Source organism: Schistocerca nitens, chromosome 3, assembly GCF_023898315.1.
Source record: "Schistocerca nitens isolate TAMUIC-IGC-003100 chromosome 3, iqSchNite1.1, whole genome shotgun sequence".
NCBI classification, from domain to species: Eukaryota; Metazoa; Arthropoda; class Insecta; order Orthoptera; family Acrididae; genus Schistocerca; species Schistocerca nitens.
This window is the reverse complement of record NC_064616.1, coordinates 475,777,926-475,922,104: the sequence shown is the minus strand read 5'-3', so window position 1 is coordinate 475,922,104 and position 144,179 is coordinate 475,777,926.

The window sequence follows — 144,179 nt, the reverse complement described above, 5'->3', positions numbered from 1 at the left end:
GAAGAGATTCTCTCTGGTTTTGAGCGGCCAGCAGAAGTGGTAAGGGCTGCCAGTCTTCCTTGCAAGATGAAAACAGAGCTGACCATTTGCAGCATAGTCGACAGGACCGATTGCAGACCTCTGGTACAGAGCCGAGTGGTGGTGGTGGTGGTTAGTGTTTAACGTCCCGTCGACAACGAGGTCATTAGAGACGGAGCGCAAGCTCGGGTTAGGGAAGGATTGGGAAGGAAATCGGCCGTGCCCTTTCAAAGGAACCATCCCGGCATTTGCCTGAGACTATTTAGGGAAATCACGGAAAACCTAAATCAGGATGGCCGGAGACGGGATTGAACCGTCGTCCTCCCGAATGCGAGTCCAGTGTGCTAACCACTGCGCCACCTCGCTCGGTACAGAGCCGATCGGTGGATCTTAATCAGAGGCTCAGACGGTTCTGCAAGCGTAAAAAGCAGATTTGAGCTCGTTGAAAGCAGAGTCTCATTCCGAAGACCAACCAAAAGGAACGTTCTTACGCCGAAGGCGATGCAAAGGCGCTGCTATCACCGCTGCATTTGGTATAAACCGAATATAATATGAAATTTTGCCCAACACAGACTGAAGTTCTTTCAAGTTCCTGGGTGCAGGCAAGTCTCTAATTGCACTGAGATTTGACGGCGAGCGGTGGATACCCTGTTCGTTAATCATATGTCCTAAATTCTGAATCTCAGTTTGAAAAAATTTCCACTTGCCTCTGTTACACTTTAGTCCTGTTTGCAAAAGTACAATAAATAAGGCACGTAAATTGTGCAAATGTTAGTCAGGGGTGCGACCTTATACCGCTATATCGTCCACATAATATGAGCAACCAGGGACAGTGGCCCACAACTGTTGCAAATAAAACTCAAAAATAGCAGGAGCCGAAGCACAACCGAACGGAAGGCGGCGAAACTTGAACAATCCAAGGTGGGTGTTGATCACCAAATAGCGCTGCGACTGTTCTTCGAGCGGAATCTGAAAGTATGCGTCCCGCAAGTCAATCGTGGAAAAGAATTTTCCAGCGCCAAGCTTATCAAAAATGTCTTCAGGACGCAGTAAGGGAAATGTAGCTACCACTGTCTGGGGATTGACGGTAGACTTATGTCAGCACAAATACGGAGACGACCGTTTGGTTTCTTTACATACACTATAGGAGAAGCCCATGGCGAAGTAGAAACAAGTGCAGTGACACCAATGTCTTGCAAATGCTTAAGTTCAGAAGCTACGGCGTCGCGCAGTGCGTGCAGTACCGGGCGTGCACGCCGGAAAATAGGCATATCTTTAACTACAACATGCGCTGCAAAGTCTGTGGCACAACCAAGGCCATAAGAAAAGAGTTCAGCAAAATCATGGCATAGTGTGGTAACTTTGTCTGCATGGTCAATAGCGTTGATGCAAAGTACATTGTCCTGAATTGCGAGGCCATAAAGTTCAAATGCGTCCATGCCAAAAATATTCGTAGCATCACTTGAGCAGAGCACATGGAAAGGCACTGTACGGGTCGTGGCACCATACGTGGCTACCAAACTACACACGCCAAGCACTGAGATTTCCTGTCCAGTAACTGCAGTCAGCGTGGAATGTGAACGAAGAAGCGGGAGTGAATAAAGCAAGTCATACGTCAATTTGTTCAGTAAAGAAACTGACTCACCAGTGTCCAGCTGCATGCGAACAGGACATCCACAAATAAGCAAAGTCACAAAAAGCTTCCTCACATCGCGCTGAATGCGAGGGGAGGTGTCTGGCAAAACTTGATTCACACTACGAGCTGTCGAAGCACGTGAAGTAGAAGGCTTTGAATAAATGGCATATCATCCATAGGCTGATGTGAATCATGGTCATCGCGGTTGCCGTTGCGGTGACGCGAACGGGAGAGAATTGTGAATTGGAGTTTCTCTTACTACACACAGCTTTCTCATGTCATTTCTTATTACAAAACTAGCTCAGCGCTTGACGGGATGGGCTAATGGCCCGTGGGTAGGCACGAAAGCAGTTCGGAGATGATTTCAGTTTCTTAGTGGGTACCTGGTGCGTAATTTGTTTATTTGCGCGCGAGCGGCGCGGCGTGGCTGGCCGTGCTGGCGGGTGGGAGGGCACGTGTTGTGCCGCGCTAACAGTACAACTCACCCGGGGTAACGTCGAACGCGGAAGTAACCATGTCTAATTTATCTTGTCTGTTTAGCAAGTCCACTACTTCCTGCAAAGACGGTTTTTTAAATCTGAGGAATGCTTGATGAGAAAGTCTAGCCCTGGGATTGCACAGCAGCATTCGCCGGCATCACACATTACACTGCAAGTGTTGTCACTTTGTGAATCTCCGGATCCACTGGCACATGCCTTGTCGGCCCGATCATAAACCTTAGAAACACATTTCCTCTTTCTTCTACTCCCACCTTCTGAGGAGGCAGTGCCGTCACAGATGGTGCCGAAACTGCGGCCTTCGGAAATACTAAATGCGTCTGTAGCATTTCGGTACTCAAAACATCTTCAATACAACCAGCCTTATTGATAGCTATCTGCGTCACCTCCTAAGTATCTACAACAAAATTACTGTCGGCAGTTGCACTCTGCAAGACACAGAAATCATTGGCACATGCACTTCTCTCCACATCTGGTCCAGGCTGCAGAAATTCGCAACCTCTCCGCCAGGGTATACCTCACTAATAATGCAAATAACAAACGAGAAGAAAACAGTACGACGACAAGGTCACTTAATCTAATTCCATTCTAACACTTACTGTAACTTAACTTCTCCGTGCATCAGTCCTTGTTAATGTCTGTGCAGGGCAGGAATTCTAGTTAATCAGAGGTCTATGACAGGCTAAAGTACTAGGACTGTGCTTAATATGGACGAGTAAGAGGTGAATTTTATAATATTATATTAAAAATATTTTTGGTCTTCTAATATGTGAGTCTGGAGCAGGCTCTGATCAGAAAGACTGACGCGTTTCTGCGAAGGGGAAAAGCTCTCGAATTAGCTGAACTGTTCTGAGATCGACTTTGGTCAGCGAGGGTGCTCTGATGTATAATGGTGATTTTGTACGCTATAGGAAAATGAATTCTATCTTTATTAAAAGAACAATGTGCGAATCGGAATATTGTTATCATTGGTCTGTGTTTAAGTATATAATATTAAATGCCCTATCCCGAGTGAGAGGGGTGTGTATGTCGGTAAAAGTATTTGCTTATTTGACTACATGTATGCGTAATTGTTCACCGTATATGACTATCTGTGGAAAAAAGAATTCTTATGTTCTATTGAGCTGGTTTGTATGTGGGGGCGTAAATGCTTGTTCAAAATTATTATTATAACAGGGTGGGTGACATATAAGTAGAACAAGTTCTGTGAAAGCGTGTGTTGAAGGAGCGAGCGAGTGGATGACACAACTCATCTACTACTGTATCATTAGGACATGTAAGTAAATGTCGGATAATCTAAATTGAGGTCATTTTTTTCTTTTTAATCATATGTATGACTTCTGCTTGGAATTATGTTTGTCTGTTTGTTCTAAATACATACTCATCTAAGCTTAGAAAGGGAGAATGCTTTTTTTATTATTAAGTGAGTTTTCCACGAACCTACTATGCTGTCATAGTAGGAGGAGAGGTGATACTCCTACGTGGCGGATAGGGAAGTCCTCACCGGTTTACCGGCGGACTTGAGTGAAATAAAATAGCTCTCGCGGACCAAACACACCCTCTGCGGTTAACAAACGTAGTTGTAAATCAGAGCTTGCTCCAACTAAGGTTGACAACCTTCGAAAGTCAAAAATGGAAAGGTTTTTTATGAAAAAAAATTCCACCGTCCTGCTCAAAAAGGCGGGAAAAGGCTACATCGGATTCGGTGGGTAGTCAACTAGAAGACAGCAACGAATCGGAGCGTTTGCAACCATCAAAAAGCACACTAAAAGACAAAAAGAAGATTAAACATGAGCAAATAAATTATATAGCAACACACAACATAAACTCACTACTTCAGACCGGAAAACTCAAGGAGCTTACAGATGACCTAAATAAACAAAAAAAATTAATAACAGGGATCCAAGAAATCAGAAACACCACAGAGGAACCATTCGAATCACAAGGATACATAATTTATAATGGGAAACCAGGACCGAGGGCAATGAAACAATGTCCCCAGTTTGGAACAGGGTTTTTAGTAAACATAAAAATAATAGATTCAGTAACGGATTTCCAAGCAGTATCACCAAGACTTGGGCCTCTAAGCTTTAAAACAATGAATAAAATCTATACAATAATAAATGCTCATGCCCCAACAAATGATAAACATTGTCTAACAAAAACAAAGGAAGAGGTAGATAAATTTTGGGACCTTCTTGAACAAACTGTGAACAGAGTAAATAAAAAGAATGTAAAAATCTTATTGGGAGATTTCAATGCTCAGTTGGGAAAAGAAAGGAAATATAAAGATATAATTGGAAAATGGAGTCCACATAAATTTACAAACAAAAACGGTCAAAGACTTGTAGAACTCTGCAGAGAACACAACCTTATACCTAAATCAACATACTTTAAGAGGAAGCCAAGTAAACCTAAAACATGGAAACATCCAGACTGGAGGAAGGGGGAGTGGCAGCTAGACCACGTCTGTATGGACAAAAATTTTCATAAGGAGATCCACAATGTTAAAGTACTGAGAGGAGTAGACACTGGCTCAGACCATTATATAGTTAAAATTAAAATCAAATTCACTCCGTTAAAGAAGAGGACCGGAAAAACTAATAAAATAAAAAGGAAGTTTGACTCACATCAGCTAATTAAAAATAATAAATACCAACAAGTAACACAAACCATCAAATTAACAGATGATCTAGAACAACTAGTTCCTAATCTTAAAAAAGAAGCAGAGAATCTAGCTCCCTTGAACCCCAGAAGGAAACATGCATGGTGGACATCAGAATGTGACAAATTCCATGAAGATAGACACCAAGCATGGTTAAGGTTTCAAACACATAAAACTGAAGATAATGCCATTAACCTAAAAAATGAAAGAAAAAAATTCACACAAAATATTAGAAGAATAAAGAGAGAATTCCATAAAGATATTATAAACTCTATACAAGATAATTATCATAAAACCAACTCCAGGAACTACTATAAAATCTTTGGGAAACAACTACAACAATATGAAGCCCCTACACTAATACTGAAAGATGAAGATGGAAATCCTTACACATGGCTCTAACAAAAATTTGGGTAACAGAACGATTCCCCGAGCATTGGACCACAGCTATCATCCACCCACTACATAAAAAGGGAGATAAGAGCAACCCAGACAACTACAGAGGAATCTCTCTCCAAGATTGCACATACAAAATTCTATCCAAGATCCTATATGAAAGAATCAAGGAGCAATTAGAACAGGAGTTAGGGGAATATCAGGGAGGTTTCAGACCATGGAGAAGCTGTGCAGATAATTAGTTTAAAAATAGATTATGGCATACTACAAGAAACGGAAAAAACCTCTGGCAATAGCATTTGTAGATTTTAAGAAGGCATATGACTGTCTCCACAGAACTTCAGTATTAAAAATTTTAAGAAATCTAGGACTCCATCCAAAACTAATTAAAATAATACAACTCACTCTAACCAACACTAAATCAAAAGTGAAGTTTAGAGGAGAAATTTTGGAACCATTCCTCATAAAAACAGGCTTAAGACAAGGTGACTGCCTATCACCATTACTGTTCAACTGTGCACTGGAATACATAATGAGCGAATGGTACAAGGACAATCCAAATATGATAAGAATTGGAAGTGCAAAAGATGATATTAGCTTAAACTACTTGGGATTCGCTGATGATTTTGCTCTCCTAGCCAATACCGTTCAAGAAGCCAGGCAACAAGTGAAATCACTACAAGAAATAGCAGAGAAAGTAGGCCTTTGAATAACATTTGGAAAAACGGAGATTATGCTAACTGATCCACCACTTGCAAACAAAGTTACAATAGGAGAACAGGAAATCAAAATTGTTGATAAATTTAATTATTTAGCCCAAATAATAACATACAATCTAAATGAGAAGGCATCATGGCAGAATAGAATAAGAAAACTGAACTACGCAAATTACATTACCAAAACTACATAAAACAAAAAAAGCCTATCTATAGATGCAAAATTAAAACAGTATAAAACAGTTACACAACCAGAAATTGCGTATGCAGCTGAAACTATCTTCAAAACAACTAATACAGCAGAAATTGACAGAATACTAAAAATAGAAAGAAGAATAATTAGGACATGTATAAATAAACAGTATAAAATAAATGGACATTGGAGAATAGCATCAAATGAAACAGTATACAAGAAAATAGAACCAGTCATGAGCACGAACAGGAAGCAATGCATATCATTCTTTGGACATCTGTTGAGAACTCTAGAAAACAGGATTAGCAAAAAAATTATTCAAAAATTGTGGAATAGCAAGAGCGACATCAAATGGATCACAGAAATTAAGGAAGATATAAAAGAACTCTAAATTACAGTAGATGACCTAAAAAACAAGACAGAGAAAACCAGAATACTGCAAGACCCGCAAACTAGACTACAAATGAAAATCAATAAAAGGAGTACAGAAAGAGTGGTCTCAGATGAAGAAAGAAAGAAAATATCTGAAAGAATGAAGAAATATTGGGCAGACAGAAGAGCAAAACACCTTTCGTATAAGAATATACTCTAATAATAATATTACCTAAATATCATGTTAAGTTATTGTTGAGCCAAATTGTATCCCTGTGTAACAACTTGTTTACAACTTTGTATTTTTGACTACATTGGTCCAATGAAGGCCATAAAATAAATAATAATAATAATAATAATAATTAAGTGAGTTTTGATAGGAGTGAATAGGCTTTTATATATGAGAGTATTTAAGATTTGTGAGTGGAAATTGTCAGCACAACGTGAATGACGTCGGGTTCGCTGGCTGGGGGAGACAATGTTTACATGTTGAGTTGGAGATGCAGGGGAGGATAGAGATCTGCGCTATTCAGGAATCCATTTGTGTAGTGTATGTCGCTAGAAATAGCTAGAGAGCAGGTATAGAGAGAGCCCACCTCGGCATGCTGGTCCTGGGGCTGAGGAGATGGCTGTTTAGATGGACAGATTTGTGGCTTTGACATGCCGTCAGCGGCGCTCGCATTTCCGGCGAATGGTCAAGACAAGGTCCTGTTGCACTAACTGAGGTCGTTCTGTTTCTAGACAGGCTGCAGAAGGTAATGGATATGTCTTTCTCCGACTTAAATTGCAGATATCAGATGCGAAATGATCTGGAAATGGGATCAGCTGAAAAATGTGTAGGGTGTGACTAAAGCCAAGTTGGAATTTTACTGTAGCATGCAGGTTCGGGAAAGGTGACACGTTTCACAGTGGGTGCAGCCATCTTGAATAATGGTAATTGCATAATCAACTGACGTGATGACAGAGTGCTCTGGTGGTTGTGATAGGAGCTAAACACAGTTGAACTTGGAGCCATTTTTGTTAGGTAAACGAATTGTATGTGTAGTGGACTGTTAAGGCAGCCAGTCCACAGTGAAGTAGCCGAAAGGGCACGTGTCAACTCACGCCGTCTGGCGTTAAGTCTGGAACAGGATTCGTAATGAATGTGATAAAGAAAAGAACGTAGCTACTAGAACACTTAACTTTTATATTGTCCTTTGGTATACAGCATTCTGGATGATACAAGTGAGACTCTATCTTGAGGTACATGCAACGTTACAAATGGTTAATGGCGCCTTGCTAGGTCGTAGCCATTAACTTAGCTGAAGGCTATTCTAACTGTCTCTCGGCAAATGAGAGAAAGGCTTCGTCAGTGTAGTCGCTAGCAACGTCGTCGTACAACTGGGGCGAGTGCTAGTCAGTCTCTCGAGACCTGCCTTGTGGTGGCGCTCGGTCTGCGATCCTGACAGTGGCGACACGCGGGTCCGACATGTACTAATGGACCGCGGCCGATTTAAGCTACCACCTAGCAAGTGTGGTGTCTGGCGGTGACACCACATTCCTCCCCCGCAAATCGGCGAACGGTCGTGTGATAAAGCTTCCGCCCGCCGTGGGGAGGACCCCATGTTGACGTATGTGATGGGGTGGGGAGCCTAACAACAGGCGAGGCTGTGCCACCCGCACCCTGCCATTCGGTCCGAGGGGAGCTAGGAAACGCCTGAAAACCTAGTCCAGGGTGCACGTCAACATGCGGTGTATGCGCCCGTAATGAGACAGGAGGGGCCGAAGGGTCGACCTCCATTGCGTCGGGGTATCCGACGCGCGATGACGCCATGTGGTCCGGAGCGGGCAAGAGTTCCATGGCGGAGGACAGCTGGTCACGGGAAGCGAGCGGCGGCGCGTGACCCAGGGAGGCGCTGGGCGGCCGCAGCGAGGCGTCCACTGCGGGCGGCGCCGGCGGCGGCTGCGGCGGCTGCGGCGGCGGCGCGACGCCATGAGGCAAAATGGAAGGCATCGTCGGTAACACCTGGGGATGAGGCGAGCCAGTAGATGGGTCCCCAGGGCGCTGACCGGACGGCACCGTCGCTGAAAGCAGACGAGGAGCGGCAGAACCCAGGCGACGACAGAGGCGCAGCTGATTGAGATGCCGACGCACCTCACCAGAGGCCCCCAAAACCAAATACATCGCGCGGCCGAGGCAGCGAAGAAGGCGCCCTGGGAGCCAACGCCGTGAACCTCGATAGGTGCGATAGAAGACAACGTCGCCAGGAGCAAAAGCAGGAGTCTGCCGCTGCACAGGAACCTGATGCGGCGGATGCAGCAAAGACATCAAGGTTCGATGAGGATGACCATGGAGCAACTCAGCCGGCGAGCGACCATCGCGGGGCTGAGAGCGGTACGAAGACAAAAAGAGCAACAATGCGTCCTCCCGAGAATGCGACTCTTTCAACTTCAACATCTGTGACTTGAAAGTCCGGACCAATCGTTCAGTGGCACCGTTCGACTGAGGCGAAAACGGCGCGGATTTCGGATGTTGAATACCATTGGCCTTGCAGAATGACTGAAATTCTGCGGACATGAATTGTGGGCCATTGTCGGAAACAATAGTCTGCGGAAGACCTTCAATGCAAAAAATAGCGGATAACGCTTGGATTGTGGCAGAAGACGTCGTGGAAGACATCCGGACAACAAAAGGAAAATTACTGAAAGAATCGACCACAACCAACCATCGAGCATTCCAGAATGGACCGGCAAAATCTATGTGCAAACGTTGCCAAGGGGAAGTGGCTTTCGGCCATGCAAAGAATTTCCGCGGCGGTGCGGATTGTTGTTCGGCACACGCCATGCAAGAAGAGCACATATTCGTAATCGCAGCATCGATTCCGAACCAAGTACAGTGCTGACGAGCAAGTTGTTTCGTGCGCACTATACCCCAATGTCCTTGGTGAAGAAGCCGTAAGACAGATGACTGTAACGAACGTGGGACCACTACTCTGGACTGATCATTATCAGAACGCAACAACAAAACACCACGTCGTACAAAAAGTCTCTCCTTGTGAGCAAAAAATCGGCGAACCAACGGATCCTCGATCCGCGACTTTGACAAGGGCCATTGCGTAGCAACAAAACGCAAAACAGTAGCAAGGACAGGGTCAGCAGCTGTGGCTGTAGCGACACGACGAAAATCAATCGGAAACGAGTCGACCACATCATCGGTTTCCGAATCAATGAACATGCAAGCAAGTTCGGAAGAATCGAATGCTTTATCCTCAGCAACAGGCAAACGGGACAACGCATCGGCGTTTCCGTGCTTAGCAGTGGACCGATACAAGATATCGTAGCGGTACTGCGAGAGGAAAATAGACCAGCGAATGAATTTCTGCGCTGTACGTGGAGGTACAGGCTTGTGCGGATGAAAAAGCGATGTCAAAGGCTTGTGGTCCGTGATGATGGTAAAGTGACGACCATACAAGAAATCATGAAACTTCGTAACACCAAACACGAGAGCCAAAGCTTCATAGTTCGTAGCGCAACCAAGACCCGGTGCAAAAATGTCCGCAAATTCTTCACATAGACTAGAAACACTGGCTGAAGGTACAGTCTGGTTCACTGATAGGACCTGATTGACGATAGACAAGTTAAACTACTGAAATAAATCTAAACCAAACAAGTTCACTGCAGTAGAAGAACGAAGAACGTAAAATGACACAAGTTTTGTTTGTTCCTTGTATGTAGCAAGAAGAGTGCACTGTCCTAACACAGGGATAGCTTGTCCGGAATAACTATTGAGCTGAACATTTGCGGCACGCAACGGAGGTGCGCCCAGTTGTTTGTACGTGGCGTGATTGAGCAATGAAACTGCAGCTCCGGTATCGAGCTGGAACGGTATCACTTTGCCTTCAAAGTCCAAGTCTACAAAAAGTTTATTGTCCTGCTGACGACAAGAGCGACTGTTTTGTGCAACGTGAACAGACACTGGAACAGAATCACGTGCGACGCGACGGGATTTGCGTCGACGTCGACGCACACTTTTTGTGGGACGAACACAGTCACTGTTAGCGAGAGGAACACTGGACGGAGTGGCATGAACGACATGAATGTCCATGGGCGAAGGTTCCCGAGCCTGTGTGTCTTTGGTTCGATTCCGGCGCGAAGCAAAGGGCCTGGAATGGTTGTGATTGTCTGATCGGAGCTTTTTCTGGCAAACGCTTTGAACATGTCCTTTCTTATTACAGAAAAAGCAAATAGCTTGGCGTGACGGGCAATTGTCACGCGAAGGTCTAGTTGCACACCGCGGGCATGATTTCACTGCCTTTGCTTGCTTTCGCGGGACACATGGCGGTGCGGACGTGCGCGAAGGCTGTTTACAGTTCCGCGCAGCGCGCGCGGCGGGCCGGTTAATGCGACACACAGCTGGCGAAGTTTCAAATGATTCCTGAGCAAAGTCAAGTGTGTCTTGCCGATCCAATATGTCTATCACTTGTTGAAGGGAGGGATTGACTAGTTTCAAAATCTGTTCCCTTATGCGAACATCAGAAACGTTCTGTGCTATTGCATCACGCACCATAGTATCTGAATAAGGGTGGCCACAGTCACATTCAAACGCACACTCCCGAGTAAGTCCTTGCAATTTTGCAACCCACTCCCTATTAGTCTGACCGGCCGTACGTTTTGTACGAAAGAACGTATACCGTTTCGCAACGACATTTACTGTTTCTTTGAAATAGGCATCTAAAGCAGACAAAATTTCTTCGTATGACAGAGTTGCTACGTCGCGCCGGGGAAACAATTTCACTATCACACGGTAGGTGGACACACCTACACACGAAAGCAAAAACGGCTGCCGCTCATTACCTTGAATTATGTAGGCGGCGAGATGAAATCCAAATTGTCGGGACCATTCTGTCCACGTCTCTTGGGTTGAATCAAAATTACGGAAGGACGGTGCAACTGCGTTTTGTGGCTGCGGTAGCGATGAAGCGGCGGCGGCCGCATCGGTTTGCAGCGCACGTTGACCCTGGACGAGCTGTCCCAGGGCATCCAATAACGCCTGCGTCTGCTGATTCTGCAAGCGATACAATTCGGACAGTACATCTGGAGAATGTGGCGAAGCCATGACACAAGCAAATTAATACAATACGAACGCTAAAATCCCATCCTCGTCGCCAATGTAGTGGACTGTTAAGGCAGCCAGTCCACAGTGAAGTAGCCGAAAGGGCACGCGTCAACTCACGCCGTCTGGCGTTAAGTCTGGAACAGGATTCGTAATGAATGTGATAAAGAAAAGAACGTAGCTACTAGAAAACTTAACTTTTATATTGTCCTTTGGTATACAGCATTCTGGATGATACAAGTGAGACTCTATCTTGAGGTACATGCAACGTTACAAATGGTTAATGGCGCCTTGCTAGGTCGTAGCCATTAACTTAGCTGAAGGCTATTCTAACTGTCTCTCGGCAAATGAGAGAAAGGCTTCGTCAGTGTAGTCGCTAGCAACGTCGTCGTACAACTGGGGCGAGTGCTAGTCAGTCTCACGAGACCTGCCTTGTGGTGGCGCTCGGTCTGCGATCCTGACAGTGGCGACACGCGGGTCCGACATGTACTAATGGACCGCGGCCGATTTAAGCTACCACCTAGCAAGTGTGGTGTCTGGCGGTGACACCACAGTATGATCTGCCAAAATTCAAACCCCCTATAAAATCAGACATCTTGAATGAGGCCGCCTGCTGGTGACGATGTGTAATAACCCAATTGGACTCAGGACCTTGTGGCGAACACACACGCATGACATAAATAATAAATTATAATAAATAATATTAAATGATCATAAATGATAATAAATAATAATAAATAACTGGAGCAGCTGTCCGAATGCAGAGACCTGTTGGAGTGTATCGATCTGTAAGAGTTAACTTTGATGTCCTCTAGACGACCGAATAGCGAAGTAATAGTATGTGTTGGACGGCTTTGGTGATCAAGTCAGAATTTGAGAAGATGATTGATTTGGGTTGGAGTGTTATTCGATGGGATGTAGATTGTTCGGTTGACTACTTCTGCACATTTGCTTCCTTTATTTAGTTGAGTCAAGATCGATTGTGGTGTGTTGGATGCACGCTTGTCTGTTCTCTGGACCTGGGACAGACGTTAGTTGACGTGTAAATTATAGCCAAGATCTCGAATATGTTACATGACTGAGAGCGGTATTCGAGAGCGGAAATATCATTTTGCATATGTCCGCTTCTAGTTAGTCAGTGGTTTACAGCATGCTGCACATAGATAAACTTCGGCGTTTGTAGAGAATTAATTTGAAGTCTATATCTTGGGAATTATGATGAACTATTGATCGGTAGGGTGTAGCCTAGTGCATGATATTGAGAAGTACAGCTAAAATGGTGTAATATTATGGAGAAAGTACATGTGTTCTTGCAGTCTATGAGTCTGAGGTGAACAGATAAGGAAGGAGAGACAGTAAGGCGCTTGTGGTGAGGGGGGACCATACCGAATTTGTAAAAAGGGTTCTGAGGGTGACTTAGGTCCACTGATGAAAGAAGGAAGATTAGCTCTGAGTGTCGGGTCTGTAGAGAGTAAGAGCAGGTTGACGGTGCTTTCCTAGGTTTGGGGAGCATTGCGGTATATAGACACTGTAGGAATAGGGTACTTTTTTCGCATGCTGTAGAGACATACTGGATAAGTGCACTGTTTTGTGTCAAATGTGTATATACTGTATTGTAAAGTTACTGTGGTTTACATTGTGTAGCGTTTGTATATATTGCATTGTAAAGTTAATATTGTTTATGTTATGTGATGAGTAGAGAGGAAGTAGTAAAGACGGTAGAGATATTTCCAGAGTAACAGCGGTCAAGAGAATGTATTTCCAATAGTTAGCTCATTGTGGAATGCCAATCAAATGAGACCGCGATCGTAAGATTTAATTGTAAGTATAATGACATCAACGACTTCGGTATTCGAGAGTGCGAATCTCTCTTTTTGTCTCTTTGTTTCTAGTTACTCAGTGGTTTACAGGAAGCTGTACTTAGAAGAATTTTGGTGTGTTCTTGTAGTCTATGAGTCTGGAGATATTTGTAGCAAAAAATCGAGCAGGCACGGAAGAAGAAGAGAAAGTAACGCATTTATGTTGAGGGGAAGCGATCGCCGAATTTTGGAACAGTTCTGAGATGTACTTCTATCCGTTGATGTAGAAGGGCTGATTACCGCTGAGTGTCGCGTGTGTAGAAAGAAAGATCAGGTTCACAGTTCTTCCTTAGGATTGGAGACATTTGGGGCATGTAGTCGGTATTGTAAAGTTACTGTGGCTTACATTGTGTAGGGTTTGTACATAATGGATTGTAAAGTTACTATTGCTTATGTTATGGGATGAGTAGAGAGGATGACCGTGTGTGTGTGTGTGTGTGTGTGTGTGTGTGTGTGTGTGTGTGTGTGTGTGTGTAGATTGAGGGGGCTGTGGAAGTAATTTAGCGATCTCTGTAAAAGAAAGCACAGAAAACCTCAGAAAGAAAGGCAGGATGGTACTTCGATAACGGGTCCTCAGGAAATTAGGCCAGTATATTCGATAAGAAGGAATCAGAATGATTAATCGGTTGTGCTGAGATATAGGAGGAGTGAGAACATTTGCGAATGTTGAGAGCTGGAAAGGTAGGAGGTTAGGAGCGCATTCAGTATTATTTTCGTGAGCAAGTTCTGTTAGGGGAAGAATTTGAACTTACAAATAATCTGAGAAAACACGAAAACGAGCGTTAACTATTTCTGGGGGCACTTTACAATTTCGGAGAGGTTGACTGGGCTCTTATTTTTTTCTGGCTTGGATAGTCATGTTCGGCGTGTAGGTGATATGAATTTCTCAGGTGTTAGGTGTGAATGCGGCTGTCATCAAGTCATGTTTGAGGGGTCGAACAGAGACCTTTGAGCGAATTGAGAGCTGTCAGACGTGTGACTTAGTGTGGGACAGGTTGATTGAGCGCGTCTGCTGAGTTATTTTGCTGTGCGTTATTTGGAGAGATTACGAGTACTGATGGTGTTTACTGTTACGTGTACTGCATTATTTAGGAGCAGTCTGATATTGTGCACTGAAATTAGGAGCTGTTTGCGTGTCTGCCAACTGTGCAACATGACACCAGGTACATCAGGGCGAGTGTTTTTTATATGAGAGTGATAGATATACTCGATGTCTAAATAAAATGTACGTTAAGTATTTGTGGGACGATATAGAATATGAGAGAGTTCGAGGTGGTTCTTCTTTTTTCTACTTGGTGGTTTTGTTAGATGGAATTGCTGAGGCAAGTAGCTACGAGAGCGCGAGGGATGTGATTGCAGCATATCTCCGTCTCTCAGCGGTTAACTACAGGTGGGGCGAGCGATGTTCTCGGCTTAGGTACTGGGGGTGTGCTCTGGCCATGTCCTAGACTGTGTGGATTGAACAACAGTATTCGGGTTATAGTTTAGCTAGAATATTTACAGAGGAGTATGTCCGACTCGAGTATAAAGGTCCAGGCTGCGACGTGGGCGGTCTCGCGCTCGTGCTGTGTGAGAGGAGCAAAGCAGACGATTTTGAATCATCACAGGTGACTTAAGTTAGTGGTTTCGTTTGCCACAATTTTCTTGTGTTTTCATTTCAAGTCCAGGTTAGCGTGGCAGTGGCGAAAATTGATTCCAAGTCTAGGTGGACGTGGCACTTTTCCGCATCAGAGAGGTTAATTAATTGATCAGTTTAATTAAGTCATCATGCGAACTTCGTTACATTCACTAGCAGAGGTACTAAGCTAGGCGCGAGCGATGGCTCATGTGTACGGACGTGTGTTTTCGCGACGATCTTGGATTAGGTAAGTGCAGAATGTGGATTGAATAATGAGAGTTGGGTGATCAATTATCTTAGCGAGGGACGTCGTGGCGAGCACATGTGCTGGACAACCTTTTGTGGTGTCATGGCGGATTCCATTCTCGAGCGAACTTTGGTGCCAAACGTGTGGCAGGGCGTTCTTTGTCAACCAGGTGCTGGATCAACCGATCTACCGTTATGAAGTCGGCAGCTTCCAACCTGTCCAGCGAACAGCTTTGGCGCCGACTGGTCGGTGGGGGCAGATTCGACAGTCCACGAAAACATGTTTACATCGCTGGACCAGCGCGGGCCTGCGACGCGAGTCGGCGCCAATAGGCTGTGACGCGAACGGCCGCTGGACCGGCTGCGGACGCGGACGTATCCGACGGCCGTCACGTGAGGCGATCGCTCGCTTGCCGGTGGCGCGCGGTCTGGCGCGGGTCGGCGGCGACCATATGAACTAATTCAGTTGGACTGGAGGCCTTGTGGCGACTGGACTGCGATCTCTAAGATGTGTACTAACTCTGTTGGAAAACAAGTGATCTTGGTACTGTTTGAAATAAAGACTTCAGTCCTTTTCCCGCGAATTCACATGAGGTGACTTACGTTAGTAGAAGTGCACTTTGTTACTATTTGACGCGATTTTCATAGCTTAGGAGTGAAACAATCAGTGAGGGCGAAAAATGCAAACTTCGTAGGATGAGGTGGACTTAGGTTAGTGCACATGGCCCAATTGGTCTCTTTTTTTTTTTGGTAGGTGTAACAGATTATCGTGTTTGAATTTGAATTTGTGAGCGATTTTTTGTTATGGATGTAAGAAAATTCGCTTTCTTGCCGCAAAAAGCAACCATCATGAATAAATTATAATAAGTCATTATAAATGCTAATAAATAATTGTAAATGATAATAATAATAAATTGAAGTACGGTTTTCCAGAGATTAAGGAGTGTGAATTTGAACATCGCGTAATTTTCTATGTTAGTGGAGGGAGGCCAATAATAATAATAAATAATATATGATAATAAGTAATAATAAATAATAACTGATAATAAATTATAATAAATGATGAATGATAATGAATAATAATAAAGACAAGTATAGTTTTGCATCCATTATCGTTTTGGAATTTGCATTTGATGTAAATTTTCTGGTGGAGGTAGGCCAGCAATAATAAATAATAGTAAATGATAATAAATGGTAATGATTGATAATAAATGATAATGTTAATAAATGATGATGAATAATAATAAAGAAAAGTAAGGTTTTGCACGCTTTATCATGTTGGAATTTGGATTTGGCACCAAATTCTTCTCGACGGTTAGGTTAGTCGATGTAGCTCAATTGGTCAATTTTCCTGTCAAAATTCAAAAGTCCCGCCATTTTTTTTGGTCGTGAGGTTAGTGGAAATAGCACAATTGGCCTATTTTCCCGCCAAAAGCGGCCATCTTGAATGACGTCATGCGCTGTTGCCAAGTCTACATGCCACCATTTTGGATGAAGTCATCGCCGCCATCTTGAATAAATTTGGCAACAATAGAAAGTGGGGTGGCACGAACTTAGCTCTATTTACACACCATCAGAACACAGTTGTAAGTAGGCTGTTTAGGTTTTTATATTGGTAACGCCACGTAGCGCTCTGTATCAAAATCATTGGCTGTGCTGTGTGCAGTCTGTGGCTGGTTTGCATTGTTGTAATATTCGCCATTGTAGTGTTGGGCAGTAGGCTGTGAACAGCGCGTAGAGTTGCGCAGTTGGAGGTGAGCCGCCAGCAGTGGTGGATGTGGGGAGAGAAATGGCGGAGTTTTGAAATTTGTAAGACTGGATGTCATGAACTGCTATGTATATTATGATTTTTCAACACTATTAAGGTAAATACATTGTTTGTTCTCTATTAAAATCTTTCATTTGCTAACTATGCCTATCAGTAGTTAGTGCCTTCCATAGTTTGAATCTCTTATTTAGCTGGCAGTAGTGGCGCTCGCTGTATTGCAGTAGTTCGAGTAACGAAGATTTTTGTGAGGTAAGTGATTTGTGAAAGGTATAGGTTAATGTTAGTCAGGGCCATTCTTTTGTAGGGATTATTGAAACTGAGATTGCGTTGCGCTAAAAATATTGTGTATCAGTTTAAGGACAGTTTAAGGACATGTATAATTGTTCAAAGGGGACGTTTCACAGTCTGAGTTTACTTGACACATGTCACACATGAATACAGAACTGAAAAGCTGCTAAAGGGTGCACTGACTCGGGGATACTCGCAGGGGAAAAAAAAAGGAGCATCCAGTGCACTCACCCACTGCACACTGATGCTGTGTGTCGACGAAACTGCAACCGTGAGGTAGTCGAGACTCATCGTCTCCAGGGAGAGTGGCTGGTAAGGTTCCCCTGTCACTGAAATTTAGAGGTGGCACACACTTCTGACAACAAAATGTGGAGGTCCAGCGTGGATGACACGTGGAGGTCTGAGTTGAGGTGGTGGATTGTTGTCAGGATGACGATCCATGGCTCCTCGTAAAATCTTCATACATTTTACTAAAGAACAAACTAGAACATTCTGTGGTGCAACGACCTCCACAGTGTGTGCTGAAGACAGCGAGTCTTAAGGAACTGATGCAGCAGGTGGGCATGTTCTCAAATGACTGCCTTCTATGGCTGACGGCTGGTTGCACCTGATAGTTGGCCCACAGGCTGGAACATGCTAAGCTCACATCACTGATCTTAAAACCAGCAACAGGGGCCCACAGTTAGTGGAGGCCAAATCGCATGGTGGCTGCTCGTAGCCTCATGTCGCCTCGTCGAGCAGTGTTTAGTGGATTTCTTCATTTTTTTCGTAACACACAAAATGAGAGCGGGAAACTAAACGTGGTTTGCAGAAGGAGGAGCACATGTCAAGAAAAAGGGAAGTAAAAGAAAAACTAATCAGTGGTGAGGAGAGAACCACTCAGCCTGGAGCGAATTTTAAAAGATCAGTTTGGACCTTGTTAAAGTCTATTGTGGATGGCGTTAGGAAAGGTGTTCATTTTGTTTGCTGTTCGCTGTGCTGTGAAATTTACTATATTGCTGAAGGGTAAAGAGGCACTTCGTACATTTCTCGTTAACCATGCGTGTCTAATAAACAAAGGTCTTATGTGGACGAGAAACGACATCCTAAACCAGCTCAGGAGATAACTGTCGATAATTGAGTTGCCACCGCAGCGGCCATTATGTCTCACCCCACAACTGTGTCGCGGTACATGACAGAAAGAGTTAAAAGCCTACGACATATAATAATGCATGAGGTAATTGCTCATGTAACAGAAGGTGAATACTCAGCAACTACGGACATGTGCACGTCCAGCGCAAGAAGAAACCATTAGCTGTCATGTACTGTCTCCTGTTTTATTGACTGGACTCTCAGATCTCGCATTTTATTTACAACCCAGTTTCCAGATGAACCACAAACGGTTGGTAATATTCTAAGAGAATTGTTTAGACGATTAATGTCTCTTGGTATCCACGATTCTACTTTGAAAGACATACAGCACGTGCCGGCCAGAGTGGCCGAGCGGTTCTGCACGCTTCAGTCTGGAACCGCGCTACCGCTACGGTCGCAGGTTCGGATCCTGCCTCAGACATGGATGTGTGTGATGTCCTTAGGTTACTTAGGTTTAAGTAGTTCTAAGTTCTAGGGGACTGATTACCTCAGAAGTTAAGTCCCATAGTGCTCAGAACCATTTGAACCATACAGCACACGACTGATCAAGGTACCAACATTGTCGTTGCACTACGCGATTATTCACGACTGAATTGTTCCTGCCATATGCTAAATACAGGGCTATGAAATAATTTTAATGCCGAGTATGTATGCGTTAATTGTTCATATGTTCATGGTCTTTTTACTGCGGCGAAAGAACACATCACTTACGTTAAGAAAAGTGGTCTTCTTGTGCAAAAAGCTCTCTGAGAAGGAAGAAATATCCCGAACTAAAGGAACTGATATCATGCTGACGAAAGAACGTTTTACGGTATGAATGCTATTCTATTACTGTAATTCTTATACGCAATCGTTTATTTCATAGCTTTTAAAACATAATGGTTATTGTAGCACTTCAAAGCGGCGTCCAAGCAATTAGAACTGGAAAAATTACGTACACTGCACCTTCTCCTGACATGGACGATGACAATATTAAAGCATTTGAATCAGGCGCCCCAGGACAGAGAAACTTCTGAAATCGACTTTTACATAAACGTTTCAAATATTAGTTATATGAAAAGCTATTTATACAGAGATACTGTGAGGTAGCAACTTTCCTCTGGCCACTATTCGTCATTTGAAAATGATATCTGAAGATGAGAGGCGTAAAGTCATGAAAAGGATACAATAGTTTCTCTTCCTCATACTTCTGCAATCCCACAATACACTCTAACGACATTTCCATTTACTGCATCTCCAACCGTCTTTTCTGTTTGTTCTCGCTAGTGGGTTCGAACGGAAGTGGCTTTCCTTTTGATCTAGAAATAGTTGTCTCAATGTACTCTGCTCTTCTGGGAGTTACAAAAATAACATATAATATTCTGAAATACGAGAGACGCTTATTCCTAAATGTTCCTCCACAACTGGTAACATGTGAATCCTTGGGAATCTATGTGGTCCTAAATCAGAGTTTTAAATTTGGCCCTATATGCACTGAAATATGAATTTTGCTGTCCTCCGGTAAAAATAAGAGAGGAGTAATGAGACTGGTCATGGATTTCATAGCCCCACCCCATCAAAGAATAAATCTTGTTGAAGCACATAAATTCGGCTACTCCATTTCCTGGATTTTAGTTGTGCAATGGGATGATGGGAGTGAGACATTCGGGTAGCCTACAGTCGATGTTATTCAACATCAACACTGAACAAGCAGTGAAGCATGCAAGGAAAAATTTGTAAACAGAATTAGATATCAGGGACAAGCAATAAACATTTTGAAGTTTACCGGTGACGCTGCAGTTCTGTACGAGACAGCAAAGAACTTGGAATAACGGTTGAATGAATAGATAGATCCCTGAAAAGGGATTATAAGATAACCCTCTATGGAACTAAATGAAAGGTAATGGAACGTATCTCGTGTTCTACAAAAGGGGGTGTAATATATGACCAACAGAAGAAAATACGAATTTCGTTATTTTACGTTTTCTTTTACTCAGAAAATACTTTTTAAAGATATATTTATGCGTAAGAAGTGTCCCAAACCTGAAAATATGGATATGACACAAGTACTGAAAATTCACATCCACTGACAAGACCTAAATTTTTGCGTTAAGTTTTACTGAAAAATTTAAAACAATTACGGAATCTTGTAGAAGAAACCATTAAAAATCAGAAACTTATTTTTCTGAGAATTTTAAAATATAATGTACATGACTTGATTACAGTATTCTGAAAAGGTAGGCATAAAGTACCCCTTCCATCTCCATTGGTATTGCGAGGGTTAAACCAGGTAGTGTTAAGGGCATCTGATTACGGAATGAGACACAAAAACGACTATTGTGCAGCAAAATAACTGATGATGGCCGAAGTAGAGAAGATACAAAATGAAGACTGACTGTAGCAAGAAAAGTATTAATGAAAAAGGGGGATTTGCTAACATCGAATATAAATTTAAGTGTTAGGAAGCATTTCTTGAAGGTATTTGTATGGTTTCCAAGATGCTGCTCCAGGCAGGTGAAAAATTAATGCGCGCAGTGGAAAATACTGAACGCGAAAATGAAGATTTGGCCTTGTCTGACTGCCCCCTGAAGCAGATCATAGGATCTCTTAACGGTGATATTATTTCCTCCTTCTTGCTCTTTAACATATAAATTACAACATAAAAATAAATGAATGATCAAGGGAACTAGTAACTACTAAATAATAAATGTTGTTTCTGCCTATACATTTATTGTAGATTAAACCCCCTATATATATTACAAATGTTTATATGTCGCTGTGCAAGGGACATAAAGAGATACAAATGAATTTCCTGACTAATATTATTGATCAACTGCCCAAAACTGCCCTTTTTTGTGGATACGCGATCTAATATAAATAACGCGAGATGTCTGACATCATCTAAGTCCCAAACTCTAGAAGACACTATTTTCAAAGATGATCTACAGTGGTGTGTAACCTCAGTGGAAGTGAAACTTACGTGATCACAGCTGTTCAGCTTTATAGCCCTAGCCGGCCGCGGTGACTGCTACGGTCGCAGTTTCGAATCCTGCCTAGGGCATGGATGTGTGTGATGTCTTTAGGTTAGTTAGGTTTAAGTAGTTCTAAGTTCTAGGGAACTTATGACCTAAGATGTTGAGTCCCATAGTGCTCAGAGCTATTTGAACCATTTTATAGCCCTAATATGCCGATGCAATCAATATCAACGAATGTACTGCGTGCGTCGGAGTGATGGTTCACGTACCTTCCTTTTTCTTGACAGGCACTCCTTCCGCAAACCATGTTTACTTTCGGCGAAAAAAAAGAAGAAATCCCACCACTCCATCAAACACTGCTCTACTCACCGCTCGTCGCCCGTAACTCGCTACCAACATCCCGTAGGCCGCACCGCAGCAGTGTTTGCGCATGGCACTGGTGCAGTGATGTCACGGGTTCGCTCAGTGTGAAGCAGCGAGGCTGCGGACCGTGGGCTGCGTCTCTATGCGGAACTCTGCTGAGACCCTGGCATACTAGAGATGGGGGATCCGCTCTTGAACTAATTCATAGAGTTCAATCTTTCAAAGGAGTGAACAATCAGTGATTCAGAAAAAAAGAACGGTAGCTCCAAACGTTTCCCACGGCAGAGAGAGAGAGAGAGAGAGAGAGAGAGAGACGGAGCATATCAGCAGCGCCTCTGCTGGTCAGAGCACAGTGCACGCCACACAACACAGCCAGCGCCGGCCTCTGCCCTGCTTCTACCTTGGCTGCCTGCATTGTGCAGTGCCCCATTGGATTTTGTGTTTCACATATGCCGGGCCGTCTCTGTGCGTCGTCTGCCGTGTGCACTGTGCAGTGTCTGGCGCAGCTTAACTTCGCATCGCACTCTGTCGGCGATCGTTTCAGTCGCACGTCCTGCCCTCTGGGCAGTTGATGCGAGCAACAGGACAGAGAGCCACCTAGCGGATAACATAGGAACTACTTGCAAAAACCTGCTCGCAAGGGAATGGACGATTTGGCTCCGAGCGGGTGAGTTCACCGCTTCCCCCACCCTCGGAACTCGCCCGCTCAACGCTCACCCCACCGTCTCGACTCTAGCCAGAGCGTCGAGCAAAGCGACTCCGGTGTGACACCTGGTCTCTGCGGTCTCAGCTCACGCAGTAATAAAGGTCGCGGCTCGACCTGCTCGACTCAGCGCCTCTGCATCGGAGTTTGTCCCCACTGGATATTGTTCTTCGTAGTAATACCGCTATGTATATTACATTATTATGTTATGTATACATCAATTGTTTTTATTTTATTTTTATTTGTTTAAACTGATTAGATTAGGTTCCTGATGACTCCTCTTACTATAGGATTTTTATTATGGACACTCGAATTTACCCTTTAATTACGAGCGAACCGATAAACGTATCGCAAAATGTGATACACCAATATTTTCCTTGTTTTATTCTGCGTAAGGCTATATGCAGCACTTTCGTTTTACAGTCAAATTTATATTTTTTTTTTCTTATTCTGGTACGGATTTTGCGATTTTAGGCGTCTTCGAAAGGAAAAATATATGGCTTGCGATGTATTTGTATGAGGTTAATGAAATTTTAATACATTATAGCCAAATATATTGTTAATGTAAATCTCAAGTTACAACATTTTCCGATCACCCAAAAAACCACGCTAGTGCAAAATAAATCAATAATCAAAAACTTTGTCATATCGTGGAAATTTCAATAAACAATACAAAATTCTTACTCATTATCTGTGTTACTTCAAAATAGGATCAAATAAGATCAAAATACAGGTATAGTACTGGAATAAACCAAGTTTAAAGGGCAATGTGCCTTTCATTTATTTTCTTTTGTAAATGAGTGGTGAGTCATGAAAAAGTGCTAATTCATTTCAGGGAGTGAACAGTTCTGATCCAATCTCTGAAAAGAACAGTTTTGCCCATCTCTATGGCATACAGGTGCTTTCGCAACAGCACTGCTCGTCCCTTGGTGTGACGTCAGGGTCTTGCTCGGCCCGAGACTGCTCTAGTCCAGTGCGGGAGCACGACTCTGCACCATATGGCGCGTCGGACCTCGATGCGGCTGCCCCGGCTGAACCGGTAGCGCGAGGCAAGTCTCGCACGGCTGACATGGCTACGGTCCTGGACGGGCATCGGCTCGATACCCACCTCTGCTGCGAAGTGCACAACCGGAGCTCGCACACAGCCAGTCGTCACCGACCGACTGACATCATACAAGCCAACTGCGAAGTCACTCCAGCAGTGGCTGCATCAATTCCCACGGGCAGAAATGTCACTGAAATGACTTAACCTCTTATCCTCTGAACATTGATACCTCTCAAATCAGTGTATCTTTTACAAATTTCTCCCATGCCAATGTAAATGATTTGTCAAACTGTTTAATTAAAACATGTCAAATTGTGTATTGTTTTTTCTTGTATACACCAATCTTGTAATTTTGTTGTACTGACTATTTGAATGACTCCTCATGTAACAGCTAGTATCGTAGTCAAATGTGTCGTAGGAAAAAGTAAGACACAAAGAAAATTTTTCTTTCTTTATGTTTATGAAATATGTGCGTACGAGAAAGTCCAGAAATGTTAATAAGTACATGTAGTACTTCCTACGATATTGAAGAACAGAGAAGCCTTCACATTTTTTCTGCGATCAGCTAGGAGATGTCTTCCTGTTTTGTATCGGCCTTTGTTCTTCAGCTTTGGCTATGTATGCACCTATCTTGTTAGCTCTTGTTGTCTTTGTTGTGCTCTTCAGTGCAGAGACTGGTTTGCTGCAGCTCTCCATGCTCCTTTATCCTGTGCAATCTTCCTCATCTCCCAGTACCTACTACATCCTACATCCTTCTAAATCTGTTTAGTGTATTCATCTCTTGGTCTCCCTCTACGATTTTTACCCTCCACGCTGCCCTCCAATACTAAATTGGCGATCCCTTGATGCCTCAGAATATGCCCTACCAACCGATCCCTTCTTCTAGTCAAGTTGTGCCACAAATTTCTCTTCTCTTTAATTCTATTCTGTCCTCGTCATTAGTAATGTGATTTACCCATATAATCTTCGGAATTCTTCTGTAGCACCACATTTCGAAAGATTCTATTCTCTCCTTGTCTAAACTATTTATCGTCAACGTTTCACTTCCATACATGACTACACTCCATACAAACACTTCCAGAAACGACTTCCTGACACTTAAATCTATACTCGATGTTAACAAATTTCTCATCTTCAGAAACGCTTTCCTTGCCATTGCCAGTCTACATTTTATATCCTCTCTACTTCGACCATCATCGGTTATTTTGCTCCCCAAGTAGCAACACTCATTTACGACTTAAAGCGTCTCACTTCCTAATCTAATTCCCGCAGCATCGCCCGATTTAATTCGACTGCATTCCATTATCCTTGTTTTAATTCTGTTGATTTTCATCTTATATCTTCCTTTCAAGGCACTGTACATTCCGTTGAGCTGCACTTGCAGGTCCTTTGGTGTCTCTGACAGAATTACAATGTCATCGGCGAACCTCAAAGTATTTATTTCTTCTCTATGGATTTTAATTCCTGCTCCGAATTTTTTTTTTTTTTGTTTCCTTTACTGCTTGCTCGATATACAGATTGAATAACATCGGGGATAGGCTTACAACCCTGTCTCACTCCCTTCCCAACCACTGCTTCCCTTCCATGCCCCTCGATTGTTATAACTGCTATCTGGTTTCTGTACAAATTGTAAATAGCAATTCGCTCCCTATGATTTTCCCCTGTCACCTTTAGAATTTGAAAGAGAGTATTCCAGTCAGCATTGTCAAAAGCTTTCTCTACGTCTACAAATACTAGAAACGTAAGTTTGCCTTTCCTTAATCTTTATTCTAAGATAAGTCATAGCGCCAGTATTGCCTCACGTGTTCCAATATTTCTATGGAATCCAAACTGAACTTCCCCGAGGTCGGCTTCTAACAGTTCACCCATTCGTCTGTGAAGAATTCGTGTTGTATTTTGCAGCCGTGGTTTATTAAACTGATAGTTCGGTAATTTTCACATCTGTCAACACCTGCTTTCTTTGGGATTGGAATCATCATATTCTTCTTGAAGTCTGAGGGTATTTCGCCTGTCTCATACATCTTGCTCTCTAGGTGGTAGAGTTTTGTTAGGCCTGTTTCTCGAAGGCTGTCATTAGTTCTAATGGGAAGTTTTCTACTCCTGGGACCTTGTTTCGACTTAGGTCTTTCAGTGCTGTGTCAAACTCTTCATGCAGTATCATATCTCCTACTTCATCTTCATGTACATTATCTTCTATTTCTATAATATTGTCTTCAAGAACATCGCCCTTGTAAAGACCCTCTATATATTCCTTCCACCTTTCTGCTTTCCCTTCTTTGCTTATTACTGGAATTCCATCTGAGCTTTTGATATTCATGCAAGTCGTTCTCCTTTCTCCAAATATCTCTTTAATTTTCCAGTAGGCAGTATCTAACTTACCTCTAGTGATATGCGCCTCTACATCCTTACATTTGTTCTCTAGCCATCCCTGCTTAGCCATTTTGCATTTCCCGTCGATCTCATTCTTTAGACGTATGTATTCTTTTTTGCCTGCTTCGTGTAATGCGTTTTTGTATTTTCTCCTGTCATCAATTAAATGATATACCAAACTGAGGAGTCCTTGATGAATCAGGATATGCCCTATTAAACGAAGTTGTGCCACAAATTTCTTGTCTTCTCCAGTTCGACTCAGTATCTTCTTATCAGTTATTCGATCTGCAGTGCCACCACTACTTTTCGGCGCTACTGAGTAAAATTGTGATGTTGCCATCGTTGTTGCAAAAAAATCTTGGGAGTGGACCAGCTCAGAGCCGACCAAACACCATTACGTCAGACACAGCAATCCCACTGGCAGATTCCCACATTGTGCTAAAGGAAAGGCCATAACAACGACGTAGCACTAAGGCGTTGGTAAGCCAGTAACTACACATCAAATAAACAGACTTCTTACGGTCTACATGGTTACAAGCTATTATTTGCACAGCAAGAACGCTCTGTCCCAACATAAATTACCATTATTTTCAGTCAAAGGTATCTCAGTGTCATAGTTACTATTTAAAACGAGAGGTGTATGGCGTTCCACGAGGCGACGTAAGGCTACAAGCAGCCATCACGAGATTTGGCCTCCACTAACTGTGGGCCCCTGATGCTGGTTTTAAGGTCTGTGCTGTGAGTTTAGCATCTTCCAGCCTGTGGGACAACTACCAGCTGCAACCAGCCTTCCGCCATAGAAGGCAGTCGTTTGAGGCCATGGCCACCTGTTGCGTCAGTTCCTTAACACTTGCTGTCTTCAGCACACTTTATGGAGGATGTTGCACCACAGAATGTTCTACTTTGTTCTTCAGTAAAATGTATGACTAACAGTGAAGTTTTTATGAGCAGCCATCGATCATCATCCCGACAACAATCCACCAGCTCAACTCAGACCTCCACGGGTCACCCATCCTAGACCTCCACATTTTGATGTCAGCCTTACCAGCCACACTGCCTGGAGACGATAACTCTCCACTACCTCAGGATTACAGTTTCGTCGACACACAAAGCATCAGCGTGCTGTAGGTGAGTGCACTGTCTGGTCTATTTCTTTCACCTGCGAGTATCACGCCGCGTCAGTGCACCTCTAGCATCTTTTCATTTCTGTTTCCATGTGTGACATGTGTCAAGTGAACTCAGACTGTGTTCTGAGGATGTGTAAATATGAGCGTTATTTTTGCCTATCATCAATGAGTGTGGCTCATTGTCTGGAAGTGTATAAGATGTTAATCATGCATAGATTCTTAGGAGGGGAACGGGGTTTTTATTCGGATTTCGGAATTTTGTGGTAGATTTCGCCGTTTTTAATGTCCAATGTATTTCACTTTGAGCAATAAATGTGGCTCACTACATTTAAGCACGTGAAGTAGTAGTCAGGAGTAGCCGCTCAAGTGGAGAAATTGACAGTAAGTGTTAGGATAGAATTAGATTAAGTATACTTGTCGTCATACTGTTTTGTTCTCCTCGTTTGTTGTTTGCATGATTGGTGTCGGGATTCCCTGGCGGAGAAGTTGCGACTTGCTGTAGCCTGAACCAGATGTGGAGGGAAGTGCATCTGCCGATGATTTTAGTGCCTTGCAGAGTGCAACTGCCGACTGTAATTTTGTTGTAGATACTTAGGAGGTGACAAAGAAAGCTATCAATAAGGCTGATTGTATTGAAGATGTTTTGGGTACTGAAATGCGGGTGTAGAAATGAATGTGCGCAATGGAAAATACTGGAAGCGGAAATAAAGAGTTTGCCCTGTCTGACTACCCCGTGAAGCAGATCTTAGGATCTCTTGACGCGGCGGGGTCAGGGATTTTCTCTGCCTCGTGATGGCTGGGTGTTGTGTGATGTCCTTAGGTTAGTTAGGTTTAAGTAGTTCTAAGTTCTAGGGGACTGATGACCATTGATGTTAAGTCCCATAGTGCTCAGAGCCATCTCTTGACGGTGATATTGTTTCCTCCTTCTTGCTCTTTAACATATTAATAACAACATAAAAATAAATGAATGAATAAGGGAGCTAGTAACTACTAAATATTAATCTCGTTTCTGCTTATACATTTATTGTAGATTAAAACCCCTTTATATATTACAAATCTTTATATGTCTATGTGCAATGGACATAAAGAGTTACAAACTCCAGCCAAAAGTAAAAAAACTCATTAAACACTAGGACGGCAGAAGGCGGTCCTCTGACTAGTAATATCTAATACTATCTTCTTCTCTCTGTATTCTACAGACAAGAAATGCGAACTTCCACACACAAGGACGGAATTCAGATAACGACTCAACATGAGTATAGACAGGAGAAGTGCTCTCAATCACTGAACGCTACGTACTCAACGACGATTCCCTACTCGGAGACGAAGTCCAGAATCCTATAAGTTAGCAACACCTTCGGTCACCTAAAGCACCTTCCCAGTGCCTTATGCCCTATAACATGCCAATTAAGCATTAGTGATTTTACCCGCATTTGTCCTATCATGATAAACGAACGCTGCGACAGTATTTCATTGGTGACAGCTTCCGCCAGCTTGAACATTATCCCCCTGAGTTCCACCGCTCGTCATCGAAAGTCAGTTTCGGCATGATGCTTGATGAAAAAGTCTACCCTGGGATTGCACGGCAGAGTTCGCCTGCATCACGCAGTACACTGCAAGTGTTGTCACTTTTGTAAAACTCCTGATCCACTGGCACAAGCGTTGTCGACCCGATCATAACCCTTACAAACACATTTCCTGTTGTTCTCCTCCTACATTCTGAGGAGGCAGTGCCGTCAATTATGGTGTCGAATTTGCAGCCTTCGGAAATACTAAATGCGTCTGTACCATTTCAGTATCAATCTGCAATGCAATCAGCCTTATTGATAGCTTTCTGCGTCACCTCTTAAATATCTACAACAAAATTACTGTCGGCAGTTGCACTCTGCAAGACACCAAAATCATTGGCACATGCACTTCCCTCCACATCGGGTCCAGACTGCAGAAATTCGCAACCTCTCCGCCAGGGTATACCTCACTAATTATGCAAACAACAAACGAGGAGAACAAAACAGTACGACGACAAGGACACATCATCTAATTCTACCCTAACGCTTACTGTAATTTAACTTTTTTCCCTGAGAAGCTACTCATGCTTAAACGTAGTGAGCTCAAAATGAAATACATTGCCCATTAAAAACTACCACAAAACTCCGACTTCTCGACATAACTCATCTTCCCCTCCTAAGAAGTTACACATGCTTAACACCTTATACACTTCCAGACAATGAGCCACATTCATTGATAATAGGATAAAATAACGCTCATACTTACACATCCTCAGGACACAGTGTGAGTTTACTTGACACATGTCACACATGGAAACATAAATGAAAAGATGCTGGAGGTGCACTGACACGGCGTGATACTCTCAAGTGAAAGAAATAGACTAGACAGTGCACTCACCTACAGCACACTGATGCTTTGTGTGTCGACGGACTGTAACCCTGAGGTAGTGGAGAGTTATCGTTTCCAGAGAGGGTGGCTGGTAAGGCTGACATCAAAATGTGGAGGTCCAGGATGGATGACCTGTACACGTGGAGGTCTGAGTTGAGGTGGTGGATTGTTGTCAGGATGATGATCGATGGCTGCTCATAAAAACTTCACCGTTAGTCATACATTTTACTGAAGAACAAACTAGAACATTCTGTGGTGCAACATCCTCCATAAAGTGTGCTGAAGACAGCAGTCAGTGCACTCACCCACTGCGCACTGATGCTGTTTCGAAGAAACTGCAACCATGAGGAAATCGGGAGACATCGTCTCCACATAGGTCGACAGGTAAGGTTCCTCTTTCACTGAAATATACAGGTGACACACACTTCTGACATCAAAATGTAGAGGTTTAGGATGGATGACCACTACACGTGGAGGTCTGAGTTGAGGTGATGGATTGTTGTCGCGATGATGATCCATGGGTGTTCATAAAAACTTCACTGTTAGTCATACATTTTACTGAAGAACAAACTAGAACATTCTGTGGTGCAATGTCCTTCATAGTGTGTGCTGAAGACAGCGGGTTTTAAGGAACTGACACAACAGGTGGCCATGGTCGCAAAACGACTGCCCTCTATAGCGGAAGGCTGGTTGCACCTGGTAGTTGGCCTACTTGCTGGAAGATGCTAAGCCCACACAACTGATCTTAAAACCAGCAGGAGGGGCCCACAGGTAGTGGAGGCCAGATCTCGTGGTGGTTGCTTGAAGCATCATGTCGCCTCGAGGAGTGGCATACACTTCTTCTCGTAAATAGTAGCTACCAGACTGTTACACCTTTGACTGAAAGAAATGGTAATTTATGTTGGGGCAGAGCGTTCTTGCTTCGCAAATCACAGCATCCAACGATGTAGACCAGAAGAAGTCTGTTGATAGGATGTGTAGTAACTGGCCTAACAACGCCTTTCTGCTGTGTCTTCGTTACGGCGGTGCCCCCCTCTTTCCTGGAGCACAATGTGGGAATCTGCATCGGACGAAATGGTGTTTGGTCTGATGACCTTAGCAGTTAAGTCCCATAAGATTTCAAACACATTTGAAGCTTGAACTAAACTCTACTCTACTCACCGCCCGCAGCCCGTAGCTCACAGCTGCGTCAGTGCTACCAACAGCACATAGGCCCCAGCACGGCACCACTTGCGCAAGGCACTGATGCAGTGACGTCACAGCCTCGCTCAGTGCAGAGCAGTGAGGGCGCGGCCCGTGGGCTGCATCTCCAAACCCGACTCTGCTTAGCCCGTGGCATACAAGTTGTTTAGCAACAGCACTGCTCGGCCCTTGGGGTGACGTCAGGGCCTCGCTCGCTCGCGCGGCCCGAGACTGCTGTAGCCCAGTGTCGCCGCATGACTGCACCGTGCGGCCCTTCGGACCTCGATGCGGCTGCCCCGACAGAACCGGCAGCGCGAGGCAAGGCTCGCACGGGTGAGATTAGATTAGATTAGATTAGAGTAATACTTGTTCCATAGATCATGAATACGACACTTCGTAATGATGTGGAACGTGTCAGGTTAATAAAAGGCTAGCACGTGTGTCATGACTAAGGTCCTGGACGGTCCGAACCTCGATGCCCACCTCTGCTACAAAGTGCACAACCAGAGCTCGAGCTCAGCCGGTCGTCACCGACGGATTGACATCATACAAGCCAACTGCGATGTCACTCCAGCAGTGGCTGCATCAATTCCCATGGGCAGAAACGTCCCTGAACTGACTTAACCTCTTATCCTCAGAACAATGATTCCTCTGAAATTTTAAGTTACTCTGTCTTGTAAAAATATCTCCTGTGCCAATGAAAATGATTTGTTTATTTACAACATGTCAAGTTGTGGTTCGTTTTTTCTTGTATACACCAATTTTGTAATTTTGTTGTACTGATGACTTAAATGACTACTCATGTAACAGCCAGTATCGAAGTCAAATATATCGCAGGAAAATGTAAGACACCAAGAAAATGTTTTTTCTTTATGTTTATGAAATATTTGTGTACCAGAAAGTCAACAAATGTTAATAAGTACATGTAATACTTTCTACGACAATGAAGAACAGAGAAGCCTTCACATCTTTTCTGCGATCGGCTAGGAGATGCCTTCCTGTTTCGTATCGTCCTTTGTTCTTCAGCTTTTGCTAGGTATGCATCCATCTTGTTAGCTCTTATGTACCATGAATATACGAGGGGCGTTTGAAAAGTCTGTTCAAAAATAAAAACAGCTTACGTGTTTGTGGTAAACCTTTTTAATTTTCCAACATAGTCTCCTTTTAGACTTATTCACTTCTTCCAACGCTGTTCTAATTTGTAGATCCTTTCCGAATAGCCGGCCGGTGTGGCCGTGCGGTTCTAAGCACTTCAGTTTGGAACCGCGTGACCGCTACGGTCGCAGGTTCGAATCCTGCCTCGGGCATGGATGTGTGTGATGTACTTAGGTTAGTTAGGTTTAAGTAGTTCTAAGTTCTAGGGGACTGATGACCTCAGAAGTTAAGTCCCATAGTGCTCAGAGCCATTTGAACCATTTTGAACCTTCCGAATAATAGGAATTTTCTAAGTCTTCAATATAGCTAATAGTTGCTGCAATCACCTGCTTGTTTGAAAAAAAAATCTTTGTCTCGCCAGACACTTCTTCAAATTGGGGAACAAATAGTAGTCCGAGGGAGCCAAGTCTGGAGAATAGGGGGGGGGGGGTATGGGAAACGAGTTGGAATCCTATTTCCATTAATTTTGCCACCAGAACTGCTTAGGTTTGTGCTGGTGCATTGTCATGATGGAAAAGGACGGTCCTATAATAATGAATAATATTCACATGAAATAGTTTTACCCTTTTCCAGATAGTCGATGAGGATTATCCCTTGCGAATCCTAAAAGACAGTCGTCATAACCTTTCTGGCCGAAGGAATGGTCTTCGCCTTTTTTGGTGCAGATATTCCCTTGGTAACCTATTGTTTAGATTATTGTTTGGTCTCAGGACTATAGTAATGTATCCATGTTTCATCCACAGTGACGAAACGACGCTCAAAGTCCTGCGGATTCTTCTGGACAGCTGCAAACCATCCTTGCAACACTTCACACGATTCCATTTTTAGTCAAGCATGAGAAATCGCGGAACGCATCTTGTGGATAGCTTTCTCATGTCCAAATGTTCACTCAAAATGTTATGTACCCATTCATTCGAGATACCCACAGAACTAGCAGTCTCACGCACCTCAACCCTTCTGTCATCCATTACCATATTATGGATTTTATCAATGATTTCTAGAATGGTAACCTCCACAGGGCGTCCAGAACGTTCAGCATTACTTGTGCCCATATGGCGACACCTAAAATTTTGAAATCACTTATAAACTGCTCTAATCGAACGCGGAGAGTCACCGTAAACTTTATTAAGCTTCTCTTTAGTCTCCTGAGGCGTTTTGCCTTTCATAAAATAATGTTTAATCAACACACGAAATTATTTTTCGTCCATTTTTTGACAATCACTCGACTTCCTTGAGCCCAACACAAAGAAATAGACCAATATGACTGAAACTTGGTGTGCGTTCTTTCCAAAGATGCTACTAACTAATCATGTCCTCTAAAGGCGACGGTGGTGGAATCTCTCGGACTTTGTACAGACTTTTCAAACGCCCTCATATTCAAGTATATTTAAATTAATACCTTTCAGATGTATTAATTTAACAAACTAAACATATCTCTTTGTATTAATGTCTTAATCAGCTTCCTATAAAGCTATTCGTGAAAGAAATGCAAAACTGCTGAGGCCGTCCGTCGTGGCCGAGCGGTTCTAGGCGCTTCAGTCCGGGACTGCGCGACTGCTACGGTCGCAAGTTGGAATCCTGCCTCTGGCATGGATGTGTGTGATGTCCTTAGGTTAGTTAGGTTTAAGTAGTTCTCAGTTCTATGGGACTGATGACCTCAGATGTTAAGTCCCATAGTAATTAGAGCCATTTGAACAAATTTAAAACTACTGACGTAGTGCGCGTCCGCCATTGGTGTGATCCAAATACTGATTAGCAATTTATCAGATCTTTTATGGTGCACCAAACAACCTACAGTCTTTATGAAACGAAGTCCGATTCTCATTTAACTATACAGCATAATTCGATAGACCGACCGCGTTATGCACTTGCCTTCTGAAAATAACATTGGAGCCACATCTGTAAGTTTGCGTTTCTCTCGAATACAAACCTGGAGTAACAGTAAATCACAACAGCTATCAACAAGCACTGCTCAGTTAATTTCAGTTGACAATACTGAGCTGACTACCTGCTGGTAAGTGGTAGGTATCACGACTATTTTCTTTACATTCTCTATCTTCCTTCAACCTTCCTGCTCTTGATAGTTCACTGAGCTTCCTGGAATAAGCAGCTGACAATGTTAGAATATCTTTGTGCAAGAAGCTCTCTGAGAAGGGAAAAATAGCACAAAATGAAGAAACTGATAATACGCTGATGAAAGAACTTTTTACGTTATATATGCTATTCGATTACTGTAATTCTTATACCATATCGTTTCTTTTATAGCTTTTAAAACATAAGCGTTTTTGTACCTCTTCAAAGCGGTGTCCAAGGAATTAGAATTGGGGAAATCGCCTACACTGCTCCTTCTGTTGGCATGGACAATGACAATGTTAAAGTATTTGAGTCAGGCCCCCAGGACAGAGAGGTTTGTGAAATTGGAGTTCTACATAAACTCCTCAAATTGTACTTAGATGTAAAGCTATTTCTCCACAGATGCTGTGTGTTAGCCACATTCCTCTGGCTACCATCGTCATTTAAAAATGATATCTGAAGATAAGAGACGTAAAGTCATGAAAAGGATACAATACTTTTCCTTCCTCATACTTCTCCAATCAGAGAATACACTCTAACGACATTCCCCTTTACTGCATCTACAACGGTCTTTTCTCTTTGTTCTCGCTAGTTGGTTCGAACGGATATGGCTTACCTTTCGATCTAGAAATAGTTATCTCAGTGACCTCTGATCTTCTGGAAGTTACAATAATAACATTTAATGTTCTGAAATAGGAGAGACGCTCATTCCTACATGTTCCTCCAAAACTGGTAACATGTGAATCCTTAGGAATCCATGTTGTCCTAAATTAAAGTTTGAAATTTTGCCGTATATGTGCTGAAATACGAATTTTGCTGTCCTGCGATGAAAAAAAGAGAGGAGTAATGAGACAGGACATTTATTTCAGAGCCCCACCCCATCAAAGAACATCTTGTTGAAGCACATAAATTCTGCTACTCCATCCGGTGGATGCAATGGGAAGATGGGAGTGAGACATTCAGGTAGCCTACATTCCATGTTATTCAACATGTACAACGAACAAGCAGTAAAGCATACAGGGATAAATTTGTAAACAGAATTAAATATTAGGGAGAAGAAAGAAACATTTTGAAGTTTACCGATGACACTGCAATTCTGTCAGAGACAGCAAAGAACTTGGAATAACAGTTGAATGGAATAGATAGTGCCCTGGAAAGGAATTATAATGGAACTAAATGAAAGGTAATGGAACGTATTCGAATTAAACCTAGCAGTACCAACGGATTTTAGATAACGTGTACTACAAAGAGAGGCGTAATATATGACCAACACAAAGATATACTTATTTCGTTCATTTTCGTTGTCTTTTACGCACAACACGATATAAAATGGAGACTGACTATAGCAAGAAAAGTATGATGAGAAAGAGGGATTCGTAACATCGAATATAAATTTAAGTGTTACGAAGTATTACTTTAAGGTATTTGTATGGTTTCCGAGATGCTGTTTCAGGCGGGTGCAAAAATGAGTGTGCACAATGGAAAATACTGATCGCGAAAGTAAAGATTTGGCCCTGTCTGACTACCACCTGAAGCAGATCTTAGGATCTCGTAACGGTGATATTATTTTCTGCTTCTTGCTCTTTAACATAAAATTACAACATAAAAATAAATGAGTGATAAAGGGAACTGGTAACTACTATTTATTAATGTTTTTTCTGCTAATACATTAATTGTAGATTAAAACACCTTTATATATTACAAATGTTTATATGTCGATGTGCAATGGCCATAAATATATACAAATGAATTTCCTGACTAATATTATTGATCAACTGACCAAATGTGCCCCTTTTTATGTCTACGCGATCTAATATAAATAATGCGAGATGACAGACGTCATCTACGTCCCAGACACTAGAAGCCACTACTTTCAAAAAGATCTACAGTATTTTGCAACCTCAGTAGAAATGAAACTCACATGATCACAGCTGTTCAACTTTATAGTATTAATAAGCCGAAGCAATTACCAATATCACCGTATCTACTGCGTCCGGTACGTCGGAGTGATGGTTGTAGTACACGTCTGCGACGATGGAAGATCTCCAGCCACAAAATAAAGAAAATCATGAAACACTAGGACGGCAGAAGGCAGTCCTCTGTCTAGTACAATCTAACACTATCTTTTTCTCTCTGTATTATACAGACAAGAAACGCGAACTCCCACCCACAAGGACGGAATTCAGATAACGTCTCAATGTGAGTATTGACAGGAAAAGTGCTCTCAATCACTGAGCGCTGCGTAATCAACGACTATTCCCTACCCAGAGGCGAAGTCCAGAATCGTATAAGTTAACAACACCTTCGGTCACCTAAAGCAACTTCCCAGTGCCTTGCGGCACTGTATCATGCAAATTAAACATTAGTGATTTTGTCCGCATTTGTCCTAGCATGACAAACGACATGGTGACAACTTTCCCCAGCCTTAACATTATCCCCCTGAGTTCCATCGCACGTCTTCGAAAGTCAGTTTCGGCATGATGCTTGATGAGAAAATCTAGCCTTAGGATTGCACAGCAGCCTTCGCCTGCATCACGCATTACACTGCAAGTGTTGTCACTTTTGTCAATCTCCTGATCCACTGGCACATGCCTTGTCGGCCCGATCATAAGCCTTACAAACACATTTCCTCTTTCTTCCGCTCCCACCTTCTGAGGGGGCAGTGCCGCCAAAGATGGTGCCGAAACTGCGGCCTTCGGAAATACTGAATGCGTTTGTACCATTACAGTACCCAAAACATCTGCAATACAATCAGGCATATTGAAAGCTTTCTGTGTCTACTCCTAAGTATCTACAACAAACTTACTGTCGGCAGTTGCACTCTGCAAAACACAAAAGTCGTCGGCATATGCACATCGCTCCACATCTGGCCCAGGCTGCAGAAATTTGCAACTTCTCCGCCAGGAGGTTCCCCACTAATTATGCAGACAACAAATGAGGAGAACAAAACAGTACAACGACAAGGACACTTAATCTAATTCTATCCTAACACTTACTGTAACTTAACTTCTCCGCTTGAGAGGCTACTCATGACTACTACTTTACGTGGTTAAACGCAGTGAACCACATTTATTGCTCAAAATGAATACATTGCCCATTCAAAATGGCGAAAATTACCACAAAACTCCGACTTCTCGACGAAACTCATATTCCCTTCCTAAGAAGCTACGCATGGTTAACACCTTATATATTTCCAGACAATGAGCCCCAATCATTGATGATATTTGTAAGTAGGCTGTTTAGGTTTTTTTATTGGTAACGCCACCTCTGTATGAAAATCACTGGCTGTGCTGTGTGCAGTCTGTGGCTGCTTTGCATTGTTGTAATACTCGCCATTGTAGTGTTAGGCAGCTGGCTGTGAACAGCGCGTAGCCTTGCGCAGTTGGAGGTGAGCCGCCAGCAGTGGTGGATGTGGGGAGAGAGATGGCGGAGTTTTGTAATTTGTCATGAACTGCTATATATATTATGACTATTAAGGTAAATACATTGTTTGTTCTCTATTAATATCTTTCATTTGCTAACTATCCCTATGAGTAGTTAGTGCCTTCCGTAGTTTGAATCTTTTATTTAGCTGGCAGTAGTGGCGCTCGCTGTATTGCAGTAGTTCGAGTAATGAAGATTTTTGTGAGGTAAGTGATTTGTGAAAGGTATAGGTTAATGTTACTCAGGGCCATTCTTTTGCAGGGATCTTTGATAGTCAGATTGCGTTGCGCTAAAAATATTGTGTGTCAGTTTAAGCACAGTCCTGTAAAATTGTTCAAAGGGGACGTTTCCACTATGTGTTTGTGTTCCCTTGTGTATTTGTGTTTTTCCTGTCTTTATGTGTCTAGCTAATAAGATTTATGTTGTAGAATTTTTCAAATACTATGTTACTTTCTTCATAAAGGTGTTTAGACATTATTTATTCTGTTTTGTTTTAATGCTCATGTGTGAAGTTGATGTTTCGAAAGTTATTCTGATCTTTTATGTATGTACTCATGTCATAATTCCTGTAACACTGATGTATATGTTATTTCGATTTTTTGTAAAGCCTGTACTACAAATGTTATCTGTATTGTTATGTTCTTTAATGATGTATTTTGTACCTTTGTAATTGTATTCTTATTTTATAAAATTGTAATTGACACCAGTTCATCAAATTAAGTAACTTGTAAGTTACATTTCACTGCACACATTTCTGTTGGTCATAGTATATGGACAATATGTGAGAAGTAGAGACTGTTAGTGTTTGCACGTGTGTTAATAATTCAGCAAGGGACTGGATAACAGCATTGCTGGTTCTAAGGACAATTCCAAAAACTTTGTGAGTGCACAAGTGGTGGCTATGGACTTGCTATATTGTCCGCAAGACTCTTCGATGGTGATTGTGCACCTGCACATCTGCAACAGATGGCTGCTGGCCGTCTCTACAAGGACTACAGTGGGTCTGCATCTTTGATGACCCACCAGTACCATTATTTCTACAAGGACTACATTGGGGCTGCATCTTTGATGACCCACCAGTACCATTATTTCTACAAGGACTGCAGTGGGTCTGCACCTCTGGTGGCCCACCAATACCGCAATCTCTACTGGGACTACAATGGGTATGCTCTGTGATGACCTACCTACCAATTCTCTTCAAAACTTTGACTGACTCTACTGTGGGTTTGCTCTGCTGTCTTTCCGTTGGAAGGACAACACTACTTCTTCAAGACTGCATGGAAATCCACTACTTCTGTGTGCAATTTCTTTTACTAATGAGACTTTGTGAAAAAAACTGTAATTACTATTATGATGAACGATCAGGACTGTCTTTATGGACTGTGAGAAAATTTTAGCTTTTGACCAACATTGTATCACTAAGTGTGTGCCTTTGATTTCTTTGTTATTGTAATTATGAAAAACTTTATCAAATCTGTATTGGCCAGTGCCCAAAACAATTTGTAAAATTTTTTGTGGGGAGCGTGGGGGCTATGTAAGTAGGCTGTTTAGGTTTTTTTATTGGTAACGCCACCTCTGTATGAAAATCACTGGCTGTGCTGTGTGCAGTCTGTGGCTGCTTTGCATTGTTGTAATACTCGCCATTGTAGTGTTAGGCAGCTGGCTGTGAACAGCGCGTAGCCTTGCGCAGTTGGAGGTGAGCCGCCAGCAGTGGTGGATGTGGGGAGAGAGATGGCGGAGTTTTGTAATTTGTCATGAACTGCTATATATATTATGACTATTAAGGTAAATACATTGTTTGTTCTCTATTAATATCTTTCATTTGCTAACTATCCCTATGAGTAGTTAGTGCCTTCCGTAGTTTGAATCTTTTATTTAGCTGGCAGTAGTGGCGCTCGCTGTATTGCAGTAGTTCGAGTAATGAAGATTTTTGTGAGGTAAGTGATTTGTGAAAGGTATAGTTTAATGTTACTCAGGGCCATTCTTTTGCAGGGATCTTTGATAGTCAGATTGCGTTGCGCTAAAAATATTGTGTGTCAGTTTAAGCACAGTCCTGTAAAATTGTTCAAAGGGGACGTTTCATACTTAAAAATGACGTTCACATTTACACATCCTCAGAACATAGTCTGAGTTTACTTGACACATGTCACACATGAAAACAGCACTGAAAAGCTGCTAAAAGGTGCACTGACTCGACGTGATACACGCAGGGGGCAAAATATAACAGTTAGTGCACTCACCCATTCCATACGTGCCTTAAAACGGCTCTGAGCACTATTGGACTTAACTTCTGGGGTCATCATTCCCCTAGAACTTAGAACTACTTAAATCTAACTAACCTACGAACATCACACACATACATGCCCGAGGCAGGATTCGAAACTGCGAACGTAGCGGTCGCGCGGCTCCAGACTGAAGCGGCTAGAACCGCTCGGCCACTAGGGCCGGCCCACTGCATACTGATGCAGTGTGTCGACGAAACTGCAACCCTGAGGTAGCCGAGAGTCATCGTCTCCAGGGAGGGTGGCTGGTAAGGTTCCCCTGTCACTGAAATTCAGACGTGAGACACACTTCTGACATCAAAATGTGGAGGTCCAGGATGGATGACACGTGGAGGTCTGAGTTGAGGTGGTGATTGTTGTCGGGATGATGATCGATGGCTGCACATAAAAACTTCACTGTTGGTCATACATTTTACTGAAGAACAAACGAGAACATTCTGTGGTGCTATGTCCTCCATAGTGTGTGCTGAAGACAGCGGGTTTTAAGGAACTGACACAACAGGAGGCCATGGTCGCAAACGACTGCCCTCTATAGCGGAAGGCTGGTAGCACCTGGCAGTTGGCCCATAGGGTATAAGATGCTAAGCTCACAGCACTGATCTTAAAACCAGCAGCAGGGGCCCATAGTTAGTGGAAGACAAATCCCATGGTGGCTGGTTTTAGCCTCATGTCGCCTCGTGGAGCGCCATACACCTCCCTCTTAAATAGTAGCTACCAGACTGTTACACCTTTGACTGAAAGTAATGGTAATTTATGTTGGGACAGAGCGTTCTTGCTTTGCAAATCACAGCTTGTAACAATGTTACCATAAGACGTCTGTTGGTTGGATATGTAGTTACTTGTCTACCAACGCCTTTCTGCTGCGTCGTTGTTATGGCGGTGCCAGCCCCTTTCCTGGAGAACAATGTGGAAATCTGCCATTGGCATTGCTGCACCTGACGTAATGGTGTTTGGTCGGCTCTGAGCTGGCCCTCTCCCAAGATCTTTTGCGACACCCATGGCAACATCACAATTTTACTCAGTAGCGCCGAAAAATAGTAGTGGCACTGCAGATCGATTAACTGATAAGAAGATATTGAGTCGAACTGGGGAAAACAAGAATTTTATGGCACATCTTCGTTTCATAGGGCATTTCCTGAGGCATCAAAGAATTGTCAGTTTGGTAATGGAGAGTAGTGTGTCTATGTGGGTGTTGGGGAGAGGGGGGGTGTGTTAAAATTGTAGAGGGAGGCAAAGTCGTGAATACAGTTGGCAGGTCGAAAATGATGTACATTGCATTAGCTGTGCAGTGCTGAAGAGGCTAGCACAGAATAGACTACCTTGGGCAGCTTCATCAACCCAGTCATCAGACTGAAGACCACAACAACAACATTGGGGAAGGGAGGGGAGAGAGTTGTACGTTTTTGGATCACAATTTTGCAAGTTCTTTACTGGGAGAACTCATGAGTAAGGTCGATCTTGTGTGATTCCGAACCCTCGGCAGTAGACGTGGGAAAAGACTTTTATATATTGCTCTAAATTAACGGCGCGGCCCATTCTCGTATGAGGAAAGCTATTTATCTCTCTCTATTGGCCGATGCAACGAACTGACGTAGCGTTTCTTGTATATTTTGTTGTTGTAAACAGAAATGTATCTGGTATGACGATAAACTGCAACCACACGTGGAGTGACCAGAGTATAAGTGGTCCCCATCCAACAATAGTAGCAACGTATCGGGAAGGTGGCTGAGCGAACTGAAGTTGTGACCTGTAACTGTTACCTTGCCTGCTTGGGAAGGTGGAAGGAAGATAGAGAATGCAAAGGAAATAGTCGTGATCACCAACCACTTTCCAGCAGGTAGTCAGCTCAGTAACGTCAATTGAATTAACCAAGTGTTGCTTGTTGATTCCTGTTGTTGATTCCTATTAACCCATGTTGGTGTTCGAGAGAAACGCAAAGTTACAAATGTGGCTCCAATGTAATTTTCATAAGGGAAGTGCATAACATGATAGGTCAGTCGCACTATGCTGTATAGTTAATTGAGTATCGGACTTCGTTTCTGAAAGACTGCAGGTTCGTTGGTGCACCATAAAAGATCTGATAAATTGCTAATCAGTAGTTGGATAACACCAATGGCGGACGGACTCCACGTCAGCAGATTTTTATTTCTTTCACGAATAGCTGTACACAAATCTGATAAAGACATTAATACAAAGAGATATGTTTAGTTTGTTAAATTAATACATCTGAAAGGTATTAATTTAAATATACTTAAATATATTCACGATTCTTACGAGCAAACAAGGTAGATGCTTACATAGCGAAAGCTGAAGAACAAAGGACGATACGAAACAGGACGGCATCTCCTAGCTTGTCGCAGAAAAAATGTGATGGCTTCTCCCTTCTTTATTATCATAGAAAGTATTACATGTACTTATTAACATTTGTGGACTCTCTGGTAAACATATATTTCATAAAAATAAAGAAAGAATAATTTTCTTAGTGTCTTACGTTTGTATACAATACATTTGACTACAACAATGGCCGTTACAAAAGTAGTCATTCAAATCGAGAGCACAAGATTGGTGCATACAAGAAAAAACAATACACAATTTCACATGTTTTAAATGAACAGTTTGACAGATCATTTTCATTGGCATGGGAGATATTTGTACAAGCTCCACTAACTTAAAATTTGAGAGATATCATTGTTCTGAGTAAAGGAGGGTAAGTCAGTTCAGAGACGTGTCTGTCCGTAGGAATAGATACAGCCACTGCTGGAGTTGCATCGCAGTTGGCTTATATGATGTCAATCGGTTGGTGACAACAGGCGGAGAGACAGCTCCTGGTGACAACAGGCGGAGAGACAGCTCTGGTTGTGCAGTTTGTAGCAGAGGTGAGCATCGAGGCGCGGCCCATCCAAGAGCGTAGCCATGTCAGCCGTGCGAGCCTTGCCTCGCGCTGCCGGTTCAACCGGGGCTGCCGTATCGAGGTCCGAAGGGACGCACGGTGTAGAGGTGTTCACAGAGGCCCGACCAGCGAGCTGCGGTGGCACTGGACTGCAGCAGTCTCGGGCCGAGGGAGTCCCTGACGTCACCCCAAGGGCAGAGCTGTGCTGTTGTGAAAGCACCCGTATGCCACGGGCTCAGCAGAGTTGGGCATGGAGACACAGCCCACGACCCGTGGCCTCACTGCTCCACACTGAGCGAGCCCGTGACGTCACTGCACCAGTGCTTCGGCCTACGGCCTGTTGGTTGTATTGAACGCAGTTGCAAAATACGGGCTACGAGCGGTGACTAGAGCAGTGTTTAGTGCGGTGGTGGGATGATGATCGATGGCTGCTCATAAAAACTTCGCAATTTCTCTCATACTCTTTTCTGTACTACAAACTAGAACATTCTGTGGTCTCAAACGCCTGCCTTCTATGGCCAAACGCTGGTTGTACCTGGTAGTTGGCCCACAGGCTGGAAGATGCTAAGCTCACAGCACTGATCATAAAACCAGCAGCAGGGGCCCACAGTTAGTGGAGGACAAATCCCATGGTGGCTGCTTTTAGCCTCATGTCACCTCGTGGAGCGCTATACACCTCCCCCCTTAAATAGTAGCTACCAAACTGTTACACCTTTGACTGAAAGTAATGCTAATTTATTTTGGGACAGAGCGTTCTTGCTTTGTAAATCTCAGCTTGTAACCATGTAGACCATAAGAAGTCTGTTGATTGGATGTGTAGTTATTGGCCTTCCAACGCCTTTCTGCTGTGCCGTGGTTATGGCGCTGCCAGCCACTTTCTGGAGCACAATGTGGGAATCTGCCAGTGGCATTGCTGCATCGGACGAAATGGTGTTTGGTCGGCTCTGAGCTGGACTCCACGTCAGCAGTTTTGTATTTATTTCACGAATAGCTGAACACAAATCTGCTAAAGACATTATACTAAGAGTTATGTTTAGTTTGTTAATTTAATACATCTGAATGTTATTAATTTAAATACACTTAAATATATTCATGGTTCCTAAAAGCTAACAAGATACACTACTGGCCATTAAAATTGCTGCCCCAAGAAGAAATGCAGATGATAAACGTGTTTCGTTGGACAAGTATATTCTACTAGAAATGACATGTGATTACATTTTCAGGTAATTTGGGTATATAGGTCGTGAGAAATCAGGACCCAGAACAACCACCTCTGGCTGTAATTACGGCCTAGATGCGTCTGGACATTGAGTCAAACAGAGCTTGTACGGCGTGTACAAGTACAGCTGGCCGTGCAGCTTCAACACGATACCACAGTTAATCAAGAGTAGTGACTAGCGTATTGTGACGAGCCAGTTGCTTGGCGACCATTGACCAGACGTTCCAATTGGTGAGTGATCTGCATGATGTGCTGGCCAGGTCAGCAGTCCAACATTTTCTGTATCCAGAACGGCTCGTACAGGTCCTGCGCCATGGGGTCATGCATTATCCTGCTGAAATGCATGGGATCGAATGAAGTGTAGAGCCACAGGTCGTAACACATCTGACATGTAACATCCACTGTTCAAAGTGCGAACAACAGGTGACTGAGACGTGTAACCAATGGCACCCCATACCATCACGCCGGATGATACGGCAGTATGGCGATGACGAATACACGCTTCCAATGTGCGTTCACCGCGATGTCGCCAAACACAGATGCGACCATCACGATGCTGTAAACAGAACCTGGATTCATCGGAAAAAATTCGTGCGCCCAGGTTCGTCGTTGAGTTTACCACTGAAGGCGCTCCTGTCTGTAATGAAGCGTCAAGTGTAACTGTAGCCATGGTCTCCGAGCTGATGGTCTATGCTGCTGCGAACGTCGTCGAACTGTTCGTGCAAATGGTTGTTGTCTTGCAAACGTCCCCATGTGTTGACTCAGGGATCGAGACGTGGCTGCACGATCAGTTACAGCCAAGCGGATAAGATGCCTCTCACCTCGACTGCTAGTGATCCGAGGCTGTTGGGATGCAGCACGGCGTTCCGTATTACCATCCTGAACCCACCGATTCCATATTCTGATAACAGTCATTAGATCTCGACCAACGCGAGCAGCAATGTCGCGATATGATAAACCGCAATCGCGATAGGCTACAATCCAACCTTTATCAAAGTCGGAAACGTGATGATACGCATTTCTCCTCCTTACACGACGCATCACAACAACGTTTCACCAGGCAACGCCAGTCAGCTGCTGTTCATGTATGAGAAATCGGTTGGAAACTATCCTCATGTCAGAACGTTGTAGGTGTCGCCACCGGCGGCATCCTTGTGTGAATGCTCTGAAAAGCTAATCATTTGCATATCACAGCATCTTCTTCCTGTCGTTAAAATTTCACGACTGTAGCACGTCATCTTCATGGTGTAGCAATTTTAATGGACTGTAGTGTAGATACTTACACTGCGAAAGCGGGAGAACAAAGGACGGTGCGAAACAGGAAGGCATTCCCTAGCTGATCGCAGAAATAATGTGAAGGCTTCTCTGTTCTTTATCATCATAGAAAGTATTACATGTACTTTTTAACACTTGTGGAGTCTCTGGTAAACACATATTTCATAAACATATAGAAAGAAAAATATCTTGGTGTCTTACGTTTGTCTACGATACATTTGACTATGATACTGGCTGATACATGAGTACTCATTCAAGTCGTGTTCAACAAAATTACAAGATTGGTGTATACAACAAAAACAATACACTATTTGACATGTTTTAAATAAACAGTTTGACAAATCATTTACATTGGCACGTGAGATATTTGTACAAGATACACTAACTTAAAATTTGAGGGGTATGAATGTTCTGAGGATAAGAGGTTAAGTCAGTTCAGTGACCTGTCTGCCCGTGGTAATTGATGCAGCCACAGCTGGATTGACTTCGCAGTTGGCTTGTATGGCGTCAATCTGTCGGTGACAACCGGCTGACTGCGAGCTTTGGTTGTGCAAAGGTGGGCATCGAGGTGTGGCCCGTCCAGGACCGTGGTCATGACAGCCGTGCGTTCCTTGCCTCGCGCTGCTGGTTCAGGCGGGGCAACCGCATCGAGGTCCGCTGGGAGAGTCGTGGGAAGAGGCTCGGCCCGCGAGCTGCGGCTGCACTGGACTACAGCAGTATCGGGCTGAGCGAGACCCTGACGTCATCCCAAGGGCCGAGCAGTGCTGTTGCGAAAGCACCTGTATGGAACGGGCTCAGAAGAGCTGCGCATGGAGACTCAGCCCACGGGCCGCGGCCTAACTGCTCTACACTGAGCGAGCACTTGACGTCACTGCAACAGTGCCTTGCGCAAGCACTGGTGTGCTGCACCTACGAACTGTTGGTAGCACTGACCCCAGTTGCGAGCTACGGGCTACGAGCAGTGAGTAGAGCAGTGTTTAGTGGAGTGATGGGATTTCTTCATTTTTTTCGTAGCACACAAAATGAGAGCGGGAAACTAAACGTGGTTTGGAGAAAAGAAGCACATGTCAAGAAAAATGGAAGTAAAAGAAAAACTAATCAGTGGTGAGTAGAGAACCACACAGCCTGGAGCAGTTTAAAAGTACACTTTGGACCTTGTTAAAGTCTATTGTGGATGGATTTAGGAAAAGCGTTCATTTTCTTTGCTGTTCGCTGTACTGTGAAATTTACTCTCATACTGAAGGGTCAAGTGACACTTCGTACATTACTCGCCATCCATGCGTGTCAAATAAACAAAGGTCTTATGTGGACGAGAAACGACTTCCTAAACCAGCTCAGGAGCTAACTGTCGATAATTGCGTTGCTATGTGTGCGCGAGACGTAAGGTCGTACGGAATTATAAGAGGTGATGGTCTTATGGATCTAGTTCAGAAGTTAATCGACACTGCAAAGGCCATTATATCTCACCCCACAACTGTGTCGCGGTACGTGGCAGAAAGTGTTAAAAGCCAACGACATATAATTATGCCGGAGGTAATTGCTCATATAACAAAAAGCGAATACTCAGCAACTACGGTCATGTGCACGTCCAGCGCGAGCGCGAGAAAAGACCATTATCTGACATGCACTGTCTCCTGTTTTATTGACTGAACTATCAGATCTGGCGTTTTCTTTACCACCCAGTTTACAGATGAACCAAAAACGGGCGGTAATATTCTAATAGAATTGTTTACACGATTTAAGCCCCTTGGTATCCAATAATTTTAAGGTGGAGTATATATGCGTCAGTTGTCCGTAAGTTCATGGTCTTTTGATTGCGGCGAAAGAACGCTTCCCCTACGTAAAGAAACCTGGTCTTCCTATTGCTCTTGATAGATACCTGAGCCATTCTAAGGATAGTCGTTGGAATAAGCAGCTGACAATGTTACAATGTCCTTGTGCGAAAAGCTCTCTGAGAAGAGAGAAATAGCCCGAAATGAAGGAACTGATATCACGCTCATGAAAGAAATTTTCGCGGTATTTATTCTATTCTATTACTGTAATTCTTATACGCAATCGTTTATTTTATAGTTTTAAAACATATGGGTTTTTGTAGCGCTTCAAAGCGGCGTCCAAACAATTACAACTGGACAAATCACCTACACTGCACCTTCTCTTGACATGGACGACGACAATGTTAAAGCTTTTGTGTCAGGCGCCCCAGGACAGAGAAACTTCTGAAATCGGACTTTTACATAAACGCCTCATATTGTACTTACATGAAAAGCTATTTATCCAGACATACTGTGAGGTAGCAACTTTACTCTGGCCACCATTCGTCATTTAAAAATGATATCTGAAGATAAGAGGCGTAAAGACATGAATACCATACCCTCACATTTCTCCAATCCCACAATACACTCTAACGACATTTCCTTTTACCGCATCTCCAACCGTTTTTTTCTTTTTTCTCGCTAGTGGGTTCGAACGGAACTGGCTTACCTTTCGATCTAGAAATAGTTATCTCAATGTACTCTGCTCTTCTGGAAGTTACAAAAATAACATTTAATGTTCTGAAATAGGAGAGATGCTCTTTCCTACATGCTCCTCCACAACTGGTAGCACGTGAGTCCTTGGAAATCCATGTTGTCCTAAATGAAAGTTTGAATTTTTGCCATATATGCACTGAAATATGAATTTTGCTGTCCTCAGGTAAAAAGAAGAGAGGTGTATTGAAGCTGGACATGCATTTCACAGCCCCACCCCATCAAAGAACAAATCATGTTGTAGCACATAAATTCTGCTACTCCATCTGTTAGATTTCTAGTTGTGCAATTTGAAGATGGGAGTGAGACATTCGGGTACCCTACACTCGATGTCATTCAACATATACACCGAACAAGCAGTAAAGCGTACAAGGATAAATATGTAAACAGAATATTAGGGAGAAGCTCAAAGGGTACATTACCGCTTGACATGAACCATGGACCTTGCCGTTGGTGGGGAGGCTTGCGTGCCTCAGCGATACAGATAGCCGTACCGTAGGTACAACCACAACGGAGGGGTATCTGTTGAGAGGCCAGACAAACGTGTGGTTCCTGAAGAGGGGCAGCAGCCTTTTCAATAGTTGCAAGGGCAACAGTCTGGATGATTGACTGATCTGGCCTTGTAACAATAACCAAAACGGCCTTGCTGTGCTGGTACTGCGAACGGCTGAAAGCAAGGGGAAACTACGGCCGTAATTTTTCCCGAGGGCATGCAGCTTTACTGTATGATTAAATGATGATGGCGTCCTCTTGGGTAAAATATTCCAGAGGGAAAATAGTCCCCCATTCGGATCTCCGGGCGGGGACTACTCAAGAGGATGTCGTTATCAGGAGAAAGAAAACTGGCGTTCTACGGATCGGAGCGTGGAATGTCAGATCCCTTAATCGGGCAGGTAGGTTAGAAAATTTAAAAAGGGAAATGGATACGTTAAAGTGAGATATAGTGGGAATTAGTGAAGTTAGGTGCCAGGAGGAACAAGACTTCTGGTCAGGTGACTACAGGGTTATCAACACAAAGTCAAATAGGGGTAATGCAGGAGTAGGTTTAATAATGAATAGGAAAATAGGAATGCGGGTAAGCTACTACAAACAGCATAGTGAACGCTTTATTGTGGCCAAGATAGATACGAAGCCCACACCTACTACAGTAGTACAAGTTTATATGCCAACTAGCTCTGCAGATGACGAAGAAATTGAAGAAATGTATGATGAAATAAAAGAAATTATTCAGATAGTGAAGGGAGATGAAAATTTAATAGTCATGGGTGACTGGAATTCGAGTGTAGGAAAAGGGAGAGAAGGAAACGTAGTAGGTGAATATGGATTGGGGCTAAGAAATGAAAGAGGAAGCCGCCTGGTAGAATTTTGCACAGAGCACAACTTAATCATAGCTAACACTTGGTTTAAGAATCATGATAGAAGGTTGTATACATGTAAGAACCCTGGAGATACTAAAAGGTATCAGATAGATTATATAATGGTAAGACAGAGATTTAGGAACCAGGTTTTAAATTGTAAGACATTTCCAGGGGCAGATGTGGATTCTGACCACAATCTATTGGTTATGACCTGTAGATTAAAACTGAAGAAACTGCAAAAAGGTGGGAATTTAAGGAGATGGGACCTGGATAAACTGAAAGAACCAGAGGTTGTACAGAGTTTCAGGGAGAGCATAAGGGAACAATTGACAGGAATGGGGGAAAGAAATACAGTAGAAGAGGAATGGGTAGCTTTGAGGGATGAAGTAGTGAAGGCAGCAGAGGATCAAATAGGTAAAAAGACGAGGGCTAGTAGAAATCCTTGGGTGACAGAAGAAATATTGAATTTAATTGATGAAAGGAGAAAATATAAAAATGCAGTAAATGAAGCAAGCAAAAAGGAATACAAACGTCTCAAAAATGAGATCGACAGGAAGTGCAAAATGGCTAAGCAGGGATGGCTAGAGGACAAATGTAAGGATGTAGAGGCTTTTCTCACTAGGGGTAAGATAGATACTGCCTACAGGAAAATTAAAGATACCTTTGGAGACAAGAGAACCACTTGTCTGAACATCAAGAGCTCAGATGGAAACCCAGTTCTAAGCAAAGAAGGGAAAGCAGAAAGGTGGAAGGAGTATATAGAGGGTCTATACAAGGGCGATGTACTTGAGGACAATATTATGGAAATGGTGGAGGATGTAGATGAAGATGAAATGGGAGATACGATACTGCGTGAAGAGTTTGACAGAGCACTGAAAGACCTGAGTCGAAACAAGGCCCACGGAGTAGACAACATTCCATTGGAACTACTGACGGCCTTGGGAGAGCCAGTCATGACAAAACTCTACCATCTGGTGAGCAAGATGTATGAAACAGGTGAAATACCCTCAGACTTCAAGAAGAATATAATAATTCCAGTCCCAAAGAAAGCAGGTGTTGACAGATGTGAAAATTACCGGACAATCAGTCTAATAAGCCACAGCTGCAAAATACTAACACGAATTCTTTACAGATGAATGGAAAAACTAGCAGAAGCCGGCCTCAGGGAAGATCAGTTTGGATTCCGTAGAAATACTGGAACACGTGAGGCAATACTGACCTTACGACTTACCTTAGAAGAAAGATTAAGGAAAGGCAAACCTACGTTTCTAGCATTTGTAGACTTAGGGAAAGCTTTTGACAATGTTGACTGGAATACTCTCTTTCAAATTCTAAAGGTTGCAGGGGTAAAATACAGGGAGCGAAAGGCTATTTACAATTTGTACAGAAACCAGATGGCAGTTATAAGAGTCGAGGGACATGAAAGGGAAGCAGCGGTTGGGAAGGGAGTAAGACAGGGTTGTAGCCTCTCCCCGATGTTATTCAATCTGTATATTGAGCAAGCAGTAAAGGAAACAAAAGAAAAATTCGGAGTAGGTATTAAAATCCATGGAGAAGAAATAAAAACTTTGAGTTTCGCCGATGATATTGTAATTCTGTCAGAGACAGCAAAGGACTTGGAAGAGCAGTTGAACGGAATGGATGGTGTCTTGAAGGGAGGATATAAGATGAACATCAACAAAAGCAAAACGAGGATAATGGAATGTAGTCGAATTAAGTCGGGTGATGTTGAGGGTATTAGATTAGGAAATGAGACACTTAAAGTAGTAAAGGAGTTTTGCTATTTGGGGAGCAAAATAACCGATGATGGTCGAAGTAGAGAGGATATAAAATGTAGACTGGCAATGGCAAGGAAAGCGTTTATGAAGAAGAGAAATTTGTTAACATCGAGTATAGATTTAAGTGTCAGGAAGTCATTTCTGAAAGTATTTGTATGGAGTGTAGCCATGTATGGAAGTGAAACATGGACGGTAAATAGTTTGGACAAGAAGAGAATAGAAGCTTTCAAAATGTGGTGCTACAGAAGAATGCTGAAGATTAGATGGGTAGACCACATAACTAATGAGGAGGTACTGAATAGGATTGGGGAGAAGAGGAGTTTGTGGCACAACTTGACCAGAAGAGGGGATCGGTTGGTAGGACATGTTCTGAGGCATCAAGGGATCACCAATTTAGTATTGGAGGGCATCGTGGAGGGTAAAAATCGTAGGGGGAGACCAAGAGATGAATACACTAAGCAGATTCAGAAGGATGTAGGATGCAGTAGGTACTGGGAGATGAAGAAGCTTGCACAGGATAGAGTAGCATGGAGAGCTGCATCAAACCAGTCTCAGGACTGAAGACCACAACAACAACAACATTAAAAATAGGTACAACATTCTTCGTTATTCTTTTCAGAACAACATATTTTTTGTGGGTAATAACTCAATTTCACTTAATACACCGAAGCCGGATATCACTGTAGGATAGAATGACAAATTATTTATTTAATTGATCACATGTACACTCCCACAAAATAAATCCTTACATTCAATTTTCTGAGATCTGTGAAATGAAGGAATGTTTGATCGTCTGCTAACCGCAGATAGTGAATGTGCAATATATGATCATCTTTGAGACGGTCCTGTGGTCACCTTTGGTTGAACCAAAGAGGAAATTTACTTGAGGTTTTAGCGCCTGAAATGTGGCTGACCAATACGGTAACATGGTGCTCCCCCACATCGACGGAGGTGCGAGCTTACCTGAAGAACGGCCATGTTTCAGCACTCTGGCGCTGGATCTTGTGTTGGTAAGACCTGTCTTAGGTGTGCTCCGTAAAAGACAAAAGAGTGGAGAGATGGTATGTGATGTGTTGGCAGAAGAGCCAACACCGTGTTGCTAAAGGAGGCCGAAATGCACGCGTTTAAACTCACGCAGACTGGCGTGAGGTCTGGAACAGTTAAAGTAGTTGAGTCTAATAAATAAAGTACGAAGCTCTTGGAATACTTAACTTTAATCCACAATTGGAGAACATCGCTCTTGTTGATACATGAATTATAATCTCAATATAAACTGGTAATGGCGCCTTGCTAGGTCGTAGCAAATGACGTAGCTGAAGGCTATGCTAACTATTGTCTCGGCAAATGAGAGCGTATTTGTCATTGATCCATCTCTGGCAAAGTCTGCTGTACAACTGGGGCGAGTGCTAGCACGTCTCTCTAGACCTGCCGTGTGCCGGCGCTCGGTCTGCAGTCACTGACAGTGGCGACACGCGGGTCCGACGTATACTAACGGACCGCGGCCGATTTAAAGGCTACCACCTAGCAAGTGTGGTGTCTGGCGGTGACACCACAGTATGCATGTGAAATACTTAAGATTAGTTTGGAGTAATTATTTCTCTGTTTCAGGAACTTTTGTGGGGAGAATTAAATGTCAGGCAGATAATATTAAGGGGATCGTAGTACTCTTCGGTAGTGACCAACGGTCACAATGAAACCACGTGTAACAATAAGTTGAAATACTTGCGAGTGCTAGTATTAAGTTGAAATACTTCCGAGTGCTAAAGTTAAGCTGAATTACTGGCGTGTGTACTATAAGTTGGAAATATTTAAGAAATGGCGTGTGTGGGACTTGAAATTAGAGACGAGCACTTCCACGTGTTGAGTACTGTGTGAGCCTCAATCTGTGGATGACACTAAGGATAAAGAGAAGTGCCCGTCCAAGGTATCAGTTGAGGACTCGCGTGTGTCACGAATATGATCTTAATATTACCTTTGCGTGTTATGTTTCCGTGTGACGCTGAGAGAGAAGTAAGGTGAGTCAGCCGTCTATCCAGCAACGCCACTTGGACTGCATTGCACAGAAAGACGTGCATATATCCTCCAGAGTTCATAGTAGGAAAGAAAAGTTACGAAGTGGGGCAGTGCCGTGTGAAACTGGGATGAATACTAATTGAAGTGTGAAAGCTGAAAGTGAAGTGATTCTAACGTTGTGACTATTCTGTGTGGTTTATTCTGTGTTGTCAGTGTGATGTATTTCATGTAATGTAAGTATGTGTGGTTTGCATGGGAGAGTAGCAAGATGGGTTCAGAGGGAGTGGGTAATGCATGTTCCTTTTTGTACCTCTCGGTCTCGAGGAAACTTTCGTGATGATGGGTGTGAGAGTCGAAGTGTGACATATAGCAAAAGATCCACCATCCTATCCAGAAAGTGCACTTTAGCGTTAGATAATTATGAGACCATTAGATAGAGAATCACTAATGCAAAGCCATGCCCACTGGGCGGAGTTTCTCATATGTAATTGTAGTATAAAATGTAATGGTGTGTTTAGGTTATTTGTGAATCATAATAGAATTTATCTAAATAAAAAAGATAGTTAAAAGAAAAAGATTGGTGGCCTTGTTCTTCAAATAGTGTGTAGTCATGATATCCAGAATTTATAACGTGTGCGCCAATCATATTCAGTGCGATGGCTACGTGTTGATCAAAGCCGTTGGGTGAGAAAGAAAATGTGGTATTGCCAATTCATAGTGAACAATCATCCTTTTTGTGTAAATTTTTAATAGTCAGATGTGCGTTATCCGTTTCCGTTGCGTAATATTCAAACAGGAGATTAATTTGTTGCTTAATTGTGGGTACTTGAGCTCACAATCAGTCATTGATGTTTTGCGATAAATATGAATAAATCCACTCGCTTGGCAGACCAGTCATCTTGCAGGCCTGACTGCTTGATGCCACAGTATGAGCAAGGCATGTGGGTGCCTCTCATAATTTCGACCCTGCCAGGATTGTGCTGTTAGGGTTTGTTGTTAAGATTTTTTTTTTTGATGGGATTTATCAAGATTTTTACGTACATTGTGATAGCGCTAAGCAGTAAAATTTTTTGTTTGCAATTTCTTTCTGGATTGCTGAGGATCTTTTATTTTTTTTTTTGTAATTGATTGCTATGTCGTCCGAGGCTGGAAGATCGTTGTATAAATTTTGTTTGCGAAATGTCCGTAGTAACTAGGTCGCAGTCGAAAAGTGTAGTCACCATGGAGAAGACTGATTCTGGGGTGAATGTAGCTGAGGAGCAGGCAGTAGGTGCCGACCTTGGGTTAATGAGCGAGAACAGCAAACATTCGGAAGGGGCTGAATTGGTCAGTGGACCGCAGCTAGGTGATCCTTTAGGCAGCGGGCTTTGTCCACAATCGGGAGCTTTTCTCGACGACGCTGGCGAGCCGGGCCTAGGTCAGGTATGCAGTGAAAGTGTAGCTACCCTTAGCGAAGCTACGGTGTCTCAGGCGAACGAGGTGAGCGCACCGAAAGTAGCAAATGACAATGTGCTACTGCAGTTTTTACAGAGGATGGATAGAGATAATAAGGAAAGATTGGAAGCGATGGATAAAGATAATAAGGAAAGATGGGAAGCGTATAAGGAAAGATTGGAAGCGATGGATAAAGATAACAAGGAAAGATTGGAAGCGATGGATAAAGATAATAAGGAAAGATTGGAAGCGATGGATGAAGATAGTAAGGAAAGATTGGAGGCAGTGGATAAGGGAAATAAAGAGGCAATGAGGAAGCTGCGTCTGTCCGCAGTTAATAATCGGTTAGATGAGGGGGAGAAGAATCTGGGTGCATTGAAGCAAGAATGTGACGCCGTGAAAGAAAAAGCATATAATTTGGAGGTACGAATAATTGCAATAGAGAGCGATACTATAAAACCTAGGGGCATGTTGCGGGATGAGCGAATCAAAGAGGAAGACGAACTCAGAGAATTAGAAGAACGGTTGTGTCGGATAAAACAGGTGGCAAACCCAACTGGGTATAGTCCAAGGGGGCCGGCCGAAGTGGCCTTGCGGTTAAAGGCGCTGCAGTCTGGAACCGCAAGACCGCTACGGTCGCAGGTTCGAATCCTGCCTCGGGCATGGATGTTTGTGATGTCCTTAGGTTAGTTAGGTTTAACTAGTTCTAAGTTCTAGGGGACTAATGACCTCAGCAGTTGAGTCCCATAGTGCTCAGAGCCATTTGACCCATTATAGTCCATGGTCGGAAAACATAAATGCGGAAGAAAGCACTTCGTGTCGGTACAAACGTACACTTGTTTTCCGGATCCTGATAACTACCAACATCCATGCCTGTGGCTGTCTCAATTTCAAGATTCATTACCTTCACGTGGAGACCGCTCCTCAAAATGAAGTATGTGTGTAACCGTTTGAGGGACGAGGCTAGAGCGAAAATGCAGGAAGTTATTAAAGACTGTAGTAGCTACAAGACATTTTGTGACAAGTTTTTAAATGAATTCTGGTCGAAAAGTAAGCAGGACCAGGTTAAGCAAAGCATATTGATGATGCCAAATTGTAACGAAGGTGGTACATCAGATCCAGTGGTGTGCTATCAGGAAATGCTGAGACGAAATAGGTATTTGGATGTGCCACACTAACCTGGAGAGCTCATTAGGATCTGTATAACGAAGTTGCCAGTGAAATTGCGCAGAGATATAGCGATAGCAGGCATAGGATTAGACGATTCTGCGACATTTCAGCACTTGTTACAGGAACTTGGTTATGAGAGCAACATTGTGAACGGAGGCACGACTCATAGGTCAGACAGAGTCGAGGATAGGAACGGCAGAAACTGTCATAATGACAGGAGGGCATGGAATCCTGGCATTTCATTCTCGTCATTATGGATTGATGGATAGGAGAAACTAATCCAACATATCAGTCCTTAGCATATTGCCTTAAAACACATTCCGCTGGCACAGAAAATTGTCCATGTAGTAGACATGCTCTACTGATATGTAGGAATGCAAATACCATACTTCTGGTCATAGAATAAAACAACAGTAATGACATCTGTTAGGCTGGTGTCTCAGAGCAAATAGACAGTAAGGCTAACAAAAATTTGCAAATTTTGATTTGGAACACTAAAGAAAAAGGACTGTTTCCTCAAAAAAAAAAACCAGTTGCTAAAAATGTTATGTAGTAATCCCAATGAGTACAGTTTAATTAGTGCGATTTGACTACTGCAGGTACTTAACACGTAATTTAACAAGTCAACATTGTGATCTGTATGGCATGGGGTAGATTTAAACTGCTGTTACAGGTAACATCAGCTATGTGATCGAAGTTTTTAGATTAGCTGCCATCTGATATATAGTATGTCATTGTCGTGGTGACAGTTATAATGAAGTGCTGCGTATGGTTGTTCGGAATCTGGTGTTAGGGAAAGAGGCCACTGGCACCAAAGTTTCTAACACTTGTGCTGTCCCTTTCTCCCAGCTTGTATGTTCTCTGCACACATTTAATTTTCATGTAAGCACAGATTCCTAACTAGCAAATTCTTTACTGTGTTTAGAGAACCATTCAGAGTGAGGCGGATTGTCCATGAAAATGCTGTACTGATTGAGACGATCAAGGGAAAACAATCGTGTGGGCTTCTTCACATTTCTAACATCAAATTATGGAAAAGCTAAGGATAGATCGAAAGTAGGCGAGTTATGGTAGATAGTCAGTGTATTTATTTGTGGTGTGTAACGTTGTGCAGGGTCAAATCGAACATAAGAATTTTCAGGTGGGATGTCAGGAAGTACGACGGAATAGACTGGTCGAATAAGTCATGAACAGGAGTCGACAGAGTGGTGTATGTACGTATTTTTTGTCATATGAATAAGGATCAAGGAGAAACGACGTGATGATTAATGAGTGGGTAAAGATGGTAGATAGAGAGAGAAGCGACGTGATAAATAGTAGTGGATAAAGGTGATATTTAAGGAGAGAAGCGACGTGAAGCAGTGTGATTAATAAAGAGAGATTCAACGTGATGAAACAGTGGTAAATAAAGGTGAGTAGAATTGAATAATGTGGAGATGTCTTAGGTGTATGTTACAGAGAGGCATGTGTATGCTGCAATCGAGATTGATGCGAATGGAGAAGGAAGATCAGGAAATGATGGAGTAATGGACGGACAGAGAGCCGAAATAAGAATGAAGAGATGAGGACAACTGCACAACCTGAAAGAACACAAAGGGGGTATGAGGTCCAGATGGTGAACGTTGTGGAATACTGACGTAAGATGTAATATAAGTGTGAATCTAATTCTTACCATAACATTTGCAATATGGCAAAAATAATATTTTGTTGTTGTTGTTGAAGCCTGGTACCAGTATAACTAATGAAAACGGTCCCAAGAATGTGTACAGTTATTTTGCAGGATGAATAATTTGTGTATTTTTTGTTCTTATATGAAATGTCGCAATTCTAAGTTGATATTTAGCAGGATGAATAATCGGTAAAGCGAATGCAGAGGTAAGCCGATGGAGAGAGGTGCCGCAGTGAAAGGACGAAATCGGAGACTGTAATGCTATCTCCGAAACAACTCCATGTGTTATGTGGTTGAGTATAAGGGAGTAAAGGTATGGTATGTTGACGTGAGTGTGGTGGTGTTAAGGTTAGTTGACTGCTAGACGTATTCATTTGGTGTATTAATGGATCGAATGAGAAGGAAAATGTGGTGTCAGTTGAGTGATAGTCGTAGAGTAGTTTGATCAATGCGCACACTCCTGTAAAGGGGATGCTACTGATCCATAAGTACAACATTATTGTGCTTTATTGTTTGATTTGGATGAACCTCGATGGTAGGTCAGGATATGACGTCATGTGGATGGTACATACATGTCCTACAAATGTTGTTATATATAATAAAAGGTAAAAATATGTAAAGAGACACTAATTTCTGTCTGTCACAAACACAAAGGTGCAGTGTATGTTGTAGATTTAGAGTCATCAGTTTCTAAAATGTTTATTTTGTTATGATGTAAAAATAGTTTACTATTTGATATTACGTAATAGGTAACTGTGAGCTGTGTAGATTGTTTCTTATTTTTTTGTTGGAACACTTTCAAGGGGTATTAATTTCAGTCTGTCACAAGCACAAAGGTGCGTTGTTTATTGTAGTTTTAGAATCAACAGTTTATAAACAGAAAGGAAATGTGGTATTGCCAATGCATAGTGAACAATCATCCTTTTTGTGTAAATTTTTAATAGTCAGATGTGCGTTATCCGTTTCCGTTGCGCAATATTCAAACAGGAGATCAATTTGTAGCTTAATTGTGGTTACTAGAGCTCACAATCAGTCATTGATGTTTTGCGATAAATAAGAATAAATCCACTCGCTTGGCAGACGTCTCATCTTGCAGGCCTGACTGCTTGATGCCACAGTATGAGCAAGGCATGTGGGTGCCTCTCAAAGCAATAAACATTTTGCAGTGTACCGGTGACACTGCAATTCTATCAGAGACAGCAAAGAACTTGGAATAACACTTGAATGGAACAGGCAGTGCCCTGGAAAGGGATTATGAGATAACCCTCAATGGAACTAAATGAAAGGTAATGGAACGTATTCGAATTAAACCTAGCAGTACCATCGGATTTTCCATGACGTATTCACCAAAAGGGGGGCGTAATATATGATCAAGACGAAGATATACGTGTTTCGTTAATTTTCGTTGTCTTCTACGCACAACATACATTTTAAAGATGTATTTATGCGTAAGAAGTGCTCAGCCGGTCGTCACTGACCGATTGACATCATACATGCCAACTGCGATGTCTCTTCAGCAGTGGCTGCATCAATTCCCATGGGCAGTAACGTCCCTGAATTGACTTAACCTCTTATCCTCAGAACAATGATTCCTCTGAAATTTTAAGTTACTCTATCTTGTAAAAATATCTCCTGTGCCAATGAAAATGATTTGTTTATTTACAACATGTCAAATTGTGTATTGGTTTTTCTTGTATACACCAGTCTTGTAAGTTTGTTGTACTGACGACTTAAATGACTACTCATGTAACAGCCATTATCGTAGTAAAATATATCGTAGGAAAACGTAAGACACCAAAAAAATTTTCTTTCTTTATGTTTATGAAATATCTGTGTACCAGAGAGACCCCAAATGTTAATAAGTACATGTAATACTTTCTACGGTAATGAAGAACAGAGAAGCTTTCACATTTTTTTCTGCCATCAGCTAGGAGATGCCTTCCAGTTTCGTATCGTCCTTTGTTCTTCAGCTTTCGCTATGTACGCATCTAACTTGTTAGCTCTTAAGAACAATGAATATACGAGGGGCGTTTGAAAAGTCCCTACAAAAGTAGAAACTGATTACGTTGAAAGGGTACAGTACCGCCCGACATTGAAAATAGGTACGAAATACTTCGATATTTTTGTCAGAACAACACATTTTTTGTGTAAAAATAACTCAATTTCAATTAATGCAGCGAAGCCGGATACCAGTGTGGGAAAGAATGACAATTTATTTATTTAATTGATCACATGTGCACTCCCACAAAGTAAATCCCTACATCCAGTTTGGTGAGATCTGTGAAATGAATGAATGTATGGTCGTCTGCTAACCACAGATAGTGAATGGGAATATATGATCATCTTTGAGTCGATCCTTTGACCACCTTTGGTGGGACCAAAGACATGAAAATTTTACCAGAGCTTTGAGCGCCTGAAATGTGGCTGACCAATAAGGTAGCAAGGGGCTTCTCCCACTTCGACAGAGGTGCGAGAGAACCGGAATACGGCCATGTTTCAGCACTCTGCCGCTGGACCTTCTGCTGTAAAGACCTGTTTTTCGTTGTGCTCCGTAATGAAAGAGTGGAGGCATGGTATGCATGTGGAATATTTAAGAGTAGTTAGAATTAATAATTTCTCTTTCTCAGGAACTTTTGTGGGGAGAATTAAATGTCAGGCAGGTAATTTTAAGGGGATTGTAGTAAACCAACGGTCACAATGACACCACGTGTAGTTATAAGTTGAGATACTTCCGTGTGCTTAAGTTAAGCTGAATTACTAGCGTGTGTACAATAAGCTGAAATATTTAAGAAATAGCGTGTGTATCGTAAGTTGAAATATTTAAGAAATATCATTCCGTGTGACGCTAGATTTAAACTCTGAGAGAGAATCAAGGTGAGTCGGCCGTCTATCCAGCAACGCCACTTGGCTTGCATTGCACAGGAAGACGTGCGTTTATCTCCAGAGTTCACAGTAGGAAAGTAGAATTACAAAGTGGGGCAGTGTCGTGTGAAACTGGGATCAATATTAACTGAAGTGGGAAAGCTGAAAGTGATAATGTTGTAACCATTCTTTGTGTAGTATTTCATATTGTTGTGTGGTGTATGTCATGTAATTTGGGTATGTGTGTTTAGCATGGGACAGTAGCTAGGTAGTTTCAAAAGATTTGTGGGTTATGCTTGTTCCTTCTGTATCGCTCGATCTGGAGGAAAGTTTCGTGAGGATGATTGTGAGAGTCGAAGTGTGAGGTATAATAAAAGATCCACCATCCTATCCAGAAAGTGCACTGTAGCCTTAAAATAAATTACGAGACCATAATATAGAGATTCACTAATGTAAATCCATGCCCACTGGGCGGAATTTCTCATGTGATATTGTTGTAGGTTGTAGAATTTGTGTGTTTAGGATTAAATCAGCTAGTGAAAAGAAAGAGATTGGTGGCCTTTTTCATTAAATTGTATGTTGTCATAATGTTCCGAATTTATATAAAAGCCGTTAAATAAAAGACAAAAAGTAAATGTGGTATTGCCAGTGCGTAGTGTACAGTCAGAGTTCTATAAATCACTGATAGTCAGATGCGTGTTTCCGTTGCGTATTATTCATACAGGAGGATAATTTGTAACTAAATAGTAAGATACGAGAATTCATGTTGCTCGATAAATTAAGGAAGAATCCACTCGCTTGGCAAACCACTCATCTTGCAGGCCTGACTGCTTGATGCCACAGTATGAGAAAGGCAAGTGGGTGCCTCTCAACGTATTTCGAGTAAAACTTTTTTATTTTTCAACATAGTCTCCTTTTAGAATTATACATTTCGTCCAACGATATTCTAATTTGTTGAGCCCTTCCAAATAAAAGGAATTGTCCATGGCTGCAAAATAGCTAATAGTTGCTGCAATCACCTGCTCGTTTGAATAAAATATTTGTTCCGCCAGCCATTTCTTCAAATTGGGGAACAAATAGTAGTCTTAGGGAGCGAAGGCTGGAGAATATGGGGGGGGGGAGGGGATGTGAAGTGAGTTGGAATCCTATTTCCATTAATTTTGCGACCACAACTGCTAAGGTGTGTGCTGGTGCATTGTCGTGATGGAAAAGGATCGTCCAATAACGATGAATGATATTCACCTGTAATAGTTTTACCCTTTTCCAAATAGTCGATGAGGATTATCCCTTGCGAATCCTAAAAGACAGTCGCCATAAACTTTCTGGCCGAAGGAATGGTCTTCGTCTTCTTTGGTGCAGATTCTCCCTTGGTAAACCATTGTTTAGATTGTTGTTTGGTCTCAGGAGTATAGTAATGTATCCATGTTTCATCCGCAGTGACGAAACGACGCTCAAAGTCCTGCGGATTCTTCTGAACAGCTGCAACCATCCTTGCAACACTTCGCAAAATTCTGTTTTTAGTCAAGTGTGAACAATCGCGGAACGCATCTTGCGGATAGCTTTCTCATATCCAAATTTTCATGCATAATATTATGTAACCGTTCCTTCGAGATGCCCGCAACACTAGCAATCTAACGCACCTTAACTCTTCTGTCATCCATCACCTTATCATGGACTTTAACCTATGATTTCTGGAGTCGTAACCTCCACAGGGTATCCAGAACTTCCAGCATGAAATGGCTCTGAGCACTATGGGACTTAACATCTGAGGTCATCAGTACCCTAGAACTTAGAACTACTTAAACACAACTAACCTAAGGACATAACACACATCCATGCCCGAAGAAGGATTCGAACCTGCGACTGTAATGGTCGCGCAGTTCCAGACTGTAGCTCCTAGAACCACACGGCCACTCCGGCCGTCTCCTTCAGCATCACTTGTGTCCATATGGCCACACCTAAAATTTTGAAATCACTTATAAACTGTACTAATCGAAGGCGCAGAGTCACCGTAATGTTTATCAAGCTTCTGTTTAGTCTCCTGAGGCGTTTTGCCTTTCATAAAGTAAAGTTAGATCACCACACGAGATTCTTTTTCGTCCATTTTTTGACAATCACTCTATTTCCTTGACTCACATGAATGCATAACACAATGAAATAGACCAATATGACTGAAGCTTGGTGTGCGTTCTTTACAAAGATGCTACTAACTAAACATGGACTCGTTAAGCGCCGGTGGTGGCATCTCTCGGACTTAGCACAGACTTTTCAAATGACCCTCGTATTCACGTATATTTAAATTAATACCTTTCAGATGTATTAATTAAACAAACTAAACATATCTCTTTGTATTAATGTCTTTATCAGCTTTGTATACAGCTATTAATGAAAAAATTTTGGTCTTGTCAGTGGATGTGAATTTTCAGAACAGGTGTCATATTCATATTTTAAGGTTTAGGGCTTTGAAGCACAGGTCGGCATCGAGGTTCGGTCCGTCCAGGACCTACCTTAACCATGAAACACGTGCGAGCCTTGCCTCGCGCTGCCGGTTCTGTCGGGTCAGTCGCATCGAGGTCCGACGGGCCGCACGGTGCAGAGTCAAGCGGCGACACTGGGAAACAGCAGTCTCAGGCCGAGCGAGTCCCTGATGTCACCCCAAGGGCCGAGCAGTGCTGTTTCGAAACAACTTGTATGCCACGGGTTAAGCAGAGTCACGTATGGAGACGCAGCCCACGGGCCGCGGCCGCACTGCTCCGCACTGATCGAGGCTGTGACGTCACTGCATCAGTACCTTGCGCAAGCGCTGGCGTGCTGCGGCCTACGTGCTGTTGGTAGTACTGACCGCAGTTGTGAGGTACGGGCTGCGAGCCTTGAGTAGAGCAGTGTTTAGTGGGATTGTGGGATTTCTTCATTTTTGTCGTAACGCACAAAATGAGGTTGGAAACTAACCGTGGTCTGGAGAGGAAGGAGCGCATGTCAAGAAAAAGGGTAGTAAAAGAAAAAATAATCAATGATGTGTGGAGAACCACACAGCTTGAAGCGTATCTTAAAAGTTCAGTTTGGACCGTGTTAAAGCCTATTTTGGATGGCGTTAGGGAAAGCGTTCATTTTGTTTGCAGTTCGCTGTGCTGCGAAATTTACTCTCATGCTAAAGGGTCAAGTGGCACTTCGCACATTTCTCGTCATCCATGCGTGTCTATTAAACTAGGGTCTTATGTGGACGAGAAAAGTCTTCCTAAACCTGCTCAGGAGGTAACTGTCGATAAATGCGTGTATATGTGTGCACGAGATGTTAGGTCGTTTGGAACTATAAGAGGTGAAGGTCTTATAGATCCTGTTCAGACTTCACGTCCAGCGCGAGAAGAAACCATTAGCTGATATGTAGTGTCTCCTGTTTCATTGACTGGACTCTCAGATCTCGCATTTTGTTTGCAACTCAGTTTCCAGATGAATCATAAACGGGCGGTAACATTCTAAGAGAATTGTTTAGACGATTTATGTCTCTTGGTATCCTCGACTCTACTGAAAAACATGCAGCACACAACTGATCAAGGTACCAACATCGTCGTTGCACTGCGCGATTATTCATGATTGAAATGTTCCTGCCTTATGATCAATACAAGGCTACGAAATAATTATGATGCGGAGTATATATGCGTCAATTGTCCATAAGTTGATGGTCTTTTGACTGTGGCGAAAGAACGCGTCAATAACGTAAACAAAAGTGGTCTTCTTAATGCTCTTGATAGATCACTGAGCCATTCTAACGATACTCTCTGGAATAAGCAGCTGACAATGTTAGAATGTCTTTGTGCTAAAAACTCTCTGAGAACGGAAGGAACTGATATCACGCTGACGAAAGAACTTTTCACGGTATTTATGCTATTCTATTGCTGTTATTCTTATACGCAATAGTTTATTTTAAAGCTTTTAAAATATGAGGGTTTTTGTAGCTCTTCAAAGCGGCGTCCAAGGAATTATAACTGGAGGAATCACCTACACTGCACCTTCTGTTGTCATGGACAATGACAATGTTAAAGCATTTGAGTCAGGCGCCCCAGGACAGAGAAGCTTCTGAAATCGAACTTTTACATAAACGCCTCAAATTATACTTAGATGTAAAGTTATTTGTCCAGAGACACTGTGAGGCAGCAACTTTCCTCTGGCCACCATTCGTCATTGAAATATAATATCTGAAAATAAGAGGCGTAAAGTCATGAAAAGGATACAATCTTTTTCCTTCCTCATACTTCTTAGGTAAAAAGAAGAGATGTATAATGAGGCTGGAAATGTATTTCAGATTCCCCCCCCCCCCCCTCGCCCCGCCCAAAAAAAAAAATGACAAATCATGTTGAAGCACATAAATTCTGCTACTCCATCCGCTGAATTTCTAGTTGTGCAATTTGGCGATGGGAGTTAGACATTCGGGTAGCCTACACTCGATGTTACTCAACATCTACACTGTACAAGCAGTAAATAATACAATTATAAATTTGTGAACAAAATTAAATATGAGGGAGAAACAATAAACGTTTTGAAGTTTACTGGTGACACTCAAGTTCTGTCAGAGACAGCAAAGAAATTGGAATAACAGTTGAATGGAATAGATAGTGCCCCGAAAAGGGATTATAAGATAACCCTCAATGGAACTAAATGAAAGGTAATGAAACGTATTTGAATTAAACCTAGCATTACCAACTGTAACGTTCCCTGGCAAACTCACACTATTTATAAACTAAAATTTATTTGTACCATATACGCCGCTATAAAGCAATTTGTAAATACTGTAATTATTTAACAAAAAATATTATTGAATTTCGTGTAAAGGACATTCATTATTATTGTAATATATTTAGTAGTAATATTCTCTCTGTATTTATGATGGTAATATTTCTATATTCATAATATAATTGTGAAATGTGTCAATATCTGCGATAACAAAAATGTAAAATTCAGCCACAGACGAAAATAATGTTGTGGAATTGCAAAGAAATGTTAATAGTCAGCAGTGGTATAAAAGCCCCACGTACTGTGGATTCTTTGGTCATCTCCGTGTAGAGCTGAAAGCGAGAGGAAGCTGTGACGAAGTATTTTATGAATGGGTAGACTTCATTTGTCTGTATCGAGATTTAGCCGCCATTAGAGCAGAAATTACAAACTAATGTAAGTTGAATTATTGTTGTGGTATAAATACATCATAATTTATCAAAAGTGTGTATTATTAATGTAAATTAGCTTGCCCATGTCATCTATAATATTTATTTAAAGAATTTTCAGCATTTTTAGCGGTGTTCCTGGGCTGTGCCGCGACCGATCGATTTGCAGCGGCGGCACATTTAAAAAATTGTTCCGCTAAGAAAAATTAACCAAACCCGTAAATCGGGAACAGATAAAAAAATTAGCAGAGAATTAAGAAAATTTTCTTCTTTTACAGCGATCCTGAGACTGACGGATTTTAAACTAGTTTCACATTTGTGCATTCGTAGGCGGATAGGTAATGTTGAAATTTAACAACTTTGGTTCTTTCAAATAACTTAAATGTATAGTCAAGTGTGTTATATCAGTGATAATTAAACGTCGGCTTGGCAATATTTAACCATTTTCTGCTAATAGAGACAGTCTTCTACAACAAAGTTCGCACGTACAGAAAGAAAGGTAAAGAAAATTAACTCAAAACCAATTTAAAAAAAAAGGTAACTGATGATTATTCTTTAATGAAATTTCGGAATTTAAATTTTTGGAAATTTCATTAAATTGGCGCCCAACGTGGGGCTCGAATATGCAGTGGCCACTAAATACCCATGAGATAACTAGGGAATTATTGTAGTCGAACTTTGTTGGAGAACAACTAATAATTTTTTTTATGAATTGAATGTATTGTCTAGCCAGTATTGTGTGGTAATACCTGTATATGATTTTTTGCATGAGAACACTATATACCCAGAGGCAAGCTGAAGAACAGAGCTCATTATATCGAAAAATTAATTACCTACCACAATACCAGGGGGCAGCTGCACCCAAGATAGATCACCAAAAGGTAAAGCTACAGTGTAGTTGTCCTGTGGGTAGTAAAGTAGCCTCAGTGCAGTGTTCTCGGATCATTAGTGGTGTGCTTGTTGTTAGTGCTCCCTTTTTTAAAAATAACAGGACATTTGAGTAGTTAGTCATTGTAGTATATAATAAGTGTGTTTCAACAAATGACCATTTCTTGTGTGATTATGTCAGTGAAACCTGAGTGTTAGGATATTTAGTTCAGATTTTGTTTCTTTTGTTGACTATGGTTAGATTGCGTAGTCAGAAAGATATAAACATGGATAATGAACAACAGTTAGCAAGCAGTGATACCGAGTTAGGAAGTGAGGCACAAAGTAATGTTAGTGGCGTAATTCAGGAAGTACAATGTGAGAATCTGGGGTCAGAAGGGCAAGAAATGTTGCCACTGCCAGCCAGTGATTCAGTTGATAGTAGAAATACTGTGCCACGCGCAAGCACTAGACACGGACCAGAGAGTGGTGAGGTGTCAGAAGTGCAATCATTAAGAGTTATGTTCGAGCGCATGCTCAATTTCCAAGCTGAATTTGCACGTATGCAAGCAGAACGCGATAGAGAACGTGATGCTAAAGAAGCAGAGCGTGATCGACGCCTGCACGAGAGAGACTTGCAGTTAATGCAATCTTTGGAAACTATGCAAAGTGAGATTGTTAGTTTGAGACAAAACTATGAAACCATACACAAAGCGGTGCAAGAACTGAGCGAAAGAGTAGACAATATCCAAGTGGCTAGCGCCAGTATCGTGGGTGAAATCAGTGTACTGGCTAACAGGATGGAAAAATTAGAAATTGACACAAGTCATGTAATTGAGCACAAAATGTCCGAACAAGTGCACAAAATTCAAAACGAGTTTATAAAAAAGATAGATGAGAAAGTGCACGCCGCGATTGAAGCCAAAGACGTGGGCTCCAATGCGGAAATGCAGGACCTAAAAAAGGCGGTACACACTGACATTCCGCTGTGGCAGCGGAATGTCAACCGTCGTCTTGCCGAGCTAGAAATCAGCTTGCTGCACGGCGACGCACAGGCGTGTGTCACGCCAGCCAGGTCCAACAATGATAGGCATATAAATACAGCAGTAAAAAATTGTGACTGCGAGACAGAACAGGCAACCAATGTTAGCGAAACAAATAAATGTCACTCCAAAATAATGATTGAAGAGAGCCTGATTAGAAACCGACAGTTTCAGATCTTTACAATGGAGAAGAAATCTGTTCACCCTGTAGTGTTTATCAAGGGATTTAGAAACATTTTGCCTAGTGTTTTGAGTCATACACAGAAAATACAGTTCGTTATGTCTTACATACAAGGAGATGCTGCATTATGGGCAACCGAAGCAGCTGACAGTTGCGACACATATGAGCAATTTGAGAAGGCATTCTTGGCCAAATATTGGTCAACATGTATTCAGGAGAGATTACGGAAAGAGGTATATAATCCAGAGCCGTATTCTCCACGATTAGGCAATTTGCGAAAATATTTTGAGAAGTACATTAATAAGACCCGTTACTGGGACGAGCAGATTTCATCCCGGGATTTGATCAGACTTTTGAAATCACGCTTGCCGATACACGTAAAGGAAAAACTTATACACGTGCCGGAGAACGACATAGAACATTTCTTGTCTGTTCTGGACTCAATTGACCTGATTCAGGAGGATGTTAAGGCAGCCTCTGAACAGACTAGAAGTAACGGAAACGGTTACAGAAATGGTCGAAATAACACGCCTCCACCAAATAATGGAAACGGCGGAGGTAACAATAGGAGACAAGATTATGTACAAAACGGGAATAGAGGTAGAGACCGGAACGGCAATAGTCCGCCGGTGAATAATAACCGGAAAAGGAGGTCTGATGACCGATATGAAACAGGCCCACCAAGCAATAGTAGATGGAAAAATGCCAGGGGGCCGTGGAACACTAATACCTATAACGGTGCAAACCGAACTTGGCCACAGAACCAGATGCCCAGTCCGGACCGGCAAAACAGTGAAAGATATGACAATAACCGACCGCCACCACAAAATGCGCCAATTGCGCAACCGTGGCGACCGACGCAACACAACTTACACATAGTGGGGGTCAGTGACACAGAGCAGCCACACCCATCCACCAGCAATAATCCAACAAACTAGATTCAGCCGAGATACGCTCTCCATCGTCGGCTGAGGTTTGGAGTGAGAGCAGCCCGACACAGAACAAATCATCGGGAATCTGTATCCTCAGGTATAATGACAGGGTACAGATGGGACATGAATTAATAACTGAACCACCCACGTGCATAAAGGAGCACAAAGACAAAGTTCAAGCGATAATAGAAATCAAAATTAACAATATTGATGTGCAAGCAATCGTAGATACAGGTGCTACTGTCAGTGTCATGACTATGGACTTATTCAGAGTACTGGGGAAAGAAAAGCGTATGCTGACTTTTCCTGTGAACAATTGCAATATGCTGACTTTTCCTGTGAACAATTGCAAAGTCACTGGAGCCATCAGTGCACAGCGACAAATAATTAAACTCCAAGTGCGGGTAGAGATATAAATATAGGGGAAGAAGCCATAGCGTGCTCATTCCTGGTAGTAAAGGGTTTAAAGGTAGCCTGCATTTTGGGGGTAGATTTTTTGAGAGAAAGGGACGCAGTAATCGACCTTTCTCGGGGAAAATTAAGTTTGATGAACGCGCGTAGGAGTATAGAATTGTCCATGCTCAGATCTGAAGAGGTACCTGTGCCTAATTGTAATGTTATTAATATAAAATGTAGGAATCAGTGGATACTACATTTAGACAATCATTGTCTAGGACAAAATCTCTATTATCCAGACGTACAAAGTGATCAATTAAAAGCAAATGTGGACGCACTTGTGAACAAAGTATCACAGTCCGAAAATTTGAACTCAATGCAACAGCAGGATTTGGTACAGTTATTATCTAATTATGCAGATGTATTTTTAGAACGACTAGGAATTGTTAAGGGATATCAATACAATATCGAGGTGAAGCCTCACAAAACCTACTGTCGAGCCTCATACTCCATTCCTTAGTCCAAGAAGAAAATAGTAGCTATCTCTTAGCAGATCCCCACTTAGGGAGAGTACGGGGACTGTATCTGCGTAAGGATGTAAAAATATTCCTACAGTAAATGACTAATAGTCCTATGTGTTATGTGTAAAAAAAGGTACACCATTCTTTTGAAAATGAATGAACATTAATGATGTGTGATCTGTAGAGATAATGTACTAGTGTAGAAGTCTTTAGTTATAAGAATATGATTGACTTTCTCTTTTGTTTATGAATATTTGTGTTATGTCTTCTTTTAATATGATTGACTTTCTCTTTTGTTTATGAATATTTCTGTTATGTCTTCTTTTAATTAGCTTAAACATGCTTTAAATGTCTGCACAAATAACTTGATTAGTGCAATTATTTATAGTGTTAAATTGTGACAGAGATCAGTGAGGAGGAACATTTTAGTAGTGATTAATTTGTGTACTGCATAATATTCTATATGTGTGTCAAACTTGAAATATTTCTTTGTACAATGTTTTCTATTATGTGTATATGTGTATATATATGTAGCTGTCAGATTGACAGATTCGAACCCAGAATAATACCAATAATACGAGACCCTGAGAACTTTATTTTCAAACCAGTGTTATCAAAGAGAATAATGCACCCAGTAGTGACCCGAGGGCACCATGGGAGGCAAACTTATTGCAAATTTAAGTAACGCAAAGTTACGCACAAAGAAGCTTCAATTGAAGCATGTGCAGATCCAATCAGTAAAAAAGAGCTAGCCTGATACAGTACAAGTCAATTTTAGCCTACAGAGACTACACTGTAGTTACGTAGGACCTTGCAAGTAAAGTGAGACATAATTTCAAAGGAGTTATTGAACAATATGCCTGAATCCGGCTGGAATGCACAAATAAAATCTACTCGAACATAAATATAGATGATTTTTGGGCAAACTAATACGAAATTTTAATATTTGTTACCATGTACGCAATTATCACACACCTTGGTAAAGAGCGAACAAAGAAGTTACGAAAGTGCTGTTACAAAAATTTGCACAACGGACATTGTAAATGAAAAAACTTGAACAAAAGTGCAGTATTGTGTGGCAGAGACAGACAGTGACTGTTAAACCTGCAGCAATACGTCACGAAGTTGTGTTGAACAAGCAATAAGAAACTGTATCATCGCCGTGTGTGCAAGTGGACAAGGAACTAGCACGACACGAACAGTGAGCCGATAACGGACGGTGGACCAAGTTAGTGTCAAACTATAACTCTTTGTGTGTCAAGGGACGCCAGAAAAGCGCATTGACTACAGAGTTGCATTTTGTCCTAAGGTGAAAACTTGCGTGTGACTAATGACAAGTCATGACATGGTGAAAAAATATTGTTACTGTGACAACGAAACATTGTGCAAACCAGACTAGTGAAGGCCTACTGAATAATAACTGCCAATAACTGTGTGCGTTTTTTTTTTTCCCACGGCAGGAAAAATGCCCATAAGGATAGTACACTGTTTGTGAACTTGTTGCATGTTTGCTGGAGCACTGCAAGAAGATGTCACACGGGCGAGCTGATATACAACGCGCGTCCGGCTACCTCAGCCATGCAGCGGCCGCAGCAGCCCGTAGCAGACCAGACAGCCACACGCCTCTCCGCGCCGTAGCTGTCAACACCGGGGGCGGTGACCTACACGGAGCCAACGCGCCGCGCCGAGCGCCGCTCAACAATTACTCCGCACCGCTCACCAACTACAGCATTATTGACATATTCCAAAATATTTACACAAACTGCATAACATGTCAATGACTCCATTTTTGATAAACATTGAACATTTATTATGTTTACCCGTAAACTGATAAGAGAAAATGAACACTAACAAGTGTAGGAGATGGATTTGTAACACGTAGGTAGTGGAAACATTGTAAAAAGTGATGCTGTGCTAAATTATTTCAAAAAACTAAGTGATATATCCTAGGACAAGTGACCTTGCACTATATCGCAAAATTAATAATAACGAGTTGTTAATCACACACAAAAAACGTTCGTTGAACTGTATGTGACTGTGATATTATGTAACCGTTGATGACAAACTGCTAAATCAATTCAAAAGAATGACTGTTAAAGAGACAAGATTAATCATGAACCAACTGGGATGGCTGGGCTCCGGCACAGTTTTGCCCAGGTTTCCTGTCTGCCTTCGCCCAAATGGGGGAGCCATGAACATATATAACCCTGGGACTAATTAAAGGAGCCATTCCATTAAAAAAATACAGAATTGTAAAGAACGTTACTGGCACCATTGTGTCAAAGTATAGAAACTCTTTGCCAAATGCTGCCAGGGGGCAATGTAACGTTCCCTGGCAAACTCACACTATTTATAAACTAAAATTTATTTGTACCATATACGCCGCTATAAAGCAATTTGTAAATACTGTAATTATTTAACGAAAAATATTATTGAATTTTGTGTAAAGGACATAAATTATTATTGTAATATTTTTTGTAGTAATATTCCCTCTGTATTTATGATGGTAATATTTCTATATTCATAATATAATTGTGAAATGTGTCAATATCTGCGATAACAAAAATGTAAAATTCAGCCACAGACGAAAATAATGTTGTGGAATTGCAAAGAAATGTTAATAGTCAGCAGTGGTATAAAAGCCCCACGTACTGTGGATTCTTTGGTCATCTCCGTGTAGAGCTGAAAGCGAGAGGAAGCTGTGACGAAGTATTTTATGAATGGGTAGACTTCTTTTGTCTGTATCGAGATTTAGCCGCCATTAGAGCAGAAATTACAAACTAATGTAAGTTGAATTATTGTTGTGGTATAAATACATCATAATTTATCAAAAGTGTGTATTATTAATGTAAATTAGCTTGCCCATGTCATCTATAATATTTATTTAAAGAATTTTCAGCATTTTTAGCGGTGTTCCTGGGCTATGCCGCGACCGATCGATTTGCAGCGGCGGCACATTTAAAAAATTGTTCCGCTAAGAAAAATTAACCAAACCCGTAAATCGGGAACAGATGAAAAAAATTAGCAGTGAATTAAGAAAATGTTCTTCTTTTACAGCGATCCTGAGACTAGTTTCACATTTGTGCATTCGTAGGCGGATAGTTAATGTTGAAATTTAACAATTTTGGTTCATTCAAATAACTTAAATGTATAGTCAAGTGTGTTATATCAGTGATAATTAAACGTCGGCTTGGCAATATTTAACCATTTTCTGCTAATAGAGACAGTCTTGTGTTCAAAAGCTAACGCCGGGAAAGAATTCAGTAAATACAGTATTTAAAGAAAAAACCCACTGCATTTAGAATATGTGTGCCAAGGCCGAATTATGTAAAGGATTTAATTCTCAACTAAATATTCTTAATCAGTTAATATGAGTTCACGTAATTTTAAATGTATATAATTCTTTTGAAAATGAATTTTTTATTACCACACGTAAATAAGAATTAGGTTCTACAACAAAGTTCGTACGTACAGACAGAAAGAAAGGCAAAATTAACTAAAAACAAATTTTTCTTTAATGAAATTTCATTATTTCACTAAACAACGTGTTTCCCATAACGTGTACTCCAAAATGGGGGCGTAGTGAATGACCAACACATAGATATACGGATCTCGTTCATTTTCGTTGTCTTTTACGCACAACATACTTTTTAAAGATATATTTATGTGTAAGAAGGGTCCTAAACCTGAAAATATGAATATGACACCTGTTCTGAAAATTCACATCAACTGTCAAGACCTAAATTTTTCCATTAAGTTTTACTGAAAAATTTAAAACATTTACGGAATCTGGTAGGAGTGAAATGGTTGGTTCAAATGGCTCCGCGCACTATGGGACTTAACATCTGTGTTCATCAGTCCCCTAGAAATTAGAACTACTGAAACCTTACTAACCTACGGACATCACACACATCCATGCCCGAGGCAGGATTTGAACCTGCGACCGTAGCGGTCACGCGGTACAAACTGAAGCGCCTAGAACCGCATGCCCACACCGGCCGGCTAGAAGAAATAATTAAAAATCATAAATATATATTTTTTCAAAATTTTAAAATATAATGCACACGACTAGATTACAGTGTTCTAGAAACGTAGGAATAAAGTACCCCTTCGCTCCCCCTTGGTAATGCGATGGTTAAACCAGGTAGTGTTAAGAGAACCAGATTACGAAATGAGACACTAGAGGGACTATTGGGGAGCAAAATAACTGATGATGGCGGAAGTAGAGAGGATATAAAATGAAGACTGTCTATACCAAAAAAACTATTAATGAAAAAGAGGGATTTGCTAACATCGAATATAAATTTAAGTGTTAGGAAGTATTTCCTGAAGGTATTTGTGTGGTTTCCTAGATGCTACTCCAGGCGGGCGTAAAAATGAATGTGCGCAATGGAAAGTAAATAACGCAAACATAAAGATTTGGCCCTGTCTGACTACCCCCTGAAGCAGATCTTAGGATCTCTTAACGGTGATATTATTTCCTCCTTCTTGCTCTTTAACGTATAAATCACAACACAAAAGTAAAAGAATGATTAAGGGAACTAGTAACTAATAAATGTTAATGTTTCCGCTTATACATTTATTGTAGATTAAAACCCCTTGTTAACTTCAAATGTTTATATGTCAATGGACAATGGACATAAAAAGATACAAATGAATTTCCGGACTAATATTATTGATCAACTGCCCCAAATCTGCACCTATGTATGGCTACGCGATCTAATATAAATAACGTGAGATGACTGACATCATCTACGTCCCAAACACTAGTAGACACTGCTTGCGAAGATGATATACAGTGATGTGCAACCTCAGTGGAAATGAAAGTCACGTGTCACAGCTGTTCAGCTTTATAGCCCTAATAAGCCGAAGCAGTTAGCAATATCACCGAATGTACTGCGTCCGGTGCGTCGGAGAAATGGTTGTCGTACACGTCTGCGGCGATGTAAGATATGCAGCCACAAAATAAAGTGGTTCAAATGGATCTGAGCACTATGGGACGTAACATCTCTGGTCATTAGTCCCCTAGAACTTAGAACTGCTTAAACCTAACTAACCTAGGACATCACACAACACCCACTCATCACGAGGCAGAGAAAATCCCTAACCCCGCCGGGAATCGAACCCGGGAACCCGGGCGCTGGGCCGGCCGGTGTGGCCGTGCGGTTAAAGGCGCTTCAGTCTGGAACCGCGTGACCGCTACGGTCGCAGGTTCGAATCCTGCCTCGGGCATGGATGTGTGTGATGTCCTTAGGTTAGTTAGGTTTAATTAGTTCTAAGTTCTAGGCGACTGATGACCTCAGAAGTTGAGTCGCATAGTGCTCAGAGCCATTTGAACCATTTGAACCCGGGCGCTGGAAGCGAGAACGCTACCGCACGACCACGAGCTGCGGACACAAAATAAAAAAAAACTGATTAAACACTAGGACGGCAGAAGGCGGTCCTCTGTCTAGTATAATCTAAAGCTATCTTTTTCTCTCTGTATTCTACAGACAAGAAACGCGAACTCCCACCCACAAGGATGGAATTCAGATAACGTCTCAATGTATTGACAGGAGAAGTGCTCTCAATCACTGAGCTCTGCGTACTCAACGACGATTCCCTACCCAAAGGTGAAGTGCAGAATCGTATAAGTTAGCAACACCTTCGGTCACCTAAAGCAACTTCCCAGTGCCTTTCGGCACTATATCATGCAAATTAAGCATTAGTGATTTTGCCCGCATTTGCCCTATCATGACAAACAAACATTGCTACGGTATTTCACTGGTGACAGCTTTCCCCAGCTTTAACATTATCCCCCTGAGTTCCATCGCAAGTCTTCGATAGTCAGTTTCGGCATGATGCTTGATGAGAAAATGTAGCCCTAGAATTGCACAGCAGCCTTCGTCTGCATCACGCATTGCACTGCAAGTGTTGTCAGTTTTGTCAATCTCCTGATCCACTGACACAATCCTTGTCGGCCCGATCATTAACATTAGAACCCATTTCGTCTTTCTTGCCCTCCGACGTTTTGAGGAGGCAGTGCCGTCACAGATGGTGCAGAATCTGCGTCCTTCGGAAATACTAAATGCGTTTGTAGCATTTCAGTACCCAGACATTTGCAATACAATCAGCCTCATTGATAGCTTTCTGTACAACCACCTAAGTATCTACAACGAAATTACTGTCGGCAGTTGCACTCATCGGCACATACACTTCCCTCCACATCTGGTCCAGGCTGCAGAAATTCGCAACCTCTCCGCCAGGGTATACCTCACTAATTACGCAAACAACAAACTAGGAGAACAAAACAGTACGACGAAAAGGACACTGTATGCTACCGCTTCTGCCGGCCGGAGTGGCCGAGCGGTTCTAGGCGCTTCAGTCTGGAACCGCGCGACCGCAGGTTCGAATCCTGCCTGGGGCATGGATGTGTGTGCTGTCCTTAGGTTAGTTAGGTTTAAGTAGTTCTAAGTTCTAGGGGACTGATGACCTGCGATGTTAAGTCCCATAGTGCTCAGAGCCATTTGAACCATTTTGCTACCGCTTCTGTTTTGCTCTTTTCTGCTGATGGGTAAGCCTGCGAGCCGAACGTATTAGTGAAAAATTTTGCACAACGTATTTTATAACGCTAATTAGTTGCCCTGTCACTTATACGCTCTCCAGCAGGGTAAGCTTATCCTTTGCTCTACATGTGACATCAACTAGTCGTATGCAAATCTGGTTGGTTTCTAACCATATCCTCAGTATATGCTAGAATGTTGAGATGTGCTGACCTACAAACACTGCCTCCACAAGGTGGTTGCAAACATGAAATACACAAATAAGGAGATAATAAAATCACAAAGGAAAGTACTATGAAATGATACTCTCAGTAGTGTTAAATTCTTCACTCTTCTGAAATTGACCCTATTCAAGATTACACAGTACGAGCAACATTTTAGTTCTGCCTATTCACGTTTGGTGATCGTCTGTCCTGTGATATATTCGCAGTTGTTAATCCAAGCACGGAATACTGACATCATCTATGACAATTGCAATTACATTAGAACGACACTCACGACTAGCAACGTGAAGCCTCAGCATAGAACGAAAAAGACACGTGATCAGCAATTTACTTTACTTCCCTAACCGCCGTTGCGAATGCACGACCACTACAGTGATCTAACGCTTATCGCTCGCCTCAGCGAGATAACATAAATTCTACCTCACCAAAAGCTTCCGTAGGCACCCCCACGGCAGCCGTGGAACACCAAACGATCCTCAGGCTCTCGCTACAAGTACTCTGTCCCAGTAACGAGGTCGCACATTTCGCCAAGACCAACCTCTCTCCTCGACACACCAGGAACCAGTGTTTCACAGTCGCAACGCTTTTTCGTAGCTCCTGTTCTTTTTCCTTCCCCCCTTTAATGTGTGTGGCTAATCATGTTGCTGGAAGGCGTTCGTTTCTGAGCGCCGACCAGTCTCAGTTTTGCAATCGACCAAAGCTTCTAGAAGTTTCCAGACTGTTCCAGAAGCTTCTGCTCCGGCCGTTCGGAAAACCCCCTACACGAAGCCACGCGTTTTGTGAGCGAGCCCCTGTGTCTTCTCCTTGTCCTTGGACACGTGGCTCCCACTAAGCCGCGGTCCACCCGCCTGGGGTTTCCAGGAGCTTACGTTCGATGTTGTCTATAGCTCTCAGGCCTGCCTGCCTCGCTTGCGTCTTTCCCGTTCTCCTGCCAGCCTCCCGTCTCCGTCCGCTTCATTATCGCCCAACGTGCAGATATTCTGCTACAAATTAAGATCCCTAGCCGATGTCAGTATCGTTAATGATTTCCTGTCTCGCTGTTTATACTATTAAAGTGTCTTCTTTCCGGAGTGGTATTTGTAATGTGGCTCAAAATAATGCCACCTTATAACACTTAATCTAATTCTATCCTAACACTAACTGTAACTTAACTTCTCCGCTTGAGCGGCTACTCATGACTACTACTTTATGTGCTTAAACGTGCGTAAACTACCAAAAAACTCCGACTTCTAAACAAAACTCATCTTCCCCTCCTAACAAGGGAACCTCCCCATCGCACCCCCCTCAGAATTAGTTATAAGTTGGCACAGCGGATAGGCCTTGAAAAACTGAACACACATCAATCGAGAAAACAGGAAGGAGTTGTATGGAACTATGAAAAAATAAGCAAAATATACAAACTGAGTAGTCCATGTGTAAGATAGGCAACATCCAGGTGGGTGTAAACACATGAGCGCCGTGGTCCCGTGGTTAACGTGTGCAGCTGTAGAGCGATAGGTCGTTGGTTTAAGTCTTCCCTCGGGAGAAAATTTTTATTTTTATTTTCAGACAATTATCAAAGTTCAGGCACTCACATATAATCATCTTCGCTCTCCAAAATTCCAGGACATGTTCAGATTTGCTTGGACATATGCAGGATTTGACGGTTTACACACGGAAAAATTTGAAAACGTTAAAAACATATGTTTTGACAGAGCACAGACAAAACAGTGCGACTGTGAAACTGTTGCATTCATTTGTTGCAGTTTATGTGACAAACCCTTATGTTTTCACACTTTTTCGCAAGTGATTATCACATCCACAAGAAAACCTAAATTGGGCAAGGTAGAAGAATCTTTTTACCCATTCACCAAGTGTACAAGTAAGGTGGGTCGACAACATATTCCTGTCATGTGAAGAACATGCCGTCACCAGTGTCGTATAGAATATATGAGACGTGTTTTCCTGTGGAGGAATCGGTTGACCTATGACCTTGCGCCGGCCGCGGTGGTCTCGCGGTTCTAGGCGCGCAGTCAGGAATCGTACGACTGCTACGGTCGCAGGTTCGAATCCTGCCTCGGGCATGGATGTGTGTGATGTCCTTAGGTTAGTTAGGTTTAAGTAGTTCTAAGTTCTAGGGGACTGATGACCACAGCAGTTGAGTCCCATAGTTCTCAGAGTCATTTGAACCATTTATGACCTTGCAATCAAATGTTTTCGGTTTCCGTTGGACAGGCACGTCCTTTCGGCTACTAATCGCACGGGTTTGCGGTGCGGTCGCAAAACACAGACACTAAACTTATTACAGTGAACAGAGACGTCAATGAACGAACGGACAGATCATAACTTTGCGAAAATAAAGAAAGAAAAATTTTCACTATTGGGAAGATTTGAACCACGAACCTCTCGTTCCGCAGTTGCTCACGCTAACCACGCGACCACGGCGCTCCTGAACGCAGATTGTCCTAGACGTTGCCTATCTTGCACATGGACTATATATATTTTGCTTATTTTTTCATAGTTCCACACAACTTCTTCCTGTTTTCTCGATTGATCTGTGTTCAGTTTTTCAAGGCCTATCCACTGTGCCAACTTATAACTAAATCTGAGGGGGGTGCGATGGGGAGGTTCCCTTGTAAGATGCTTCAAATGATTAGCACCTTATACCATTCCAGATAATGAGCCACACCCATTGATGACAGAGAAAAAAAAAACGTTCATAATTACACATTCTCAGAACCCAGTGAGAGTTTCCTTGCCACATGTCACACATGAAAACAGAACTGAAAAGCTGTTAAAAGGTGGACTGGCTCTACGTGACACTCGCAGGATGAAAGCAGAGTCGACAGGACCGATTGCGGACCTCTGGTACAAAGCCGAGTGGTGGGTCTGAGTTAGAGGCCCAGACGGTTCTGTGACCGTGTAGGCTGCTGATTCCTAGACTTGCGCCAACGGGTGTTCGGGTTTCGTGTTGCGCTGAACAGGTCAGGTGTCCACTATACGCAGGAGGCGGCTACACGGGTAGCATGAACTGTGTGGCGTGGATTGGGCGGTTGTTTAGGTTAGAGGGTCTTGGGAAAACAAAAGAAGGGGTTCAGTCACAAAGGGTGCAAGGTGAACACAGGAAGAACGTCGATACAGGAATCATTGGTATAACAGTTGTAAATTGTCGTAGCTGTGTTGGGAAAGTACCAGAGCCCCAAGCACTAATGGAAAGCACTGATGCTCAAATCGTAATAGGCACTGAAAGCTGGCTAAAGTCGGATATAAGCTCAGCCGAAATTTTTGCGAAGAACCTAACGGTATGCCGGCCGCGGTGGCCGAGTAGTTCTAGGCATTTCAGTCCGGAACTGCGAGACTGCTACGGTCGCAGGTTTGAATCCTGCCTCGGGCATGGATATGTGTGATGTCCTTAGTGCTGGGGCCTTCTCCACCAGACATCACGGCGCCTAAAGTGTCAGCAACCAAACTGACAGCCTACAGTCGCGGGTTGCAGGCACACCGAAGCACTACACAACCGACAGGAAATATTGATGAACTGCCAGAAAAACCGCAGCAACAACACCACAGCAAAGGCACAAGCGGCCACCAGGGGCCACTACCGGCCCACATGAACATAAGGAAGATGTCGTTGCAGATCTCGGAACTATTTTCACACGTCAAACCACGTGATAGAAAATAGTTCCAAAGTACTCATACGCCAAAGCGCTATAAAGGCAGGCTTTCGGCTGCACATCGGCAGTTCATCGACCTCCAGCAGACATGGATAGCTGCCGCCCCGGCAGCCCGGCGTGGATATATTGGAGAAGTCTCTGGCGGAGACTAGTAGGAAATTATTTCAGTTGTTTTCTATATTGTTCTTTTATGTAGTTGTGATTCGAAGACAGGTCATTGTTTTTTGTTTTTATTGTACTTGGAGAATTTGTTTTGGTTAATTGAACAGTCCAATAAATTGTTGTTGGGCTTTGATCGTTAGTTTCTTCTGCTTACGCAGTCATAGCAATGGCGACGTGTTGGTTCGTAGTTGTCATGCATTTGTTGCTTGTTCTCCTCCTTGGCAGAGAATATTCTGGGCATCGATCAGCCCTCGGCAAGCGTCCTCGCGCTTTTAGTGAGTATGCAGCAGACGAATGAACTTATTATTCAGCGATTGCAGGCTCTGTCTGCTGTCTCCCGTGGGTCTCAGGCACTGAGTGCTCCGTACGCTTCCCCTCTCGTGGGGCTGCGGGCAATGACCCCGGCTTTTTCTAAGATTGACAAGTCTTTGGAGCCTTGGGGCAATAATGTAGCACGGTTGGAACAACATTTTTTGGCGCATGACGTCGTTGGCGACGTGCAGAGGCGCGCGATTCTTCTTGCCTATGTCGGTCCGGAAATATGTCATCTGTTGCAGCAGTTGCACACCGACACAGAGCCACACACTCTCTCGTATGAACAGTTGACTTCGAGTTTGTTGGAGTATTTCGATTCTCAGGTCCACGTGGCGGCAGCCCGTCACAAGTTTTTTGTTGTCAGAAGCTCCCCTCCCAATCTTACAGGGAGTGGGTTGCCAAACTTCAAGGCCTCTCCTGGGACTGTCGGTTTTTTTGTGTTAACCCCTCGTGTAAACAGTTGTATGGTTCAGCGCTCATTCATGACATGCTTCTCGTACATGCTCCGGATGACTCTTTGCGGACCAATATTCTTAAATTGAAGGATCCATCGTTGGATACTGGCTTAAATGTTGTCAGCGCTCATGACCAGTCTACTTGCTCGTTGACCGAGTTGTTTCCCCCTGCGCAGGTCTTTGTTGCCCACCCGTCGCGGCGCCAGTAGGCCTCATAGGGGTCTCGCAGGTCCCCCCCCCCCCATATGGAGGGCCCTCCCCCATACCTGGATACAGGGGGGCGTGGCCGCTCCGCCACCGGACCAGCCGCCGTGGTGTCAACAATGTTTCATTTCGCACGGGTGAGTTGTTGTCGGTTTCGACGTGTGACCTGTTCAGCCTGCGGAAAACAGGGCCACATGGCGGAGGTGTGCCGGTCATCCTCTTCGATGCTCGTGGGCCACAAGTCCGTCGATGCTTCTGACTCTCTGGAGGATGACTCAGTCCCTCCGCTGCAGATTTCCTTTGTGCAGTCCGTCTTTCCGCCTTCAACGACGGCAATCACTCTGATGGTACAGGTTGCTGGCGTCTCCCTCCTGTTTCAGGTGGATACAGGGTCTTCCGCCACCATCATCGATGCTGGCTCCCACCGTCGTTTGGATTCCCCACCTCTCCATCCTTTTCATGCGAGGCTGCAGTAATGATGTCATTAACCTCCAAGGGTGGCTCTCTGCTCGGGACCAGTACTGCTCGCATGATGTTCAGGCTCGGGTATTGGTCCTCTCCGCGCCCATGGCCCCGAACCTATTGTGCATGGATCTTTTCCCTTTATTGAGCTTGGAGAACGATGATTCAGAGCTAGCGGTCCAGTTTCTTTCGGCGGGTAACCACCTCCAGCAACTGTTGCAGGAAATCTTTGCTGTTTTCTCCAACCGTGTCTCTAGGGGTTTCAGGCGTCAAACTCCTTCCCTCGGCTGTCCCGAAATTCCATGAGGCACGCTCGGTTCCTTTCGCCCTTCATGACAAGTTATGGCAGGAGCCTCAACGCCAGGAGGATGAGGGCATCCTCAGCCCCATTCCCCATAGCCGTTGGGCTACGCCCATCGTCGTTCTTGAGGAACCCAACAGGTACTTGCGCGTTTGTGGGGATTTTTAAGGCAACTGTCAAAGTTCAGTCTGTTACCGATTATTACCCCATCCCGAAGGTTGAGGACATTTTGTCGAAATTGGCTGGCGGTAAGGTGTTTGCCAAAATTGACCTGAGGGATGCATACCTTCAGTTACCTTTGGATGAGCCATCCAAAACTGTTTTGGTCATCTCCACTCCTTTTGGGCTTTTCCGCTATAAACGCCTTCCTTTTGGGGTCGCTAGCACTCCCGCCATTTTTCAGGCTATCTGGAGTGCATGGCGAAGGACGTTCTGGGTATGGCGAACTACCTGGATGACATCTTAATCGTGTTTACCTCTGTTCCAGAGTTGGCCCGGAACCTCCGCCACCTCTTCCGCGTCCTCCAGGCTGCTGGCTTACGTTGCAACAAGGAGAAGTGTCTTTTTTTTTTATTCCTCAGGTGACCTACCTCGGCCATGTCCTCAGCGCCTCCGGCATTCGCCCCACAAGCCAATGTATCGAGGCTATCCAGCAGCTGCCGCCATCGCGGGGCGTCTACCAGCTGAAGTCCGTCTTACGTCAGCGCTTAACTACTATCTCCTCGTTGATCTCTGGATTAGGCTTAGTATATCGGAGAAGTCTCTTGTGGACACTAGCAGGAAATTATTTGTTTTCTGTATTATTCTTGTATGTAGTTGTGATTCAAAGACGGATCATTGTTTTGTGTTGGTGTTATACTTGGAGAATTTGTTTGGCTTAACTGAACAGTCCAATAAATTGTTGTCGGACTTTGATCGTTAGTTTGTTCTGCTTACGCAGACATACCACTTAGGATGGTTAGGTTTAAGTAGTTCTAAGTTCTAGGGGACTGATGACCTCTGATGTTAAGTCCCATAGTGCTCGGATCCATTTTTGAACAATGGTGTTCCGAAGAGATAATCTAAATACCGTTGGCGGTGGCGTGTTTGTTGGTGTCAGAAGTAGTTTAACTTGTCGCAAAATTGAAGTAGATACTTCCTGTGAGTTAGTATGGGAAGAGGTCATTGTTGACAACTGGAATAAAATAATAATGGGATCCTTTTACTGACCTCCCACTTCAGATGATACAGTTGCTGAAAGGTTCAAACAAAACTTGAGTTTGATTTCAAACACGTACCCGACTAATACCATAATAGTTGTTGGTGACATTAATTTACCCTCGATATGTTGGCGAAAACACATGTTTAACTTCGGAAGTACGCATAAAATATCATCCGAAATTTCGCCAAACGCATTCTCTGAAAATTATTTCGAGCGGTTAGTTCATGAGCCCATGCCAATAGTAAACGGTTGTGAAAACACACTTGACCTGTTAGCAACAAATAATCCTGAGTTAATAACGAGCGTCAAAACCGATATAGGGATTAGTGAACGCAGGATTATCGTAGCGAGATTGAATATTGTAATCCCAAAATCCTCGAAAAATGAGCGAAAAATATACCTATTCAAAAAAGCAGATAAAAATTCACTTGTCGCCTTCCTGGAACAATCTCCACCCATTCCAAAATAATAATGTAAGTGTAGACCAGATGTAGCTTAAATTCAAAGAAATATTATCGGCAGAAATTGAGAGATTTATACCAAATAAACAAACGACGGAGCTGGCCCTACTTGGTACACAAAACAAGTTAGAACACTGTCGCAGAAACAACAAAACAAACATGCCAAATTTAAACAGACGCAAAATCCCCATATTGGCGATCAGTTACAGGAGCTCGAAATTTAGCGCGGAGTTCAATGTGAGGCGCCTATACCAGTTTCCACACCGAAACTTTGTCTCGAAACCTGGCAGAAAATCCAAAAAGATTCTGGTCGTACGTGAAGTACGTTAGCGGCAAAAAATAATCAAAGCCTTCTCTGCGCAATAACAATGGAGTTACTAAACAGTCTTCCGAAATACCTTCACAAAAGAAGACGAAGTAAATATCCCAGAATTCGAATCGAGAAGAGCTGTCAACATGCGTAACGCAGAAGTAAATATCCTCGAAGTAGAGAAGCAACTCAAATCACTTAATAAAAGCAAGACGTCTGGTCCAGACTGTATACCAATTAAATTCCTTTCCGAGTATGCTGATGCATTATCGCCATACTTAACAATCATATACAACCGTTCGCTCGACGAAAGATCCGTACCCAAAGACTCGAAAGTTGCACAGGTCACACCAATATTCAAGAAAGATAGTAGGACTAATCCACTAAATTACAGGCCCATATCGTTAACGTCGACAAGAAGTAGGATTTTAGAACATATATTGTGTTCGAAAATTATGAATCACCTCGAAGGAAACGGTCTATTGACACACAGTCAACACGGATTCCTGTGAAACACAACTAGCTCTTTATTCACACGAAGTGCTGAGTACTATTGACAAGGGATTTCAGATCGATTCCGTATTCCTGGATTTCCGGAAGGCTTTTGACACTCTACCACACAAGCTGCTCGTAGTAAAATTGTGTGCTTATGGAATGTGGTCTCAGTTATGTGATTGGATTTACGATTTCATGTCAGAGAGGTCACAGTTCGTAGTAATTGACGGAAAGATATCGAGTAATACAGAAGTGATATCAGGCGTTCCCCAAGGTAGTGTTATAGGCCCTTTGCTGTTCCTTATCTATATAAACGATTTGGAAGACAATCTGAGAAGCCGTCTTCGGTTGTTTGCAGATGACACTGTCGTTTGTCGACTAATAAAGTCATCAGAAGATCAAAACAAAATCCAAAACGTTTTAGAAAAAATATCTGAATGGTGCGAAAAGGGGCAGTTGACCCTAAATAACAAAAAGTGTGAGGTCATCCACATGAGTGCTAAAATGAACTCCTTAAACTTCGGATACACCATAAATCAGTCTAATCTAAAAGCCACAAATTCAACTAAATACCTAGGTATTACAATTACGAAGAACTTAAGTTGGAAAGAGCACATAGAAACTGTTGTGGGGAAGGCTAAAGAAAGGCTGAGTTTTATTGGCAGGAGACATAGAAAATTTAACAAACCTCCTAAGGAGGACGCTACGCTACAATTACGAAAACTTGTTTCAGCCAACGGCCCAGCATGGCAATGCTAATGCTTTGTCTCGTCTGCCTATCGGTCCTGACGAAGTGTCTGATTCTTCCGAATTATCATGCATGTTTATTGAGTTGCAAGATAAGGAATTAGCTGCAGGTTTTCCAGTAGATTTTCGTCGCATTGCTTCCGCGACAGCCGCGGATGCTTCTTTGAAGATTGTTTTGCAGTATATTCGTACTCAATGGCCTCCATTTGCTATGCAGGTTCGTGATACACTTGTTCGACGTTACTTTGCGCAACGTCACAACTTGTCTGCACACCATGGTGTTATCGAGTTACGAACTGACAGTGATCAGTCCCGTGTGGTTGTACCTCGTTCGTTGCAGTCGGAAATTCTCTGCTTGCTGCATGTTGGTCATTGGGGTATAGTGCGGATGAAGGAATTACAGCATCGTCACTGCACTTGGGTCAGCATTGATAAACATATTGAGAATTTGCTTGCTAACTGTCGCTCTTGCGTGGAGCATCAATCTGCTCGACGCCAGCGCTTCTTTCCGTGGGGCCGACACCTACTGCTCCTTGGCAGCACGTTCATATTGATTTCGCGGTCCTTACTGGGACACCCGATGGTTAATAGTCATTGATCCGTACACCAACTTTCCTTTTGTTGTACCTATGTCTTCTACTAAATCTGCCAGTACTACTCAGGCATTGACGTCTATTTTCTGCGTTGAGGGCCTTCCTGAAGTTATTGTCTCCTCCAATGGCCCCCAATTGAAGCGTTCTGTGCTGATAATGGCATTCGCCATCTGACCTCAGCCCATTCCATCCCCAGGCAAACGGCAGTCTGAACACTCTGTGCGTATGTTTATGTCGCAGATGAGCAAGGTTCATGCCACGCATTCTCGCGAGCATGCGCTCCACACTTTCCTTGCTTCATATTGCTCGCAATCGCTCGGCACCCGTTCCCCAGTGGAATTGCCACATGGCCGCGCCCATCGGTCGCTCCTGCAGCTATTGCACCCACCGGCGGGCGCTCCCGCTGCTTCGCCTCGTTGTGGCTTGGCGCCACATGATTTAGTGTTCTATTGCTTTTACTCTGGCAGGCAGCGCTATGAGCAGGGACTCATTCTCCGTTTTGCCGGTACCGATGGCCGCTCAGGCTGCCGTCACGCCGCCGCCGCCGTCAGCCATTGGGGTCGTTGCACCACCTGCTCATCCGAGCATACCCAGTGGCGGTGCGCTGCCTTGACAGGTTTTCCACGAGCAATTCGGGGTCGCGAGTGGACAGCACGGCTCAGTAGTTCCGCTGTCCGCCCCCCTCAGCTGCGCCGCCCTGGGTGCCTCCACCTGTCATCGAAGGAATACTCAATGACGGTGCATCGTTTCATGGGGGAGAGATGTGGTATCTATAGCTACGATGCCACGGTGTAGGTGAAAGTTCTTAAGTTGGTACTACAACAGACACCGACGACAGCGCCCTCCAGCCAGTGCTGTGAATGTCCACGAGCTCCATGACAGATTCTGCTCATCTTGATCAAGACCAGACGGCAGGGAGACTTTGCATCCTATTGAGACTATGTACTACTTACAACGGGTCTAAGGCTTCGCGCCTCAGTGCAAAGTTATGTATCCAGTTAATATTGTGATATAGTAAAACCATTTCTAAGAGCAGTAACGAGAGATTTTCACCTTTTCTTGCTCCTACTCACTTCCTTCGTTCAGCCCACCTTTCAGTTTACAGGAACAGACCTATGCGCTAACTTTCAGGTGGGATACGAAAGTGATATTTCCATGACTGTTGCAACAGACTTAGTTAGTGGGCCAGCTCACTGCCGACCAAACACCATTACGTCAGGTGCAGCAGTGCCACTGGCAGATTCCCACATTGTGCTCCAGGAAAGGGGCTGGCACTGCCATAATGACGACACAGCAGAAAGGCGTTTGTAGGCCAGTTACTACACATCCAATCAACAGACTTCTTATGGTCTACATGGTTGTGAGCTGTGATTTGCAAAGCAAGAACGCTCTGTCCCAACATAAATTACAGTTATTTTCAGTCAAAGGTGTCTGTCTGGTAGCTACTGTTTACGAGGAGAGGCGACATGATGCTACACGCAACCACCACGAGATTTGGCATCCACTAACTGTGGGCCCCTGCTTATGGATTCAAGATCAGTTCTGTGGCTTAGCATCTTCCAGCCAGTGGGCCACCTTAAGGCCAATTACCAGGTGCAATCAGCCCTCTGCCATATAAGGCAGTCGCCTGAGACCATGGCCAACTGTTGCGTCAGTTCCTTAACATTCGCTGTCTTCAGCACACGTTATGGAGGACTTTGCACCACAGAATGTTCTAGTTTGGCTTAGCCACAGCCTGGGGAATGTTTCCAGAATGAGTCGTGCTTCGGTAGCTCAGATGTTAGAGCACTTGCCCGCGAAAGGCAAAGGTCCCGAGTTCGAGTCTCGGTCGGGCACACAGTTTTAATCTGCCAGGAAGTTTCAAAATATTTTCGCATTCAGAGGAGAAAGTTGGTGTTTCGAATTTCGTGAGAAGATTCCGTCACAACGAAAAACGCCTTTGTTTTAATGATTTCCAGCACAAATCCTGTATCATTTCTGTTACACTCTCCCATATTTCGTGATAATACAAAACGTGCTGCCTTTTGTTTGAACTTTTTTGATGTACTCCGTCTGTCCTGTTTCGTAAGGTTCCCAAACTGCGCAGCAGTATTCTAAAAGAGGACAGACCAACGTTGCAACTTTTGTGCAGTATGATCCGGAACTGGCTTTGACGGGTGGAACAACGACGTCAAAGGCTTATGGTCGGTGACCAAATAGAACTTGCTACCGTACAAAAAATCATGAAACTTTCTCACACCATATACAATAGCTAAAGCTTCTTTGTCGATTTGAGAATAGTTTTTCTGGGCATAATTGAGCACCTTAGACGCAAAAGCTATCGGGCGATCGACAGACTTAGTGCGGTGTGATAGAAGCGCTCCGATGCCGTGAGAAGAAGCATCGACAGCCAAAACATCTGGTTTGGAGGGATCGAAAGGAATCGAACAGCGATCACTCAACAAAGCAGATTTGAGCTTGTGGAAAGCAGCCTCACATTCCGAAGATGAAACAAAAGGAACTTTCTTACCTAAAAGACGATGCAAAGGCGCTGCAACCTGCGCTGCATTTGGTATAAACCGAATATAATATGAAATTTTGCCTAACACAGACTGAAGTTCTTTCAAGTTCCTGGGTGTTGGCAAGTCTCTAATTGCACTGAGATGTGAGGGCGAGGGGTGGATACCCTGTTCGTTAATCATATGTCCTAAACATTCAATCTCAGTTTGAAAAAAATTGCACTTGCCTCTGTTACACTTTAGTCCTGCCTGCAAAAGTACAGTAAGTAATGCAGGCAAATTCTGCAAATGTTCGTCAGGGGTGCGACCTTATACCACAACATCGTCCAGATAATTTGAGCAACCAGGGACAGTGGCACACAACTGCTGTAAATAAGACTGAAAAATAGCAGGAGCCATAGCACTACCAAACGGAAGGCGGCGAAACTTGAACAATCCAAGGTGGGTGTTGATCGCAAAATAGCGCTGCGACTGTTCTTCGAGCGGAGTCTGAAAGTATGCGTCCCGCAAGTCAATCGTGGAAAAGAATTTTCCCGCACCAAGCTTATCAAAAATGTCTACAGGACGCAGTAAGGAAAATGTAGCTGCCACTGTCTGGGGATTTGCTGTAGCCTTAAAGTCAGCACAAATATGGAGACGACCGTTTGGTTTCTTTACACACACTATAGGAGAAGCCCATGGCGAAGAAGAAACAGGTTGAATGACACCAATGTCTTGCAAATGTTTAAGTTCAGAAGCTACGGCGTCGCGCAGTGTGTGCAGTACCGTGCGTGCACACCGAAAAATAGGCATGGCATGGTCTTTAACTACAACATGCGCTGCAAAGTCTGTGGCACAACCAAGGCCATCAGAAAAGAGTTCACCGAAATCGTCGCTTAGTGTAGCAACACTGTCTGCATGGTCAATAGCGTTGATGCAAAGTACATTGTCCTGAATTGCGAGACCAGAAAGTTCAAATGCGTCCATGCCATAATATTCGTAGCATCACTGGAGCAGAGCACATGGAAAGACATCGTACGGGTCGTGGCACCATACGTGGATAGCAAACTACACAAGCCAAGCACTGAGATTTCCTGTCCAGTAACTGCAGTCAGCGTGGAATGTGAACGAAGAAGCGGGAGTGAATAAAGCAAGTCATACGTCAATTTGTTCAGTAAAGAAACCGACGCACCAGTGTACAGCTGCATGCGAACAGAACATCCACAAATGAGCAAAGTTACAAAAAGTTTCCTCGCATCGCGCTGAATACGAGAGGAAGTGTCTGGCAAAACTTGATTCACACGACGAGCTGTCGAAGCACGTGAAGCAGAAGGCTTTGAATAAATTGCATTAACATCCATAGGCTGATGTGAATCATGATCATGGCGGTTGCCGTTGCGGTGAAGCCCACGCGAGGCACGCGAACGGGAGTCAAATGGTGAATTAGAGTTTCTCTTACTACACACAGCTTGCACATGCCCTTTCTTATTACAAAAATAACACAGTGCTTGACGGGATGGGCAACTGTCCCATGGGTGTGCACGAAAGCAGTTCGGACATGCTTTCAGTTTCTTTGTGGGTACTTGGTGTGAAATTTATTTACTTGCGCGCGAGCGGCGCGGCGTGGCTGGCCGTGCAGGCGGGTGGGAGAGCACGTGTTGCTCCGCGCTAACAGTACACACACCCGGGGTCATGTCGAACGCGGAAGTAGCCATGTGTAATGTATCTTGTCTGTCTAGCAAGTTCACTACTTCCTGCAAAGACGGACGGGAAAGACCCACCGTGGGTTAACAGCGCAATTCGGAGAATGCTCAGGAAGCAAAGGCTGTGGCACTCGCGGTAGAAGAAACATTGGGAAAGTGAGGACAGGCAAAAGTTAGTAGAGATTCGTGCTGCTGTAAAAAGAGCGATGCACGAAGCATTCAACCACTACCAACATCATACCTTAGCAAAAGATCTTGCTGAAAACCCAAGGAAATTCTGGTCTTACGTAAAATCGGTAAGCGGGTCGAAGGCTTCCATCCAGTCACTCGCTGATCAGTCTGGCCTGGCAACGGAAGACAGCAAAACGAAAGCTGAAATTTTAAATTTAGCGTTTGAGGAATCTTTCACGCAGGACGATCGTACAAACATACCGCCGTTTGAGTCTCGTACAGATTCCCGTATGGAGGACATAGTGATTGACATCCCTGGGGTTGTTAAGCAGCTGAATGGGTTGAAAATAAATAAATCGCCAGGTCCTGATCGGATTCCAATTCGGGTTTACATAGAGTACTCTACTGAATTGGCTTCTTACTTAGCTTGCTTCCATTTATCGCGAATCTCTTGCCCAACGTAAAGTCCCGAGCGACTGGAAAAAAGCGCAGGTGACGCCTATATATAAGAAGAGTAGAAGGACGGATCCCCAGAATTACAGACCAATATCCTTAACATCGGTTTGTTGCAGGATTCTCGAACGTATTCTCAGTTCGAATATAATGAATTTCCTTGAGACAGAGAAGTTGCTGTCCATGCATCAGCACGGCTTTAGAAAGCATCGCTCCTGTGAAACGCAACTCGACCTTTTTTCACATGATATCTTGTGAACCTTGGATGAAGGGTATCAGACGGATGCCATATTCCTTGACTTCCGGAAAGCGTTTGACTCGGTGCCCCACTGCAGACTCCTAACTAAGAGCATATGGGATTGGTTCCCAAGTATGTGAGTGGCTCGAAGACTTCTTAAGTAATAGAACCCAGTACGTTGTCCTCAATGGTGAGTGTTCATCGGAGGTGAGGGTTGGTTCAAATGGCTCTGAACACTATGGGACTTACAATCTCAGGTCATCAGTCCCCTAGAACTTAGAACTACTTAAACCTAACTAACCTAAGAGCATCACACACAACCATGCCCGAGGCAGGATTCGAACCTGCGACCGTAGCGGTCGCGCGGTTCCAGACGGAGGTGAGGGTATCATCTGGAGTGCCCCAGGAAAGTGCGGTAGGTCCGCTGTTTTTTGCTATACACGTAAATGATCTTTTGGTTAGGGTGGATAGCAATGTGCCCCAATCTCTCTTATCTCATCTTGTCTTATCTTTGTTGACTTTTCGCGAAATATATGTTGGCGGCAGTAAAATTGTCCTGCAGTCAGCCTCAAATGCTGGTTCTCTAAATTTCCTCAGTAGCGATTCACGAAAGGAACGCCTCCATTCCTCCAGAGACTCCTACCCGAGTTCCTGAAGCATTTCCGTAACACTCGCGTGATGATCAAACCTACCAGTAACAAATCTAGCTACCCGCCTCTGAATTGCTTCTATGTCCTCCCTCAATCCGACGTGATAGGGATCCCAAACGCTCGAGCAGTACTCAAAGTCTTAATAGCGAATGGTGGGAACACTTAAAGACAGTCACTGAGGCACACTGGCATATCACAGAAAAGCCAAAGTAGTGCCGAGTTTTGTATCCCGCCTGGAAGGCGGCGCGTGGGTCTGTTCCTGCAAACTGGAAGGTTGCCCGATTGAAGGAAGTGAGTAGGAGCAGGGAAAGGTGCAAATCTCTCGGTACTGCTCTTAGAAATGGTTTTACTATATCACAATATTAACTGAATACATAACTTTGCACTGAGGTGCGAAGCCTTAGACCCGTCGTAAGTAGTACATAATCTCAATATCAAGCGAAGTGTCCTGGCCGTCTGCTCTTGATCAAACTGTGCAGAATCTGTAGCGCAGCTCGTAGACCTGCACAGCACCGGCTAGAGGGCGCTGTCGTCGGTGTCTGTCGTAGTGCCAACTTAAGAACTTTCACCTACAACGTGGCATCGTAGCTATAGATAACACAATCACCATTTTACTCAGTAGCGCCAAAAATTAGTGGTGGCGCTGCATATAACACTCCCTGTCCGCTACTGCTATACCATAACCTTAAAGTAGGAGTCTGTTTGCAAAACTGAATTATTTTGTTATAGCAATTATGGTATAAAGCAACAGAGCAGTGTTACCCTCTGAGAGGAATTTTGTTGTGTTGACCGTGTTATTCCTAATGGGGGTGGCTTATCGGAAGTGAAAGTCAGAATTACGTAAATCATTAAACAGTGACAAACGAAATATTGTCTATCTGCACTGTTTAATTGATAAAGAAAACGGTCGCCAGCATAACTAGGCAAGAGAATGATTAACATTCTCGTTCAAGAAAATAGTTGTTAGTAACTCTAATGGGTAAACACAACTCTGACACATACATATGTTTACGGTAAGGTTGAAACTAACAGTTAGAGCAGCACAAACTATTTGCAAAATTATAACAGGTACAGAAAAACACTATCACTTTCAGGGCTTACACAAACTGAGTGGTCTTTATACTGTTAATAAGCACACAAGAGAGACAAACACTTAGTAGTCATGAACGTATAATTTCCTACTATGCAGTTTTCCACTTTTACTACCGTGAGACATAAAATTAACGTTTATGTAAGATACTGACTCACTTTTTGCGATTTACAACTGGCAGTAATGTGATCATTTACTAAGCAAAACTTTATAAGCCTCAGTCTTAAGAACTTTTAATTTGAAGTTGGCAACAACACATTAATAAGCAGTTTTACTAGGAAAATTATTTTCAGCAAGCATCATTAACATTAACTCACTCTCTAGACACATTAACTTTAACTTTCTCTTTACTATGTTCAAGAGGCATTAAATAGAAAACTGGGTTTTAACGTACTTTCAGTAAGGACACTCGGTAATCACTTTAGTTCTAACGGAAAGGAACCTGAGAGGTGTTATGATGAGGAGAAAAATCAAGGTTGGTACATAAATTCAGATATAAATTACCTTATATTTGAGCACAATAACACCTCCATTAAGCTGATCCTTCACTGTACATCATTATAGTATTACGTTGCAATGATTGCGCAATGTGGTGGCAACTGCATGTTGGTAGGTGGATTTGCAGACTGAATTGCTGGACTCTGTCATTTCTTGGTGGCGATGACAGATACAAATTCCAGAATAGTTCCATCTATTTATCCATACATCCGAGGCATTGGAAAGTAGCAGGAAAAGCCTCTCTCGGAACCAGCACAATACGCATCTTTTACATGGCAGTGCACGGACTCGTAGCTCGTCTCCGACCGGTGGCTCGTCCCCGACTCGTATCTCGCCTCCGGCTGACTATCAGTTCCACCTAGGCCAACCACAATTTGCGCGCGCTACACAGTTCCGTTCCCGAGGGGAACCACAACAACTTTTATACACAGAATAACTAAGAACCCTAAGTGAGGATCAGCAATTTACATAACAGCAACCAAATGCATTAAATAAAACAAAACATTTACACATATTGACATCTCTACAAAAAATTATTCACACAAAATTACAATTAAATACAGTAGGGTTTGTTCCCTCCAAATGGGACAAAGAATATAAATTGCAGATACACTACATCGCATTGAACCGAACCATGACATCAAAGTTTGTATAAAGAAAGCAGTATACAATTTTATGTTATCGATTCAATCACACACATTTACAGAAGCACAGCAATGTAACATTAAATGAAACAAAAGCAAAATAAATCAGTACAGCATTAGAGCTATGGTGTTACACATGCCCCATGTTTCGTTGAAGTTCCCGTAAGGGACACATCAAGGAAACATCTATAACACCCAAGTGGTGTTGAGTACAAAAAAAAATTATACCATCCAACTTCAGTTGGGAGAAAAAAAATACACATATTACAAATATACAGTTTATACACTAAGGAAATTCATACACTTCTACCAAAACATTTTCAAAATAAGACATTTATAGTAAATTTCATTTTCACACTGCTTCAAGGATACTTATTTTCATCATTACACAGGATACCTTCAAGCATGTTCATTTCATACACACACAGTTCAAATAAAAGACAAAACAGTACACAAAATAAGCTTCATATTAGTAGAATAGGTATGGCCTTCAAACAAAAAAAAAATAATACACATATACAACATCACAGAACATTCTAACTCAACAAAACACAAATTTGTCTTTCAATATTGTTAAAGAATGAAACTTTCAGAGACACACAAGTAAACTTATGATCACAGTACATTTTTCAAGGTTCAGCAATTAATGAAATATTGAAAAATTCAGTTTGCATCCACTTATGTATTAATATTTACAAAAAACAGCTATGAGAACTTTTTCCAACTGACTCTTTAAATACAAAAGTAACTTTTCAAGGTTTTCTCAAAACAATTAACTTTAAAGCTGCTCTTCATTAATAGCAGTCCAAAATGTTTGTTGCACATAAACCCATTAACCTATTCAGAACCTATCTTTAATCATCACTGCTGTGTTTTAAAACAAACAGTCCAAAACTTTAAGTTATTCCAAAAAACCTAGCATCAAAACATCTACATCTATTTGAATGAGAATGCATATATATATATATGTTTTTTTAATAAATTTTCACTGACTTCAGAAAGAATAGTCAGTTCATAACACATTGACCAATAAACCTAACTAAGTTCACTGCTTGCCTCAGCACTAGCAGTCCATGTTACACATTCTGCCTCTCATTGGCTTGGCAGTCTTTGTCTATAAACATTTAGACACAAAAAACACAATTTAGATTAAAAACACTAAAGAAAACATATTTTTAAATTGACACACTGCCCCATCCTCTATGTTTGGCAGTTCATGACCACTTATCAGCTCCTTGCCCCACAATGGCAAGTCCTTTGGCTACTGCTCACATAGTATATTTGGTAGCCCTCAACTTCAGAACCACAGCATTTTTATTCTTTTATCTTGCTTTTCTGCCCAACAACATATTTTTGAGCAATTTATCGTCATCATCTCCAGGTTTTTTCCATCATTATGTCATATTTTTTGTACAATTTGCATTAATGGTATAAAAGATAAAACCTGCAACTTTGAAACGGTAATTAGACACTGGCAACAAAACCATTTCTTTTCAAATGACAACATCAGAAAACATATACATTAATCAAGAAAATTTTAAATGACATTTTTGGCATAATGACAATGTTCAGGAGTTATTTGAGAATCCCAGATTTGTGGTTTTTCTCCCCACTTTCTTACTCAGTAATATTTCTTTTAAAGTCAGTGTTTAATTTAGTTCTTTTTTTTCACATTTAGGTCATCAGATATGTCAAGATCAGAACAATAACTTTAAATCCTATTGCAAGTGATTTCTGCCTACCTTTTGTGGTACTAGACACATGCCTCTCATACCTATTTTCGCATACATTAGTCAGGTTTATCTCCTCAGATTTCAACACACATATTTTTTCAACATCATAATTATCCCTATTTTCAGAAACACATATACATTCAGTCATATTACAGTATTCATTTACCTTGTTTTCGGTATTTTTACCTTTTCTCATCCAAATTTTTCCCTTTTCAATTATTTTTCTATTACATTTTCTCTTTACAATATCCACAATACTTACATTCATATTGGTCATTTTCTAGTGTACCCAATTTAATTATTCATTTACTTGTCCACATACAATACACAGTATCTTACATTATTTCTACACTTTTCAGTCTACTCTGATAGAGAAGACGGAAAGAAGATAGTAAAAGTTCTGAATGATGAAGAGGAAGGTTGGCAGCACGAAAAGAAACGGAAATAGTGCTGGCAACGACTGAGGTACCTAGTGCTCGTCAGACACTTGACAATGCAAATAGTGCATGTCCCCTGAGGCTTCAACAACCCTCATCTGAGGACATGTACATTTAAACACACAACATAGTGTCAACATAAACCCTTTGTGGTCTTTAAGTATATTATGAATTAATTATTATCTTGAGGAGTTCGTTGCACTTGCATTAAGTTACCATAAGCATCATTATTCATAAAGTTTTCAGGTTTGTCACACTATATGGCCCTATTTCATAATTAGGCTGGCAACAATAAGTATTCAATTGAAAATAAACAGCTCCTAAGCAAAGTCAAACAGTACACTACAATGAATAAACAACCTGCCCCAGGCCTCAAGGTCAACAATACAATAATTAACTTTCAGGTAACATTCAGATACAATAATAATAAAGTCATGCATAATATTAATAGAGTATATACATACATCCTGCCCCCAGTCTCTTAATTAACAAGGCAGTCTTTTATGGTTCATAAAACAGTCCCTTGAATCTGGTGGCTTTTTAGGCCTCCTATTTTCTACATCTTTCACTAAGCTATTCAGATCTTGCCAACGTTTTGTTTCATCAGGTGGCTTTTTAGGTCTTGGAAATTCAAAATCTTTAGCAAGGTACAACATCTCCTGTTCTGCTATCATTTTATCAGGTGGTTCTTTTAGTTCCTGTAATTTACACTCATTTAAAACATTAGTATCATCTGGAGGTTCCTGCAAATTATGCCCCTGTGTTACATTACTTAATAATTCCTTCGGTTTTGGCCCGTTTTCACTTTCTGTATCTTGCTTTGGAAAAATGTCACTAATTTTCTCATACCCTCTTTCAGTAAAAGTATATTCACTTTCGTTTACACCTGAAAATTCATCTTCACTGGAGTCATCACTACTCTCTTCCTCACCATCAGATTCACTTAAGTACGCTACTTTTGAACAACAGGGAAAGTTAGTATATTCATTCTTATCTGTATTCATATACCCATCATTACCTGAACTATCATTGATTTCATTTTCGTCATCAGATTCGAGCAGGAAAGCAACTTTTAGACAGTGGAACAGATTATCACTAGATGTTTCAGCCACTTCGTTTTTCGACTCATTTTCTACACAATGCACACCGTTTGGACACTTAGGTACTTCTCTTGAATTACTCTGAACGATCTCAGCCTTAGTTTCGTACATACAGGGTGTTTCAAAAATGACCGGTATATTTGAAACGGCAATAAAAACTAAACGAGCAGCGATAGAAATACACCGTTTGTTGCAATGTGCTTGGGACAACAGTACATTTTCAGGCAGACAAACTTTCGAAATTACAGTAGTTACAATTTTCAACAACAGATGGCGCTGCGGTCTGGGAAACTCTACAGTACGATATTTTCCACATATCCACCATGCGTAGCAATAATATGGCGTAGTCTCTGAATGAAATTACCCGAAACCTTTGACAACGTGTCTGGCGGAATGGCTTCACATGCAGATGAGATGTACTGCTTCAGCTGTTCAATTGTTTCCGGATTCTGGCGGTACACCTGGTCTTTCAAGTGTCCCCACAGAAAGAAGTCACAGGGGTTCATGTCTGGCGAATAGGGAGGCCAATCCACGCCGCCTCCTGTATCTTTCGGATAGCCCAAAGCAATCACACGATCATCGAAATATTCATTCAGGAAATTAAAGATGTCGGCCGTGCGATGTGGCCGGGCACCATCTTGCATAAACCATGAGGTGTTCGCAGTGTCGTCTAAGGCAGTTTGTACCGCCACAAATTCACGAAGAATGTCCAGATAGCGTGATGCAGTAATCGTTTCGGATCTGACAAATGGGCCAATGATTCCTTTGGAAGAAATGGCGGCCCAGACCAGTACTTTTTGAGGATGCAGGGACGATGGGACTGCAACATGGGGCTTTTCGGTTCCCCATATGCGCCAGTTCTGTTTATTGACGAAGCCGTCCAGGTAAAAATAAGCTTCGTCAGTAAACCAAATGCTGCCCACATGCATATCGCCGTCATCAATCCTGTGCACTATATCGTTAGCCAATGTCTCTCGTGCAGCAATGGTAGCGGCGCTGAGGGGTTGCCGCATTTGAATTTTGTATGGATAGAGGTGTAAACTCTGGCGCATGAGACGATACGTGGATGTTGGCGTCATCTGGACCGCAGCTGCAACACGGCGAACGGAAACCCAAGGCCGCTGTTGGATCACCTGCTGCACTAGCTGCGCGTTGCCCTCTGTGGTTGCCGTACGCGGTCGCCCTACCTTTCCAGCACGTTCGACCGCTACGGTCGCAGGTTCGAATCCTGCCTCGGGCATGGATGTGTGTGTTGTCCTTAGGTTAGTTAGGTTTAAGTAGTTCTAAGTTCTAGGGGACTTATGACCTCAGCAGTTGAGTCCCATAGTGCTCAGAGCCATTTGAACCATTTGAACCAGCACGTTCAACCATCACGTTCCCAGTCCGTTGAAATTCTTCAAACAGATCCTTTATTGTATCGCTTTTCGGTCCTTTGGTTACATTAAACCTCCGTTGAAAACTTCGTCTTGTTGCAACAACACTGTGTTCTAGGCGGTGGAATTCCAACACCAGAAAAATCCGCTGTTCTAAGGAATAAACCATGTTGTCTACAGCACACTTGCACGTTGTGAACAGCACACGCTTACAGCAGAACGACGACGTACAGAATGGCGCACCCACAGACTGCGTTGTCTTCTATATCTTTCACATCACTTGCAGCGCCATCTGTTGTTGAAAATTGTAACTACTGTAATTTCGAAAGTTTGTCCGCCTGAAAATGTACTGTTGTCCCAAGCATATTGCAACAAACGGTGTATTTCTATCGCTGCCCGTTTAGTTTTTATTGCCGTTTCAAATATACCGGTCATTTTTGAAACACCCTGTAGTATACTCGTCATATACATTAATAACCTTCGTTTCACTGATACCTTTACCATCAGTTTCAGATAATCGTGCGAAATCCCTACCAGACCCTTCTGCATCAGAGCCACAAAACAGCTTTCCATCAATATTAATTTCACCTGCACTGCTTATAATGCAATGTTTACTAACGTCCTCCTCTACGTCATTTTCACCTATTATTAATTGTGCACACGTCTTTTGCGTGGCGTATTCTACCTCCCTTTCCTCTTTATTCATCATAACCCCCCCCACATCTACGTCTTTTACCTCATACACATCATTAACAGTGCCAATATCCCCCTTTTCACTTGCCTTTTCTGTCTCCCTTTCATTCTTTAATAAAGTCTTTTCGCACGATTCCGATACTGAGTTACCTTTATCATATGAGATATTAACTTTATTTCCATTTTTACATTCATTTACTACTGAAACCGGCCATCGGAAGTGTCCGATCCCGCCTCTTCTGTTTCTCTCTACGGCAGCCATCTTGTTCTGACGTCTGCCATTTGTGTCTGCTGCCAAGTGCAATGTACGCTGCTCCGGCAACCGCTGGCCCGAGCACGAACGGTCACGTGACTTCGCACTGGGAACGCCACTATGTATCACTCCGCGCCCGTCTGCTATAGGCGCGTCCTTAACCTTCCTGCCCCGTAGTTTACATCTTTCCTTCTCGAATCTATTATTTGACATCTTTTCTTTGGGCCCAAAACCAGTTTCCGCGTGAATCCGGCCCGTAACACACGCGGTTTTCGGTTTTCCCTTTCTTCTCTATTTTGGAAATTCCGTGCCATGTATCCTCTGCCGCGCGTCGTATAATTTCCTCTACCTCTCGCGCGACCTCTTTGAATCGTATTTACGCGAAATCTATCATTTTCGTGTCGTTCAGCTTGGTCATTACTTTCTCGCGAATAATTGTTGTTATTATGGGGACGGGACTCGCGATTTCTTCGCCAGTGATCTTCATCCTCTACCCTTTCCAAGAACGCAGAAAAACTACTGTGGGTACTCCCAACATAGCGTTTAGAATCCTCAGGCAGTTTCTTGCCAAAGAACCCAAACGATCTCGGCTTCAGTCCTTCTTGCTTTTAAGTGTATTAGTTTTCTATACCACGATTCGCAAAACTCTTTCATCGTTTGTCTACCCCTGGTATCATACAGCCTGGCCATTAGGAACTCACGCCACAACTGGTCTTGTTTTAGATCTGACCAGTACTCGTCAATAAAATTTTGTTCATAGTTTTCAAAAGACATCTGGTTAGTATCCAGATTCAACCCCCACCTTTTTGCTTCTCCCGTTAAGGCACTGATTACCACATTAATTTTTTCCTGGTCAGACAAATATTCAGGAAAATTTCTTTCGCAATTCTTTACAAAATCAAGGGGGTGCCATCCGTTATGTCTTTTTGCAGGGTCGAATTTTTCCTCGCCCTCTAAGATTTTACTGAAAGGAATTCTTTCAGTAAAATGTGTAGGTCCTGTTTGTATTTTTATTTCCAAGTCATGCATTTTGCCTTGGATTTGTGAAGTGTTATGGTTCAAATGGCTCTGAGCACTATGGGACGTAACATCTGTGGTCATCAGTCCCCTAGAACTTAGAACTGCTTAAACCTAACTAACCTAAGGACATCACACACATCCATGCCCGAGGCAGGATTCGAACCTGCGACCGTAGCAGAAGTGTTATGTTCACATTTCTTTTCGCAAGTAACAATCTGTTCGGTTAGTATTCTGCTTGTTTCTGTTACAGATTGTTTAATCTGTGCAAATTCCGCGATACATTCTGTTTGTATTTCGGATTTAACACCGAATACCTTTTCGTCCACTTTAGTACAGACTAAGGGTTCTATTTGATCTTGAATTTTAATTACTTCAGCGTCAAATCTTTCATTAATGTCATCAATTTGTCCTTGTATGTTGGCAATATTGCCATTGATGACAATAATTTCGCTTTTGAGGTTTTTAATTTCATTACTCACAATGTCTACCTTTACATCAACCTTCTCAATCTGTTTACTAAGATTCTTGCCCTGCTCTTGCATTTGTTTACTACTATCACTACCTAGTGCTGCGTTTTGCGCTGCAATTTGTGCCTTAATATTGTCATTTTGTGCAGCGTTTTGTTGTCCCTGTGCTGCAATTAGCTGTCTTTGTTCTACATTTTGTTGCCCCAGTGCTGCGATTTGTGCATTAATATTGTCATTTTGCGCAGACAGTATTCTAAGCAAGTCAGTCAGATCAAGTGTCTTTTCACTTTTAGATTCTACTGCCTTTTCCTGTTCAGATCCTACACCCCTTTCTGTTTTTGGTGATTCAAACATATCCCGCGATTCATTAAGATAACCACTGTCTTCCACAACATCACTCATATTGTCTTGCTTAGTACGCATGACACACATAGCTTCGATCTGTTTATTGACGTCTGCGTGATAATGTACGTAATTTAATTCTCGCATAGTGCCATCTGTTGGTGTGCTTCCTGAACTACTCTCGATTGCATTTTGCTCTCGCGTATTTAGATTCATTTCTAGTTCCCTGTCCATTTTAGCTATTACTAAATACTGATACCTTTTATTTTCAATTTAAACTGAACTTTCACTAGCCTGTCTGTCAAATGATGTACAGGTTCGTGCCGCTGGACGTTTTATGTTCACTCTATGTTTGTAAAATACTAACTACTTATACTTTTTTCCGTCTGTAGGTGCAAGCTGAACAACGTCCTGTCACGCGGCGACACGTATAACACTCCCTTTCCTGGTCCGCTACTGCTATACCATAACCTTAAAGTAGGAGTCTGTTTGCAAAACTGAATTATTTTGTTATAGCAATTATGGTATAAAGCAACAGAGCAGTGTTACCCTCTGAGAGGAATTTTGTTGTGTTGACCGTGTTATTCCTAATGGGGGTGGCTTATCGGAAGTGAAAGTCAGAATTACGTAAATCATTAAACAGTGACAAACGAAATATTGTCTATCTGCACTGTTTAATTGATAAAGAAAACGGTCGCCAGCATAACTAGGCAAGAGAATGATTAACATTCTCGTTCAAGAAAATAGTTGTTAGTAACTCTAATGGGTAAACACAACTCTGACACATACATATGTTTACGGTAAGGTTGAAACTAACAGTTAGAGCAGCACAAACTATTTGCAAAATTATAACAGGTACAGAAAAACACTATCACTTTCAGGGCTTACACAAACTGAGTGGTCTTTATACTGTTAATAAGCACACAAGTGAGACAAACACTTAGTAGTCATGAACGTATAATTTCCTACTATGCAGTTTTCCACTTTTACTACCGTGAGACATAAAATTAACGTTTATGTAAGATACTGACTCACTTTTTGCGATTTACAACTGGCAGTAATGTGATCATTTACTAAGCAAAACTTTATAAGCCTCAGTCTTAAGAACTTTTAATTTGAAGTTGGCAACAACACATTAATAAGCAGTTTTACTAGGAAAATTATTTTCAGCAAGCATCATTAACATTAACTCACTCTCTAGACACATTAACTTTAACTTTCTCTTTACTATGTTCAAGAGGCATTAAATAGAAAACTGGGTTTTAACGTACTTTCAGTAAGGACACTCGGTAATCACTTTAGTTCTAACGGAAAGGAACCTGAGAGGTGTTATGATGAGGAGAAAAATCAAGGTTGGTACATAAATTCAGATATAAATTACCTTATATTTGAGCACAATAACACCTCCATTAAGCTGATCCTTCACTGTACATCATTATAGTATTACGTTGCAATGATTGCGCAATGTGGTGGCAACTGCATGTTGGTAGGTGGATTTGCAGACTGAATTGCTGGACTCTGTCATTTCTTGGTGGCGATGACAGATACAAATTCCAGAATAGTTCCATCTATTTATCCATACATCCGAGGCATTGGAAAGTAGCAGGAAAAGCCTCTCTCGGAACCAGCACAATACGCATCTTTTACATGGCAGTGCACGGACTCGTAGCTCGTCTCCGACCGGTGGCTCGTCCCCGACTCGTATCTCGCCTCCGGCTGACTATCAGTTCCACCTAGGCCAACCACAATTTGCGCGCGCTACACAGTTCCGTTCCCGAGGGGAACCACAACAACTTTTATACACAGAATAACTAAGAACCCTAAGTGAGGATCAGCAATTTACATAACAGCAACCAAATGCATTAAATAAAACAAAACATTTACACATATTGACATCTCTACAAAAAATTATTCACACAAAATTACAATTAAATACAGTAGGTTTTGTTCCCTCCAAATGGGACAAAGAATATAAATTGCAGATTCACTACATCGCATTGAACCAAACCATGACATCAAAGTTTGTATAAAGAAAGCAGTATACAATTTTATGTTATCGATTCAATCACACACATTTACAGAAGCACAGCAATGTAACGTTAAATGAAACAAAAGCAAAATAAATCAGTACAGCATTAGAGCTATGGTGTTACATGCAGATCGAATAACTGATTTGAAGATACTGAGACGAACTGGGGAAAACACGAAACTTATGGCATGACTTCGTTTCATAGGGCATATCCTGAGGCACCAAGGAAGTGTCAATTTGGTAATGGAGAGAAGTGTGTAGATGTGGGTGTTGGGGAGGGGGTATTAAAATTGTAGAGGGAGACAAAGTCTTGAATACACGTAGCAGATTCAAACTAATGTACACTGCATTAGCTGTGCAGCGCTGTAGAGGCTTGCACAGAATAGACTAGGTTGGGCAGCTGCATCAAACCAGTCTTCAGACTGAAGACCACAACAACAACATTGGGGAGGGGGCGGAAGGGAGAGGTAGGCTTCTGGTTCACAATTTTGGAAGTTCTTCACTGGCAGCACTCATGAGTAAGGTTGATCTCGTGTGATGCAGCACCCTCGGCTGTTGACATGACAAAAGACGTTTCTATATTGCTCTAAATTAACGGCGCTGCTCATTCTCATATGAAAAAAGGTATTTGTCTCACGCAATTGGCCAATTCATCGAAGTGAAGTAGCGGCTTTTGTATTATTTTGTTGTAGTAAACAGAAAAGTCTCTAGTATGATGTTAAACTGCAACCACACATGGAGTGGCCACAGTATAACTGCTCCCTAGCCAGCAATAGCAGCAACCTCTCTGTAAGGTGCATGAGCGAGTGGAAGGCATGAGCTCTAACTGTTACCTTGCATGCTTGCGAAGGTGGAAGAAAGTTAGAGAATGTAAAGAAAATAGTCGTGATCACCTACCACTTACCAGCAGGTAGTCAGCTCAGTAATGTCAATTGATATTAACCGAGCAGCGCTTGTTTATTTCCTTTTACTCCAGATTGGTGTTCGAGAGAAACGCAAACTTACAGATGTGGCTCCCATTTAATTTTTATAAGGCAAGTGCATAACGCGATCGGTCAATCGCATTATTCTGTATAGTTATTTGAGTATCGGACTTCGTTTCTGAAAGACTGCAGTTTCGTTGGTGCGCCATAAATGATCTGATAAATAGCTAATCAGTATTTGGATCACACCAATGGCGGACGGGCTCCATGTCAGCAGTTTTGCATTTCGTTCACGAATAGCTGATAAAGACATTAACACAAAAATGTAAAAAAAAAATAATTATTATATGATATTGTAGGCCGGGAGGCCCCATGCGGGGGAGTTCGGCCGCCGTATTGCAAGTCCTTTCTAGATGACGCTACATCGGCGACTTGCGAGTCAATCATAATGAAAATGATGATGGACACACAACACCCACTCCCCAGCCCTGAATTGAACCTGGGCTCCTTAATAGTCGGTAACGCTACTGCTACGATGTGGAGGTGGACATTAATACAAGAGATATGTTTAGTTTGTTAAATTAGTGCATCTGAAAGGTAGTAATCTAAATATACTTAAATATATTCATGGTACTTTAGAGCTAACAAGATAGATGCTTACATAGCGAAAGCTAAAGGACAAAGGACGTTCTTTATCATCATAGAAAATATTAACACTCACTTATTAGCATTTGTGCACTCTCTGGTACACACATACACTCCTGGAAATTGAAATAAGAACACCGTGAATTCATTGTCCCAGGAAGGGGAAACTTTATTGACACATTCCTGGGGTCAGATACATCACATGATCACACTGACAGAACCACAGGCACATAGACACAGGCAACAGAGCATGCACAATGTCGGCACTAGTACAGTGTATATCCACCTTTCGCAGCAATGCAGGCTGCTATTCTCCCATGGAGACGATCGTAGAGATGCTGGATGTAGTCCTGTGGAACGGCTTGCCATGCCATTTCCACCTGGCGCCTCAGTTGGACCAGCGTTCGTGCTGGACGTGCAGACCGCGTGAGACGACGCTTCATCCAGTCCCAAACATGCTCAATGGGGGACAGATCCGGAGATCTTGCTGGCCAGGGTAGTTGACTTACACCTTCTAGAGCACGTTGGGTGGCACGGGATACATGCGGACGTGCATTGTCCTGTTGGAACAGCAAGTTCCCTTGCCGGTCTAGGAATGGTAGAACGATGGGTTCGATGACGGTTTGGATGTACCGTGCACTATTCAGTGTGCCCCCGACGATCACCAGTGGTGTACGGCCAGTGTAGGAGATCGCTCCCCACACCATGATGCCGGGTGTTGGCCCTGTGTGCCTCGGTCGTATGCAGTCCTGATTGTGGCGCTCACCTGCACGGCGCCAAACACGCATACGACCATCATTGGCACCAAGGCAGAAGCGAATCTCATCGCTGAAGACGACACGTCTCCATTCGTCCCTCCATTCACGCCTGTCGCGACACCACTGGAGGCGGGCTGCACGATGTTGGGGCGTGAGCGGAAGACGGCCTAACGGTGTGCGGGACCGTAGCCAGCTTCATGGAGACGGTTGCGAATGGTCCTCGCAGATACCTCAGGAGCAACAGTGTCCCTAATTTGCTGGGAAGTGGCGGTGCGGGCCCCTACGGCACTGCGTAGGATCCTACGGCCTTGGCGTGCATCCGTGCGTCGCTGCTGTCCGGTCCCAGGTCGACGGGCACGTGCACCTTCCGCCGACCACTGGCGACAACATCGATGTACTGTGGAGACCTCACGCCCCACGTGTTGAGCAATTCGGCGGTACGTCCACCCGGCCTCCCGCATGCCCACTATACGCCCTCGCTCAAAGTCCGTCAACTGCACATACGGTTCACGTCCACGCTGTCGCGGCTTGCTACCAGTGTTAAAGATTGTGATGGAGCTCCGTATGCCACGGCAAACTGGCTGACACTGACGGCGGCGGTGCACAAATGCTGCGCAGCTAGCGCCATTCGACGGCCAACACCGCGGTTCCTGGTGTGTCCGCTGTGCCGTGCGTGTGATCATTGCTTGTACAGCCCTCTCGCAGTGTCCGGAGCAAGTATGGTGGGTCTGACACACCGGTGTCAATGTGTTCTTTTTTCCATTTCCAGGAGTGTATTTCATAATCACAAAAAAAGATATATTTTCTTGGTGTCTTACATTTGCCCCCTTGAGTGACTACGACACTGGCTGTTATAAGATTGGTGTATACAAGAAAAAACAATACACAATTTGGCACATATTAATTGAAAAATCATTTTAATTGGCACAGGAGATATTTGTACAAGATACACTAACTTAAAATTAGAGAGGTATCATTGTTTTGAGGATAAGAGGTTAAGTCTGTTCAGTGCTGTGTCTGCCCATGGGAATTGATGCAGCCATTGCTGGAGTGACGTCGGAGATTGCTAGTATGATGTCAATCGGTCGGTGACGACCGGCTGAGTGCGAGGTCGGGTTGTGCACTTCGCAGGAGAGTTGGGCACCGACGTATGGCCCATCCAGGACCGTGGCCATGACAGCCGTGTGAGCCTTTCCTCGCGCTGCCGGTTCAGCCGGGACAGCAGCATCGAGGTCCGATGGGCCGCACGGTGCAGAGTCGTAGTCAGAGGCTCGGCCCGCGAGCTGCGGCCGCACTGGACTAGAGCAGTCGCGGACCGAGCCAGTCCCTGTCGACACCCCATGGGCGAAGCAGTGCTGTTGGGAAAGCACCAGTATGACACGGGCTCAGCAGAGTTGCGCATAGAGACGCAGCCCACGGGCCGCGGCCTCTCTGCTCTACACTGAGTAAGCCCGTGACGTCACTGCACCAGAGCCGTGCGCAGGCACTGGCATGCTGCGGCCTACGAGCTGTTGGTAGTACTGACCGCAGTTGCGAGCTACGGGCTACGAGCGGTGAGTACAGTAGTGTTTAGTGGGGTGATGGGATTTCTTAATTTTTGTCCTAACACACAAGATAAGCTTGAAAACTAAACGTGGTTAGCAGAAAAAGAAGTGCATGCCAAGAGTAATGAAAGTAAAGGAAAATTAATCAGTGATGAGTAGAGAACCACACAGCTTGAAGCGAATCTTAGAAGTTTATTTTGGACCGTGTTAAAGCCTATTTTGGATGGCGTTAGGAAAAACGTTCATTTTGTTTCCTGTTCGCTGTGCGGTGAAATTTACTCTCATGCTGAAGGATCAAGTGGCACTTCGCACATTTCTCGCCATCCAAGTGTGTCTAATAAACAAGGGTCTTGTGTGGACGTGAAACGACTTCCTAAACCTGCTCAGGAGATAACTGTCGATAATTTAGAGACTATATGTGCACGAGACGTAAGGTCATACGGAGCTATAAAATGTGAAGCTCTTATGGATCTTCATCAGACGTTAATCGACACTGCAAAGGCAATTACAACTCACATCACAGCTGTGTTACTGTACATGGCAAGAAGTGCTAAAGGCCTACGACATATAATTATGCCTGAGGTAATTGCTCGTATAACAGAAGGTGAATATCAGCAACTACGTACATGTGGACGTCCAGCGCCAGAAGAAACCATTTGCTGACATGTACTGTTTCCTGTTTTTTGACTGGACTCTCAGATGTCGCATTTTGTTTACATCCCAGTTTCCAGATGAACCAAAAAAGGTCGGTAATATTTTAAGACAACTGTTTAGACGATTAATGTCTCTTGGTATCCACGACTCTACTTTGAAAGACATACAGCACACGCCGGCTTGTATGGCCGAGCGGTTCTAGGCGCTTCAGTCTGGAACCGCGCGATCGCTACGGTCGCAGGTTCGAATCCTACCTCGGGCATGGATGTGTGTGATGTCCTTAGGTTAGTTAGTTTTAATTAGTTCATAGATCCAGGCGACCGATGATCTCAAAAGTTAAGTCCCATAGTGCTCAGAGCCATTTCTTTTCATGGCTTTCTGATTGCGGTGAAAGAACGCGTCACTTACATAAAGAAAAGTAATCTTCTTAATGCTCTTGATAGATAACTGAGTCAGTCTAACGATACCCCCTGGAATAAGCTGCTGACAATGTTATAATATCTTTGTGCGAGGACCTCTCTGTGAAGGGAGTAACAGACGAAAATGAAGGAACTGATAATACGCTGATGTAAGAACTTTTTACGTTATGTATGCTATTCGAATACTATATTTCTTATACGCAATCGTTTATTTTATAGCTTTAAAACATAAGGATTTTTGTAGCTCTTCAAAGCGGCGTCCAAGGAATTAGAACTGGAGAAATCACCTACACTGCACCTTTTGTTGACATGGACGATGAAATGTTAAGGCATTTGAGTTAGGCGCCCCAGGACAGAGAGTTTTCTGAAATCCGAATTTTACATAAACGCTTCAAATTATACTTAGATGAAAAGCTATTTGTCCAGAGATACTGTGAGGTAGCAACTTTCCTCTGACCACCATTCGTCATTTAAAAATTATATCTGAAGATAAGAGGCGTAAAGTCATGAAAAGGATGCAATAGTTTCCATTATTCATACTTCTCCAATCCCAGGATACACTCTAACGACATTTCCCTTTACTGCATCTCCGACCGTCTTTCCACTTTGTTCCCGCTAGTGGTTTCGTACGGAACTGGCTTACTTTTCGTTTGAGAAATAGTTATCTCAATGCACTCTGTTCTTCTGGAAGTTACAAAACTAACAGTTAATGTTCGGAAGTAGGAGACACGCTCTTTCCTACATGTTCCTCCGCTACTGGTAACACGTGAATCCTTGGGAATCATTGTTGTCCTAAATGGAAGTTTGAATTTGTGCCATATTTGCACTGAAATTTGAATTTTGCTGTCCTAAGGTAAAAAGAAGAGAGGTATAATGAGGCTCGACATGTATTTCAGAGCCCCAACCCATCAAAAAACAAATCTTGTTGAATCACATCAATTCTGCTACACCATCCGCTGATTTTCTAGTTGTACAATTTGAAGATGGGAGTGAGACATTCGGGTAGTGATTTGCTAACATCGAATATAAGTTTAAGTGTTAGGAAGTATTTCTTGAAGGTATTTGTATGGTTTCCAAGATGCTACCCCAGGCGGGTGCAAAAATGAATGTCTGGAATGGAATATACTGAACGCAAATTAAAGATATGGCTGTGTCTGACTACCACCTGAAGCAGATCTTAGGATCTCTTAACGGTGATATTATTTCCTCCTTCTTGCTCTTTGCCATATAAATTACAACATAAAAATAAATGAATGATTAATGGAACTAGTAACAACTAAATATTAATGCTGTTTCTGCTTATACATTTACTGTAGATTAAAACTTCTTTATACATTACAAATCTTTATATGTCGATGTCCAATGGACATAAAGAGATACAAATGAGTTTCCTGACTAATATTATTGATCAACTGCCCAAATCTGACCCTGTTTGTGGCTAGGCGATCTAACATAAATAACGCGAGGTGACTGATATCATCTACGTCCCAAACACTAGAAGACACTACTTTCAAAGATGATCTACAGTGGTGTGTGCTACCTAAGTGGAAATGAAACTTACGTGATCACAGCTGTTCAGGTTTATAGCGCTACTAAGCCGAAGCAATTAGTAGTATCACCGAATGTACTGCATTCCGTGCGTCGGAGTTATGGTTCTCGTACACGTCTGCGACGATGGAAGAACTCAGCCACAAAATAAAAAACTCATTAAACACTAGGATGGCAGAAGGCGGTCCTCTAACTAGTATAATCTAATACTATCTTCTCCTCTCTGTATTCTACAGACAAGAAAAGCGAACTCAGAGACACAAGGACAGAATTCAGATAACGTCTCAACGTGAGTATAGACAGGAGAAGTGCACCCAATCACTGAATGCTGCTTACTCAACGACGATTCTCTACACGGAGGCGAAGTCCAGAATCGTATAAGTTAGCAACACCTTCGCTCACCTAAAGCAACTTCCCAGTGCCTTGTGCCCCTATATCATGCAAATTAAGCCTTACTGATTTTGCCCGCATTTCTCCAATCATGATATACGAATCTTGCGACAGTATCTTTGCTGGGGACAACTTCCCGCAACTTGAACATTATTCCCTTGAGTTCCACCGCACGTCATCTTAAGTCAGTTTCGGCATGATGCTTGATGAGTAAGTTTAGCCCTAGGATTGCCCAGCAGCCTTCGCCTGCATCAAGCATTACACTGCAAGTGAGAACGAGCTCTGGTTGTGCAATTTGCAGCAGAGGTGGGCATCGAGGCGCGGCCCGTTCTGGAGCGCAGCCATGTAAGCTGTGCGTGCCTTGCCTCACGCTGCCGTTTCAACCGGAGCAGCTGCATCCAGGTCCGACGGGCCGCATGGTGTAGAGTCGTGCTCAGAGGCTCGGCTCGCGAGCTGCGGCCTCACTGGACTACAGCAGCATCGGGCCGTGCGAGTCCCTGACGTCACCCCAAGGGCCGAGCAGTGCTGTTGCGAAAGCACCTGTATGCCACGGCGACAGCAGAGTTGCGCATAGAGACGCAGCCCACAGGCCGCGCCCTCACTGCTCCGCACTGAGCCAGCCCGTGACGTCACTGCACCAGTGCCTTGCGCAAGCACTGGTGTGCTGCAACTACGAACTGTTGGTAGCACTGACTGCAGTTGCGAGCTACGGGCTACGAGCGGTGAGTAGAGCAGTGTTTAGTGGGATGGTGGGATTTCTTCATTTTTGTTGTAACGCAAAAATGAGCACAGAAACTAAACGTGGTCTGCAGAGGAAGGAGTGCATGTCAAGGAAAAGGGTAGTAAAAGAAAAACTAATCAGTGAAGAGTAGAGAGCCACAAAGCTTGAAGCGAATCTTAGAAGTTCGTTTGGACTGTGTTAAAGCCTATTGTGGATGGCGTTAGGAAAAGCTTTCGTTTAGTGTGCTGTTCGCTGTGCGGTGAAATTTACTCTCAAGCTGAAGGGTCAAGTGGCACTTCGCACATTTCTCGCCATTCATGCGCGTCTAATAAACAAGGGATCTTACATGGACGAGAAACGACTTCCTAAACCTGCTCGGGAGGTAACTGTCGATAAATGCATGGCTATGTGTGCACGAGACGTAAGGCCGTACGGAACTATAAAAGGTAAAGGTCTTATGGATTCTATTCAGACCTTAATTGACACAGCAAAGGCCATTATGTCTCAACCCACAACTGTGTCGCCCAACATAGCAGAAAGTGCTAAAAGCCTACGGCATATAATTATGCTCATATAACAGAAGGTGAATACACAACAACAACAGACATGTGGACATCCAGTGCGAGAAGAAACAATTATCTGACATGTACTGTCTCCTGTTTCATTGACTGGACTCTGAGATCTCTCATTTTCTTTCCAGATGATCAAAAACGGGCGGTAACGTTCTAAGAGAATTGTTTAGACGATTCATGTCTCTTGGTATAAATGACTCTACTTTGAAAAACATGCAGCACACAACTGATCAAGGTACCAACATTGTCGTTGCACTGCGCGATTATTCATGATTGAACTGTTCCTGCCATATGCTAAATACAGGGCTATGAAATTATTTTGATGCGGAGTATATATGCGTCAATTGTCCATAAGTTCATGTACTTTTGACTGTGGCGAAAGAACGCGTCACTTACATACAGAGAAGTCCTCTTCTTAATGCTCTTGGTAGATCACTGAGCCAGTTTCACGATACTCGCTGGAATAAGCAGCTGACAATGTTAGAACGTGTGGTGTCACCGCCAGACACCACACTTGCTAGGTGGTAGCCTTTAAATCGGCCGCGGTCCGGTAGTATACGTCGGACCCGCGTGTCGCCACTGTCAGTGATTGCAGACCGAGCGCCGCCACACGGCAGGTCTAGAGAGACTTCCTAGCACTCGCACCAGTTGTACAGCCGACTTTGCTAGCAATGGTTCACTGACAAATTACGCTCTCATTTGCCGAGACGATAGTTAGCATAGCCTTCAGCTACGTCATTTGCTACTACCCAGCAAGGCGCCATTATCATTTGTTATTTATCTTGGGATGCATGTACAGTCAGACCGATGTTCACCAATTATGGATGAAAGTTAAGTATTCCAGAGCTACGTACTTTTCTTGATAGTATAATTACTTTACCTGTTCCAGACCTCACGCCAGCCTGCGTGAGCTTAAACGCGTGCCTTTCGGCTTCCTCCATACCCCGTGAATTGGCTCCTGTCAATTCACAACAGAATGTCTTTGTACGAAAAGCTCTCTGAGAAGCGATAAATAGCACAAATTGAAGGAACTGATATCACGCTGATGAAAGAATTTTTTACGGTATGTATGCTATACTATTACTGTAATTCTTACACGCAATAGTTTATTTTATAGCTTTTAAAACATAATGGTTTTTGTAGCTGTTCAAAACGGCGTCAAAGGAATTAGAACTGGAGAATCACTGCTCCTTCTGTTGGCATGGAAAATGACAATGTTAAAGTATTTGAGTGAGGCGCCCCAGGGCAGAGAAGCTGCTGAAATCGGACTTTTACATAAACGCTTCAAATTAAACTTAGATGAAAAGCTATTTGTCCAGATATACTGTAAGGTAGCAACTTTCCTCTGGCCACCATTCGTCACTTACAAATGATATCTGAAGATAAGAAGCGCAAATTCATGTAAAGGATACAATAGTTTTCCTTCCTCATACTTCTCCAATCCCACAATACACTCTAACGACATTTCCCATTACTGCATCTACAACTGTCTTTTCACTTTGTTCTCGCTAGTGGGTTCGAAGGGAACTGGCTTACCTTCCGATCTAGAAATACTTATTTCAATGTACTCTGCTTTTCTGGAAGTTACAAAAATAACATTTAATGTTCTGAAATAAGAAAGACGCACATTCCTACATGTTGCTCCACAACTGGTAACACGTGAATCCTTGGGAATCCATGTCGTCCTAAATGAAGGTTTGAATTTTTGCCACATATGCACTGAAATAGGAATTTTGCTGTCCTCAGGTAAAAAGAAAAGAGATACATTGAGGCTGGACATGTATTTCAGAGCCCCACCCAATCAAAAAACCAATCTTGTTGAAGCACATAAATTCTGCTACTCCATCCGCTAGATTTTTATTTGCGCAATTGGAAGATGAGAGTAAGACATTCGGGTAGCAGCTACACCGAAAAAGCTGTAATGCATACAATGATAAATTTGTAAACAGAATTAAATATCAGGGAGAAGCAATAAACATTTTGAGATTTACCAGTGACACTGCAATTCTGTCAGCGGCAGCAAGGAACTTGGAGTAACAGATGAGTGGAATAGATAGCGCCCTTGAAAGGGATTATAAGATAACCCTCAATGGAACTAAATGAAAGGTAATGGAACGTATTCGAATAAAATCCAGCGGTACCAACGGATTTTCCATAACGTGTAGAACAAATGGGGGTCACAATATATGACCAACACAAAGATATACGGGTTTCGTTAATTTTCGTTGTCATTTACGCAAAACATACTTTTTAAAGATAAGATGGATCCTAAACCTGAAAATATAAATATGAAACATATTCTGAACTTTTACATCCACTGACAAGACCAAAATTTTTGCGTTACGTTTTACTGAAAATTTTAAAACAATTACGGAATCTTGTAGAAGAAATCATTAAAAAACAGAAATATATTTTTTCCAAAATTTTAAAATATAATGTACATGACTAGATTACAATGTTCTGGAAACGTAGGCATAAAGTACCCCTCCCCATTAATGCGAGGATTAAATCAGGTTGTGTTAAGGGAATATGATTACGAAATGAGACAGTAAAAGCACTATTGGGCAGCAAAATAACTGATGATGTCCGATGTAGAGAGGATATAAAATGAAGACTGCCTATACAAAAAATTTATTAATGAAAAAGAGGAATTTGCTAACATCGAATATAAATTTAAGTGTTAGGAAGTATTTCCTGGAGGTATTTCTGTGGTTTCCCAGATGCTACTCCATTCGGGTTTAAAAATGAATGTGAGCAGTGGAAAATACTGAACGCGAAAATAAACATTTTGCCCTGTCTGACTACCCCCTGAAGCAGATCTTAGGATCTCTTAACGGTGATATTATTGCTCTTTAACATATAAATCACAACATAAAAATAAATGAATGATTAGGGGAACTAGTAACCACTAAATTTTAATGTATCTGTTTATACATTTATTGTTGTTTGAATCCCCTTTATTTATTACAAATGTTTATATGCCGATGTGCAATGGACATGAAGAGATACAAATGAATGTCCTGACTAATGTTATTGATCAACTTCCCAAATCTGACCATTTTTAAGGCTACGCGATCTAATATAAATAACGCGAAATGAGTGATATCATCTACGTCCCACACACTAGAATAAACTACTTCAAAAGATGATCTACAGTGGTGTGCATCATCAGCGGAAATGAAACTTACGTGGTCACAGCTGTTCAGCTTTATAGCCCTAATAAGCCGAAGCAATCAATATCACCAAATGTACTGCGTCCCGTGCGTCGGAGTTATGGTTCTCGTAGATGTCTACGACGATGGTAGAACTCCAGCCACAAAATAAAAAACTCGTTCAAACACTACGACGCAGAAGCCGGTCCTCTGACTAGTATATTCTGTTACTATCTTCTCCTCTCTGTGTTCCACAGACAAGAAACGCGAACTCCCAGCCACAAGGACGGGATTTACATGTCTCAACGTGAGTATAGACAAAGAAGTGCTCTCAATCACTGAACGCTGCGTACTCAACAACGACTCTCTACCCGTAGACGAAGTCCAAAATCGTATAAGTTAGCAACACCTTCGGTGACCTAAAACAACTTCCCAGTGCCTCGTGGCACTATATCATGCAAATTAATCCTTAGTGATTTTGCCCGCATTTGTCCTATCATGATAAACGAAGTTGGTGACAGCTTCCTCAGCTTGAACATTATCCCCCTGAGTTCCAGCACGCGTCATCGAAAGTCAGTTTCGGCATGATGCTTGATGAGAAAATCTAGATCTGGGATTGCACAGCAGCTTTCGCCTGCATCACGCATTACACTGCAAGTTTTGTCACTTTTGTCAATCTCCTGACCCACTGGCACAAGCCTTGTCGACAAAATCATAAACCTTACAAACACATTTCCTCTTTCTTCTCCTCCCAGCTTCTGAGGAGACAGTGCCGTCACAGATGTTGCCGAATCTGCCTTCTTCGGAAATACTAAATGCGTCTGTAACATTTCAGTACCCACAACATCTCCAATACAATCAGCCTTATTGATAGCCTTCTGTGTCACCTCCTAAGTATCTACAACAAAATTACTGTCGGCAGTTGCACTCTGAAAGACACAAAAATCATCGGCACATACACTTCCCTCAGCATCTGGTCCAGGTTGCAGAAATTTGCAACCTCTCCGCCAGGGTATCCCTCACTAATTATACAAACAACAAATGAGGAGAACAAAGCAGTGTGACTAACACTTACTGTAACTTAAGTTCTCCGCTTGAACGGCTACTCATGACTATTACTTTACGTGCTAAAAATAGTGAGCCGCATTTATTGCTCAAAATGGAATACATTGCCCATTAAAAAGGCGTAAACTAGCATAAAACTCCAACTTCTCTACAAAACTCACCAACACATGCATAACACCTTATACACTTCCAGACAATGAGCCACACCCATTGATATAACGTTCATATTTACACGTCCTGAGAACACTATCTGAGTTTATTCGCCACATGTCACACATGAAAACAGAACTGAAACTTGGTAAAAGGTTTACTGACTTGATGTGACACTCGCAGGGGGGAAAAAGAACAATCAGTGCACCCATCCACTGCATATTGATGCTGTGCATTGACGAAACTGCAACACTGAGGTAGTCGAGAGCCATCGTCTCCAGGGAGGGAGGCTGGTAAGATTCCTCTGTCAGTGAAATTTGGAAGGAACACACACTTCTTACAACAAAATGTAGAGTTTCAAGATTAGATTAGATTTACTTTCATTCCAATTGATCCATAGTGAGGAGGTCCTCCAGGATGTGGGACATGTGAGAAAAACACTAATACACGACAAATATTTACATCTGAAACAAATAAGCTAATGTACTTTCCACAGGTCCCATGTGGAATTATTGACATTTTTTAATGTACACTATATGAAAGAATAATTTTACAAACACTAATGCACGTAATTTGAAATTTAAAAAAGTTTTTTTTTATTTATGAGGGAATAAACATGTAATAGAACTACTACAATACTTATTTACAATGGACACATTACTGCACTGAAATGGTGCAGAAGTTAGATTGTACTTACACCCCCCCCCCCCCCACACACACACACTCTCTTTTTTTACAATGAACACATTACTGCACCGAAATGGTGCAGAAGAAATCAATTGGTCCTACTGAGAAGTTCATCAATGGAGTAGAAGGAGTTGGCCACCAATAAATCCTTTAGGCTTCTCTTAAACTGAATTTCATTGGTTGTTAAGCTTTTTAGCCGGCGGGAGTGGCCGTAGCGTTCTAGGCGCTACAGTCTGGAACTGAGGAACCGCTACGGTCGCAGGTTCGAATCCTGTCTCGGGCATGGATGTGTGTGATGTCCTTAGGTTAGTTAGGTTTAATTAGTTCTAAGTTGTAGGCGACTGATGACCTCAGAAGTTAAGTCGCATCGTGCTCAGAGCCATTTTTCTTGAGCTTTTTATGGCTGTTGGCAAGTTACTGATAATGTGTGTTCCTGAATAATGCACACCTTTTTGTACAAGAGTAAGTGACTTTAAATCCTTGTGAAGATTATTCTTATTTCTAGTATTGATTCCATGAATTGAGCTGTTTGTTTGAAAAAGTGATATATTTTTAATGACAAATTTCATTAAGGAATAAATATATTGAGAAGCAGTAGTTAGTAGCCCTAGTTCCCTAAACAGGCTTCTGCAGGATGTTCTTGATTTCACACCACATATAACTCTTACGGCACGTCTTTGTGCCAGGAAAACTTTAGCTTGGGTTGATGAATCACCCCAAAAAATAATCCCATATGACATTATGGAATGAAAGTAAGCATAGTATGCCAGTTATTTCATGTTTATATCCCCTGTCTCTGACACAATTAGCATTGCAAATAGAGATTTGTTAAGATGCTACAGCAGCTCTATGGTGTGCTCCTCCCAGTTGATTTTATTATCAAGCTGTAATCCCAAGAATTTAACACTGTCCACTTCTTCTATCTGCTTGTCATTGTATGTTAGGCATATACTTCTGGGACACCCCTTACAAGTTCTGAACTGCATGTAGTGATAATGTTACTGATGAAAGGTCATTGATATACAGAAGAAAAGTAAGGACCCTCAAATGGAATCTTGTGGGACCCTACATGTAATTAGTTCCCAGTTGGGTGATGCCATATAGCTTAATTCATGTCTCTTTCCTAATAAAACCCTTTGTTTCCTGCCAGAGATATAAGATTTGAACCATTTTGCAGCATTTTCCGTTACACCATAATATTCTAATTTACTTAAATGGATATTGTGATTTACACAGTCAAATGCCTTTGACAGATTACAAAACATACGTGTTGCCTGAAATTTTTTGTCTACTGAATTAAACACATTTTCACTGTAAGTGTAGATAGCCTTCTCAATATCAGAATACTTTAGAAATCCGAACTGCGACTTTGACAGAATGGTAATTGAGATAAGGTGGTTGTAAAGCCGATTGTACATTACTGTTTCTAAAATTTTTGAGAATGCTGGCAAAAGTGAAATTGGACGGAAATTTGATGCTATTTCTTTATCTCCCTTCTTAAACAGTGGCTTAACTTCAGCATATTTTAACGATTCAGGAAATATTCCACTGATAAACGACTGGTTACACAGATAGCTTAATATGTTGCTTAACTCAAAATCACATACTTTAATTAACTATTTTGATGTTTCACCATACCAACTAGATGTCTTTGATTTTCAATATTTTATAATGGACATTTGTAAGACATTTCCTGGGGCAGATGTGGATACTGACCACAATCTATTGGTTATGAACTGCAGATTGAAACTGAAGAAACTGCAAAAAGGTGGGAATTTAAGGAGATGGGACCTGGATAAACTGAAAGAACCAGAGGTTGTAGAGAGTTTCAGGGAGAGCATAAGGGGACAATTGACAGGAATGAGGGAAAGAAATACAGTAGAAGAAGAATGGGTAGCTCTAAGGGATGAAGTGGTGAAGGCAGCAGACGATCAAGTAGGTAAAAAGACGAGGGCTAATAGAAATCCTTGGGTAACAGAAGAAATATTGAATTTAATTGATGAAAGGAGAAAATATAAAAATGCAGTAAATGAAGCAGGCAAAAAGGAATACAAACGTCTCAAAAATGAAATCGACAGGAAGTGCAAAATGGCTAAGCAGGGATGGCTAGAGGACAAATGTAAGGATGTAGAGGCTTGTCTCACTAGGGGTAAGATAGATACTGCCTACAGGAAAATTAAAGAGACCTTTGGAGAGAAGAGAACCACTTGCATGAATATCAAGAGCTCAGATGGAAACCCAGTTCTAAGCAAAGAAGGGAAGGCAGAAAGGTGGAAGGAGTATATAGAGGGTTTATACAAGGGAGATGTACTCGAGGACAATATTATGGAAATGGAAGAGGATGTAGATGAAGATGAAATGGGAGATAAGATACTGCGTGAAGAGTTTGACAGAGCACTGAAAGACCTGAGTCGAAACAAGGCCCCGGGAGTAGACAACATTCCACTAGAACTACTGATGGCCTCGGGAGAGCCAGTCATGACAAAACTCTACCATCTAGTGAGCACGATGTATGAGACAGGTGAAATACCCTCAGACTTCAAGAAGAATATAATAATTCCAATCCCAAAGAAAGCAGGTGTTGACAGATGTGAAAATTACCGAACTATCAGTTTAATAAGTCACAGCTGCAAAATACTAACGCGAATTCTTTACAGACGAATGGAAAAACTGGTAGAAGCCGACCTCGGGGAAGATCAGTTTGGATTCCGTAGAAATGTTGGAACACGTGAGGCAATACTGACCTTACGACTTGTCTTGGAAGAAAGATTAAGAAAAGGCAAACCTACGTTTCTAGCATTTGTAGACTTAGAGAAAGCTTTTGACAATGTTGACTGGAATACTCTCTTTCAAATTCTGAAGGTGGCAGGGGTAAAATACAGGGAGCGAAAGGCTATTTACAATTTGTACAGAAACCAGATGGCAGTTATAAGAGTCGAGGGGCATGAAAGGGAAGCAGTGGTTGGGAAAGGAGTGAGACAGGGTTGTAGCCTCTCCCCGATGTTATTCAATCTGTATATTGAGCAAGCAGTAAAGGAAACAAAAGAAAAGTTCGGAGTAGGTATTAAAATTCATGGAGAAGAAGTAAAAACTTTGAGGTTCGCCGATGACATTGTAATTCTGTCAGAGACAGCAAAGGACTTGGAAGAGCAGTTGAACGGAATGGACAATGTCTTGAAAGGAGGATATAAGATGAACATCAACAAAAGCAAAACGAGGATAATGGAATGTAGTCAAATTAAGTCGGGTGATGCTGAGGGGATTAGATTAGGAAATGAGACACTTAAAGTAGTAAAGGAGTTTTGCTATTTAGGGAGTAAAATAACTGATGATGGTCGAAGTAGAGAGGATATAAAATGTAGACTGGCAATGGCAAGGAAAGCGTTTCTCAAGAAGAGAAATTTGTTAACATCGAGTATAGATTTAGGTGTCAGGAAGTCGTTTCTGAAAGTATTTGTATGGAGTGTAGCCATGTATGGAAGTGAGACATGGACGATAACTAGTTTGGACAAGAAGAGAATAGAAGCTTTCGAAATGTGGTGCTACAGAAGAATGCTGAAGATAAGGTGGGTAGATCACGTAACTAATGAGGAGGTATTGAATAGGATTGGGGAGAAGAGAAGTTTGTGGCACAACTTGACTAAAAGAAGGGATCGGTTGGTAGGACATGTTTTGAGGCATCAAGGGATCACAACTTTAGCATTGGAGGGCAGCGTGGAGGGTAAAAATCGTAGAGGGAGACCAAGAGATCAATACACTAAGCAGATTCAGAAGGATGTAGGTTGCAGTAGGTACTGGGAGATGAAGAAGCTTGCACAGGATAGAGTAGCATGGAGAGCTGCATCGAACCAGTCCCAGGACTGAAGACCACAACAACAACAACAATGGACATTATTTCACACTAAGCAGATTCAGAAGGATGTAGGTTGCAGTAGGTACTGGGAGATGAAGAAGCTTGCACAGGATAGAGTAGCATGGAGAGCTGCATCGAACCAGTCCCAGGACTGAAGACCACAACAACAACAACAATGGACATTATTTCAGGTGGGGTAGTGAGGGTCAAATCCATATTATGGAAGTTACTTGAAATGTCTGGTCTGAGGTATTCCATAGCAGCATCTACAGAACCAGACATCCCCATCTTTTTAGTAAGTTATAAAATGTTTGTTGAAAAGTTCTGCAACGCTATACACATCTGTCACCAATGTATCATTTACTCTTAATGCTATTTGTCCATCTTCATGTCTAGTTCTACCGGTCTTCTCCTTCACTATATCCCATATTGTCTTTATTTTGTTATCTGATATGACTATCTTTTCCTTGTAATATATTTGCCTTGATGTTCATATTATAGTCATTAATATTTTGCAATATTTCTTGTAATGTGCTACAGCATCAACATCAGAACTGTTTAAGATTGACAGATACAGTTTTCTTTTTGTTTTACAAGATACCCTTATTCCTTGAGTAACCCATGGCTTCTTTGTAGACTTTGCTCTAACCTTGGTTAGTTTTGGGGGAAAACAGTGTTCAAATAAGGTGAGCACCTTATTAGCAAACGTGTTATATTTTTCATTCATGCTATGAGCAGTGTAAACTTCAGTCCAGTGAATGTCACTGAGGAGTGTCCTAAAATGATCAATTTTTGGCTTATTGATTACCCTCTTGAACTCAGCTTTAACAGATTTTGTATCCTGTTCAGTATTAACATTTAACAGAAGGAACTGCATGTCATGGTCTGAGAGGCCATTGACTATTTGTTTTGTAATATAATTTTGTTCATTGGACTTTTATATAAAGGTACTATCAACAGCTGTTTGTGAGCAATTGGCTACCCTAGTGGGGAACTTTACAGTGGGAATTAAGTTGAATGATAGTGTTACTAACTCAAATAATTTCTTATTGGGAGAATCTTTAAGGAAATCTACATTGGAATCACCAGCAACCACTATATCTTTTTTTTTTTTTTGGTTGTTAAATGGGCCAGTACAACTTCAAGGTGGTTAAGAACAGATTAAAGTTACCTGCAGGTGCTCGATATACACTTAATATTATGAAGGATTTTTTGTAAAATTCTGCTTCTGTTGCACATGCTTGCATATGCTGTTCTAAGCAAAATTTATGAATGTCTATGTTATTAAATTTATGACAGTTCCTGATGCATGTGGCAACCCCTCCTTTCTCCATTCATGCTCTACAAAAGTGAGATGCTAACCTAAACTAGGTTAGGGTCCACAGTTATTGGAGGCCAAATCTCGTGGTGGATGCTTGTAGCATCACGTCGCCTCGAGGAGCGGCATACACCTCTCCTCGTAAATATTAGCTACCAGACTAAGACAACTTTGACTGAAAATAATGGTAATTTAAGTTGGAACAGAGCGTTCTTGCCTTGCAAATCGCAGCTTGTAACCATGTAGACCATAAGAAGTGTATTGATTGAATGTGAAGTAACTGGCCCAACACCGCCTTTCTGCTGTGTCGTCGTTATGGCGGTGCGAGCCCCTGGAGCACAATGTGGGAATCTGCCAGTGGCACTGCTGCATCTGACGTAATGGTGTTTGGTCGGCTCTGAGCTGGTGGAGCTGCATATCGAATAACTGATTACAAGATACTGAGACGCACTGGGGAAAACAATAAACTTATGGCGCAACTTCGTTTCATAAGGCGTATCCTGAGGAATCAAGGAATTGTCAATTTGGTAATGGAGAGAAGTGTAAAGAGAACTGAATTGAATGTAGTGCCTTCAAGTTGGCATAAATAGTGTACTTATGGAGCCCAATGGGTTAATTGCGTATTTTCCAGTGAGAAAGAGCACTTACAAACAGTCTTCGCTACATTAGGTTACTTAAAGTGGTGTCACTCTATGCTAGAAAAAAATGGTTCAAATGGCTCTGAGCACTATGCGACTTAACTTCTGAGGTCATCAGTCGCCTAGAACTTAGAACTAATTAAACCTAACTAATCTAAGGACATCACACACATCCATGCCCGAGGCAGGGTTCGAACCTGCGACCGTAGCGGTCGCTCGGTTCCAGACTGAAGTGCCTAGAACCACATGGCCACTCCGGCCGGCTCTGTGCTAGAATTTATGGTCAGCGACTAAATGTAAGGTCAATGGGTCGGATGCGGGTTTTGCAACTGTGAATTACTCCCTACATTACAGAAGCGAATATTAAATTTGAACTAATATTGCGAAAATTTTTTGACTTGGATACCTTAGAATGAAAATCTTTCTGTCTATTTTAAAGGAAAACAATTGATTTTCTAAAACATTCTCTGTCATACACAACTTGAAACAGGTCACGTAGACTAAATCATATCGAAGAACTGACAGCGACGTATGTTGGAAGGCAGTAAGATCCCTTGGCTTTTGGTTTGGCAGTATTCGACAGCCATTTCTAGGCGCAAGTAAATGAAGAAATACAGCGCGTTTTCGTTATCAAGTGACGTCTTCATCACTTACTTTAGTTTTAGCGTAATCTGCGAGTAATTGCTGATGTTTGATATTAACATGAAATAATTCCGTAGAGAGGGAAAGAACCTATTCTTAAATGATGTTCAGGCACATGTGCTCCAGCAGCGGTATAAAGAAAATGATAGTAATAATACGGTAATAACCGAATTATCAACAATTTCACACTTCACAGTGTATTTTCTCGTACTAAGAAATTTGCTGAATTAGTGAAAAATTCAAAATGGCTTCACATCGAGGCTCTGATGCCTAGAAGTGTCTTTACATCCTGCTGACATTAGAATAGCATAATCTCCACGTCAGAATCTTGCTCCTACTTAGCCATTTAATAGACTCCCTTTTTTTCCACTGTGACTAATTTTGTAAGCTAAGCATATGATCCATTACAGAACACTCCTGGGGCTGGAAAATGTAGCCACAATGGTCTGGTGGAACGAACTGCCACAGGTGCAATGTGTGGGTTCAGGCATTTACTTTTAGGAGGCACAAACAGATTTACTATACCTCTGGTAACCTCAAGAGAAAGACATTATAATTCAGAATCCGCATTGAACATCACGTTCCTTCACTACCAAATGGGCAGAACCGGTTTACGTTGGGAAACGACATAGGCGGAAGTCATGGTAAACAGAAATACTGTCACCATGTTTTATTTTATTTGATGAACCGATAGCCATTTAAAGGAAGAGGGCTCTTATTTAACTTGCACTTGACTGATCTACAGACGTTGAAAATTTTGGTGCTGGACTGTGATTTGAATTCGTATCTCCTCTCTCGAGGATCTGAATCTCTCGGAACAGTATAGTTCAATCATTTTTTTTTCCCAAGACTGCAGTCCTCTCTAGGTCTCCTCCAAAGGTAAGTATGTGGGTCCGAATACTGATGCAGTACAAAAATGTTCATAATTTCATTTCAAACCACATCATGTGCACACCGGCCTCCTAGTGAAAATTAAAATGTATTTTAGTGTCTGTTCACGTGTTGCCAACATTCACAATAGGTATCGTTATTTCTAGCCAAACACGCACTAATCTTACTGTTGGTGAGCAACCAATTGATACTTAAGCTATATTCGTGGATGATAAAGAAGGACGGTAGGTGTGCGGTTCGATTGTCGCTCAGGCACAAAAATTTGTATCCTTATTTCGATTCAGACACCTAGCAGTTGGTAAGAAAAACCGATACATAACGTTTGATTTTACTTAGTTAACAATCCTAGGCCGGCCCGAGTGGCCGTGCGGTACTAGGCGCTACAGTCTGGAGCCGAGCGACCCCTACGGTCGCAGGTTCGAATCCTGCCTCGGGCATGGATGTGTGTGATGTCCTTAGGTTAGTTAGGTTTAATTAGTTCTGAGTTCTAGGGGACTTATAACCTCAGCAGTTGAGTCCCATAGTGCTCAGAGCCATTTAACAATCCGATTACATGTTGGGTTTGTATTTCCGTCACAGAACTTCACATCATGCATACTTTGTTACTTCTGAATGAAGGTATATCAGACGTCTTTCGTGGTTAGTTAACAGGGACGAAAGGGTCTTGATAGGAGTCCTGGTTTATTACAAAAACTGTCGTCTTTCATTTTCAAGTTTAGATTTGGCTACCGATATTGGCGAAAATTTCGGTAATTCATGACTCTTCATGGCTAGTCAGCAATATGATTAGATTAGATTTGATTCGATTAATATTTGTTCCATAGATCTTGGATACGACATTTCGTAATGATGTGGAACGTGTCACTGTAATGAAAGATTTCTTTACCTAACATGATGCAATTTCTTTAGAATAATTATTTACTCTCTCTCTCTCTCAGTCTCTCTCTCTTCTCACATGCGCGCGCGCACACACACACACACACACACACACACACACACACGCACACACACACACACACACACACACACACATATATATATATATATATATATATATATATATATATATATATATATATATATATATATATATATATATACATTATTTTTTCTTTTTGTTTGTTCATTGAGCTCGACATTCCGCCAGGCACGGAAACGTCCATGAATGAGTTTCTTAGTTTTGAGTACACTTACGAAAGAAATATAAAAACGATTATGAGAGTTACTGATTTATGATGCTTAGTTTACAGTCAGTTCTGAGTCTTATTAGTAACTACGCTCCAGTCCCTAAACCTAGTTACAGAAATGCGAATCAGACGCATTACGTACTCCAGGCTGTGCCAACCGCGTCTTTGAGATGCCAGCTATGGTCACTTCCCAGCCCTCTGTAGGAACACATCGGTTCATCTTCTTCCTGCTGGTATTGTAACTGAGATTTGGCAACAAGACAAGGTATGTTTGGCAACTCTGTGATCGACGAGTTACTTCCTGGTGTGCACGTAATTAAGCCTCAAGTTTCACTTTATTTTTCCTGTTATTTCCATTAAATTATCTGAGTTAGTATCGATTGAGGTTTAACAAAATATTGTAAATTTACGGTTTTCAGCCCAGAAAAGTCGTTGCAAGTGGAAATCGCAACTAATCTTGTCCTTTAAATAGCGGCTTACGAGTTCTAGTCACTATTAGCGTCGTAATATTAATACCTGACACATACGACTGTGCTAGCTAAGTAGTAACTTGCTGTACTGTCAAAAAAGCGTCTGTTCTGGTTCGTGATTCCAGTCTCTCAAACTGCAGCGTTTTTATCCCTTCTGTGAAAGAGTCAAAAGCAGTCAGATCAAACATCGATAAGGTAAACGCAAGAAAATACTTTCGGCTCATAGTGCAATGGTGAAAAACTTAAAATGTTGCACAACAGGTAATACCTCCTTCCGTTGCTGAAGAGCAAATTTTGCGTTTCTGGGAATACATAACTTTATTTATGAAGTGCTACCTTTTCATACCTCTTGAGTATGACACAGCGTACCAATTAAACACAGACCCAACCGAAATCTGAGTGAGTAGTATATTATTAATTCTGTTCGATAGAGGTACAATTGTGTACAGATACTCAGCTTTATTGAAACAGACTTACGTCGTAAGGTTATCAGGGGTAGTTATATTTCATTTCTTATAATACAGTGCACAATTTTCATAGGGTTTCTTTTAGTGTTGTTTAAACAATAGCAGACATGAGAGAGATATTAATCATCAACGATATATGCGAATTCTCTGATGTTATCTATAACAGTCTGACAATGCACATGCAGTTTATTGATTATATGCATGTTTAAAACTTGTTCTGAGTGAAGGCTGCCAAACAAGGTTTGAAGAAGAATAAAGTGACATTACCACATGACAGCTAATGTAGAAAATACTTTTCTGATTTATTTTGGCACGATGCGCTCTCCCCAAACATTACACAAAAGTTTCGAGATGCATCTGCTGCCTGAACGTCTATTAAACCTGAAAAGAACAAAATGTCACAGTGGTTTTCCCTTTTTCCACATGCGACTATTTTGGGTTGAGAAGTGAAATGATTTATTTTCGAAGTTCCATTAGATTGATATCTTCAGCAGACAGCAGAATTGCGTTTTAAACAATGTAGCAGTGAATATATTTGAACTCGCGAAGTTTGTCTACGGTGCACTACACTTACCGTTGCACTACTTACTGAGCTGTAGCTACAGTAGCTCCAGAAGTCAACAAGAATTCCTCCAGAATTTCCACATTCCACAGTGTTGTGAGATAATGCATATGGCCGGATGTAGACTTCTGAGAGACAGACAGTTATAGCTTTTCCTTTGCACTGCACGACGTTTTCAACATACAGATCGCACAATAGAATAGCTCAAGTGGAAAGGAACACTTCCTATTTAAATTTCTGCGTCCTACATTGTTGGCAGTTCTGCGTAGGTGGCAGTTACGTGATTTTATTATTATTACAAAATAGAGTCGAATGTATGCAACGGGTAGCCGAGGCAGCTAGTTCGTGGCGATTCGGTGAACCAAGTAAATGAATGTACTGAACATGCTGCAAACCACTACAGTGAGGCTGTGTGTCAGAATTCTCATCCAGTGTGGCGCAATGGAGTTACAATCGAAAAATGAGTCACAGAGGTGAGGATTTGGTGGTCTGTTAGCTTGCTGACAGATTCACATACGTGTGGTCTGGGTTCGATTCCAACTTCTGCTGATGACTTTTGATAGGGAGAGACAGATTCTATTCTCTTCTGGCTACGTCGTGAAGAAGGTATAATGGCATTGTGGTCTGAAATTCACATTAAACATGATATCCCCTCTCTACCAAGTAGACATTAGGTTGAACCACAATAAAGACACGAGTGGCGAAATGTAGAAACTCTATCACCAGTAACCTTTTTTATACTAGTTATTTATTTCTAGTGACGAAATAAACGCTATATAAGGTCATAGGACACTTACTCCACCTTATATTTGAGCTTCTGTATGTCGATAAAATTGATTCTGAACTGGGAATGTAACTCAGACCTCCCTTAACGCGGAATTTGATCCCTTCGTGACAAAACTACAATTTGCTTTTTGTTCAAAACTGCAGATTCCTCAACATCTCCACATATTGCGCGTGAATGGTTTCGAATCCTCGCCCAGCACTAAAGTTTTCATTATGTATTGTGAAGCTATAGAACGCGAACACCTATCTGCTGGTGGATAATAATTTGGTTTTTAATGTATTTTTATTCGTTGTAAACACTAACAATATCTGATGTTTTTGACTCCCAGTGAGACACAGAACTATTTGCGAGATCACTGTAAGTTCAAGGATGTTATTCCGAGCTGCTGGTGGAGAAAAATTCGCTAGGTGACGTCTCTTTGTGTGTAATCAACAAGGATATGTGTGGGGTTCGATTACCAGTCAGCACTGAATCCTCCTCATATTATTTCTAGTTCAGACATGCTCACATTTCGCTGCTGGTGTAACAAACCTATATTTAACGTTCATTTTCTCTAGAAAAAACAGCGATAGGTGCCGTGTTGGAGTCCTGAGAAGGAAAAAATTATAGTTTCACCTCGTCATATCAGTTAAAACATCTTGCTACTGCCGAGAAAATCCTATATGTCACAGTTGATTGTGCTCTGATAATAATCCGATTAGGTCCTGAGTTCGAATCCCTGTCCTACACAAAGCTTCACCTCACGGCATTTCAAGTAAGTTACTTGTGAAGAAGCAATATTGAACATCTCTCGCAGTTAGTTAACAGGGGCAATAGAGGCTGGGTAGGAATTAGCGTCCGTTAAAAATGTTTACTTTATGTAATTTAAAGTTGATACTTCCTAACTGATACTGTCTAAATCGAGGTATATCACTCTCTGTATGCCTAGTCAGGAATGACTGTTAGTTTCCGTCGGTCACGAAATCTTTGCTTAGCCTGCATGACCTGGGTTTGAATCCATGTGCAGAACGAGACTTTTCGTCAAGTCATTTGAAGTTAATACATATTCTCAAGTAGCAGCTCGTGAAAACTTAAATTTTTAATGTCATTTTGTGTTAATTAATAAGTACGGTATGTTACTTTGAAGAGGAAATCATGAATACGAAGAACTTGCAACGTGCAATACCTATCTGTCGTAATAATGAGTGTGGTAACATTTCAGGTATGCCATTTATTGTAATAAATGTGAGCTTACAAGCGTTAAGTAGAGTCTTATCTGTGATTCGGTGTTCCCTGATTTTTGTAGTATCGTGGTATTACTTTACATCCTAAGTTATTGCGATAGAGAGCAGTGTTTTCTCGTGTCGATTTGCTGGAACCATTCTCAATAGTCAAACGACTGTACCGAGGAGCGATTAGAGAACCTGCTAGACAGCTGCGTTTTGAGGGTTGTATGCGAATCAGGCGATATGCAAGTCAGGTCGTTCGGATACTTTTAGCATTACTGTACATCTAAATCTACATGGATACTCTGCAAATCACATTTAAGTGCTTGGTAGAGGGTTCATCGAACCACCTTCACAATTCTCTATTATTTCAATCTCGTATAGTGCGCGGAAAGAATGAACACCTATATCTTTCCGTACGAGCTCTGATTTCCCTTATTTTACTGTGGTGATCTTTTCTCCCTATGTAGGTCGTTGTCCACAAAATATTTTCGCATTCGGAGGAGAAAGTTGGTGATTGGAATGTCGTGAGAAGATTCCGTCGCAACGAAAAACGCCTTTCTTTTAATGATCTCCAGCCCAATTCCTGTATCATTTCTGTGACACTCTGTCCCATATTTCGTGATAATACAAAACGTGCTGACTTTATTTGAACTTTATCGATGTACTCCGACATTCCTATATGGTAAGGATACTGCGCAGCAGTATTCTAAAAGAGGACGGAAAGCGTAGTATCCTCTTGTAGCGTAGTGTCCTCCTTAGTAGGTTTGTTACATTTTCTAAGTCTCCTGCTAATAAAACGCAGCCTTTTTTTAGCCTTCCCCAGAACAGTTTCTATGTGCTCTTTCCAATTTAAGTTGTTCGTAGTTGTAATACCTAGGTATTTAGTTGAATTTATGGCTTTTAGATTAGACTGACTTATCGTGTAACCGAAGTTTAAACAGTACATTTTAGCACTCATGTGGATGACCTCACACTTTTCGTTATTTAGGGTCAACTGCCATTTTTCGCACCATTCAGATATTTTTACTAAATCGTTTTGCAGATTGTTTTGATCTTCTGTTGACTGTATTAGTCGATAAACGACGGCGTTATCTGCAAACAACCGAAGACGCCTACTCAGATTGTCTCCCAAATCGTTTATATAGATAAGGAACAGTAAAGGGCCTATAACACTACCTTGGGGAACGCCTGAAATCACTTCTGTATTACTTGATGACTTTCCGTTAATTACTACGAACTGTGAACTCTCTGACAGGAAATCGCAAAGCCAGTCACATAACTGAGAGAACATTCCATAAGCACGCAATTTCACTACCAGCAGCTTGTGTGGTACAGTCTCAAAAGCCTTCCGGAAATCCAGGAATACGGAAGCGATCTGAAATCACTTGTCAAAAGCACTCAGAACTTCGTGTGAATAAAGTGCTAGTTGTGTTTCACAGGAACGATGTTTTCGAAAACGCGTGTTGACTGCGTGTCAATAGACCGTTTCCTTCGAGGTAATTCATAATGTTCGAACACAATATATGTTCTAAAATCCTGCTGCATATCGACGTTAACGATATTGACCTGTAATTTAGTGGATTTCTCCTACTACCTTGCTTCAATATTGGTGTGACCTGTGCATCTTTCCAGTCCTTGGGCACGGATCTTTCGTCGAGCGAACGGTTGTATATGATTGTTAAGTATGGAGCTAATGCATCAGCATACTCGGAAAGGAACTTAATTGGTATACAGTCTGGACCAGAAGACTTGCTTTTATTAAGTGATTTGAGATGCTTCACTACTTCGAGGATATTTACTTCTACGTTACTCATGTTGGCAGCTGTTCTCGATTCGAATTCTGGGATATTTACTTAGTCTTCTTTTGTGAAGGCATTTCAGAAGGCTGTGTTTAGTAACTCTGCTTTGGCAGCACAGTCTTTGATAGTATCTCCATTGTTATCGCACAGAGAAGGCATTGATTATTTCTTGCCGCTAACGTACTTCACGTACGACCAGAATCCTTTTGGATTTTCTGCCAGGTTTCGAGACAAAGTTTCGTTGTGGAAACTGTTATAGGCGTCTCGCATTGAACTCTGCGCAAAATTTCGAGCTCCTGTAAAGGATCGCCAGTTTTGGGGATTTTGGGTCTATTTAAATTTGACATGTTTGTTTCGTTGTTCCTGCAACAGTGTTCTAACCCGTTTTGTGTACCAAGGAGGATCAGCTCCGTTGTTTGTTTGTTTATTTGCTACAAATGTCTCAATTGCTGCCGATACTATTTCTTTGAGTGTAAGCTACATCTGGTCTACACTTATTAATTAGGAATGAGTGGCGATTGTTTCTCAGGAAGGCGTCAAGTGAATTTTTCTCTGCTTTTTTGAATAGGTATAGTTTTCGCTCATTTTTCGAGGATTTGGGGATTACATTATTCAGTCTCGCTACGACAACCCTGTGTTCACTAATCCCTATATCGGTTTTGATGCTCGTTATTAACTCAGGATTATTTGTTGCTAAGAGGTAAAATGTGTTTTCACAACCGTTTACTATTCGCGTGGGCTCATGAACTATCCGCTCGAAATAATTTTCAGGTAATGCGCTTAGCAAAATTTCGGATGATATTTTATGCATACTTCCGGAATTAAACATGTATTTTCGCCAACATATCGAGGGTAAATTAAAGTCAACACCAACTATTATCGTATGAGTCGGGTATGTGTTTGAAATCAAACTCAAGTTTTCTTTGAACCTTTCAGCAACTGTATCATCTGAACTGGGAGGTTTGTAAAAGGATCCAATTATTATTTTATTCCGGTTGCCAACAATGACCTCTGCCCATACTAACTCACAGGAAGTATCTACTTCAATTTCTCGACAAGTTAAACTACTTCTGACTGCAACAAACACACCACCGCCAAAGGTGTTTAGTCTATCTTTTCGGAACACCGTTACGTTAAAAAATGGCTCTGAGCACTTAACGTCAGAGGTTATCAGCCTCCTAGAACTTAGAACTACTTAAAACTAACTAACGTAAGGACATCACAGACATCCATGCCCGAGGCAGGATTCGAACCTGCGACTGTAGAAGTCTCGCAGTTCCAGACTGAAATGCCTGGAACCGCTCGGCCACCGCGGACGACACGCCGTTAGGTTCTTCGCAAAAATTTCGGCTTAGCTTATATCCGACTTTAGCCAGATTTCGGTGCCTATAACGATTTGAGAATCAGTGCTTTCTATTAGCGCTTGGAGCTCTGGTACTTTCCCAACACAGATACGATAATTTACAACTATTATACCAATGGTTCCTGTATCTACGTTCTTCCTGTGTTCAGATTGCACCCTTTGTGACTGAAGACTTTCTTGAGTTTTCCCGAGACCCTTTAACCTAAACAACCGCCCAATCCACGCCACACAGCCCCTGCTACCCGTGTAGCCGCCTCCTGCGTATAGTGGACACCTGACCTATTCAGCGGAACCCGAAACCCAACCACCCGTTGGCGCAAGTCGAGGAATCTGCAGCCTACACGGTCGCAGAACCGTCTGAGCCTCTGATTCAGACCCACCACTCGGCTCTGTACCAGAGGTCCGCAATCGCTCCTGTCGACTATGCTGCAAATGGTAAGCTCTGCTTTCATCTTGGAAGCAAGACTGGCAGCCTTATCGAAAGTGACATACATCATTGGTACCGACGTGAGCAACCACCTGCAGTAGGCGGCTTCCTGTGCTCTTCGTGGCATCCTGGACGACCTTTTCCACATCTGGAATGACTCCACCCAGTATGCACACGGAGTGCACATTTGATTTCTTACCCTCCTCAGCAACGCCCTTAAGTGCCCCATAACGCTCCTAACGTTGGAGCTCCCAACTACCAATAATCCCACCCACTGCGATTGCCCGGATCTTGCAGACTGAATGGTTTCCTCTGAAACAGGACAGGCGACAGCATCCGGCTCAACGACAGTGCCGGCCACAGACAGCAACTGGAACCTGTTTGTGAGACAAACTGGGGAGGCCTTACGTGCGGCTGCTTGGGAAGTCTTTTGCCACCTGCTTCGCCCTGGGCAACCACTACATTTTGATGTCAGAAGTGTGTGTTACAGAGCAACCTTACCAGCCACCCTCCCTGGAGACGATGACTCTCGACTACCTCAGAGTTGTAGTTTCGACGACAGACAGCATCAGTATGGAATGGGTGATTGCACTGACTGTTCTTTTTTTCCCCCTGAGAGTATCACGTAGAGTCAGTCCACCTTTTACCAGCTTTTCAGTTCTGTTTTCATGTGTTACATGTGGCAAGTAAACTCACACTGTGATCTGAGGATGAGGAAATACGAACGTTATTTTTCCCTATCATCAATGAGTGTGGCTCATTGCGTGGAAGGGTATAAGTTGTAAACCACGTGTAGCTTCTTAGGAGGGGAAGATGAGTTTTGTTTAGAAGTCGGAGTTTTGTGGTAGTTTAGGCCGTTTTCAATGGGGAATGTATTTCATTTCGAGCAATGAATGTGGCTTACTACGTTTAAGCACGTAAAGTAGTAGTCATGAGTAGACGCTTAAGCGAAGAAGTTATGTTACGGTAAGTGTTAAGATAGAATCAGAATAAGTATCCTTGTCGTCATACTGTTTTGTTCTCCTCGTTGGCTGTTTGTATAATTAGTGGGGGATACTCTAGCGGAGAGGATGCGAATTTCTGCAGCCTGGACCAGATGTGCATATGCCGATGATTTTTGTGTCTTGCAGAGTGCAACTGCCGACAGTAATTTTGTTGTAGTCACTTAGGATGTTCAAAAATGGTTCAAATGGCTCTGAGCATTATGGGACTTAACATCTGAGGTCATCTGTCCCCTAGAACGTAGAACTACTTAAACCTAACTAACCTAAGGACATCACATACATCCATGCCCGAGGCAGGATTCGAACCTGCGACCGTAGCGCTCACGTGGTTCCCGACTGAAGCGCCTAGAACCACAGGGCCACACTGGCCAGCACTTAGGAGGTTGCACAGAAAGCTATCAATAAAGCTGATTGTATTGCAGATGTACTAAAATGGTACAGACGCATTTAGTATTTCCGAAGAACGCAGATTCGGCATCATCTGTTACGGCACTGTTTCCTCAGAAGCGGGGAGGAGCAGAAAGAGGAAATGTGTTTGCTAGGTTTATCATTTGGCCGACAAGGCTTGTGCCAGTAGATCAGGAGATTGACAAAAGTGACAACACTTGCAGTGTAATGGGTGATGCAGGCGAAGGCTGCTGTGCAATCCCAGGGCTAGACTTCCTCATCAAGTATCATGCCGAAACTGACTTTCGATGACGCGCGGTGGGACGCAGGGGGATAATGTTCAAGCTGGGGGAAGCTGTCACCAGTGAAATACTGTCACAAGGTTGGTTTATGATGATAGGACAAATGCGGGTAAAATCACTAAGGTTTCATTTGCATGATATACTGCCACAAGGCACTGGAAAGTTGCTTTAGGTGACCAAAGGTGTTGCTAACTTATACGATTCTGGACTTCGCTTCCGGGTAGGGAATCGTCGTTGAGTACGCACCCTTCAGTGATTGAGAGCACTCCACTAAACTCTGACGCTCTAAAGCGTTGCAGTCATGGACTGTGAGGATGGTCCCGGCGGAGGTCCGAGTCGTGCCTAGGGTATGGGTGTGTGTGTTTGTCCTTAGGATAATTTAGGTTAAGTATTGTGTAAGCTTAGGGACTGATGACCTTAGCAGTTTTGTCCCATACGAGTACACACACATTTGAACATATGAACTAAACTCTGCTCCATTAACCGCTCATAGCCCACAGTTCACAACTATGGTCAATGCTACCAACAGCCTGTAGGCCGCAGCACACCAACGCTTGTGCATGGCACTGGTGCAGTGACGTCATGCGCTCGCTCAGTGTGGAGCAGTGAGGCCGCGGCCCGTCGGCTGGGTGTCCATGTGCGACTCTCCTGAGCCCGTGGCATACAGGTTCTTTCGCAACAGCACTGCCCGGCCCTTGGGGTGACGTCAGGGACTCGCTTGGCCCAAGACTGCTGTAGTGCAGTGCGGCCACACGACTCTACACCGTGTGGTGCGTCGGACTTCGATGCGGCTGCCCCAGCTGAACCGGCAGCGCGAGTCATGGCTCGCATGGCTGTCATGGCTGTAGTCCTGGACGGGAATCGCGACGATGCCCACCTCTGCTGCGACGTGCACAACCAGAGCTCGCACTCTGTCGGTCGTCACCGACTGATTGACATCATACGAGCCAACTGCGACGTCTCTCCAGCAGTGGCTCCATCAATTCCCACGGGCAGACACTTCACTGAACTTACTTAACCTCTTATCCTCAGAAGATTCATACCTCTCAAACATCAAGTTAGTATATCTTCTTCAGATAACTCCCATGCCATTGTAAACGATTTGTCAAACTGTTTATTTAAAACATGTCAAATAGTGCATTGTTCTTCTTGTACACACCAATCTTGTAATTTGTTTCAATAATTACTCACGTAAAAGCCAGTATCGTAGACAAATGTATCGTAGGCAAACCACCACACGAAGAAATTTTTTTTTATGTTTATGAAATAAGTGTGTACCAGAGATTCCACAGATGTTAATAACTACATGTAATACTTTATATGATGAGAAAGAAAAGAGAAGCATTCACATTTTTTCTGTGGTCATTTAGGAGATGCCTTCTTGTTTCATATCGTCCTTTCTTCTTCAGCTTTCGCTATGTAAGCATCTATCTTGTTACCTCTTAAGAACCATGAATATATTTAAGTATATTTAAAGTAATACCTTTCAGCTTTGTGTACAGCTATTCGTGAAAGAAATACAAAACTGCTGACATGGAGCCCGTCTTCCATTGGTGTGATCCAAATACTGATTAGCAGTTTATCAGATCTTTTATGGTGCACAAACGAACCTGCAGTCTTTCTCAAATGAAGTCCGATACTCAATTAACCATACAGCATACTGCGATTGACCGACCACATTATTCACTTGCCTTATGAAAATTACACTGAAGCCATATCTTTAACTTTCTCTCTCGAAAACTAACGTGGAGTAATAGGAAATCACAACAGGAATCAATAAGCACTGTTCGTTTAATTTTAATTGACATTACTGAGCTGACCACCTGCTGGTAAGTGGTAGGTAAACACGACTATTTTCTTTACATTCTCTATCTTCAAATGGTTCAAAAGGCTCTTAGCACTATGGGATATAACTTCTGAGGTCATCAGTCCCCTATATCTTGGAACTACGTAAACCTAACTAACCTAAGGACATCACACACACCCATGCCCGAGGCAGGATACCAAACTGCGACCATAGTGGTCGCGCTGTTCCACACTGTAGCGCCTAGAACCGCTCGGCCACCACGGACTGCTGCTCTAGAGGAATATAGAAACTTCTTTTGCCACGTCAACAGCCGATGGTGCTGAATCACACGAGATCTACCTTTCCCATCAGTTCTCCCAGTAAGGAACTTGCAAAGTTGTGAACCCGAAGCCTAGCTCTCCCTTCCGCCCACTTCCCCAATGCTGTTGTTGTGGTCTTCAGTCTGAAGACTAGATTGATGTAGCTCCCCAAGCTAGTATATTCTGTGCAAGCCTCTTCAGCGCTGCACAGCTAATACAAGTACATCAGTTTGAACCTGCTAACTACAGTTATAACACCTCCACCCTCCCCAAAACCCACATATACACACTTATCTCCACTACCAAATTGACAATTCCATGATTCCTCTGAATACGCCCTATGAAATTAAGTTGTGCCATAAGTTTCTTGTTTTCCCCGGTTCGAGTCAGTATCTTCTAATCAGTTATTCGATCTGCAGCGCTAGCACTATTTAACAGCGCTACTGCTTAAAATTTTGATCTTGCCATGGCTGTTGCAAAAGACCTTGGGAGTGGGCGAGCTCTGAGCCAACCAAACACCATTACGGCAGATGCAGCAATGCCACTGGCAGGTTTCCACATTGTGCTCCAGGAAAGGGGCTGGCACCGCCATAACGACGGCACAGCAGAAACGCGTTGTTGGGCCAGTTACTACACATCCAATCAATACTCTTCTAATGGTCTACATGATTGCAAGCTGTGATTTGCAAAGCAAGAACGCTCTGTTCCAACATTGTCATTGTCCATGTCTACAGAAGGTGCAGTGTAGGTGATATCCAAAGTTCTAATTCCCTAGACGCCGCTTTTAAGAGCTACAAAAACCCCTATGTTTTAAAATCCATAAAATAAACGATTGCGTATAAGAATTACAGTAATCGAATAGCATACATAACGTAAAAAGTACTGTCATCAACATATTAGCAGTTCCTTCATTTTGGGTTATTTCTCCCTTCTCAGAGAGCTTCTTGCACAAAGACATTCTAACATTGTCAGCTGATTATTCCAGCGAGTATCGTTAGAATGGCTCAGTGATGTATCAAGAGCATTAAGAAGACCACTTTTCTTTACGTAAGTGACGCCACAGCCAAAAGACCATGAACGTATGGACAATTGACGCATATATACTCCCCATTAAATTTATTTCGTAGCCCTGTATTTAGCTTATGACTGGAACAATTCAATCGTGAATAATCATGCAGTGCAACGACAATGTTGGTACCTTGATCAGTCGTATGCTGCATGTCTTTCAAAGTAGAGTGGTGGATACCAAGAGACATAAATCATCTAAACAATTCTCTTAGAATGTTACCGCCCATTTTTGGTTCATCTGGAAACTGAGTTGAAAATAAGATGCGAGAGCAATGAAACAGGAGACAGTACATGTCAGATAATTGTTTCTTCTCGCGCTAGATGTCCACATGTCGGTAGTTGCTGAGTATTCACCTACTGTTATATGAGCAATTACCTCAGGCATAAATATATGTCGTAGGCATTTAGCACTTTCTGCCATGTACTGTGACACAGTTGTGGAGTGAGATATAATGGCCTTTGCAGTGTCAACTAACGTCTGAACAAGATTCATAAGACCTTCATCTCTTATAGTTCCGTACGACCCTAGGTCTCGTTCACACATAGCCACGCATTTCTCGACAGTTATCTCCTCCGTTAGTTTAGAAAGTCGTTTCTCGTCCACATAAGACCCTTGTTTATTAGACACGCTTGGATGGCGAGAAATGTGTGAAGTGCCTCTTGACCCTTCAGCATGAGAGTAAATTTCACCGCACAGCGAACAGCAAACAAAATGAACGCATTTCCTAACGCCATCCACGACAGATTTTACCACGGTCCCAAGTGAACCTATAAAATTCGCTTCAGGCTGTGTGGTTCTCCGGTAGCGTTCTCGCTTTCCGCGCCCGGGTTCCCGGGTTCGATTCCCGGCGGGGTCAGGGATTTTCTCTGCCTCGTGATGACTGGGTGTTTTGTGCCGTCCTTAGGTTAGTTAGATTTAAGTAGTTGTAAGATCTAGGGGACTGATGACCAAAGATGTTAAGTCCCATAGTGCTCAGAGCCATTTGAACCATTTTTTTGTGTGGTTCTCCACTCACCACTGATTAGTTTTCCTTTTATTTCCCTATTTATCGACATGCGCACCTTCTTCTGCAAACCATGTTTAGTTTCCTCGCTCATTTTGTTCGTTACGAAAAAAATGAAGAAATCCCACCACTCCACTTAACTCTGGCGGTCTAAGGCGCTGCAGTCATGGACTGTGCGGCTGGTCACGGTGGAGGTTCGAGTACTCCCGCGGGCAAGGGTGTGTGTTTTTCATAAGGATACTTTAGGTTAAGTAGTGAGTAAGCTTAGGGTCTGATGCCCTTTGCAGGTTAGTTCCATAAGATTTCACACACATGTGAACATTTGAAATAACTCTGCTCTACTCACCTCTCGCAGCCTTTAGCTCACAAATGCGGTCAGTGCTACCAACAGTCGTAGGCCGCAGCACGCCAGAGCTTGCGCACGGCACTGGTTTCGCAACAGCAATGCTCGGCCCTTGAGGTGACGTCAGGGACTCGCTCGGTCCGAGACTGCTGTAGGCCAGTGTGACCGTGGCTCGTTGGCCGAGGCTCTGTGCACGACTCTGCACCGTGCGGCCCATCGGACCTTGTTGCGGCTGCCTCGGCTGAACCGGCAGCGCGAGTCACGGTTCGCACGGCTGACATGCCCACGGTTCTGGACGTGCCACACCTCGATGCCCACCTCTGCTGCGATGTGCTCCCACTCAGCCAGTCGTCACCGACCGGTTGACAATAGCCGGCCTGGGTGACCGAGCGTTTCTAGGAGCTACAGTCTGGAAACACACGACCGCTACGGTCAGAGGTTAGAATCCTGCCTCGTACATTGGTGTGAGTGATGTCGTTAGGTTAGTTAGGTTACAGTAGTTCTAAGGTCTAAGGACTGATGACCTCGGAAGTTAAGTCCCATAGTGCTCAGAGCCATTTGAACCATTTGTTTGATTGACATCATACAAGCCAACTGCGACGTCACTCCAGCAGTTTCTGCATCAATTCCCACAGGCAGACACATCACTGAATAGACTTAACCTCTTATCCTCAAAACAATGATACCTCTCAAATTTTAAGTTAGTGTATCTTGTACAAATATCTCTAATGCCAATTAAAAGGATTTGTCAAACTGTTTATTTAAAACATGTCAAATTGTGTGTTGTTTTTTCTTGTGTACACCGATCTTGTGATTTTGTTGTACTTAAACGACTTGAATGACTGCTCATGAAACAGCCAGTATCGTAGTCACTCAAGGGGGCAAATGTAAAACACCAAGAAAATTTTTATTTGTTTGTGTTTATGAAATATGTGTGTACCAGAGAGTGCACAAATGTTAATAAGTACGTGTTAATATTTTATGCGATAGTAAAGAACAGAGGAGCCTTCTCCTTTTTTTTCTGCGATTAGCTAGGTGATACCTTACTGTTTCGTATCGTCCTTTCTTCTTCAGCTTTCGCTATGTAAGCATCTGTCTTGTTAGCTCTAAATTACCATGGATATGTTTAAGTATATTTAAACTAATACCTTTCAGATGTATTAATTTAACAAACTAAATATATCTCTTCGTATTAATGTCCGCATCCGCAGCGTAAAGGTAGAGTTACCGACTATTAGGGGGCCCGGGCTCGATCCCCAGCAGGGGAGTGAGTGTTGTGCGTCCTTCATCATCATTTTCATTATCATTGACTCGCAAGTCGCCCCGCATAGGAGCCTCCCGGCATACAATGTCATAAAATTATTTTTTTTACACTTTTGTGTAAATGTCTTTATCAGCTTTGTGTACAGCTATTCCTGAAAGAAATGCAATTCTGCTGACATGGAGCCTGTCCGTCATTGGTGTGATCCAAATACTGATTAGCAATTTATCAGATCATTTATGGTGCACCAACGAAACTGCAGTCTTTCAGAAACGAAGTCCGAAACTCAATTAACTATACCGCATAATGCGATTGCCCGGTCGCGTTATGCACTTGCCTTATGAAAATTACATTGGAGCCTCATCTGTAACTTTGCGATTCTCTCGAACACCAACCTGGAGTAATAAGAAATCACAAAAGGAATCAACAAGCACTGCTCGGTTAATGTCAATTGACATTACTGAGCTGACTACCTGCTGGTAAGTGGTAGGTGATCACGACTATTTTCTTTACATTCTCTATCTTCCTTCCACCTTCGCAAGCAGGCAAGGTAACAGTTACAGCTCACAACTTCCACTCGCTCATCCACCTGCCAGAGAGGGTGTTGCTATTTGTGGCTGGGGAGCACTTATACTGTGATCACTCCGTGTGTGGTTGCAGTTTAACGTCATACCAGCGACATTTCTGTTTACAACAACAAAGTAATACAAGAACCAATTCCTCAGTTCGTTGCATCGAACAATAGTGTGAGATAAATAGCTTTTCTCATACGACAATGAGTAGCGCCGTTAATTTAGAGCAATACAGAAACGTCTTTCGCTATGTCAACAGCCGAGGGTGCTGCATCACACGAGATCTACCTTAGTCATGAGTTCTCCCAATAAAGAACTTGCAAAATTGTGAACCAGAAGCCTACTTCTCCCTCCCGCCCCCTTCCCCAGTGTTGTTGTTGTGGTGTACAGCCTGAAGACGGGTTTGATGCAGCTGCCCAAGTTAGTCTATCCTGTGCAAGCCTCTTCAGCGCTGCACAGCTACTGCAATGTGTATCAGTTTGAACCTGCTAACTGTATTCAAGACTTTGTCTCCCTCTACAGTTTTAATACCCCCTCTCTCCGCAACACCCACATATATACACTTCTCTCCATTACCAAACTGACAATTCCTTGGTGCCTCAGGATATGCCCTATGAAACGAAGTCGTGCCATAAGTTTCTTGTTTTCCCCAGTTCGACTCAGTATCTTCAAAATGGTTCAAATGGCTCTGAGCACTATGGGACTCAACTGCTGAGGTCATTAGTCCCCTAGAACTTAGAACTAGTTAAACCTAACTAACCTAAGGACATCACAAACATCCATGCCCGAGGCAGGATTCGAACCTGCGACCATAGCGGTCTTGCGGTTCCAGACTGCAGCACCTTTAACCGCACGGCCACTTCGGCCGGCGACTCAGTACCTTCATATCAGTTATTCGATCTGCTGCGCCACCACTAATTATCGGCGCTACTGAGTAAAATTGTGATTGTGGTATCGATAGCTACGATGCCACGGCATAGGGGGAAGTTCTTAAGTTGGCACTACGACAGACACCGACGACAGCGCCCTCTAGTCGGTGCTGTAGAGATCTACGAGCTCCGTGACAGATTCTGCCCATTTTGATCAAGAGCAGACGGGCAGGACACTTCGGTTGCTATTGAGACTATGTACTACATAGTACCGGTCTTAGGCTTCGCACCTCAGTGCAAAGTTATGTATTCAGTTAATATTGTGACAGAGTAAAACTTTCAGTTTACAGGAGCAGACCCTCCCGCCGACTTCCAGGCGGGATACAAAACTTGGCGACGAACAGGGATTAAAAAATTTTTTTACCCTTCTCTAATTTCCTTTTTTGCTCGGTACTACTTTAGCTTTTAAGTGATATGCCCGAGTGGCTGGGTGACTGTCTTTAAGTGTTCCCACCGTTCGCTATTAAGATGGTTCAAATGGCTCTGAGCACTATGGGACTCAACTGCTGTGGTCATAAGTCCCCTAGAACTTAGAACTATTTAAACCTAACTAACCTAAGGACAGCACACAACACCCAGCCATCACGAGTCAGAGAAAATCCCTGACCCCGCCGGGAATCGTACCCGGGAACCCGGGCGTGGGAAGCGAGAACGCTACCGCACGACCACGAGATGCGGGCTCGCTATTAAGACTTTCATTTGTGTAAACCCTGGCTTCGCCACAGGAACAGGCTTCGCTGTCAGATCTCAGCAAATGACGCAGCTGCTTGCTGCCGTAAATGGACTGGTCACACTACAAACTGCAGCTACTTCGGCGCCTCCGATGCCACCGCCTGTACCGACGCTGACGGCGCCGCCATTTCGTGCCTTCAGTCCTCACGTTTAAGGCTGGCCAGAAAACATCGCACAGCACAAGGCACACTTGGCAGCTTGCAACATACCAGGTACAGAGCGGCTTGCTTTTTTCATTGCCAGTGCGGGTGTTGTGTTGTACCGTGTGCTCGTCAATTGTTTCCCACCACCTGCCCAGAAACTAAAACTTACGGTGAAGTGATTGATGCTTTGAACTCCCACTTTCGTGATAGTGTAAATGTGGTAGCTGCACGCTACAAATTCTTTCGCCTCAGGCGTGGCTCTACTCAGTCGAATGAAGCTTGGTTAAGAGGCCTTCAGGGACTAACTTCTGATTTTGACTTTAATTACTCGTGTGGCCGCTCATATTCGAATGTAACGATAGAGACGCTATTGCGCAGAATGTGGGAGATCACCGCATCCGCGAAAAAATTCCTCAGATTTAAAAACCCGTCTTTGCAGGAAGTAGTGGACTTGCTACACAGACATGATGCATTCGAAATGGCTACTTCCTCGTTCGACGTGACCCCGGGTGTGTGAACTGTTAGCGCGGCACAACACGTGCTCTCCCAACCGGCAGCACGGCCAGCCACGCCGCGCCACTCGCGTGCAAGTAAACAAATTTCACACCAGGCACCCACTAACAAACTGAAATCATGTCCGAACTGCTTTCGTGCCCACCCACGGGACATTTGCCCATCCCGTCAAGCACTGTGTTATTTTTGTAATAAGAAAGGACATGTGCAAGCTGTGTGTATTACGAGAAACTCTAATTCACCAATTGTCTCCCGTTTACGTCACTCGCGTGGGCGTCACCGCAACGGCAACCGCCATGATCATGATTCACATCAGCCTATGGATGTTAATGCAATTTATTCAAAGCCTTCTGCTTCACGTGCTTCGACAGCTCGTCGTGTGAATCAAGTTTTGCCAGACACTTCCTCTTGCATTCAGCGCGCTGCTAGGAAACTTTTTGTGACTTTGCTCATTTGTGGACGTTCTGTTCGCACGCAGCTGGACACTGGTGCGTCGGTTTCTTTACTGAACAAATCGACGTATGACTTGCTTGCTTCACTCCCGCTTCATCGTTCACATTTCACGCTGACTGTACTTACTGGACAGGAAATCTCAGTGCTTCGCGTGTGTAGTTTGCTAGCCATGTATGGTGCCACGACCCGTACAGTGTCTTCCGATGTGCTCTGCTCTAGTAATGCTACTACGTGCATTACCTATCTGACGTATTTATGAGAGTGGTAACATTTCAGGTATGTCATTTATTGCAATAAATGTGGCCTTGTAACCTTAAGGACATTCTTGTCTGTGATAAGGTGTTTCCTGATATTCCTAGTATCGTGGAATTACTTTACATCTTGAGTATTGCGATACAGAGCAGTGTTTTGCAGTGGTGACTTGTTGGAAGCATAATTAATAGTCAAACCACTGTACAAAGGAGCGATTAGAGGACCTGCTAGACAGCTGCGTTATGTGGGTTGCATGCGACTCAAGCGAAATGCAATTCAGGCCGTTCGGATTATTTTGAGCACAACTGTATATTATATTTAAAAATTTTGAAAAAAAAATATATTTGTGAATTTTAGAGACTTCTTTTACCAGATTCTGTAATTGTTTTAAATTTTTCAGTATAACGTAACGCTAAAATTTAGGTCTTGTCAGTGGATGTGAATTTTCAGAACATGTGTCATATTCATATTTTCGGGTTTAGGACCCTTCTTACACATAAATATATCTCTAAAAAGTATGTTGTGCGTAAAAGAGAACGAAAATTAAAGAAATCAGTATATCTTTGTTTTGGTCATATATTAGGCCCCCCTTTTGTAGTACACGTTATGGAAAATCCGTTGGTACTGCTAGGTTTAATTCGAATACGTTCCATTACCTTTCATTCAGTTCCATTGAGCGGTATCTTACAATCCCTTCCCAGTTCTTTGCTGTCTCTGACAGAACTGCAGTGTCACCGGTAAACTTCAAAATGTTTATTGCAACTCACAAATATTTAATTCTGTTCACACATTTATCCTTGTATGCTTTACTGCTTGTTCGGTGCAGATGTTGAATGACATAGAGTGTAGGCTACCCAAATGTCTCACTCCCATCTTCAACTTGTACAACTAGAAATCCAGCGGATGGAGTAGCAGAATTTATGTGCTTCAACAAGATTTGTCCTTTGATGAGATGGGGCTGTGAAATACATGTCCAGCCTCATTACACCTCTCTTCTTTTTACCTGATGACAGCAAAATTCATATTTCAGTGGATATACGGCAAAAAATCAAACTTTCATTTAGGACAACATCGATTCCCAAGGATTCACATGTTACGAGTTGTGGAGGAACATGTAGGAATGAGCGTGTCTCCTGTTTCCGAACATTAATTGTTGTTTTTGTAACTTCCTGATGTTCAGAGTACGTTCGAACCAACTAACGGGAACAAAGAGAAAAGACCGTTGGAGATGCTGTAATAGGAAATGTCGTTACAGTGTATTGTGGAATTGAAGAAGTATGAAGAATGAAAACTATTGTATCCTTTTCATGACTTGACGCCTCTTATCTTTAGATATCATTTTTTAAATGACGAATGGTGGCCAGAGGAAAGTTGCTACCTCACAGCATCTCTGGACAATAGCTTTTCAGCTAAGTATAATTTGAGGCGTTCATGTAAAAGTCCAAATTCAGAAGCTTCTCTGTCCTGGGGCGCCTGACTCAAGTCCTTTAACATTGTCATTGTCCATGTCAAAAGAACGTGCAGTGCACGTGATTTCTCCAGTTCTAATTCCTTGGACGCCACTTTCCCTTCTCAGAGAGCTTTTCGCACAAATACATTCTAACATTGTCAGCTGCTTATTCCAGCGAGTATTGTTAGACTGGCTCAGTGATCTATCAAGAGCATTAAGAACACAACAGTCCTTTACGTAGGTGACGCGTTCTTTCGCTGCAATATAAAGACCATGAACGTATGGACAATTGACGCATATATACTCCACATTAAAATTATTTCCTAGCCCTGTATTTAGCATATGGCAGGAACAATTCAATCGTAAATAATCGTGCAGTGCAACGACAATGTTAGTACCTTGATCAGTCGTGTGCTCCATGTCTATCAACGTAGCATGGTGGATACCAAGAGACATAAATCGACTG